We start from the raw sequence: 144,179 nt of genomic DNA on the forward strand, positions 1-144,179 counted from the left end.
TTCTGTTCCCTTTTGTGCCTGGGTGTGCCGTTCTGCAGTGCATTTCCTGTTAATTGCTTCGTCTGATGTAACCCTTGCCAGTGGAATCATGTTGCAGGCTCACAGAATTAATTGAGACTAGATGTTACATATGTAATTAAATGAACTCGTATCATTTATGCTTCGCTCGGTTCCTGTTAAACTGGTAGCACTCGAACCTCGCTTTTCTTTGGGGCAAATGAAGAAATCTCTATGGGCCATCCTGTCACTGATCAATGCACATTTAGATGTTTAACATCTGGCAAGCCACTGGAAAGTGGCTTCTATGGCAACACTGCGTTGCCATCATCCTCCCATCATTAGCTTTCACCATTGCCCCAGGGTTCATAATGTCGTTAGAGATGCAGAAAAGTGGCGTTACATGGCGTTTCCCAGCTCCTTTTATTGAAGAAGCCTGCTATGCAGCCTGCTTGTCCTATTCCACGGACACCACAGGGAAATAAGACATGACGAGAGCGCACAGACGCGAGGTTTAAAATTTCCTGCATCAAATCTATTTTTTGGGGTGGGGGTGGTGGATTTGGCAAACAAACGGGGTCACACAAGCTCGTGGAAAAAGCTTTTACTGCAATGCTGTAATTTCTGAGGGTGCTTATGGAAAGTGGACTATAAAGGATTTGATGTTGTTGACCCTGTTGGCGCGTGCAAAGATCAGTTCTGTAGATTTTCGGTCCCTCTTTTACACCCAGAGCCTCGGTCCTCTACATTTCCTACTATCTGCCCATCGCTGCACTAGTTTTAATCGAATGTGCAGTCAAAATGATCAGCCACAACGACTGAAATTATGTAGTTGTAATTACAAACAGATGGGAGGCTTTATTTGCACTTAAGGCGGTGGTGTGCATGGGAAATGCAGTGTGAACAAGAATAATTAAGAAGTTAAAGTCCTGTTTTTGTTTTTTTTGTGGGGGTTTTTCCCCAAGTTGTGTTTAAATATCAACACTACGATGTACATTTGTTTTAAATTAACAGTATATTAATGCTTGGCCTGGAGCAGCCCTCACCTTCAAGCCTTTACTGAGAAGATATAGATTTTTATTCTATTTATATATTTATTTTCTGAGACTTCAGTGTGTTTATTTGTTTTGGAGGAAAGCAGTGTGTTAAAGTTGTGGTGCCCCATGCAGGAGATGCTTCCTGATACCTGAGGACTCACTGGGGAGGAGAAAGCAACTCATCAATCGAGTCACATATCACTTTCTGCTTTGTGGCCTCTTTGTGGCGCATATAAAACACTGTCACACAATGGGCACTGCTAACATTTAATATAACGACAAGTTAGACAAATGCATGCTCATTTTGCTCCTTTATGTGGAACTCTCAGGGTTGGCCTTATCTTATGCGGTGTAAAGAACACTGCAAACTCTAGAGGCTGCTAGTGGACTTCAGACTGCATTCAACCTATTAATGAGAGCAATTATCAATTAACTTAAAACGGGCCATTTTTAATCGTTAATTTGGATTATGTGCACACATGTTTTGTGGAGCCATATGGAGCACTTCGTATTTTCTAAACATTCGGATATCTTAATTATGCAGCTTTGTTTCGGAGTGCTTTAGAGTAGCTGCTTCATTGCTCAGACTCCAACTGTTTGCAGTTCACTTGCTGTCTGTGTACAACAGAGGTCACCAGAGGCTGCTCCTGCACGTGAAACCGGCACATCTGCTACGTCTTGAGCTGTGAACCGAAGTTCCCAAAATGTGTCGCAGTTGTGTTTGTTTGTTGTGTAGTGTGTGGGGTTTTTTCCCCCTTCAGCTACCATTCTGATTCAGCAAACCTGCAAGCGCAAGACTGCTTTATTTACGATGCTTGATTTTTATGTATGACAGTTTTGCTGAGAAGAAGAAGAAGAAGAGGAAGAAGGGAAAATGTTCCTCCTCCCCGTCACCCCCGTGTTTCCCCCTATTGATTTTGGAGCTTGGTTGATGTGACTCCGCGCCAGAAGTGTCACTTAGATGAATCACTGTTAGCCCAAGCTGGCACAGCTCAGCACTGGTGACAGAAGGAAGAATTCCACGTGGATCAAATAAATACAGATGTGAAGTAATTAGATGTATTCCCAAGAAGACCATCGCGGGGATGTTAAAGATGGTAGGGATCAGCATTCCCACCATGGTAGCTTTTATCAGTTTAAACAGGAGCAGGAACTAACTGGGTCACAGCCCAGGAGCTGACTTTTATGTTGGAGGGTTGAGCAATAGAGGTGGGCGGATCCATCCTATTATCGATACTAATGCTGCTATTGGTACTGAATCGATAATAATAACGCGATAGGATCAATACTGTTTTTATCCTCTAATTTCAATCTTTAGCCCAATGAACTGTGTTAAAATAATTATTGAAAATGACAAAATATACCCCGAAATCATAATTTAGAGTAGCACAGCACTGGTTAGCAACGAACGGGCTTTCAAATTTGTCATATTAAGCAAACATTATGTTAACAAATCAAAAAGTTTGTTATGGAAAAAGTATAAAAGCATAACTACAGCTCACGAATTAGTATTGTATTGTATTGCTAAACCTGGCTTTATATTGAGTTTTTTTCACTGATGGCTACATTTAACCTTGATTCAAATAATATGAGACAGACTCTTATATTTAATTTTTTTTTTTTAACAGAGTCATCCTGCAGGGCCTGACAGAAAGGAACAAAACACATTAAAACGCGTCAAACTCTAGGAAATGTCATTGCAAAGAGAAAGATATGGACCTGTACCCAGCCTACGTATGGCATTTCTATAAAGTCAAACAAAGGCCGTAATCAATTAGATTCCAAGAATGAAGCAAAGTACAGTATCCTGATGGCCCTGAACAGATTGGATTTAGAGGAAAAATGCTATTGCTTTGGTGCGCTGTAATATTGTGAACGGGGCACCGCATCTGGGGTCGGGTGGGGGCCCTCCACCAATTTATGTAAAACACACTTTGATCTTCAACCTAAAAACACATTTGAGAAAATCGCTGCTTTTAGTGCAGCATCTCATAACAAAGGCGGTGTACATTTGCCACATAATACTGCCATTACAATTAATGCCACATCCCTGTGAAATTGAACCCCACTTTTTTTTCTTTTTTTATTCCTCCTCTCGCAATTATAGGCCCCTTCAGGAGGGGACGTATTTATGTCCGGCAGTTAGCAATGCATTGATTTAATACGTTTCTAATCAGGACATGCAGCTCCGGGGCCTAAAATGTTAATTTTTCCTGCTGCTTACAAAGTAGCCTTTGATTTTCTGTCATGCCAGTAATTACAGCATTTTGCCACTAGACAGGGGGAGAGCTTTGTCTCATCTAATTATGAGGTAATCATTGCTGTAGTGCCAGCATGTTGTTCTCACCTTTTTTTTTTTTTTTTGTTAATACTATTTTGATTTTATTTTTACAGCTTCCAGCTATTACCTTCCCTTCACTGTGACACAGTTAAGACTGTGTGTGTGTGTGTGTGTGTGAGTGAGAGAGTGTATATCTGGAGTGTAGTAGCCTAGTGACTGTAATTGTTGTGGTATGGGTGCTGTTAATTACTGGAGTAAACGGTTGAATCACGGCCAGGGCCCTTTGTGGCTGCAGAGTGGCGGGCAGCAGAGGAGAGAGACAGAGGGCTGGAAAATTGTTTTTACCATCTGGGGACCGAGGGATAGAGAAGGGGAAGCAGAAAGGAGGAAAGTGGGAACAGCAGCAGACAGAAAGGCCCAATTGGTGGCCAGAGCCTAAGGGTCTGGGGGTCCATATGGAAGGCAACACTTTGCCTTGCACTTTATTGCACACCTTGCTGTTTTAATCAATGGCAAGCCTGTTCACAGAGCCTAAAGCTGCAGTGGTTGTTTCTCATTGTCATAGCACTGCTTCCACTTTTCCTGCTCCACTACGCCCCAGCACGCCTTACCAAATCTCCGAGGAGCTGTGCGGCAGCACTTTCCAGGTCTCTCTCTCTCTCTCCAGAAGTGAGAAATGTTTGCACTTTGTGTGAGGTTAAAGCTCCTCTTTGGTAATGATGATTTGATACGCTTTAGGCTCCTGCCTGTGCAGCTCTAATTTCCCAGCAAAGCGGGATAAGAACGGAGACGCCCGCTGCGCTTGGAGTCGTTTCTTAAAATGGACGACACCATTCCATCTGAATTCCATTTGAGTGCTGAACATAATGGGATTAGGCTACAAAAGGCGGCGAGACAGTGGGATATGTGCTAATAACGCCATAAAAGTGCCAGTCAGCAGTGGGCTGGCTCCCTTGAAACCCCACACTGGTTGGAGGCAGTTTAAGCACGTGGTGAGGGATAAAGGCCTGCGTGGGGGGTTGAGTGTTTTATTTTATTACAGAACTCTTGCAGGAACATCAATATTGTATTAAATTAGTTCACTTTTGTGAAAAAACAAAACAAAACCCCAGCACACACAGAAAACAGGTGAAAGGTGTTTCTCTAAAGTAGACCCAGTGTGTTACCAGGAGCATCTGATATTGTATAATTACTGTAAAGGACATTCAAATGCAGATTCCCTCTGTTTGAGCTGAGCAACTCCACACTTCAGCATATATCCCTGCATAATACTGGAGTCTAGAAAACCTCAGCTGGTCAGTAAACTGGTCGGGTTAGATTTCTTTTTTTCAAATATAATGTCGCATTACTGTAATATAATCACTTAAATCAGGTAATGAGTAAAGTAACAGATTACTATTAAAAAGAGAAATTAGATAACTGACAGGACTTAGTGCTGCTGAATCTTTGATTTTATTTTATTTTTTGCTGTGTTTTACTTGCATCTATTTGTGAGTGTAAACAAAAAAAATGTTATTTTATTTTATATGCTGGAATATGCAGAAAATAGGTTTAAATGTTAAACAATTTCTTCAATCAAAGACTGTTGCACATAATTTAATTTTTGCTTGATGTAATGTGCATACAGTTAAAAGATTAAAACTAATAAAACAAGTTTTTAAAAAGAGACTTTTTCATTTGATTATTTGATTTTATATGATGGATTATGCAGAAAAAATACAATATTGATTTGTAACTATTCAGCTTGTGTATCATGTTGTTAAAAAGTAACTAAGTAATAAAGTAACTAATTACTTTTGAAAATAAGTAATCAGTAAAGTAACTGGAGAAGTAATCATTAATTAGTAACTAATTACTGTTTTCAAGTAACTTGACCAACACTGGTTGTCAGTTTATTTTGTTTTAACGTTGTAAACTCATGAAAGGGAATCACACTAATGACTCCAAACTTTTGAAAATGGCAGCAAAAACATGTAGAGCCTGGATCCTGTTCAGCTGTCAACACGTTTCCTCTGCAGCAACAAAAGAGACTGCAACAAGGGGAGGTGTTTGTGGCAAAAACACCTATTCAACTTTCCAAAACTGCGTTGGTGGGAGATGCATTAACAACATTTTAGCTTAAAACTGATTCCATTGGTGTGGGTAACTGAGACCCTGTTTACATGTAGATGATGAGGTCACAAGTTGAAAGTTAAGTTAAGAAACTGGCAGCCTTTTACTTTAAGACAGGGGTGCCAAACACATGGCCTGGGGGCCAGAATCGGCCCGGCAAAGACTCCAATCCAACCCAGTGCACCACTTTGTAAAATGTGAAGGAGGGCAAGGAGGACTTTTGACTTTTAACTCTAACTCTACTCTTTTCTGTTAAATGTAAATGTCTTCATGCGGACAGAAAAGGAGAGTTTCACTGTTCTGGCTCACCTCAGAGCGGTGTGCTGTATGTGGCCCATGATGTTAAATGAGTTTGATATCCCAGCTTTAAGTCTTTAAGGATTTACCCCCATATAATTTCAATAATAGGATAAACTAACAGAGTTTACGTAGAGGTAAAAAAAACAACAACATTTTTTGTAACCAGGCTGTAAACATGCTTGCAATATTAACATGAGAGTGTGAGGAGACCGACTGTGTTTTGAGAGCTCGAATCGCGCTGGATCTTTCACTCTTGATCATATTACCTGGGAGGCATCTTAAAATTAAACATCAGAGATAGAAGTTTTATTGAGGCTTAGCTTTTAAAAATGTTTGAAATAACCTACATTTTATCTACCCTGTGGAGAGACTGCCTTTTTTGCGCACAACAAACCAAATCATCCCTAAGAATGCTGACTGGCGTGTGCTGACACAGCTGCATGATATCATCCAGATGTCTGCATTGTGCAATTAACAGCATGTTCAATGGAAACAGTCCCGCATTATGTTTTCCCTACAGAAGTCAGACTGCAACAGGCTGCACTGACACCATTGCTGCTGTTTGGCTCTTTCTATTACACCCTCTGTCGTTACTTGGATTTGTGATTAAATTTAGCAAAGTGCTGCCGATAGCCGAATTGTCCAGCCACTCTCAATTACTGTCTGGGGAAGGTACCTGAGAAAGCTTAACACAGCAATTAACAACTTAATTAAGTGCCACAGCCATTGTGGCATTTCTGGAGCCATGCAACAAGGGGCATATTGATTGCAGGGGATTGCCAGTTGGTCCCCAATTGATCGCCCAATCGATTGGCTTGGATAGGCACTCCTCAGTGACTCAGGGAAAGGAGTTGGTGTGTGTTGTGTGTTTTGTCTCAGAGGAAGTAGCCGTCATGCCACTGCATGACACACTGATAATGACCTGCCAGACTGGCTGCGTGGCCCCTACCGATCCCCCTGAGTGCAACACACGTGTCTGGTGTCAATCATTCACTCGCTCACTCACTGTCTCTCTCGCTCTTTCACATAAACACACACAAACCGAGGCCTCGGGTCTCTGCCTGAATCCTAAGTAACATCTGCAGTCTATTCATTCTAAATACACCTGACAGGGATGCAGTGACACAAGCGCAGGCATAGCAGAATGGATTGAAAACACTAGATACAGGTATGATACCTGAAATCACAGATACATGTTACTATTAATTTCTATTGGGATGTTCAGATTATGATTAAAATTAGGTCAGAATATCAGAGGCTTTTCAGTAAAAAAAAAAAGATCCAATGGATTCTGTTGGAAGAGTAAAAACAAGCAAAAAATGACTGAACAAGGATGCACCAGCCAGCCTGCACACATTCACACAGATCCAGTGCTCCCCGGGGAGCAGTTGGGATGCAGGATGGGGGCTGGATGTTAGTGAGGGGTGAGGGGGAGGGTGAAGTGGTGGTAAGATGTCAAATAAAATGTCATCTCTTATTGTGTCAATGAAGTAATTCCCTTTTAAAGGCTTGACCCTTCGACCCTGGAGGAGCTCGGCCAATTGCCCAGTGCAGCCATGAGGTGATAACAAATGACTCAAGCGAAGGGGGATGGAGGGGGGTGCACGGTGCGCAATGCTGGACTCACCCCGGGCCGGTCTCGCCAAAGAGAGGATGTGTCCGAATCAATTACAAACCACTTACTCTTTCAGAATCACTCATCCTACAATTTGGTTAATCTACAGAATGTAAAATGCCTTTTTATTATTATTATTATTTTTAAATGATTATTGAACCATTTTATTTTCTTGGGTAACTCTTGGGTAAGGTCCTACTAATTAGCAAGCACCCTTTCAGTTGAACCTCATAACACTCTGTGCATTAGTAGTTTCTCATTTTGCCACTGGGGGGCAGTATTATATGGATGAACTTGAAGGCTGCAACCATTGAAAAACTCTAATTCCTGCTTTGGGACTATGCAGCCATGCTCTGTGGATGGTCGTACAACACGCGCTGTAATATTACTCGATTTTGAGTGAAAAAAGTGTGTGTGTGTGTGTGTGTGTGTGTGTGTGTGTGTGTGTGTGTGTGTATTTGTGCATGTCAGAGTGGTTGACAGGCTCAGCTCTGCCCGTACCCGCTGCGGTTCCGAGGTGCTCAACTTATGACCTGTAATTACATTGCTACTTTGCTCTCAAATCTCAATAGAGCAGGTTGGTCTCAGACACTTCAATTACCAGTCCTCAATACCTTGCTCTCACATTCCCAGCAAAATCATAATGATAATCCAGGGAATGGACTGATCCAAAGTTTATTGCACATAACATGGAGAGAAAGAGACAAAAGATATGTTGCAATTAAACAGCAAAGAAAAAAAAGGATATAGGTGTTATTCTTATTGTACGGTTTTCCTAGTTATTGTTAAGCATGATTTTCAGGGGGGAAAAAAGACCTGTAACCCGTCTTCACAGATTTGTAAATTCTAGTATCCATTTAAACAGGAAGACTTTTCAATACTTAAAGAAGCGCTTGTGAAAACAGCACGGCAAGGCCAACAACAATACCCCCCACATGTCCCACAGATTCTTTGGAAGCGGTCTGCATCAATTTGCATTCAAACTTGTTGTAAAATAGAGAAGAGCAAAAGATCTATCTATTGGGGCACATTTGAAGGTTGGGTCCAGGTCGCATATGTTTGCCCTTGCATAGTTCTGGCACATTGTGGTGTAACGGAGCCTCAGCTGCAGGATTGCAATTTTTAATGAAAAAGTGGGGGCCCCCCACATCCAGGTAAGACCCCTGGAGGTTGTATTTCCAGGGCTTTGTTGTAACCCACAATGAGGCTGTGTGGACGAGCGCACGCATGTACACACACAGACACACGCGTTCGCGCTCACGCACGCAGATTTAACCCAACAATGATGATGGCTACAGCAGTGGCTGATAAACACTCATGTATTTCCCTGAAAAAAAGCACATTTTGGATGTATCCTTGATCATCTGAAAGACTCTATCAGACATTAAATATTAAATGTCTCCAAACTTTCATTAAGTATATGAGGAAACAGCTGAGGTTATTAAATGCCCACCAAATACAACTTTAGAAATGAAAGAATCGCTGTATTTTTTATTTTTTGGTGAAAACATGAAACAGGCAGTCAGATATTTTAAGGTTCTTTGTGGGCATTCTTTGCAGATCAAGGACAGTCTTATTGCTATTACCTATAAAATATTTAAATATTTTCTCAGTGGCATAATTATAGTCATTTTTTGTACTCATTTAGGCTTAGTTCAAACATCTTCAGTGGATTTCATCTGTTATGGTGAATGGTACAAAATGAATCTGTGTTACTGAGCACTGATTTAAGCTTACAGATAGACGTACTTTACCGTATGTATGCGATCACATGTATCCAAGACGCATCTCTGAGTTTCACCTGCAATAGAAAAAAAAAATGCAAGGAAGCTCATCAGTCAATGAGCCATTGAAAGTGTTTGCTCAGCTGTTCAACTGGACGGCTGATCCTAACGGCCTGAAATAGTCTGCCTGGAAAAAAAAAAGTGCAAATTACTGGCAAGCATAGCAGTGGTATAATCTGTCTTGCGTCTTATAAGAAACTGAGCTCAAATCTGTGCTCTTGTTTCCAGCCAGCTGTTTATTACCATGCGGGACTTACACACACACACAGAAACACACAGAAACAAACACAGATCTTATCTCAGCAGAAAGATTATATTCCTATCATGAGCCAACTCCCCCCCAAACAAACAAACACAAATCTGCTGTTAGCAGTAGTACCACAGGGCGTACTGTACCTGGTGTTATACCTATCAAACTATAAATATGATTAAAAAAACATTGCAAATCAGTTTACAGTAAGGACAGCAGGCAGCAAGCTAACAGTCATCAGAGACCTATTACAAAATGTACTAGCAGGATATAGTTTAAAAAAAAAAGATGTAAGTGATAAATAATTAAGAGTGTGAATGCTATCCTCTTTTGTTCACTTCATTTCATTTCAATGCAGTTTTACTCATACAATGCCAAATCACAACAACAATCACCCAAAGCACTTTACATTGTAAGATAAAGACTACTATAATAGAGAGAAACCCCCAACAATCAAACAACCCCGTATGAGCAAGTTTGGTGACAGTGGAAAGAAAAAACGTCCTTTTAACAGGAAGAAACCTCTGACAGAACCAGGCTCAGGGACGAGAAGCTCTCTAGTTATTGAGGACCTTTTACATGAGGAGAAAGATCTTTCTAGTCCCTGTCAGGACTCTTGCTGCAGCATTTTGGATCAATTGAATGTTTTTCAGGGAGTTTTTTGGACATCCTGATACTAAGGAATTACAGTAATCCAGAAGCAATAAATGCATAACTAGTATATGTACGATTGTGCAAGACAGCAATCGTACATATTTATTTTTACACATGAATCTCCCCTTTGCACATCGGAAGCCACGATGGGCCAGAAAACACACAGAAATGTTTTTAAGGATGGTAACACTGAACACTTTCACTCACAATAACAGAGCAGACGTCCCTCTTTATGTGGGACAGCACAGCATTTGTATTGCTTGTCCCTTCCGTCCCACTTCTAGAGACTATGTCCCACATTTTTGCCGGCTCTCAAGGACGTGCACTTTTCTAAAGTCTGGATTGCATCAAATGCATGCAAAGGGACGGCTTTTTATTAGCCTGTGTAATGCTATGACCATTTGTGAAATTTAAGAGTTACCAAAGAATCACAAGCTTTGCAGATTTTGGCAAATATGATGAAAATTACCACAAAGAAAATAACTCAGCAGTATATGTGCATAGTAATAATGTTTTTCTCTTTTTTTGCTAGTTATTTTTATTTGTTATTTTTCAGTTTTGCACAGGAAAAAAATGTGTGACACACAGTGCATGTGTGCCACAACTATAACCTGATATTTATGGTCATAGTTATTGCGTAGAATTAGTAGAACAATAGAATTCATAAAATAATCAGATATGGTTCATAAAAGTTGTACTAACATCTGGATGAAACACAAAGACTGTCAATAAAAACGATAGTGAAATGAGAAAATATGAAGACTAATAAAACCATGAGAACAAACTTCAGCTTCATTGTATTCTTATTGTATTTACTTAGCAAAAGAATTATGAAGCTACATTCAGATATAACATATTTAACCACCTGTAGCACAGTTAATGCATGCTACTTTGTCCCCAGTCAAATAATGTTAAAGATGTTTATTAATTTTTATGTTACAGGCAGTAATGCATTAGTCACCTGGCAGGAAGGGCCACTACATGTCACTACAGCTTTCCACTGATTCACCACAGTATTGGGTTTGTCATCTGCTGTGAACGACTAGTATTAAGTGAGTGACAATGGCCCACTTGACATGTTGTCAGTGCACATACTGTTAGCACAATAACATGTTAATATGAATTTGATTTGATTCTACCAAGAAATGTTTTCCAATCGTGGCAGGTCATAAGTCAGGTTAGAGACTATTTTTGAAAATTAAATTAATTACTGAGCTTTCAATTGCTCATACACAGACAGTAAAGGCACTTAGAGATATTATTCAGTGTGAGCACAAAACCAAACCAATGAATTTATCATTTTCATCGTAGCATTTATTTCCTTTGTTACTTTCATTGCTTAGTTCAATGCGTCGGTCTTTATATGACACATGCTCGCTCGCCGTGATGAGTTCTTTCACACAACAAAGGTCAGAGGCATCACTTACAGAAAGAGAAGGACCCCCACAAACACTCAGTTGCTCCTCTATCAATTATTGAGCCGCAGTTGTCAGTTGAAAAGCCAGCCAGACTTTCCGTTGATCTGTTTGATGAATATTTCAGCTGACAAACCGGCCACCTGACACTCCTCACCAGAGCAATGTGTGGTTAGAGAGAGGTCACGCGTTCTGGCCACAGTCATGCACATGTGCATGCACATGTATATACAGTTACAGTGTAGCTGTTGTTGCTATTCTATTGTGAATGCTTTTAGTTACTGTTTGTTTACATTACTTTCCCCCCAGAACTCTCTGTGGTGGTATCTGTGTTGACTACAAACAAACAAAAATAACATGTTTCCTTAATATATATGTGGACACTACACGTTGGAGGAAAATGCTACTATAGCCTGAACGATATAGGATTTTTCGGCCCGATACCAACATTTGCAAATATTTATTTACTTTTTCACACTCCCCTCGACTCTGCTTGAATCAGTTAGTTATTTTTTAGCATTCCCAAAAGGAAAGTTTCAATGTACAATGTACTCCGGTGGACTAACTATGCAAAGTAAACTTTATGCAATGTCGACACTTAACATGATGAAGGGTGTCATCTAGACTGGCAAACAGCTAATATTGGCCAATATTATCATCATTATCAGACGATATCCATCCATCCTCAAGTTCCTCTCTCAGCCCTTGGTATTTTTCCAGCTTTTCTTGTTTTTTCTTGTTAATTTTGCTATCACTTGGTATATCTGCATCTGATATGGCCGTCTGCCTCTGCTTGTCTACCACTACCACGTCAGGTTGTTCTTCCAGGCCATACTTGGCACAAATGTTCCGATGCCGGCCACTTGGTTATGGCATTCCATGTATGCCCTTCCTGCTAGCATCTTGCACCCTGCTGTTATATAGTGGATTGACTCAGGGGCATCTTTACACAGCCTGCCAGGTGTGATAGACCCCAGCCTCTATGGATCTTGTGCTGAGAGCTTGTTCTGCCATGATTTGTTCCTCTGTGTTGTCTTTCAGTCCAGCTTTGTCCAGCCACTGGTAGGACTTCTGGATGTCAGCCACGTCTTCTGTCTGCTGATCACACTGTACACACTGTGCAGGAGCCTGTCCTTCCATGATGCTTCTTCTCTTGCTCCTCTTCTACTGGCTCTGACACTCACTAGTCCCCGGCCACCTTTCTGCTTAGGGTACAGTCTCAGGGTGCTGGATTTTCGGTGAAACCCTCCATGCATGGTAAGGAGCTTCCTTGTCTTGACATTAGTGGCTTCTATCTCTTCCTTTGGTCAGCTTCTTATCCCATCGGGGTATCTGTGTTGATTGATCAGGTCTTGTTGTTTCCATTCTGCTGATTTCTCAGGACTTGCCTTAATCTCTGCAGGTACTTGGTAGTTGCAGCTTTCCTAGCGGCCTCCTCGTAATTCCCAGATATTCGTAGCTGTCCTCAGTGTCCCCTCTGACTACCTTCCCTCTTTTTGTTACTTTCCGATCACACTTCTCCAGTTCAAACGGCATTCCCATCCATATGGACTTTTATTTTAGACTTCACCAACCACTGCTTTATTATTCAATGCAGAACACAGATATCTCTTTGCTTGAAGGAAGATACTGATCATTGTAAATAAAATAACATTATAGGTAATCCATGCTGATATTTTATTTTGAGGTTTACTGAAGAACAGAGTAAAATAGTGATGGGTTTCCTGGTGAGTTTACACAGGGAACACTCAGGATATTTTCATCTAAAATTTTGGGACAATCAAATTCCTAGGATGAAACTGCCAGCTCACTACAAGAATGTTACATGAAAGGGAAACGATTCACCACTTTGAGCATTTTTAATTAAAAAAAGAAAAGTCATATTTTGCATTCAATATAATGATTTGACCACAGCATGAAAGAAAAGCCAAGAGAGCTTGGATGAACTAGTGATGTGTTATTTATGTGGGGCTCAGCTCAGATGCTACCTCACTAAAGGAGACATACCCCATAAATTTTTCTGTGGCCACTATGAGCAGGTCAGGAAGGCACCAATATTTCCTCTTTATTAGAAACAACAGAAACAACATACAGCCATAAAAGGGGCCCTCTGAGGTGAATCTGAAAGACTGGAAATGGCAAGAAAAGTATGCAGTTCGAGGAGCTGAAAGGTAGTCACACAACCCATTTCTCTCCAGTCAGTTCATACGCATCTTGGTGCATTTCCTCATAACTCTTCCACCAGTGACTCACAAAGTCCTCGTGCTTCATCACAGGTCAACTTGGAGATGAACTTTAAAGGAAGAGGTAACAAATGATCACAGCCTCTCGGGCAATTCATATCTGCTGAAGTGCCATAACCGTCTACGTATCCTGACCTCAATTTGGAGGCTGCGTGTTGTGAAGGCCCATCTGAGTGAGATGGTATCGATCTGAGCGGGGGCTCTGGCAGCATCAATAAACAACAGGCTTCAGGCTTCAAGGCTGAGGAGACACATCTCTATTTCAGCTGGAGGGTTTGCATCTGGATACCTGAGTTGGGACGTGGCCCTGGAACAGATGGTGGGACATGTTTTTCTTGCTGAGCTCACAGCTCACATTTGTGAGACCAAGCCAGTGATATTTAGCCCACCCTGCTGGATCTATGAAGGTAAATAAGGCCCCAAACTACAAGCTCACATTTTTTACTCTAAATAATTACGAATTAAGTTTAATGGGCACATTAGATATAGAAAGATACCAAGTAGTAGCCAATATAGCAGAGAACGATCAATGCTTAACGGGTAGACAAATAGCATTTCAAGATCTTCTATATCAGCATTACAGCGAGAGACGACGGTGCTGACTTTGGCTCGTTAATCAATAAACACAACGAGCCGCCCAATATGTTTGACACGGACTAATGAAATAATAATCATCAAGAGAAAAAGAGGATGTGAACAAAGGCTGCATTTCTTAATAAACAGAAGAAAACAAAACTAAAGTGAAAGGAATTTGGCGGTCCTGCCAGGCAGTTTTGTTGCTGTCTTGTTTACTTGCTCTTTGCTGAGAAAGTTAAATAAGTGTGCTTCATATATTTAGAGTCAAACTGAGCTCTCTTTGCGCTAAGCAGCTTGTCAATAGCAAGAAAAGAGGCATGGAGCGAAAGAGGAGGCCTGATAAAACGGCTTTTAATTACCAGACAGTGAATGTTGGCCTTCCTCGTCCACTTTCCCCTCCCAGCTAAGCCAGGAGTTTGATTTCTGATAATGCGGATTGCTGACTGGGCTTCATCCTAGTTGTCCCTAAAGCAGAAGGATCTAACATCACGTCCTGGGAGAGCACGTCTGACAAAGTGCCATATAGATCCTCTGCTTTTCATCAGAAGTCAGTGCTGGTCGAGGCATTAATCCGAGTGCTTGATGGCCTTGCTTGTGTTTCCCCTTTTGTATCCAGTTGCAATTAGGCGGAGTAATAATTTCAAGCATTGCATGGAAATCAGTGGGTCTTTAACCTAATTGTTGGTACAGGTGTAAGATCAGGAAGGATCAATGCAATGAACTCGTAACATCCCTCTGGGAGTGTTTTTTAAAGGTTCAAGTACAGACAATTAAATAAATATATGGTAGATTCAGTGTTTTACATTTCCTTTTCTTTTTAAGTGAGATGGTAATCACTGATAGAGGAGTTCATCCTCAGGCCAATATGGGATGGAGACATTTTTTGTAAGAGCCAATGAAACCCAGCCTAGTGCAATGGCCGGCACAGCACACACACCACCACTGAAATTGTTTTCAACTGGCACGTGTATTGTATAGCCAAATTTGAGCCATGGGGAGACAGAGCAGGCTTTAACAACTTCTTATCATTACACAGAACCCAGGTGAACAGACTTAGGTATCAGGTCTGTGGGTAGAGCAATGTAAATGAACAGGATAGAGACTTCACTTTACTCAGGGATCAATGTCTTTTTTCCATGAACTGCAATCAGAGCTGTTTATAGAGTGGACAGAGCAGCTGTTCACTCACAGGGCCGCGATCAACACAGGTTTTAAGAGCCCTTTTGTTTTACACTCAATTATATGCTAATGGCGAGCGCAGAGTGGAAACCTTTAAATACTAATGCTGTTTTAATGTCAAGTGAAAGAGGGAAAAAAAAAACACTTTTTAAAAAACTGTGGTGGTTTTCATCTCAACAGCAGTACATTTCCGTGTAAGTGAGGGCCATTTACGAAACATTTACAATTGTGATCTAAGGTCATGTTTTTAAAGGAATATTTATCCATAATACCTCAGAAATCTATTGTATTCTCAGTATTGTACTCAACTTATCAACCTTGATCTCAGGTCAGTGTTATCTACAGCAAAAGCGGTAATAATTCCTTTTCAGTGCAGAAACAAAAACTTTTTAAACCGTATGTATATTTCATTTTATAACATAGGAAAAAAAAACCAAAATAAGATCCATAAGAATAGCAGCGTTCTCTCAAACTTCGCCTTTTAGAATTTGACAGATTGATATAGATAGTGCAAGTCTTTTATTTTGAAAAGGCAACGAGCGGATGTTGATTCGGAAGCGCTGTTGTAGCAGTTTCCTCAAAACTAGCTATACAGCTAAACACCTACGTTAGTACAGTGTAAACTTTGTCTCGTGGAGCAGTGGTGTACACGTTCACACTTCGGGATAAGCCTTTCATACGGTTATGACTTGACTGTGGTGTCGGCGGCGACCGACCTCAAAACCTTTTTGTTTTTTAAAAAGGCTCCGCATCACTTAAATCAAGAATCCGGACTGAGCAGGATGCTAGCATGTATCGTTAGCAAACTGCTGCAGGGAATTAGCTGGTTAGCTTCCACATCCAGTCAACTATTATGAGGCTGAAGCTTCCCTCTTATTGCTCTCACTTAGGTTAAATACTGACAGCGCAATGAACACCGAGGCGATAGTGATCCGAATAAAAACGCCGACAGGAGACATGGACTCGTCCGTGGACTGTCCGTCTCTTCTGAACTTCAATGACTTGCTCGTGAGTCTGCCTCATGCCAACTATCACTTTTCACTCACAGACACACTGCACAAGTCAAAAACACACGGACTGTTTCTGACTCAGCGTGTCGTAACCCTGCCTCATTAATATCTGTCAGTCTAATAACCATCCTTAGCTGTCTGGTCCTAATTCACCCTGTCAAACATTACAGGTCGCAATCAGAGATGTCATGCCTGAAGCCACTGTCACGGCCTTTGAATGTAAGTACCTGCTTTAGAGTTGAACTGCTGTAATGCTGCAAGAGGAAGCTTTGAATGACTGTGTTTACACACCAAAACAATAGCCCTGTAATGTAGGGACTTGTAATCAGTTATCAGATTGGTCTGAAGGAGAGGAGATCTCATGCAGCTGTGTGAGAGTAAGAACCGATCCCTGCTGTCATGGGCTAGACTCTAGCCCTCTTGAACGGGCTTCATCTATCTGAGAGAGTAAAAAGCTTCACACATTTTCATTGTGTTAGCTTCTCTCTTCTCTGTTCCCTTTTTTTACTACTCGTGTTAACCTCTAGCATGCGTTTTATCCAGACATGCCATAGCTACTGTACTAACTGATTGATTGACAGGAACAGTTGAAGTTTCTCTCATTCAATCAAATTAAGATTTAGCCTCTTGGTATAGGCACCATTCAAGCCTGTTTACGGGTAGAGTGCAAAGAGTTTGATTGACATACAAACATAAATACTGCTTACTGAGTGCTTTTATACATTATATTTTATTGTATGATTTTGATTGTATGTTTTGGCTCCCCAAATTTTGCTATTGCATTAATACTTAATATGGAATGATATGCTTTTTTGTTTGCATGCCTTGATTCTATTAAATGTTTATTATACGTAAAAGTGTTGTTTTACAGTGTCTTCTGTTTATATTTATTATACCACACTTGTTACTGCAAAAAAAATCTGTTTTGAATTTTCTCTGTGATTTCCCCCCTTCCCCATTATTAGTATTTTATTTTTTACAGTTGTACTGTTTTTGTTTTTGTGTTTTTGTTTTTTGTTTTTTTTAGACGAAGATGAGGTGGGAGACAGAATCACAGTAAGAAGTGATGAAGAACTCAAAGCCATGTTGTCATATGTGAGTACATAAATGTTGCATGCAGTACTTTGACCAAGTCAGGCATAATATCCACAAATTGCGAAAGTCTTGAGCGACCCTTGCTTCCTCTTTATATTTTGTTTCCAACAAGCTGGACTTTGTAAGTCTTTAAAGTGCTCTTGAGCATAATTCTCTAGGCTATCTGAAGGTCAGGATATTGGCTGATTTTTTATTTTTTTTAACTAGTTTTCAGTTCAGTCTTCCTACCTGACCATTTTAAGAGGACTGATGTTTGTTGTTTTGAGCTATTAGTCAAAAATCACATATCTCAGCAAGGTGTGTCAAGAAATCTGAAGAAACTAAACAAGTGGAGAACAAAAGAAGATGTGGTAGGCCTAAAAGTATTATTTACAGTAGATGAAAAGTACCTGAAAGTCCACAGAAAGTCATTAAGGCATGGGAAAGCGAGGGTCAGATTAACATGAAGAAAGGTAAAGCAAAAAAGAGACAGAGAATTTTTTTTAAAAGGGTGGGAAAAAAGACACAAAGGACAATAGGTCACCAACTGCTGCATCTGTAACAAAACGCATTCAGCAAATAAAAAGCACCTGATAGAGGATAGATACGCAAACGTACAGTCTTTCTGTGTGTATGAGTAATAACACTCATACACACAGAGTGTGATTGTGTGGTTTTCATGAAAGTTACTTGATTATGAGTTTGATAAACAACAACAACAGCCACTGGTAGCCAGAGGTGACAACCTAAATTACACAAGAAATGGACTGAAAATATGTGGCAACAGGTCTTATGGAGTGATGAAGCTAAATTTGTTTAAAGTTTGTTGAGTTTAGGTTAAAGGTAGAACAGTGAGTGTCTACAGCTATCTGTTAAACACTGTGAAGGCTCCGTCATGGTTTGGGGCTGCAGTTAAGCCTGTGGTGTTGGAGGTCTTGTCAAAGCTGATGGATTCTGAGTGCAGAAAAGTGTGGCCAGACTTTGATACACCATGCAATCTCATCTGGAAAGTGTGTGCCTGGCAACAGCTTTATTATTCAGCATGACAATGATCCTAAACACACTGCCACTGCGCAGAAAAACACACAATTGAACACAGTCAGTCATGGATTGGCCTCCCCAGAGCCCAGACGTCTGTAGCTTTTCAGCTCACAGCCCGACACACACCAACACAACAGCACAGATAGCACAGACGTTAAGGCAGCGAGGCGCGATTGCGGGTGCCGCTCAGGTGCAGCGGCGCTGCAGACCACGCCCCGCCACACACATTAACCAGGTAAAATACATATTTAGGCAGAATTTTGCAAATATCTATTTTTCATTTTTCAGCAGCGTAGTGCTTTTTTTTTCCAATTATTTTTTTTTTAAAAGTCAGGTCAAGGCTCCAAAAGCCCAAAGGTGATTTAAGGGCGGCGGCTCACAACAGTTTTTCTTTGCTACATGGGTCATTTTAGTTCAGCTGGGTGTCTTTCCTTTTGTTATATTTCTTTAAGAGTTCAAAATGTGTTAATTACATAAATAAAATGTAATTTTCTCTGTAGCACTTCATGGATTTAAGCAACACCTTAGTTGTTTACACAAAGCATAAAGGTAAAAAAAAACAATATATACAGTGTTATCTTCATTTTAGATGTCAAAAAGTACTTGCGGCTCCAGTGTTTTCTTTTGCATGGAAATTGCGTCCAAATGTCTTTTTGGGTGTTAAAGGTTGCTGACCCCTGGTGTAAGAGAATTCACACTGTTTAAGAATAAATATGGTCACACCAAATATTGAATTTCAGACTTGTTAGAATTATACAAGCTCTATACATATGCTGTATTTCTAAGTATGTCTGCACATGTGTCAATAAATCACTGCACCTATTTCCTAATTTCCTAGCAAAATATAAAGAAATGAGGGGTTGATCAAGGCTTTTGCACAGCACTGTACATGCCAGGGTTATGTTTTCCAGTTATGCTGCTGCATTGTAGCATTCTTACTGTGTGCCGATTCCTCATTGGAAAGTAGTTCTGACAGAAACTGTTCACATTCAATCCTTTGTGCAGTTTAGATGACATGGCCAAGAGCATGTCTGAACTACATTTGAGCATTTTGAAAGGTCCTCCTCCTTTATGTGTTCTGCACTATTTTGGTTAATTTTTTTTGTGCAGCTTTTTAGAGCCATTTAAGTGTCTGGGGTTTTGTATATTGTATCGTTTGGAAAGCTTTTGAGGCACGTCAAATTGACATGACACAGTAACAAGGACGTTGTTCAGATTTTCTGTATTTTTTAAGTGCTTTGCTCAGCGCCATAATAAAGCCACTCACCTCTCTTTTTATTAAGCAAAACCTTAGACCCAGTCAATCCTCAACAATCCTGAACTCTCAGTTTGAGTGTTTACCTTTCTAGCTCGCATGGACTTAAGGTGTAAATAAGTCATTTTAAGAATGGTTTGAAAAAACCTTTAGTATTAAATATGCTACACCAAAGTTTTTAATGTTAAATTAAAAGGCGTTCTTCGATAGCCACCAAAGCCTTGGTTGAATTCAAAATGACCTCATCAATCTGGTGAGTTACATCAAATACTATAAAATACTTGGCCTAGAACGAGAAGCACAATTCTTCAGGTAGCAAAACATGAGACGGCAAGATGCTGATTTGATGGCAATCTCCACTGACGTAGTTATTTATAATATAACATGAAGAAATTGAAGCCATATAGCCTCATCTAGTAGCAGTTAACCTATGGCAATATTCAGCAGCACACATGCAGACACGTCCCACATCCCCTTCAGCTCCCTCAAATACTGCAGTATATTTTCATATTCGACCATACTTACTGTTCATGCCGCGGACAGTAAGAGTAATGGCGTGTAATGGGTTTTCTGTATGAAGTACACTGTAAACTAAATGAACTGTCAATTTTTATTATTTATTATTCAGTACTTAAAGTTTTGCCTCATTAAAGAGCAGCCCCCCTGGGCTGCAGAGTTGTTCAAAATCTACTTTCATCTGTGGATGTCTTTTACCCCCCATCAGCTCACAATGATGCTACTAGAGCCACAGGCACAATTTACACTCCCTGCTTCTTTTTTTTTTTGTCCATTTTTGTCATGCATTCACTTGTGGTTGCTTTTTAATCATTAAGTAGCATAGGGTAGCAGGGTGATTAAGCAAAAAGAGACAGATGTTGTGCCAAGAAGTGTTGTTAGACAGACGTGGAAAAGGCTTTGACCTAAGCAAGTTTTGTTTTCCACAGATCCAGCGGATGTTGTTCTGTGCACTGTCCTGTTAAAGCTGGAGTAATGGTTGAGAAAGGGGCAGTGTTTACAGTGGGACAAATTATGATTTGATCTCCTGCTGAATTTGTACGTTTGCTCACTTACAGTGAAATCAACAGTCTCTAATTTTTATGGCAGTTTAATTTTAATGGAGAGAGACCAAAATTCAACCAAAATCCAGAAAAAAAATCCTGTTGCATAAAACTTCTAAACTGATTTGCATGTCATTGAATGAAAAAACCATTTGATCTCCAAGCAAAACAGGACTTAGTACTTGGTAGAAAAACCCTTGTTGGAGAGTAGAGCAGTAAGAGGTTTCTTGTAGCTGGTCTTCAGGTTTGCACACATCTCAGGAGGGACTTTTGCCCACTCCTCTTTACAGAAACTCTCTAAATCCTGTAGGTTTCTTGGCTGCCTCCTGGCAACTCAAAACTTCAGCTCGCTCCACAGATTTTCTGTAGGACTGAGGTGTGAAGATTGACGAGGTCACTCCATGACCATAATGTGGTTCTTCTTTAGCCACTCATGTGTTGCCTTGGTGGTCATCGTCATGCTGGAAGACCCATCCAGCACCCACTACCCATCTTCAGTTTTCAGGGAAGTAGATTCTCGTCCAGGAGTTTAAGGGTGCATGGCCCCGTCCGTTGTCATCTTGATGCGATGAAGTTGTCTTTTACCCTTAACAAAAAAACAGCCCCAAGACATAATGTTTCCACCTTCGTGCTTGACATTGGGGATGTCGTTCTTTGGGTCATACCCAACATTTCTCTTTCTTCAGACACGGTAGGTCGATGCCAAAGAGCTCAATTTTGGTTTCCACAAAATTCCACAGCAGCTTCAGACTTCCATGATGCTGACCAACGTTGACTTGATGGTCATTTTTTATATTTCTTTCATTATATGTCTGTGTGTGCACACAGCCAGTCTGTAGGAGGTGTAATTCTGGCTGGGTTGAAGGGGATTAAATACTTTTTTGTAATAATTCTGTCTTGCTCCATTAAAACCACAAACTTGCATTAACATTAGAGACTCTTAATTTCTATGTAAATTTTGGTTGTTTCTATTTTGATGTCAGCCCACGAAGTCATACGTCTGTGATTTCAACAAAAAAGAAAAGTTGTCATTTATCATGGGCTAAATGTTTAGTTGTATGTTACATGGAAAATATCGCAATTAATTACAGAACCGTGCAGACTTGTTTTACTTGTTAGATAAAATTAGGCCGACACTGTGGTTTGTTTTTATTGCATTTTTATTTGTCTGAAAAAATGCATGTCCAAAAACCTTGAGTTCCTTGTAATTTGTTGCAGATGAAATGAAAATGAAATGAAAAAATTGATATTTTGTTAAAGAAACATTGAAACGTGTATTGTTTTTGCTGGCAGTTACACTTTTTGTCTTTATTCTGACATGCCTTAGGTGTATATAAATTTATGACTGACCCCTGCCTCTTTCTACAGCGCCCAATAGAAATATTAAGTATCCACAACAGTGCACAGCTTTTCCCACAGATTTCAGACCCCATTTGTTCAGTGAATTTTTGGCAAACAAATCTCGGAGCCTCATAATGGCTTTCTACTCATGGGACTGCCAGCTGTACAAAAAGCTGCTGATCACCTGGAAATACTGGGCTCACTAGACTATAATTTACGCTAGCCGTGTACTTTGAATGTTTTATGCAAGTGTTATGCATTTCAGCTCTGGATTGCATTTGTATTTAGGGTTTTTTTTTCCCTGTTGTTTGCTGCCTTTTGGCCTCCGTGGAGACTAGTGGGTTTTTGCTTGAGTGTTATTAATTCCAGGTGAGCAGACAGCCATTATATGAAATTAATAGGAATTAAGGGAAGCAGCATGTTAGGTGAAATGTGGGATAATTCAGTTTCTTCACGGTTGCTTTGTGTGTGTCTGTTTGTGTGCGTTTGGGAGGGTGTGTATATTTTTATTAGGAAATGTATAATCAGGCTTTTAAATACGCTGTCAGTGCACGATGTTTGCTTTCTTTCTTTCTTCTTCTTTTTTTTTTTTTTTGTCTTGTTCAAGATCTTTGCTTTAACATTGCCCTGCGAAAAATTCACGCTCGTGATTACTGAGCAAAATTAATGCTCAAATTCAGCACTTAATTAACATCAGTCTACAGAGGGCATTTATTGTGAGAAGTATCCCCCAGCACTAAGAACATTGATTGCTACATGCTCCTGCGAGACCCGCTAGACTTCCAGGCATTTCTAATCATTGTTTGACACCTTGAAAGACAGACGCCCCCTGTTCAAAGTTAAAGACCAGCCTATGTCAGGTGCTTAAAAAAAACAAAAAAACATGTGACCTCATCCCTTCCTCACTCAGCTCCCCCTGGAGGTAGTGGCGCTAATTCCCATTTCCCATTTGCTCTTGGTCTGCTAATGATGATGAGACTCACACTTTCTCTCTCTTGCACTCTGGCTTGTCCCTTAAGGCTGAGCGATGGTATTTGGGATCGGACACTGTTTAGTTATTGGCCAACAATGGAGAATGTCTTTTAATAACACACCTACTACAGATTAGGTGGTAATTGCAGCCTTAATCAATAAGCTAGCTGAGCGGAAAATTAAAGGTACGTGAAGCCCGAACACCCCCAATTCCCCCCCCCCCCCAACACACACACAAACACACACACACACACACACCATGTTTTTTTGCTATTAAGACCCATTGTTCAGATGCGGCCTATTGAGAATGCTGGAGGGCGAAAGCAGAGGGCTAGGAGCGAGGAGGGGATCTGACAGTGATAAATAGGCCTTTTAATAACAGCTGTGCCACATGGGTAGCCATTCTGATCCATTCCAATCCAAGCCGTGCCCATCGTCCTCCCTCCTGCCTCCTCAGTGAAAGAGCATTTACATTTTGCTGCGATCACTCAGTACTAGTTTGTAAATGAATTACAATAAACTTGTGTATGTGTGCACAATATAAAGACATCGTCTCAAACTCAACCCCTGCAAAAGCAGAAGACATCAACAAAACGCACATAAGTAAACACACACACACACTCTCTCTCTCCCATGCTCACACACACTTGCGGTTTAACAGATGGTTTGGTTAACTGAAACATCAATTATTGCATTGCCTTGGCAAGCAACCGAGAGGCTCCAGAGTGCGTGCATGCACGTGTTAGTCCTGTAGGATATGAGTGTTTGGTGAGCTGTTGACCTGGAGTAGAAAAGGGTTAATGCTACACTCCTTCAGAACAAGCCCACAGGGCATTGGTCCTCGTCTGCAACAGATTTCCGCACAGCATGCTCACGTTTTTTTACAAAAGACTGTGGATTAATTCTGGTGGCAGTTAAATAAACATTTTGTGTGTGTGTAATACTCTAAAATTAGGCCATGTAGTGTAGGGTCAGATCTTCAAATTTAAGGTTTTTCTACCTCTGTCGTGTGCTGATAACATTCTTGTACAGATATTATCTGTGAACTTAAATGCATGTAAAGTCATTTCAATTTAGTGTCACACTCGACTGTTTGTCATTTGCTTTTCCCCTTTTAGTACTGCAACACAATGAATGAACAACGCATGAATGGACTGCTGCCGGACCCTCTGCAGATTTTTCCAAGAGGTACAAAAGTGAGATGTTCTATTTTTATCACGGGCTAGGCGATGCTAACGGCTGCTTTGTAATTAACGTGGTGACAATTAATCACCAGCACCATTTAAATATATAAAAATATTCACACTTTATTTGTAAACGCCTATTTTACTAAAATTAGTGTACATGACCTGCGCTGTTTTCACAAAAATGTGAGCATTTGGTGAGTAGGAGTAACAGTGGAGCCTCTGGATAACATTAAAATTCAGCGGCTGGCTTTGTTGTTGGATGTCATTCATAAATCTACATTTCTTTTGCTCCAAGGGCATTCAAAGTGCATGCTTGTGTTCAGCTCAGGCTAAGCCTTGCCTGCATCTCTGGCATTGTGCAGTTTCTGTTCCTAAACTGGTTTTCATAATGAGGGCCTTTTCATAACATAGTTTTGCTATATTTTCAGCTAGTTTTCACAACGCTCAAAGACATACATAATCTCTAACAGGCCCTAGGGGAGATGTGATGAAACATTTTATTGTCTCCCTTTAGCTCTCTGGCTCACTCTGTTTCTCTCTCTATCTGCCCCTCTTTCCTCTAACGCTGTGATTGTTTTCTTTCTACCTAACTACCAACCAACCATCTCAAGAGACCAACAGCTCAATCACTCTCTTGTCCACAACTAATTTTTTAGTAACTCTCATTTCATCATTTTTTTCCTTCATGAAGAACTGATTCCTTTTCACCACATTTGTAAATGGCCCAGTGATGTGTTCTACAATCTAGTCAATTACTGTTTCAGCCGGCAAGACTCCAGGGATCCGGAACATACATGGCCTGAAGGTACCTATCTCAATAATTGTTTCGGCTGCCTTACACAGAGAATGAGGGGAGGGTGAGAAGTTGAGTCAAATGGATTGATAATGCTGTGTTCCACTTATTGAAATGTCAATTGAAGTCAAGGCTCTCCTTCTCTTTCACTCATTGTCTTGCTCCCCTCGACTATGTTTATGCATTAGCATATCTGGCTGCGGCTGTAGCAGGGCCTGTCTCTCTGCTTTTCCATCCGTCTCTCTGTATTCTTGATTCTCATGCTGCGATAGTCATTTAAGAACAAGGTGTTATCTCCCCTCCAGAGTATTATGATCCTCTCATTCCCTATGATAGAAAGAGTGTCAGCGTTGGTTAGAGAAAAAACTAAATCGGGCAATAAGAAGATGTCATTGTTCAACCATGAAATTGTCATTACAAGCCCCCAAATGGCCTCTCGCAGACCTTCCCATTTTATGTTAGGCATATGTTGCTATTGAAACTCACTGCTAATTACCATGGGTTAAATGACTTGACACCTCCTCCATCTCTCCAGATGATCCATATTATATCCATCTGCATTTCAATGATAAAATCACACACACACACCCCCCCCCCCCCCCCCCCCCCCCCCCCACACACACACACACACACACACACACACTCACAAATACTACTTTATGTATCCTCTGAGGAGCTTTGAGAAGTGCTACTGAACCGAGTCAGTTTTTTTTTTTTAAAGGTCAAGAGTCTGTTTTGAGAATACGATGTTCTTTCCAGAAAACCTTTAGTCTTTTGCTAATCTTTCCCTGCTTTTCTCCTGCTTTAATACAAAAGTAATTGGCCGAGGGAAGCCCTGTGTGCCTTTTTAAATGAGGTTTTCTTGGGCACTAATTAAAGAGACATTCCCTGTGCTTTAGTGGACCCAACGCATTGGCCTTTTGATCTCAATTAATATGCTATTTTTAGTATCTCCTTTAAAGGGTCTTGTCTCTCCTTTTGTGTTCATATCTAGGTTGAGCCTGGAGGTCTTTGGAGTAAACATAGATGCAGATGAATAGATGTAAAGAAAAAGTCTCCCACGAGGCACGAAAATGGGAATGTCTTAAGTTTTCGTCTGGACTCTCCCAGCTGATTTTTGCTGTCTTTCTTCCTGTGCTTTTATGCAAATAAAAATTTTCTTCTTCTTCATTTGGCTCTTTTTTTTTTCTTTTTTTTTTAAACAGTCAATTGACTTCACAAGCTGAAACGAGAGGCTTGTGTTTTATTGTCCATGTGACCATGTGCTGTTTTTTTTTTTGTGTGTGTGTGTGTGTGTTTTTTTTACATTCTTATGCCTGTCTTTGCACACCTTCAGGTTAATACAAGGCCTAATCCAGCAAATGACTGCAGTCACGCTGTCCCAGACTCTATAGCTAACAACAGGTGAGCTTTCTGGGGCACAAGGATCATGTTACACTACCTGGAATAAACAACTAAACCTCTGGTTGGTAAATGTGGTGAAGTCTGATATACTGTTTTCTGTCCTCCAGCTTAAAAAAGTCATCTGCAGAGCTGAAGAGGATCTTGACAAATGGCCAGGTTAGTGTGTGCTTTGGGGTTTCTGTACGATTCCAGCCTGTAATCTTACTGCTGTTGCTCTGAGACCTACTGAGGGGCTGTGGGCATGTCATACAGGGTGTGTATTTGGATGTTGTCTCGTCACGCTGACTGCACCCAATATATAGACTTGCTCTCTCCTTTCTCACTCACACGCACTCTGACTCTGTAACTAGTGTATGCATTCAGACACAGTGGCTATCATGTAGGAAGAAAATTAGACATACAGCCTTCCTGGTTTCTACCTGATTGTTGGGGTTTCACTGTATTACTGTGGGGTCTTTATCTTAAAATATACAGTGCCTTGAGGTGACAGTTGTTGTGATTTGGCACTGCATGAATAAAATTGGAATTGAAACCATCATTTCTCTTTACCTCCATCTTCTCACCTTGCTATCACATTAGTTGTGGTTAAATTAGGGAGGGTCCATTATCACGTGTTGTGTGCAGGCATGTTTACATGTTTACTGCACAGCCTGACCCTTATCAGTACTCATCCACAGTCTAAATATCAAAATAAAGGAACTTTTTAAACTAATGTATTGTTAGTCTGCAGCCTCAGTGAACATCACACACACTGAGGTCATGTTGAACGGAGGCAATAATTAGAAATTAAAAATATTCACTTTATTTTGTTAATTAAAAAATTATACACGCAAATAAAAGTACTTTTAAAAATAATGACAAATAAAAAAATGTATTTTTGGCACAAATTTTAAGTTGTGTAGTTACCAAAACGTGTAGTGGATTTATTTTGCTTTTATATTTTTATTTTGCATTATTAAGGGACATATTTTAATATTGAATAGTGATGTTTTGAGTAATTTTCACCCTAAAATCTTAGACCAGGACAAACATTACATAATGAACTGTAAAATGTATTTATGAATTGAATACATGATGGCTGTCTTACATAAAAGTATGCTGATATTATACAAAACAACAACATACAACTCTTACTTTTTTTTCATGGATTTTATTCTGCCTTCTTCAATGCTTAGTTGATATTTATATTTACATAAGCTTTGCCTCAATCAATTATTTCATCGTCCTGGTTGGAAAAATCTACAAAATGTACAAGAGGAGGAAGCTACATGATCACACCCTGACTTAAAAAAATGAATAAATTATGAAATGATTGAAAACAACTCATCATTAAATCCTACAACATTCAGCGTCCCACTCGCCCAAACACAGTATTGTTTCTTTGTTTTAAATTGGACAGCAAAACCTTGTATTGATCTCTTCTCCTCCTTCTCTTATTTTGTTTTTCACTCCTTACGTCGCTGAACTTGGACTGACCTGAATTCTTGTCTTGTTTATAGCCTTCAATTACAGTGCAGTCCCATCTCCCTCACGTGCTCACATCTCTGTCTCTCTGCCAGTTTAGTTACACATGTAATTCAGCGGTTGTATTGCTTCTCATGTTATAACATCCACTTACAATCAGTGTAATCCTGGGTGTGTTTCCTTCTCTGCAGATAAATGCCCAAGATATCCACTATCAGGAGCAACTTGGCCATGGAAATGGAGGCACAGTTTACAAGTAAGTGTTTGTTGGCTCTCACGATGAGGCACCAGCATTGCAAGGCCAAAGCACTGTAATGGATAGTGACACTGAAGAGATTATGGTGCATTCAGTAAGCCTGAAAAAACTGTACCTGGCAGATATTCAACAAGAGTGGGTACTTTTAGATTGAGTGTGACTTCTATCATTTTTCTGTCCACTTTTTCTAACAAAATAGGACTCAAAACTGCATTTTGTGTGAAGGGGTTTCATTCCTCACAGCACTCTTTCTGTTCAATTGTGTCTCCATCTATCACTCACTGTTTGGTGGGGCATCTGTCAGGCTGATTTTCATCTGTACCTTCATTTTTTTTTTTTTATTCTGGGTTGAAGGTTGCAAACATATATGATATCGATTTGGGGCTGTAAGGTATGACAGCTATTGACTTAATTGGCCTATAGTAAAGCACATAACCTACCACCAAGAAGACTTCCATCCTTTCTGGCTAGACAAATGTATGACTGACCTGATAACGTTGTGACAAGGTTGGCATTTGTGTCGCTCCTTCTATCTTTCTTTCCCCTACCTTGTGCTTTCTCTTTCCCATCAATCCTCAGCTATTGAGCTGTTTTATTGAGATTGAAGTATTGATCACTGCTCAGACTAACCTTGGCTTGACGGAGTGCTCTGCTTCTGATAGTCCAACAAATCCAAACGTCTATCTTTTTTATTTCTTCATCCTTTTCTTTCCAAACACCTTTTACTCTTTTATGATTTTTCTGAGGTTTTTTTTTTTTAATATATATATTTATAAAGCTGCAGTTTCTTATAGTTGTCATAGAATAAGATTGTTCATCAGTTTGTCACCAGAAGTGGTTACACTGCACAGGGGAAGGCCAATACTGCAAACCCAACAACTTTTCAGTCAATTTAGCCCAGCAAAAAATCTATATGCAATGCTGCTGAACTTTCTAAGGTTGAAAGGAGACGATTTTGAAAAAACAAAACAAGTAATGTTTGTTATTTGTGTTCTATTTATGTGTTTATCTAATTTTAATTTGGCTTTCATTAGTATTTAATGAACATGCTTTAATTATTTGACAGATACTTTTGCAGGTCAGAATCATTTAGACAAGCAAAGGAAACCAAGTGTACTGAAAAATGTGCATGTTGACCGCTCACTCTCATGCCATCTTTACTATGTGTGATGCTAATTCCATTTAGCAAATTTTGTGACATAGAAATGAGGCGATGCTGTGCCCTCTTCAGGACCTGCTGTTCATTCCAGCTTATATTGGGCCTATCACTTGTGAAGAGCACTACGATAAGCTCCCCACCTTTTAACCTCTTAGCCCATTTATGACCTAGAGCCATTTAGACTCAATTGGATGTTACCAACATCTCAGCTCTCCATAGCCACATACTGACCTAACCATCCATCAATGTCAGCCTTTGTTTTTTATTACACACTCTTTCAGAAGTCCATCTTGTCCGCCACTCCTACTGACTCTACGCCTTATAAATACAATAACAAGGACACACAGGCTGTACTTGTGACTCGTGGCGGTGCAATTAAAAGAAGCACATTTGCCTGGCTGTGGTGACATCTACTTAGACATCCACGGCTGCTCCTTTAGTGTCTCAGCCCATTTTCTCCATTGATTTTATTTTTCCTTTATATTGATCATTGCGTTTCAAATGGCTGTGCTTCACTGGTTGATTGCTCTTAGATTTTCTAGTTGTCTGAAGAACCAGAGGCATTGTGTTTCCATATATGTGTCTTTTTTTTTTTCAATTTTTTGTTTCCTTTATTAAATTTGGTCCAATATATGAATTTGTGCAGTGATGGGTAAGAACTAGAGCCTTAACAGGTATACATTTTGGGGATGGATAACTTCACCCATAAATGCTCAAGCCTTCTCTGAGTGAAACTGTTTCCAGCTATGCTGCAGTGTTTGGTGTGATACATGGATGTCCCACTCTAAACACTTGATCTGCATTTTTACCAAACTTGAGAACAGTGTTGGTCAAATAAAGCTATTTAAACCTATTTTCTGCATATTCCAGCATATAAAATAAAAGGCGGAGGTTTGCCCTGGTGCAGGTGTGTCGCAGCGGACAGTGGAAGGATCCAGCAGTTTCTCTGTGAATTTCACATTTCCGTGGCAGCGTACTCGGTGCTTGCTCGGACGTTTAGGGGGTTTTTCGTTGTAAAAAGAAGTTTTCTTCCCACACAGTGAGCAGCGGACGCTAATGTTTTTGTCACTTTTTACGGAATCAAACTCAAAGTAACGTCAGTATTTCCTCGCTTTAAACGCTGCACGGTCATATGCTCTCCCGCACTCGTTATATTATCCATTGTTGATCTGTTGCCACGAACGTCGCACTCGCTTACGTCACTGTCACGAGACACTCTTGCAAAAAAAATCACGGTTTTAGTAACGCCCTAACGCAGCGTGCTTACGGGAAAGTAACGATAATCGAATTGCCTTTTTTTGCAATAGTAATCTCTTACTTTACTCGTTACTTGAAAAAAGTAATTGGATTACGCGTTACTGCCCATCTCTGCTTGAGAATAAATAGCACCTTTTGCACCAATCTTAATGTTGAGGATGTTGATCCAAAGACCAAATGGCAGTATCCATTGGAGGAGTCAACAGTGGCTCATAAAGTGTGCTCAACACTCTTTTTAAGCATTCAAGGTGAGGATCAGACTGTTGGTCGTGCTATAACTTCCTGAATCATCTAAATCGGATAATTTCCCGCATTTGACCTCAACTTTAGTGCCTGCAATCATACCCGGACCTACTGCACATTAAAAGCGCAGGCGTACTTTTTGACTATACCAATACATTTCTCACTCATCGCCTAACCTTCCTTCAGGTTTAGCTTCCTATCATCACATCCTCTGTCCTAAAATCAAATTCAACTTAATGGGTTGCCTGCGTACTTTGTGCATGTGCTCAGCCCAGGACTTCTATGGAGCAATGTACAAGGCTGATTTTGAAGTGGTGAATATAATTTAGATGAGTTATGGTTTTTGATATTTGTATATGAAGACCTGTTAAGCTAACTTGGGTCTCATTAATGCACATCTATATCTGTTTCATCCACAAGAGGCCTGTTCACAAAAATATTGAGCGTTTTTCATACAGTGGTAAAGAAACCTTTAAACGCTTTTTATTTGAACTCTGGATTTCTGCTCATAATGTTTTGGATTATTAGGGAGCCTTTTATGTCTCTGTGTTTGGGTTTCTGTCAGTCTGTGGCACTTGGGTGACCGGTGAAAGCAGTATCAGGTGAGGGAGTCAGGGAGAGAGAAAGGCAGCTCGTCGTCCATGTGGCAGTGTAAGCATAGCACGTTAGCCCTGATCCAGGAGGCCGATCTCTAACCCACGGCCCCAACTTCAGAGACATAGAGAGAGGCCCTATGAATACTGCATGATGAAGCTTTTATTACAGAGCGAGCTAGAGTGTAAATAAGATCCAGGCAATGGGGCACGTTTACTGGGGTCAGATCAGGGGGAAGTGGCAGGGGGTGGCTATGTAACCTTGTCCCCATGTCTCCTGCTGTCACAAGCCTGTCACTGTAACTCATACAGGGATGTTCGGCCCTGAGGCAGTCAAGGACAACCTCAGAATAAAGCTTCAGTGCAGTAGAGGTCCTATTGCATCTCCACCCCTAAAACATGCCCTGAACATGCATTTCTTTAAACTTGGAGATTAAGAAGCTAGTCACTGTTTCTTTTGTGGCCTCCTTTAGCTGCAGAAACCGCCATCAGATGTTTCCTATAGTTGAGATGTTTGTAACTTGAGACTTGCATGACAAGGAAATAACTTGCAGAGGACCGCTCTTCCTCCAAAACCATGCAAGTCCATCAATATTTCCAGACTTCATAGAACAGCTTATAGCTTGCTATGCTTCATAATTGGCTGAGGTTAAGATCATTGTAGAATTTGTACTTCCTTTATTCCTGAAAAGCAGTGTTCAGTTTTTCAACATTCTTAGCCTCCTCAGTGAGAACAATAAGTTGTTTAGCACGGTGAAGACGTGGTTTAATCTCCTTTCAGGCTGCCACACTTACACAGCCTGCCCAGTCAGTATTTAACATGTCTACCCCTGCAATCTTGCCTCAATTAACATCTTTGTCTTAATTAAGAAGCAGCAGCAGTCATGCTTAACTGATATTGATTGTAGCTTAAAGGAAGACCGAGACATCAAAATGAAAACAAGGCTATCAGCCTTCGTGTTCAAAGAGCTCTGGTCTAGAAAGATGACGCTTAAATTCTTAAACACTGTATCCGTCTTGAGGCAAAAAGAAATGACAGTGTGAAATCAGAAGAAGCTAATGGAAAAAATATTTAACAAAAAACAACAAAAAAAATCTGGCCTTCTTGTTTTATCTGTAAAATTTGGCTCATGGCAGACCTTTGTCATGGGTCCTGACACAAATTGAAGTTGCAAGTAATTCAGAGGATTATTTAAGCAATACTGACTCTACTACCTGTAGATTCAAGGAGGGCATAGAAGCTGAGACCCTGTAGCTATCAGTGAATTTAATAAATTGTTTAATATGTGAGGTTACTGTTTCTTCTCTGGACACCTTGAAATAAATGACAATCACTTAAATGTCTGAAGTTTGTCTTTAATTAGGGGAAAAAGAGAAATGTGGCATGGCTGTAGTCAGAAAGCCAGAGCCAAAGTTAGCTCTAACTGTGGGTAAAAACCTGAAAGGCACTAATAGGTACCATTAATTAAAGGCCTGGGACAGTTTAGAGGTATCTGTCCGAAGAGAAATGCGATCCTCCAATCTTAGACACATTAATCACACCTTGTGCAATGCACATTCTCTCTGGATGACCCACAGACGGTTGAGTAGCCAGGTATCACATTTACTAAGCCTGTTTGTGAGCTAACCAGCCTGTGTGACGTACACTGAAGCCAGCTCATCCCCATCACCTGACAGCTGTTGGACAGTATTTGTCCTTGAGGATTGTATGCTGAGAGGTCACCGGTCCTGTAAACTAACCTTCAAGGGCTGTAACTAAAGCCGATGTTTGGCATTAAGGAGTTTGATAATTAAATCATTATGGGGCCAGGTCGGTGGCTGCTGCTTTACTTGCAACTCAAAACTCTGTCTGGAGCAACTAGACAGAGGCTGACTGCATCAGGTTTTGCGTGATGCTCTCTGACCTTGAAGAGAAATAACAGCAGGATTTTGTCAGTCTGGTTTAGACTCTGCTCAAAAAGTCCGATGTGGATGATTTATAGTCAGTTCTTTTGGTCAATAAAACATTATTGAACTAACTGTAGCATTACTCGCATCATCACAGCTTGTGGTGGTTTTAATCAGATAGTGTTGCATGTTTTTGTTTCAGAACAGAGTCTAGAGCAGCTTCATGTAATAGAAGTGTTAAAGGGAGTAAACTTTAATGGCAAAATATGAATTTATGAGCAAAGTATGGCCCTCACATTCACCAGATATGAACATCATTGAGACTCTATGAAAAATGCTGTAGAAGAATAAGAAGCTACTTTCAGCTGCTCCCTTATTCATAAGGGGTGAATATGGGACTATTTGTATGAGGCAGGTTTATTAAATACTGAGTAACGAGGGTGCTCAAACTTGTATAAATGCCATATTTCTTTCATTTTGTAAGTTCATTAAATAAAAAGTAACAACATATTACTGTCTGAGACGGCATTCCCTTTTTTCAGTTTTGTTTTAACCTTATTGTCTTCTCTTTTGACCCATCCAGAGCGTACCACGTTCACGGCAAACGGGTTTTAGCTGTCAAGGTGAGAATTCCTTCCATTTACATGACGATCATAGTGCTTACTTTTTCATTTAGTCCGTCCCTTTGAAACATCAGCGGAATTTGTTGGTGTCGAGTTTATAATTTTGCTGCCCCTTTTGTCTCGCCCATGTCTGATTGCAGGTCATTCCCCTGGATATCACGGTGGAGTTACAGAAGCAAATCATGTCAGAATTAGAAATTCTCTACAAGGTTAGTTTTGAACGACTAATTCGCCTCCTGTTCTTCACCAAAACATTTTTTTCTCCACTGATGTCTGATGTCGTACCGCACCTACATTTTTAATTAATCATGAGTCTAACTAATGAAATGCCATTTATCACCTCTGGTCTTACTTACTAAGCCAGGGATCAGTGATACATGAATGAACAGGCACACAAATGTGTGTGTGATCTGAGAAAGAATATATACAGTACATAGTCTGTGTGTGTGTGTTTGTGTAATTAAATGATAAATGTAGTACTTCTTTCAGCAGTTAGACTTGCAATGGATGCTTCAGTGATGCTTTTGAATCATGGACTGAAATCTTAAAATCTGATCACAAAAAGCTTTTGTGCAGTTCATTCCTGATAATTTTTCTTTTTTTCTTTTCAAATTTATTTATTTTTATTTATTTATTTTTTTCGTAATCCTGAATAAATATTTTTGGCATGCTCTTATATGATCACATTTTCTGTGCTCTTAAATTGCAGTGTGATTCTCCCTACATCATCACTTTCTTCAGTGCCTTTTTTGTAGAGAACAGGATATCAATATGCACAGAATTTATGGACGGTGAGTTTCTTTGCGACTTAAGCAAGTAGCTTGTTTTTTTCCCTTTGCTAGCTACAGTTGTATAAAAGAGACTTTGGGGGAAAAGTCCTCTTTCTCTCTGCCGTGTACCCATTTACACTTCTGCAGATCAAGAGAATGTCTGATCGCTGTAAGTTGTTTAGCATGCCTGTGTGCTAAAAGCTACAAGGGCGTGATAAATCTTGACTTAAGTGCAGTTGTAGGTGTATTTGTGTGTGCCTTTACTGGTGTGAGATGGAGAACTGTGGGGTTTTTTTGTTTTTTGGGGGGAGGTGGGGGAAAGCTGTATATGTTTGTCAAAATGTGTGTTAATGCAGTGATTTCCCTCGATTCACACATTTTCTAGCTTGTCAGCAGTCTGTATAACTTCTGAGTACTCTGTTAGTTCATGAAACATCATGAAATTTCTGGACGTATGTGTACAAATGTAAACCGGTTCACATATAGCAAACACTGAATGATGATTGGGTATAATTGTGTATAGTCGCTATAATTTTGCAGAATACTTGGATGATATCCTCAGTATCACTTTATCTTAAATTAACTGGGTAGCGTTTTGATGATGTTATAAAAAAATGACTGATTAGACTTTTATTTGTATTATTACTACTACTATTATTATTATTACTTTTATTATTTCATTTTTATTTATTGATTATTTATGTATTTAAATTAGTTTTGTGTACTTTTTGCAGTGTATATGTAGATCAGCATTGCTCTCTTGGCAATGATGTCAGTTCAGGATCTGTGGGCTAGATAAGTAATATAAAACCTGGATTAAGATGAAATGAGCATTTCTTCTTTTCTTTTTTTTAATCTGAATTGTGCAACATGTCTGTATTACTGTAACGCTCTAAATATACATACGCACATACACTTATACATGCATACATTGACACTGACTAACCTGTGTCAATGGGGAAATCTGTGTTGTGCAGGTGGCTCATTGGACGTCTACAAAAGAATTCCAGAGCACGTGCTTGGAAGGATTGCTGTGGCGGTAAGTGTTCATAAAGTATGCAGAGTTTCCCTGCTGTAAAGTTAAAACCTTTTTTTACTCCATATACAGAGCTCTAGCTGCGAGCACAACAGACCCCACCTACCTGCTATTCAAACTTTCTGTTTGCAAGAAATCAGCCAATCAGATAAAAGTTGGTTTAAAGGGATTTGGTGCAGCATTAAAAACATTTTTTCAAATTGCCGATGAATAGAGGCTAAACAATTGTCTAATATAATATAAATATACAATATTTTAAATAGTGAAGTCAAAATTCAGGACTTTTTATTGCCCCTCTGTTAGCCTGGTTCTTCCAGAGGTTTCTACCTGTTAAAAGGGAGTTTTTCCTTCCCGCTGTTGCCAAGTGATTGCTCTGATTGCTGGGTTTTCTTTGTATTATTGTAGGGGTTTTATCGTAAAGTATAAAGTGCTTTGAAGTGACTGTTGTTGTTGTAATTTGGCACTACATGAATAAAACTGAACTGAAGCAAATTACAAAATTACAGTTATACTACCAATACTAAAGGAGTTATATATGTTGACATGTATAAAAAGTATAGCATCAACAAATTGTGTATATACATATCTAAGCATATATAATATGTTATGGCAAAGCCCTAGGGAGACGGTTAATTTGTACTTAGTATAGTAGTAGTATTTATTTTATTGTCATTGTCAAGAACTTCTTGTACTTTTTAAGATAGCGCTGTCGACCCTCTATAGCACATATGTTTCAAAGTTGTGGCCCAAATACAACAGTGGTCCCACTTCCTCCATGGGCAGACTATAACAGCAGGAAACCCTTGGTTACTAATTTGTCAGCAGATATAGACTACTGACAAATTGTAGCATTTGCCTAGCTCTAGCTGCTTTCTACATCCCCATTCATATAACTGCTAAAAGGTTAAGATAAGCTTTATTATCATTGTAAGCACAAATAAACAACAAAATTGGAGGCACTGCTGATGTTGGTGTATACAGACAGACAAACATAAATAATCATACTTTTCAAATAAAAGAGTAATAAAAATATTCTCTGTACTATCATCAATAGAAATAATAAATAAATAGATAATAATGCTACGGATTGCAGCTTTAATGGCTCAGGTAGGCAGTTGAATAGATGGATATTATAGAGGTATTTTAACTATTGTATTTTGCACTTAAGGTAGATATTGCATAGAGATCAAACATGAACTTGTTTGTGCATGCGTACCAGAGCATGAAACTTAAGTGATGTCACTCAGTATAATTAAATATTCATATTATTTTAATGCATTATTATGCAAAAATGTTTAAAAAAAAAAAAGGTTTTCTGACCACTGTTGATGTCTGGGATCATCGTCATTCATCAGGATTGGGTATTGATAACATTTTTATATCAATGCCAAATGAATAAATAATATAAAATTCTGCTTGTAAACATGAAACCATCGCTAAAAGCTTGGAGGCTTACCGTTACAATGAATTGGACATTTTGTAACTGTTTCTCAGTCCCACCTGGCTCTCGATTCCCTTTTCTAGTCGGTGGTTTTACCTCTTGAATTTAATTGCCCATGCGTGCGCGGCAGTCACAGTTTCAGTGTGACCTGTTATTTGTTTGCTGCAAACAAAACAGACCTGAGACAAAAACTCATTTAATGTATTAAAGAAATAAAGACAGGAGAACCACAGGTGTGAATTTTTCAATTAGCCCTTATTAGGTGAATGATGGACAAAGTGAGTGTTGTTTTCCTCGTACTCGCCCCGTGCCCATTTCTCCCTCATGTTCTCCTCTCAGTTAAAACTCACATTCTGATCGTATTTGGCCTTGATGTTGATTAATACATGCCTCTGTTCCACACTCATTACCCTTCTCCTGTCTCCACCTCCTCTTTTCTGTCTCTCTCCTTTAACTTTGTCCGTAATCAAACAATGACAGCTATTTAGTCAGTGTTAATTCTAATTCACAGCTTTCCTTCCTTTCCACTGTCACAGTTGTTAATTATCACAGAAGGAAAAGCACCCAAGAGGGTGCGAGTGGAGCTGCAGACGCCAGTTGTTGCGCTTGCACCACAACCTTTCAAAGCAGCAGGACTTCAGAGAGCTTTTGTGATTTCTTAATTTATCACAGAGGTTGTTTTGCACGAGTGCTGGATGACGGGAGCCTTGAAGCTAAAATCTGCTGTCACACCCCGTAAATGAAGAAACCACCACAAAGCAACATTACACGTTTGCAAATGACTTTAATACTTACTTCTTACTTTTCTAGGTGCCCTAAACTGCCTCCTTCCTAATTCTTCAGTTATTTTCTCTTTTCTCTAGAGAGAAAGTCAGCTTGTTCAGAAAGAGTTTCTTGTGTCCGTATTCACTTCCTGTTGGTTGCTTCCTGATTCTCCGTTTGTCACCAGAGACTTGTAGACATTTTACTCGAATGCACCTCATAATTTTAGCCAATTTGATGTCCATGTTTCCTCAAATGACTTCATAGCTTAACATTGTTGTTGGGATAGACTGTAGAACTTGCCTACAGTATTGTGCAGAAGTCTTCTCCCATTTCTCTGTGTATTGGGAAATAACAGTTTATTGAAATGTGTGCAAGCATAAACTGGAGTTTGTAAAATTAGAAAGAGTTAAAAGTCAGTATTTTGTGTGAACACCTTTACTCTTAACCACAGCCTGAACTCTCCGAAACCTCTTTTCCACTTGCATCTACTCAGCTCGACTCTACTGGATTCTACTTGGTTTTTAGGGTTTTTCATTAGGTGCTCGTTTTTAAAGTACAAAGTTGGCTGGGGTTGCAAGCGAGCCGAGTCTAGCCAAAAATGTGATATCAACAGACTTCCAGGAAGTGATGTCACTGGATGAGTCATGATAGTGACTCTGTCACAAGAATCAAGCCGAAGCAGAAGTAGATAAGTACTTTTGGGCAGCTCTGTTCCTCACAGTTTAATTATTTGACGAATTCTGTGAAAAGTGAAACCACGGCTCTCGTCCCATTCACTCATAGGAATGGACTGAAAGCACTCAATGAGCCTTTGAGCAACACGCTTTTAAGCCGTTTTACAGATCTAAAAGCCCATAGACTAGGGAGACAGATATTTCACTGCCTTATTCACCTGCAGGTCTATAATTTAAATGCTCTGTTACTTAAATATGGGAACTAATATTCACTGAAACAAGGCAGCAACTCCATACTTGTCTTTAAAATGATGTAATTCACAAGTTGTTTGGCTAATACCATCACGCCATACTACTCCTTGAGGTTAGTCTGGACAAACGTGACAGATTGTGCAAGCTGGTCTTAGTTGAATCTCCTGTAATCACCACTTTATTATACAGCGACAGTTACTCTGAAGGAGTCCTTCCATCATGCCGCATGCTGGGATCCTGGAGCCTGTTCACCTGCTGCTAAATTTTGTTCTTTAAAATGTGTCACTTTATAACTGAACTCTTTCAAAACAGAGGTGGCGATAAACCTGAGTTAATGTGAAGTAGTTGTTATTCACCAGGGTGTGCTGGTTACACGCCTCATGCTGTCAGAATTGATAGTTGTTCTCTGCCGCTTGTGTCTCTAGGTAGTCAAAGGCCTGACTTATCTGTGGAGCCTGAAGATACTTCACAGAGGTGAGTAAGGTAGTGCACGGCCTCCGTGTTATTAAAAAAGAGCAGGGTTGATAAAGACAAGCCGCGGTGTGCTGATGTTGCAGTTCTATGAAGCAGTTTGTCTCCACAGATGTCAAGCCTTCCAATATGCTGGTGAACACCCGAGGACGAGTCAAGCTCTGTGACTTTGGTGTCAGCACACAGGTACACTGATTTGTTTGTGCGAGCATGAGTGAGAGAGGAAAAGAGAATGGGAGATAGAGGAGAGAAGAAAAAGAACAGTTGTCTGTGGCTTCAAAAACCTCAGTCCTGTGCTCTCGGCGTGTCTGTGTGCGCGTGCATATGGTCAGCTTGTCAATCACCACATTCATTTTCCAACTCAAGACATCAGCGCTGTCCCAGGGGTGTTCCTCTCACATTAACCCCCCACCTCCATTGTTCTGCAGCCTCTCAGAAAAATCACTTGTTATAATTATGACCCACACACACAACGCCAAGCCTCATTGATATGTATTCAGTAGATTGGGGGAAAGCGTGGGTGACGGACAATGGAGTGCGTGTGTGCAAGTCTGTGTGTGCATCAGTGTGCGTTTTGTAGTGTAATCATCAGGGACAGACCTTCACCGCTCCCCAAAACATCAACCCGAGGTCTGCTTTTTTAACACACATCGCTTCTGTGGTAAATTGTTATTCATTTTTAACCTCCACTTCCTTGCTCAACTCCAAGGTGAATTTACACCCTCACTGACTTGTCTTTTTAACTCTATTTTTCTGTTAAAGTCTTTTCCACTCATGTACATGCTTCCTCACTCTTTCACGCTCCAGAGGGCATGCTCACAAAAAAAGGAGAGAGAAAAACAGCCTTAAGGGAACAGACACTCATTATCACAGTCCTGTCATTGATGGCATGTGCCATTGTGTCCACATGCACAAACTCACTAATGTCTCCTTGTCTCACTCCTGTTCCTTTGTGCGATGGTTTAGTGCAGCCCAAGATATCGACCTGACATGTCAGTAGGTTTACGTAAAGAAACTTAATCCCCCTTGTTTTTCTTTATTCCTTGACATGACCTTAGTTATATCAAGTTATTTATGCTGTGATCATTTTAATACTTTTTAACGTTTACTCACTTAAATGCTGTTTTATTTGCAGCTGGTGAATTCCATCGCCAAAACATACGTGGGAACTAATGCATACATGGCGGTGAGACACCACTTGATTTTATTCTCTGATACTTTTGAATTTGTTTTAATGCAGTTATACGTTGGTCTCTGACTTTGTTTTTACACTTGTTTGTTTTTGCTTCATAGCCGGAAAGGATATCAGGAGAACAGTATGGGATCCATGCAGATGTCTGGAGTGCGGGCATCTCTTTCATGGAGGTATAACAGTTTTTAAGTGACTTTATGATACACTTAACTGTTACATGAGCGGTCCATTTAATGGCAGATTTAGCTGCAGTGTAATTAAAATGTAATGGGTGGTATCGCATGTGTTAAGTCTTGTCTGTTGCTCATTGTGTGTGGAGGTTTATCAGTGTCACTGTTCTTCTCTCCACATAGCATCGATAAAGTGCTTAACTGACAGTGTGTGTTCAAATAACATTTTAATTTCAGCATCCACCTCCCCGGTCTTTTGTCCTCCTGCTGACATTATTGATTCTCCATCTGTTTCTGTCTCCAGCTCTCCTTCAGCACTATAATAAACGATTGTGGCTTCTGCCTCACCTTTGTTGGTCAATAAATTTGATATCATTACAATTATAACTATAATGGAGTTTGCAGTGATGTCAAACTTATTGACGTAAGTTTGCGTGATTAAGACATATAGTCGTTTTATAAGAGTCTGGTCTCTTTGTTTCTAGCTGTGGGCGTGCACATTAAGCCAAATGAATTGGGTTGCAGTCCTGCTCCCATCTTTACTAGTTAGTCTGTTTATGTTGAAGGAAAGAGCTGAGCATTTTGACAATTTAATAAAGTAATGTTGCCAATAAGCTGCCCTTGACCAAGATGAAAAATGTCCACCCCCAAGTGAATTGCAAAATGTCAGGGAGAGCTGACACCCAACACCCCAGTGAAAACAACACACACACATATTATACGCAACTGCCCTCCAATGGTGTCCCCCTTCTCTTTATCCCTCTATTCTGTTCTCTGCAGGTGGTAATTGTGCGTGTGGGGGGGTTATTAACTAATGGCTGATGTTGTTTGATGAGGAAGTGTTATCAGCAGGTGGGCACTAAGCTTACCTCAAAGACTGAAAGTCTCAAGTTCTGCACGCTCGAGTAGCTTCAGCTGCATTTTGCTTCCTTGTCTACACTTGAGATTTTATGCTATTAAGACACTGCTGATGGCAAGGTGTTTGTACAGTAACACATAATGATGGATACCCTATCATTGCCCTTTACAGTCTATCTGAATGCAGTCCTGTGGTCATACAGGAAGTTTTACCTTTGTGAAGTTTCATTTGTCAGAAAAAGTATTGCTGTGTGTTTTTGGTTGCATTTTAATCTGAGACTCTCACGCAGGACTTCTTAGATGGATGGATAAAACTAAATTTGTTTATTGTCAGATATACTTGAGAATTAATTGTTATCATCTTGTCTATACAGCTGGCGCTTGGCATGTTCCCGTATCCACAGGTAAGAGCTTTTTTTTTTTAATGGATTATGGCACTGATGAATAAATGCTGGGAGTTTTGATCTGCTTCAAATAATTTTTCTGGAAGGAGTTCCTGTTGGATGTTTATTCTTGTAATAGTTTTCTTGATAGATAACAGTTTCTCTTCTTGAAATAATTTAGTATGTTAAGACAAAATAAGAAACAAAGAAAAATTGCAAACAACCTGAAGACCGCTCAGCACTGTGCTGATTAGGCTTTTTGTTGGCCAGCTTCTCCCACCCAATTCTAAACTGCTGGATAATTTTCTCTTTATTTTTTTAATTGTAGTTTTCTATTTATAGGAGAAAACTGGAATCATAACCCCCGGGAAACTGATTTCCTCTTGTTATCAATTCATCTAGATCAGTTTTTGATTTACAGTTTCAAGTGTATGAACTGCTTTTTGGGCTTATTTTTTTCCCCTCATTACACTAAGTTAAAATCCTGCTCAAATGTAATTGCTACAGAAGTGGCTTCCCAATCCCATCAAGTCTTAATTAGCCCTTTTAAGATGGGTTTATCTCACTAATCCCTAGCTGAGCAATCTCAATCTGGTTACCTCAGGTTACCTCCTGGCTGTCCACCTTTACAAAATTTGAAGGGGCAGGTCTTATTTAGGAAAATTTGTTTCTGAAGTTAGACTGATTGTGTGAGAGTATTAGTTATTTATAGATGAGCTGGGATTTTCCATTTCTGCCCGTCAGTGCATTTGACAAAAAGTCTTACACGGTGAATCAGTTATTTTATTTTTTTAATGGTTTGTTGTGTGCAACAGTTGGACTGCTCTGTTAGTCAAAACGCGCTTGAAAATAAGTGATTTAAAAGGCAGACTGTTTGGTAACTGCTGCACCATCTGCCCATGGATTGGCGAGTTACTGATTATTTTCAGGAACGCCAGTTATCCTTCCCGAGGAGAGCAGACATTCAATAAATGAACGAGCCGGACAGCTTTTATAAGGCTTAAAAATCTCAGGATGTATGCATGAAAATGTGCTCTTGTATGCCATTGGTCTTTTGGCTGATAATGTCCATTGCCTCTGTTTAATGATGTTCTCCAGTAAAAGCCATTTGTCATGTGTTTTGACAGGAATTTATTCAGCACCTCTTTTTGTGCTTTCACAGTAAACATCTGTCTGCGAGACTGATTAGAGTCGCGATGTAGCTCTTGACTTGTTTTTGGCGTCGATCGTTAATTCTTAAGTACGATGAAAACCAAGTGCAGGAAAGCAAAGGTGTAGATCGTGTAGTAACGTAAATGTCATACAGTGATCGATCTGTGCCCCTGTAGCCTTGGGTGTGTCTGATTTGCGCGCTCTCCTCTCTTCATTTGATTCCGTCATTATCATGTTAATCGCTAATGCACGAGAGGCACTTTAGTCCTCCCTCGTAGATATAAAAGGGGTGGACAAAATAAAAACACCTCTCTGTTTTTGGTAAGGCTCTCTACCATCACGCAGCTTTCCTCATCTCGGTGTTAATTTTCCCCTAACTCCATATGGCACTGCAGACAGTTCACCTGCAGGCTGTAGCAGAGCAGTGTGGCGAGAGCGCTCGGATCCAGCTCGTCAGGCGCAGCCTGCCAAAGTCCTCGGGCCTAAGCTGTCATTTTTGCAGACGCTGGCACAGCTGTCTGTGCAAAACCCCCTGCTACACTTCACAGAGAACATTTTAGCACAGGCTCAGAAAGAAGTTGTAGAAGATTAAAAGAGGGAGGAAAAATTAGAAGAAAATCTGTGGCGTCTGAATTTTTACTTAGTGAAAAATGCTGGATGACTTATTAAAGCGGTGTGGCGTTTAGATTTCACCCCTTGAAGGAACTAAAGGAAGGGAGCGTGTGCGCGTTCCACTTGCTTTTATTTGTCAGACGTTGTTTAGTTAATGGATTATCCTCCATTCATTGTTGTGTGATTGTGTATGCATGCACAGTGGAGTCATCACCTCATGTTTGTCATGATTAGAGATTGTCTCTTTAATTCCACTTCACCACATGTCGGGATTCATTTGCATTCTTTGTCAGGAGTTAATGGAGTTTTGCACGGCTCGCTCTGAAAGTCTTTGAAGACACCAGACCTGATGTGATGTGTATACAGCCGCCAGCAGTATTGTATCTGATTGATTTGTTGTATTTTTTGCTTGCTTTATGCTTGCTTTTGTTTCTCTTCATTTTGTCATGTTTTTTTTTCTCCCCCCCTCAAATTTGAATGGATTTGTGGATGAAATGCCGTGTCAATCTTTAGTGTGTCTGTTTCAGGAACTTTCATTACACGTCAGCGCATCCATCAGAGAATATAGATGCTTTCCTTTTGTTGCTTTGTTTTTTCACTCCGAAATGAAACGGAGAGGAAATGGTATCTGTTCCCACAGTGTAGTGTGTGTTGTAAACAATGTTTGCTGTAATTTTTTAGCTCGCTACAACAAATCCAAACTGCTGCATACTTTGTTCGATCACGTGTCCTCCGTCAGCAAGCTAGTTAACATTTTGTTTAAATAGATAAGTAATCAATATGTGAAGTCTTAACATATTACAGGACCTTTTGTTTATTGCAGTGCTAATTATTGTCGCTTGCACATTTTTGGACGTTTCGCTTACAACTCATTTTGGCTCATCTGTGCAGCCGAAAACTGATTTTAATGATCTGTTGTCTTGACTTGATAGCGCTTCCTTTAATCAATCACGTTGCAAATCTAAATTTAACACTTAGAGAATCTAATTTGAGCAGTATTCCTGTGGCTAAGGATGAAAGGCTGGCAGCTGAAGGAGATCAGAGATGAGCTGCTTTCATTGCATGATGTTTCATAGCCTTCATTTTCAGGGAAACGCATCTCAAGCTAATGCAACAGCATGCTTGTTGTTGACCTAACAGCTACGAAAACAGAGGTGCAGACCTCTCATTTATATATATATATATATATATATATATATATATATATATATATATATATATATATATATATATATATATATAAAAGCATATCTTCATTTGGGCCCTTAATCATAATGAAAACATGCCTGTCAGTTTTTGAAAGTGATGTCTTTTTTTCTTTTATTATCTATCTAAAAGAGCGTTTTTTAGATTCATTACCCTTGAAGAAATGTCTTCTTTCAAGAGGGGAAAAGCCATCTGATCTTTTAGACGTGTTTATTGAGCGGCTCTTGAAAGGGACAGAAATCATTTGACATCTAAAAATTGATTTTGTGACTTCTTCTTTTCATGCTGAGCAGACTGTGATGGTTTGAAGTAATGAGAGAAGCTCAAAAACTTGAGTGGGCTCTCCACCTCAAAGACGCGAGAAGCTGGTGTTTATTTCCTACACAGCTACATTTGCATACACACACACAGAGACAGCTTTATGCACTTACATACACAATACAGGTGTTTGTTCATAGCTAACATACAAATAAAAGTCTGAGTCCATCTATTTTCTTCTGTTTATCTAGTTCAGGGTCATGGGGTGGCTGGAGTCTATCCCAGCTGTCATTGGGTAAAAGGTGGGGTACACCCCAGGCAGGTCACTGGTCTGTGTCACGCTGCTTACCAAGAGAGTTTATTTCTGTGCACACTTAAGCAAACATGCATTTTTTTTATGCCTTTGGGATCTAGCTTTTTGATTATTCTTTTTATGGGTTCTATTTTATCTTTTTATTATTATTTTTATTTTTAGGGTGGGATACATCTACAGTCTTCAGCACACATCCAGTCTCGTATTAATTCACTATGAGTCACCGGCACAGAGATTCATTTACATCTTCCGCTAGTAGTTTAGTCAGATTGTGTTTATGACTTAGGAGAAGATTCGACTCATTTCATGATGAAATTCATTGAGAAATGCGGCCCATCCAAAGGTTCACTTCATGGGGAATAACAGGGAGGTATTTTAAAATAAAAAATCTTTTTTTTGATGTGTGGTCAAGCCACACGGTACAAGAGGAACATGCGCTCATTTATGCTTGAATAAGTTGGTCTCCCACTATCCAATTCCAACTCCTGGAGCAGCACGCAATTTTGTTCTAGTAATTATTTCTGAACAAATTAGTTTTCCATAGTTGCCTTTAATGTGTCTGAATCAGGCAAAACTGGATATAGAGGCAGTTTAGGAGTCTCTTGGTATTTACAGAGTGTAAAAACCTGTATTTAATCGAGTGGATCAATAAGTGCTCTAATGCACTGTCAGAAGGCCTGGAGAAATGAGCAATTTATTCACCAAACATTGTTAGACATTTAGCTGAGCCTAGTTTTTGAGCCTTGTAGCATTTAGTCTGTGTGATGAAGTTATAAATTTAGATCTTTAGAAATAAAAGCATGGGTTTCCTCATGAATTCAGCCTCGGGGGGTGTTTAAATAAAAAAACTAAATCCTGTCTAGAGTTTTGTTACTGCAGTGTCGTACATTTTAAGACGAAGGCTTTTATTTTGAAGAAAAGTTTCTTTATTTTTGATCCCGATCAAATGAGGTGGCGTGTTAGTAAGTCAAAAAATTGGATTTGTGTTTTTTTCCCTCCTTTTCAAGATCCGCCTTGTTGTTGTCATCGTGTGTTTAGCTCGTTCAGTGTCGGAGTGTCACCTGGGAAACCGCCACAGCGAGCACGCTCTTCTAAAACCTCAACACTGTTTGCGACAGTCACTTTGCATCCCAGCACATCTCGATCACCTGGAGGGCAGGAATGAAGTGCAGCTCTGAAAATTAGCATTAGTGGATCTTTTACCCCCATTCTCCTCAAATGAGAGCGAGGTCATTAACATTTGTGTGTTTTCATTATGTAAATGGTGTTAACACATACTCACAAATTGCCAACAGGAAAGCAATAATTTTCTCCCAGTGATCATAATGTGTCCAAGTGCATCGTCTTGATTATGACACGCTAATTACATATTGCCTAGTCTCTCTCTCTCTCTCTCTCTCTCTCCCTCTCTCACCCTACAGATTCAGAAAAACCAAGGATCTTTAATGGTAAGTTTTATTGCAGTGGAATAAGAAGCTAGAGGTCTACAACTCTGAAGTCTGTTACTCTTGGTTGACTCTCTCATTTGAAATAATAATAAAAAAAAGCCCATCAAATTCCATTTTTGCAGAAAAATATTGGATCATGCTTAAACTGCTAGTATTACATTAGGTGCCATTATGGAATAATAAAAACATTCAGAAGCTGAATGGTGGTTTGCCTGAGCTCACTGAATTTGATTAATCTAGGTAGATACTTTTTTTTTTTTTAATATCACACTATTGATTTTCTCCATTGCCAAGAAATTCCATGTAAGCTAACATGTTTTTTTCTCCCTGTGCTTCTCCTTTTCCAGCCTCTCCAGTTACTGCAATGCATTGTTGATGAGGTGAGTCGTCGTCTTATGTGCTTTTGCATCTAAAGTCAGCCCTAATGGCCCGGAAAGCTTATATTTTGTTTCCTAATGAAGCAAACCACTCAGGCGGCTTTGCTCCCCATTCACTCAACCCTTCACCCTACGCGACTGCCTCAGGCAATACACATATGCACATGCACATTACTGTAGAGGTTGGACCTGTCATGAGTAACACGTACACACAAAGCGCAGCTCTCAATTCTGTGTACTAGTGTATGCAAAAATGTGTTTAACCAGGCTTTCTCTCCTTACTGCACTGGGTTTTATTATTGTGTCTTAAAAAAAAAAGTCAGAGAAGACTCACAGGAGCATCAAACCAAAGACTCATAGGACTGATAATGATGCGCGCACACTGCAGACCACAGCGACTGATTAGCCATCCAATAAAGTTTTATTTAATTTTGTAATTTGCGTAGAAGCAAAAGGATGTCAAAGATGAAAAAGACATAATAATGACTTTATAAGAATTTATTTAAGCCAACGGATCAATCTCCTCAGTGACAGCGTTCAGGTACCCGTTCTCATCTAATTTCTTTATGCTCTAAGACTTTCCATTTTCTAATACAAAATGCAAGCTTGGACAAAATATCATAGTGAAACCAAACCTTGTTCAAGTCAATCTTGAACAGTTTCTTGATACATTGAGATGCTGCTGTGCACAAAAATATGCATTATATAGAAGCTCACTCTGTGTGCATTTACATCATAAGCAGGAATAATAATCTCCCCTCCCCTCTTCTTCTTTTAAGCTGGGTTCTTTGCTGAACAGTCAAAATGGCTACACAGCATAAAGCATTCCTGCAATGCCCCCATCACCAGCTATATCGCACATTAAACATACAATGTCACTTGTCCTTAACTGCCTATAGATTGGCCGTAATTAATAATTAAATGCTTTCGGTTGTAATGGATTGACCTGGGCTGAACTGTTCATTAGTCAGCTAGACGTAGCCATCACTCAAACTATTTTTCTGTGCCCTTTCTCGTCTCCCCCTTGAGGCAAGAGAGCTCTCATTGTTGTCCGTGCCGTACCGTCCCAGCTAGTGCAGTGCTTTGGAGGAAGAGACAAGAGGATAACCTCTCTCTGGACAGTTGACGCTGCATTGATGAAATCTATCTGTTCCCACTTACGCCCGATTTAGACTTGTGCATTGAGTCTCGGCAGAGCCGATGACATAAGCTACGTAAAGTGGCTGACATTGTTGCCAGCGTTTATGGCTGTATGTGGTGCATTATGTGTTAATTATGTGTTTTACATGCAGTGCCAGCCGATAGAAACAAATGAAATGCCTCGACTTTCTTCCCTCTGGGGTCCTCGCTCTTTGTTGTTTTCTTTTTTCTTTTTTTTCCAAAGGAAAACACATTTATGCATCAAGTTTGTACATTCAGATAGTTTCAGCTCCCTCTCCCTCCAGGAATTTACAGATTTTTTTTGAGTGCTTATGTTGTTACTATCATTATTGTTTCTTATATTGAGGCAATGATTGTAATTCTCTCCCTGTCCTGTTCAAAAACTGCCAAAAAACTCACCAGAAATGAACAGGGGAGAGGACTCGACGGTTGTGAACAGGCCAGGTGCACATCAGGTTACACTGTAGGTTACGTTGTAGAGTTTTAGAGCTATTCGCGGTTACGGTTTACCTACAGTGTAGATCTCCCACTGAAGCATAAATTCCCACTTGGATGTTCAGAGTCTGGCATAACTTGTATAAACCCTTTTTTATTTTTGTTTAAACCCAAATAACTGGGCTGGGACACGTCACATGGAGCAGCTACTCTAATACAAAGGTATTTTTAATTAGTTTAGACACACCTGACTCAACACTATGGCAGGTGTGATAAATTACACCTGACTCCCTGGCATTTTGTAAATATTGCTCATTACTATATACTGTACTGTACATGTGAACCTTTTTTGGATATTGTATGTGACTTAACCCACTGGGAAATTGAAAGTTGCTTTATTGGCTGAATGAATGTGCTCTTGTGAGTGGAGCTTTTAATATTAGGTACAAATGTGTGTGGTTTGGCTTCCATTTCTTTCATTTTGAACCTAAATTGAGGTATGCCCTCAACATATAGGCCAAATAAACAAATGATCAAAATTCAAATTGCTGATTACCGCTGATTCTGTAGTGTGGTGGTTTACACATTTATCCAACACACAAAAGATTTGCTCCCCAGGAGGAGATGCAAATCTCTGAGAAGGTTGCGTGAGGAAGTAGCATGCGGCATAAACATTTTCCAGATCATAAATCTGCTGTCTGAATAAGGGAGCAGCTGAAAGAAGGATTTACTTACACAGAATAGTAGAGGTAGTAAGAACTGTGGTTTCAGCTCAAGTAAAGGAGTTTGTTTATTTATTTAGACAAGAAAATGGTTTTGACATTCATGAACAAAGAACATGTAGTCGTTGTTGACAGCTTACACAGTTAATTTGCCAGCATTAGAGAAAACACATTTTTGACTTGCCTAACGTAACATTACATCACCTCCACTTTATCTTGATTTTATAGGTTGTTTTAATGCTTTAAAAAAAAAATTAGGTTGATTTTGGTCAATATTTGGAAAACGCCAAAATTTTCCATAACCCAACAGCTATAAAACACTCGAGGCTGAATCTCATTAGTAACACACTGAATATCTCTTTCTAAGGACTGTTAGTGTTCACTCTCAAAATGACACATTTGTATGTAAGACACTTAAAGGGGCATTTGCACTTCTGCACTGAATCTATGCTGCATTCATGCCATAAATACAAACCTTTCCGATCATCAGCAAAAGTATAAATACCAGTATAAGTAAATTATAAAATTGGGTATAATTCATATTGATCCTGAAGAGTGGTTCTATATACGTGTATACTGCTCAAAGAGGAATCAAAGGAACACTTGAAAAATCTTAACTTTGATGTTTGATCTGATTTCTGAATCCAGCCCTCAGAGCTGTGATGATTTTGTTTTCCACTGATGTTTCATCACTTCATGCTGATCGGATTGCACAATGCATGTTAGTAAAGATATTCAACTAGAACATGTGTTTTAAGTGTTCCCTTAATTTTTATTTTAACATGCCAGTCCTCCACTTAAATGCATCGTACTTGCATCTTTGGAAATCCTTGTTATGAGTGCATGCTAGAGAAACGGCATGCTCACCCTGCTCAGGCAGGGTCTTGAATTAGAAGTTCTCTGCAGTTGTTTCCACCATCTGTAAGCTGTCCTCCCTCATTAATGCGCCTCTCTCCTCTGTTTGTTGAATAGCAAGTGGCTCCACTAATAAAGAACTCCCACTTTATTTTCAAGCCTGTAATTACTGATCTAATTTTGCCTAATAATTGCTTCATGGCAATGACATGTATATTTACTTGTACCCTTGTACCCTCGTAGTGTGTGTTCTGTCTCCTAGTGGTGCACATTGACAACCAGAGGACTAATTCACGCAGACTAGCCACTTTCATCAGCCTGCCTGTCTTTTGTGCCATCGCCTGCTGCCACATCAAAGCTGCAGCAGTGTTCCTCTCAGGTGGAAACATGAATACATGCATAAATGTGCATGTTTATATCTGCATGCAGATTTGTTTGAAAAGTGCAGACAGGAATTTTGCATCAGATTTAGCCTACATGACACATACATTAGTTGTATAGTCAAGACTTTATGTGTGCGGTGCACCTAATTGATTGTTGCTTTGTGTTTGTGTGTACACCAAAATATAGCGATAGCAAATTATTTGGTGCTCTGTCTCTGTAAACAGTGTATACTAATGTTTGTGGGTTTTCGTGCTCAGGGCATTTGTTTGTGCACGTGTGTTTTTGTGTGTGCGCTATGATATATTGCTCATCCAAGCAGCGGCAGAACTGTGAAGTGCACTGAGATTAGAAGGAATCCATTCCTTTGTTAATTTAAATGGGTTCATGCATCATGCTTTGCGGGAGCCTGCCGATCAGAGCATTAAGGAATGGCGAACACTGCCCAGAGGTGTTTTTAATGGCACAGCAGGGTCTCGGATGTAAAGAGGTTTAATTCTTTGCATTTGAATGAATGCGTGGTCTTGAACCTGGGCTGTATGAGTTTTGTGCATATCTGAGTAGTTGCTTTATTTCATTTTTTAAGACCTCTTTGCATCATCTCTGTATGACGCCGCACTACATGTTTTTAAAACTTGACCTACACCTGCGGCATCTACCGATCTTATTATATCCAAGCACAACACATTTTGTGTATGTAAAATTTTAGAGTTACAGATAACAGCATCTTCCAAATGTATATACAACAACTGCTTGCTGGTATTGTTGGAAACAAAGTAAATACAGATGTTAATTTAGTAAGGTTGCTGCTGTAAAGTGGTTTAGACTTTTCCTCCAAGTATTTCATGTGTAAAAATAATAATATACTGTGTTGGGAGGTTTTCGTGCCAGCAGCCAAAGGCAGGGATAAAGCAAGAGTGGGAAAGTGGATGGAGTAATGAGGTGAAGGGCTGTAATGGAGGGTCAGTCGGGCACAGCTGTTCTACATGACACGGTTCATAGAACTTCGATTGACAACAGGCAGCGGGCCTGACACACTCAGACACACACACACAGAGGGATACACACTTAGATGACTTCAAAGTTTTTGACACCCTGTAACATTAACATAACGTTAACTCGATCTTAAATGCATCCTTATACTAATCCTAAAGCATGTCTTTGCTTTTGCTATTGATTATCTCAGTGTAGGTAAAAGATTCATAGGAAATGATATGTTTGAAAAATGGGTAAATAAAGCTCAGACTCTTTATTAAAGACTAATGTAGCCACCTTACGTGACCTATTGGTTTGTTAAGTTTTGTTTTGTAGCCTTAGGCTTAGCATTTTTCTCACCACTGTGTTGCTTTTTTTCAAGCTTGATCGGGTTTAGTTAGGAAACTGCATCTATCGGCTGCAATGCACAAACACACATATTTGCTAATTATTCGTGCACTACTAGTTTCACCTCCGAAACCCACACAGCAAGCCATAATATTTCCCAGATAGCACCATTAAAATACTCCCAAGTAACGAAAAACGCCACACGCACCTTGAAGAGGCTTCATCTCTGCTGACTTTGTGTCATCATCCACCTGTCAGTGAAAGTGGTGTTCTCCTAACTTTAGTCCTTGATCAAACGTGTGAGTTATTGAGAAAAAAGAAATCACCACTATACAGTTGTGATGAAGAGGTAACTTGGCTATAGAGACCAGGCTGCTTTAAAGACGACTGTTTTATCAGCCTGTGTGGACTGATTCAGTTTTGTAACAGCTGCAGTTTAGGACACTTATGTGTTTGTTCCATTTTCCAGCCTTGGAGCTTACTGCTTTCAAAGGTGTGTTTAATATCTAAGAATTAAATTAAAAGGGATGTCAAAACATCAAAAGAAGTTTTAGAAAATGTTTGAAGTTAAAAGATTCAAAGATGTTAGATGACATGAGTAATAACCAGAGTGGTTTTTTTTTTATTAAATAGCAATAATAACACTTCCCAGGTCTATACAACAAAATCCACATTCATATTTTGTATTTAAGAACAAAGTAAAATGAGTTCAGGGACTACTTGGCCACTTTTTTTCTATTTGTCTTTATTTTAGCTTCTTATTTATCTTTTAAGTTACATATTTCCCTGGAACAAAAACCTGCAATGATAAAAGTGAGGTGAACTGCACAAAAGATTTGTGTACACTTTCTCTAAAGTAAAGGAGTGCAAAAAACCACAATGTCAAAAATACTGAATAATCTTTCAGATATTTCTCCTACATAAATTGAATGCTACAAATTTAACATTCATCCTGGTAGCTTCAAAGAGCTTCGTTACCATAACATCTTTGTGTCTGTGTGCACCTTTAGATATCTGCTAATATAATAAAATATAATAACATTTTTGTATTCTATCAGCACCGTAACACACTCCTTTTACTCTTATACTTTAAAGTGGGTTTAAATAGTCCATTTTCCCCACCAGGCTGACTTTAAACATACTGTGTGCCACCAGGTACCTCCACAGCTGTTCACCTGGCAGGCACAAGGAAAATAAAAAGTAGAAAAAGTTTTTGCTTTGCATCATTTGGTTGTTTTAGTAACCATCAAACAGAATTTCTGTCCTGTTAAGAGCACTCGTTTTCAAAAGGTGACTCTTAATTAGTTGTGTGCGTTGTGCTGAGGGCTCCACACCAAATATACAGCTGTTTCCTTTAAAGGTTTTTCCCTTTGGTCTGATGATCTTTTCATTGACATCCAAATCTTGTCTTATTCCACCTCTTTCTCTGCTGGACTGCTTACAATTAAAGAACATGATCCAGGGATGTTGGCATCTAATAAGCGCTCCCTGCATCGACACCTGACCATGTGCCTGCCAATCACAGCTGGTCCTTGCACTGTGCAGCTTAAAGTTTCCCAGACTAGTCTGGATGAGTAGCATTGCATTAAACACAGATGTACAGCTACTTTCAGATGTTTGACCCAGCAGAAGAGCTTGTCCCTCAAAGCAGAAAAAGGGCCAATTTACTGGACAAGAGACACGTTATCCTCTCAAAACCTGCAGTAAATGCAACGAGCCACAGGAGAAATGAAGCGGCATCAAGTGTCACCTCCATCATGCAGACGCAGTGAATGGCGTGAAAGAATTTATATTTTGCTTCTAGGAGATGCACTTAGGTGAAAAATATCTGGCAGACCTTATTCATGTATATGAATGCAGCAGTGCCATGTTGATTTAATTTTTAATTACTTTTTGGTAATAGTTTTTTTTTTTTTTTAATTAGATCTTTTATTTTCTGTTGAAGAGAAGCCCTGAGTTTAGGTTCATGAATAGGATCTGATTTGTTTTGAAAGCAGTGTTGTGTTAACATGAATCTGCACGAAAACATTTTTGGTACTAAAATCAGTGAATAATGATGACAAACAATCTCAATAATCTTGTAGTCCTAAGTATGATGACTTGATCTCATTCAGCTAGAGCAGCGGTGCCCAACCCCCGGGCCACGGACCCATTTGGTTCCAGGCCGCAAGAGTTGAGGCTCGGGTGTGAAATTTATTGTTTTTACGGTTTTTTTAATGTTACTTTTTAACGTTTTTATCGTTAACTCGGTCTCCCTGGGTCTTTTCCCGTGTGTTATGAATAAATCTTCTTTTTTTGGTACCGGTACCGGTTTTATTTTGTTGTATTTATCCGTGACACCTTCAGGTAATAAAATATTGTCTGAAAATATTGTCGGACATACACCGGTCCATGCCGCAAAAAAGGTTGGGGAAGGCTGAGCTCGAGCATCTTTGAGACGAAAGCGTGTGGAAACCTTTTTCTAGCAGCACCAGCACTTTCGCCCACGTGGCAGATTTAGTGTTGTTATGCTGTTGTTGGTTATGCTATATATGCCGGACACGGTCAAATTATTTCTTTTTTTTCTCTGTGTTGTGTGTTTTTGTTCTGGTAGACAAAACATTTCTGCTAAAACCTTAGACCGTAACTAGTCCCCTCGCCAGAATTTCAGGAGAGAAATAGAAAAAAAAAATCCAATCTTATTTCTAAACTCAGACTGCAAGCATTAAGTGTGTGAATATTTTCTGCGTCACACATTGTTAGAGAATAACAATAGCACAATAAAATCAAGGTTGATCTCTGTGTCAGCAGTGCTTTTCAAAAAATGGGGCACGTCATCAAAGTGTAAAATATGTGTTGAGTTGAACCAAAGTTCAGTTTCCTGATGCTATTGTATATAGTTTTTATTTAAGTTCAATTCAACTTGGATTGTCTTTTAACGTCACAAATGTTTAAAACATTGTGAAGTGTAGGGCACGAACCTTCTGAGGTCGGGGGCTTGCCAGTAAAAGTTTGGTAATAAATACAGAGCAGTGTGACATCATCACCCCGAGTTTGATTACTGTTTTTTACATATTTCAAAAATGAAAAAAAATAACCTCACAAAACAAAACTTTAATCTAGCCAATGTTTCTGTGGGTACGTGTCATCACTTGGTTGATGTGTAATCGTCAGTCATAACACAAGTCACATTTCAGGATTTTAAAAATTTCCTTTGACAATTTTCAACTTTCATCTCCAGCCTTAAATTTGGTCAGTTTTTTCTTGCTTTAGTAATTTCAGCCAACCTTGACTATGACAACCCTCGTCTTAGTTTTAATGTATCCCTGCTGATGTGAGGTAAATGTTCGGGGTTTTTTTCTCCAATAGGTCAAAAACTGTCCTCCTCTTTTTACAGGATCCTCCAGTTCTTCCTGTCAGCCAGTTTAGCGAAAAGTTTGTTCACTTCATCACTCAATGGTGAGTTATTTGTTTAAATGACCCGTTTATAGAAATTGAAGCACTAGATTAATTATTTAAATAAAAGAGAAACTTTATGTGTATTCAACAGCTATTGACTGTGTAGTCCTTTAATTTGTAAATTTGGTTTGTACGATCTTTAAATGTTTGTCGTGGTCAAATATCGAAGGACTTTTTGTTTCATTCAGATTACTGTAGATGAATATGAAGTATAATGGTATAATAGCGTAATGGAAATAAACTGCATTAGTGTTAATGCGTTGTGGTTGAAATAGCTATTAGCTCTGTTCTCCTGTGTGTTTGAATAGAAAGCTTTTCTTTATTTATGAGGAGTGATTGATTTATCTAATGCGTGAGGACACAGAAAACGTTTACCCTGCATTTGCTTGTGATTAATTTGCCTCTTGTAACCTTTACAGTTAGACAAACATCTACATACACACCCTAACCACATGTGTATATGTGTGTGTTCAGCACTCACAAGCTGATTATACCAGCTGCTGTTTGTCCCCGATGGGTGTTGCATTTACTTAAACAGGGCATTTCTCTCTCAGGACCGAGGTACTCCGCCCTGCCTGCGTTCAGTGGTGGTACTATCCTCTCCCAATCTGTTCCTGGATGTTCATAATGCTTTCAAAGCGATGCTTTAACAAGTTACCTGACTGCACACCTCACAGTATGAAGGACGCTTGCAAAAAAACACACAATACTCCCCATATCTGTCTGAAAGAAATGTACTGGGTTGTAAGGGAATTAAACTCTTGCTTTTAATTTCTGTAGAGCGAAGAGTTTAGTTTCAAGCCTCCCTCCTTTTTTAATATTCGTTTATAAATAAAATTAGGCATGAATTGTAAGTTAGAACTAAAAACCATCTCTTGGGCACTTAGAAACTCAGTTTTAATAGTGTCTGGCTTTAAGCTGTTGTATTTCTCTTTTCAGCATGAGGCGGAACCCCAAGGAGCGACCTGCACCCAATAACCTCATGGTAAATTAAACCAAACCTCCTATTGAACACTTCCAAGGACTTCAAAAATATAGGTTTTGAATAAATGTGTACAGAGAATGATCATATTCATGCATTCCAATAAAAATTCAATTAAAGATAATTTTATTATCTTTGTAGCTTTTGGAATATGCAGTTGTATTTTCCGCAGTGATTGAGGTGTTTCAGGTCAAGGAACCTCCAACTTGGCATTGATGTGTGGAAACGGCAGTAATGAACTTTTTGCTTCGGATAAACAGTGTCAGAAAGAGGTCAGCCAGAAACCTTGAGGAAGGATTGAGACCTACTCCAGGAATAATTCATTCATTTCACTCCACTGGAGTCAGCATGAATAAATCAGGCTGTTGTTCAAGAGTCACATCATTCAGGTTCAAAATCAAGTTTTAAATTTGACCAGCTGACAAAAGAAACTAAGTGTGCGTGCGTGTGTGTGCGCGTGCATAAATCATTAGGACTCCAACACCTTGTAGAATTATCAGCTCAACCATTTTCCAAAATTAAAAACAAATCACTTGGTCAGTTTCACATGTTTTTATAAATTAAATTTTTCTTTCAGTCATCTACATGTACACTTACCATTTTCTGCAATATTATCGCTGCTCATTCAGGCTACATTAGGACACAGATCCCGTTGGGGTTTCATAAGGCAGGCATCCGGCATGAAAATGTGCTAAATTGAAGACTTTGAGCTACCCACTTATGAATAAGGGAGTAGGTAAAGGTAACTTTTTTTCTGGCTGCTTAACTTGCCTTTGGCACATTGTAGCTAATATTTTTACTCTAAAATGTTGAAATTTCTTGAATTCTTTTAGAAATAATTGACATAATCCAGGAATCAAGCTTGGCGGTGAATAACAGCAGCAACAAATTAGTTAATGGCATTTAAATTTAATGCTGAAAGGGCAGTGACCCTGCTGTAGTATATAAATAAGGGACAGGCATACAAGCCAAGTCAAATGGCTCCTTCCATTTGTGAACCTGACGATTGTCTTTAGTTCTAGCATCAGCACACAAAACTGTCAGTTTGTAAAGACTGCCTTTTAAGAGTTTTAACACTCAGGGTTTTCTGTGTGCTCGGATCAAGGACACTGACAGTTATGTCCCGAGAGAGGTGAGGCCTAAAGGTTTGTGTTGTGGGGATGGTGAGCTGGAGAGGGTAAATGCAGAGCTGCTAACAGATTGCATGTTCTCAGTCTCACACTAGAAAGAAGGAATATTGGGAAGTGTTGGCTGTACAGGGACTTCATGCTTCCATCCAAAAATGAAGCTCAACTTGATGTTTTTGTGATCTTCTGCTCAGAACATTTTGTTATGTGAACCAAACTTTTATGGTTTTTCTGGCGCAAAGGCAGATGTATTTGTATGTTTTTGATTTATTTTTTCTCTTTACCTGAATGCATAGTTGGCTCATCCTTTGATATGTCATTTCTCATTCACATAAGGAAGATTATAAGTATTTTACAGTCTTTGTGGTTTTCTGACAGGGGTTGCATTAAATATCAGATTCTTGTCAGACATTACCTTTACGTTACTTTACAACCTGCTTGGCTGAACACTCGGTTTTCATTCGCTACAGGGCGTCCGTTAATCTTTGATAAAAAGACGCCTACTGAAGGTGTAGTCGCAGGTTTGACTGTCAAAGTGTAGTTAATTTGACTAGTGTGATCGCTGTGTCTTGCCCAGGTGCGATTAATTGAGTCATGTTTTCCAAGCGTGCCTTTCAATTGTCGGACAGCGTGAGCACAGGCTAGCAGTGGAGCGGGGAGGCGGGTCAGTCGTGCTCGGAGACGCTGCAAGGCGCCCATCGCTCTCTATGAGTACACCCTCAGTAGCTGTTAGTGAAACTGTCTCTTGCTGGCTCAGTCATTAAGTGGATAAGTGTAGCAATAGCAACACAATGCTGGAATTAAAGAGCCAGTTCCTTTGTATATTTTCCTTTTTAATATTTTCAGTTTACCTCAGTTTACCTGTTGTATTTTTCTGTGTAATAATTAAACTAGTCAAAGTATAATAATGTTTTGCTTGGTGAGGGGGGGTTTGATTTGGGCCATTAAGAATGAACTGGAGCTCCAAGGAAGATGCCCTGTGTCTGTATTCTTTACTGTTTAGAGGAAAAACTAAACGGCTCTTTGTTCAGTCGTGTATTTATACATGCGGCGTGTCTTTAAGAAAAATATTATTTGTTTCCTAGTTTAACGAGATTCTCTCCACCCGTGAGGTTGAAGTGCTTTTCTGATTTTTAATTTCAGTTTTTTCTTTTTAATATTTTGCTTTTCAGCAATAACACATTTTTCTATTTTATGATTTCCTTTCTCGGTCACTTTTTTTCCCCATCCTGTGTTTTTTTTGGAGGTGGTGGTTGTAACTCACTTTCATCCCTTTTCCCATCAGTGTTTCTTTTTTGTCACTCCTCCTATATTCCTACTGTGCCCCACTTCTTTCATATTCATACTGTGATCCTTGTGCTCTTTTTCAAATTTTCACAGTTCTCCGTTTTCTATATTTGTCTCGCTCCATCCCACTCATCTTTCCTTTACCTATATTTTGTCCTCCTGTAGGCCTTCTTTCTGTGCCCATGATGAACTGAGATATAAGGTCATGGTTGCCTGCCTTTGTGACACCAGCCTGCTGATTGTCTTTCTCTTTTCTCTTCTTTAGTCCCTTTTTCCTCCCCACCTCTCATGCTGCCTCTCCATTCCCCAAGCCTCCTGAGTGCATTAAAACTCTTTGCCTATTCTATCTGTATGTTAATGCACCCAGCCATCGGTCCCCCCTTTCTCTTTTCTCTGCTCCACTATTTACTCTCACTTCTTATCTGTGGAAGGTAATGCAGGAAATGCACACAATAGTGTAGACACTGAACAAATAATGTTTTGTGACCATACAAAGTGACATAGTAGCTCCAGTTTGCTCATCAGGTTTCAGCATGTGGTTTCTCTAATCACTGGTGTAGCTTTTACTGACATTATTGTCACTGGGATTTTATCCTATTAGATGTTCTTAAAAAGGCTGCCGTTTGATTGTGTGCCTGCTCGTAGGTTACATCCCTGAAGCTCGGGTTATGTCTGTTATATACTTGACGCTTTGCGCATGAAACTGTCTTCTTCTATTAGGCAGCTTTATCATTGCACAGTGTAAGAAAAAAGCTTTTTAAATGGTTCATGCTATGATCCCAACGTGACCAAAGGAAGCGCAGTGTTTTGATTACACTACCAAAGAAAAAAGGCGAAGTTAACAGAAGCTAATGGGAACAGAAGTAGTATAAGTGTGTCCTTCATTTTTATTATTATCTGGTGAACCGTAGGGCATGTTTTAAACATCAATCCAATTAATCACTGGTCACTTTGTGTTCGACTGCTCATTAATGCAAGTATCTAATCAGCCAACCACTCTGCAGAAACTCATGCATTCAGACATGTAGACATGGTCAAGGCGACCCGCTAAAGTTCAAACTGAGCATCAGAATCGTGTAGATGGTAAATGGACTCGTTCTTATATAGCGCTTCTCTACTCTGCTTGAGGACTCAAAGCGCTTCATATAGCGTGCCTCATTCACCCATTCACATCCACTCATACAACCACTTTTTTTCCAGCATGTAAGTGCTTTCTATCTAATATTCACACACGCTCATTCTCTGATGAAAGGATCAGAGATCTTGCCAAAGGATACTTATCCAGTATTCAGTCTGCATGCTAACTGCTCTACTGTCCATCACAATGGGCAAGAAACTTGTTTTTAAGTGACCTGGCTGGTAGTGCCAGACAGGATCGTCTGCATATTCTGGAAATCTGCTGGGATTTTCAGCACTTCCTTCTCAAGATTTAGAGATGGCAGTATTTAGACTAAGGTTTGAAAAACATAAAGCATCCAGTAAGCTACAGTTCTCTGGGTAAAAATGCTTCATTGATGTCAGAGAAGAATGGCCAGCGTGCTTCAAGCTGATAGGCTACAACAACTTAAATATCCATTTGTTTCAAAGGCATGCAGAAGAACATAAACAATAAACACATGAAACTTTGAAGCAGATAAGCTACAGTAATAGAATACTGTACCAGGAGACACGTTAGCTAAGAACAGGAAACTGAGGATATAATTCACCAAAATTAGTCAATAAAAGATTGGAAAACTGTTGCCTGGTTTGGCAACAGTCTCACTTTCTGTTGCTATGTTAGTATGGTAGGACTTGGCTTGAACAACATAAAAGCATAGCGCCAACCTGCCTTGTATCAACGGTTCAGGCTGGCATGTCAGTATGGACCAAAATCTGTGAGGAATGTTTCCATTACCTTGTTGGATCTATGCTGTGAACAATTAAAGCAGCTCTGAAGTTAAAACTGGGTCCAACCCAACACTAGCAAAGTGTAACTAATGTAGTGCCCGGTGGGTGTATGTTGAACAATAAGATAAATACTAAACAATATCAGTCTACCCAGTGACATCAGTGGGTTGTAATTTGATACATTTATTTATTAATTAAGACTAATGGACTTGATTTAATAAACTCGGGCTGAGGAATCTTTGTTCTTTAGTTAGAAAATCACACGATGAGCCATCAGAGAGGCAAGTGTGTGTGTTTTTTCTGTCCTCATACTGATGCATCTTTCATTGTGGACACCCAACCCTGTCGTCATAAGCTGAGTCAGTTAAGGAGACTTTCCATTGGCTCGCTCCCAGGACTTTGGCTGCCGGTATTTGGTGATGACCTGTGCCGGTCTGGGGTTTCTTGCTTTTGGTTCTGGCCTGGCTATTAAGCTGTGGAGCAAGAAAGAGTTGGTGAGGGTTTTAAGCATTTGCTTATTTCTGGGATTTACATGGACACAATATCATCATGCGTATCTGTTTCCTTGTTTTATGTGGTTAATTTGTGCATATGAGTGAAGAAAAACTAGAGCGATGATCCGGACAACCTTATGTTGTTTTTTCGGGATTTGATGGACATTTCATTTCTCCCTCCCCCTTCTCCCACTCCTTCGTTGTCCCTCGTTCCCCAGCCAGCAGCCTTCACGCAGCCTTTTAGCACCCTTGTCAAAGCAGTCCTCCTATTCTGCTTCTCTATTCATAGATGCACACACACACACGCACACAAATTTCATAGCCCCCTTTCAACCCCAGAGACACCAGATGAGCCCCTCAATTTTTTTCACAAAGAAAACCCCCTCTTGTCTCTGACCATCCTCAAATCTGGTTTGAACTTACACACACACACACTCACACACACACTCACACAGAACCACAAACGCACCACAAAGACAGGAAGACACTAAATAAACTACGTTAAAATCACAGTTTGACCATTTGAATCAAAAACAGTGGATGTTTGTGATTTACTGTGACTAATTAATGGTAATCTGCCTACATCTACTTTGCTTTTTAGGTCCACTTCCCTCGGTTTTCTCATTGATTTCACTCTATTTTAACTCAGGTTAGACAGCTGGGAAAATGTGTTAACTGTAGTTGCATGCCTTGCACTTATCATGTGTGTTAAAACTTTGGAAACAGTTTTATCCTCCGAGGAATTGGCCTGTTAATGTTTACATTGTTGCATGTGCAAAAAGGATTTTCACATGCCCGCTTGTGTATCAAAGCACCTCTTTTGAGACCATGCCACCAGTGTCTCCTCCTCCCTAAACTTTTCTGTCTCCACCTTCCCCTCCAAATGTTTTCGCATTTCCCCCTTGGGTGTTCACTGATGTAAACTCCATTTACACATACTCGGACTACAGTGCTTCAACTCAAGTCATTCAGACGTCAGCCAAGTCATTTTAAATGGTGGCTGAAGTCAGAGTAACATATAAATCAATATTTGGAGCTTGTATAATAAAAACAAAACATTATCCTTTTTAATATAACATTTCCTGATTTGACCTTTTTGTTTAGGTGTAAAAATAAGTTAGATAATAGTGAATGCTATTGTTTAACTTAATTGAAAGTTAAATGGACGTTTGTATCATTGATGTGAGGATTAGAGAGCAAGCTATCAGTTCAAAATGTAAAGTTAGTCATTCTTCATTCTTTTTCTCCCTTTTCAATATATCCCAGAATACTTCAAACGTTCTGGGAAAGTAATAGATTTTTCCCCTCATTTTCTCCAGTAGTGGACATTTATACTTTTTTATATATATATATATATATATATATATATATATATATATATATATATATATATATATATATATATATATATACACACACACTGAACAAAAATATAAACGCAACACTTTTGTTTTTGCTCCCATTCCCCATGGGATGGACGTAGAGACCTAGAATTCATTCCAGATACACAATATAACCATCCCTCCCAAACAGTGGTCACAAATCAGTCCAAATGTGTGGTAGTGGGCACATCTGCTATATTGAGATAATCCATCCCACCTCACAGGTGTGCCACATCAGGATGCTGATCTGACATCATGAGTAGTGCACAGGTGTACCTCAGACTGCCCACAACAAAAGGCCACCCTGGAATGTGCAGTTTTGTCTCACAGCAAAATGCCACAGATGCCACAAGCAATGAGGGAGCGTGCAATTGGCATGCTGACAGCAGGAATGTCAACCAGATCTGTCGCCCGTGCATTGAATGTTCATTTCTCAACCATAAGCCGTCTCCACAGGCGTTTCAGAGAATGTGGCAGCACATCCAACCGGCCTCACAACCGCAGACCTCGTGTAACCACACCAGCCCAGGACCTCCACATCCAGCAGGTTCACCTCCAAGATCGTCTGAGACCAGCCACCCAGACAGCTGCTGGAACAATTGGTTTGCACAACCAAACAATTTCTGCACAAACTGTCAGAAACCGTCTCAGGGACGCTCAACTGCATGCCCGTCGTCCTCATCGGGGTCTTGACCTGACTCCAGCTCGTCGCCGTAACAGACTTGTGTGGGCAAATGCTCACATTCGATGGCGTCTGGCACGTTGGAGAGGTGTGCGCTTCACGGATGAATCATGGTTTACATTGTTCAGGGCAGATGGCAGCTGAGAATGTCCCAGTTCTTGCATGGCCAGCATACTCACCGGACATGTCACCCATTGAGCATGTTCGGGATGTGCTTGACCGGCGTATACGACAGCGTGTACCAGTTCCCACGAATATCCAACAACCTCGCACAGCCATTGAAGTGGAGTGGACCAACATTCCACAGGCCACAATTGACAATCTGATAGACTCCATGCGACGATGTGTTGCACTGCATGAGGCAAATGGTGGTCACACCAGATACTGACCGGTTCTGGGTCCCCAGACCCCCAATAGCGCAAAAAACTGCACATTCCAGGGTGACCTTTTGTTGTGGGCAGTCTGAGGTACACCTGTGCACTACTCATGATGTCAGATCAGCATCCTGATGTGGCACACCTGTGAGGTGGGATGGATTATCTCAATATAGCAGATGTGTCCACTACCACACATTTGGACTGATTTGTGACCGCTGTTTGGGAGGGATGGTTATATTGTGTATCTGGAATGAATTTTAGGTCTCTACGTCCATCCCATGGGGAATGGGAGCAAAAACAAAAGTGTTGCGTTTATATTTTTGTTCAGTGTGTGTATGTATGTATGTATATATATGTATATATATATATATATATATATATATATATATATATATATATTTATTTATTTATTTATTAGGGGTGCAACGATACACAAAATTCACGGTTCGGTTCGATACTTTGGTGTCACGGTTCGATATTTTTTCGATACAAAAAAATGTTCATGCATTTTTAATTTGTCATTTATTAAAATTATAAATATATATTTTAACTCAAAAGTACAGTTTTAAATTTAACCCTAACCCTAACCCTTGTGCGTGTTTTTTTTATTTTGACAGCGAATGCGCACCTGCGGACCACTTATGTGCAGCCCTGGTTATTTAGCTCGTCATATCGCAGCCACAGAGATTCTTTTGTCCATGAAACCATAAAGCTGCACTTTCTTTTTGCCTTATAGTCTGATTTGTCATAACTTTTCCGTTTTGTGGTAAGCTTTTCTTTGGCTGTCACTTCTTCACCCCGACCTGTCTTATTTGGCTCAGCAGAACTGAAATGCTTTTACACATGCACTCACATAAGCTCAGCGATTCTCTGCGCGATCAACCTCTCACATGTTTAAGCTGCGGGAGATTTCACTTGTCATGTTTGCATAGTAAGCTAACGATTAATAAGACGATGTCAGAGGAATTGGTGCACAAATTATCATCACTCACAGATCAGTGCTGTCGCTCTCTATACACAGTTCACACGATTGCAAAGTGAAAGCAAAAAACAAGCGCAAATTCAAACGCGACTTCAATATGTCACATATTGACAGTGGCTCACCGATGCCAATGACATAATTACCCAGCTACATTTCCGAAAGAATGCAAAAGCATTGACATATATTTTTCCTACAATAGCCCAACGGGTAGGGCAGAGATAGATTTTGGTAGCCCGACTGAAAAAATCGCTAGCTCCGGGACGTCGGGCTAGCGATATTGCAAGCCCTGTATCTGATTGAGGAATCACTCATCTTTGGAAAAGAGAGTTTATTACAGAGAAATGGCTCTTTCCAAAATAAAAGCTATACTATCCGCTTCTTCTGGGCTATATTCTCAGCAGCATAAGGAGAATCATGTGCTAACAGCTGTCTAAATGACTCGGCTAAAGTTAGTAGCATGCTTGTTGTTTTTGTCTTTGCACTAGGATGATGTCGGCGTAAATGTGCAGTCATATTCGTTGTGTTCCCACTAGTGCTTTCAGGTTAATCTCGTTGAAATGACCTTAACGCCACAACACGGCAAATCTCCGTTAACGAGCTACCGCGGATCGCTCCGTGCATGGGGCTAGACGGCCAACACCTTAACGAGCTAACTGCGCTAACACACTAGTTCACACCAATGTAATTGAGCATTGCATGGCACATCCAACATACTGTTTTACTTTAGTCCATGACTCGCTTACCTTCAGGGTCATACGTCACATGAAAACCAAAATAATTCCAAACGCCAGATCTGAATGAGGTTCAATTTGCTTGTTGCAAGGAGAGCTTAACTTCTGTCTCGCTAGCTTGCCCTGCGCTCTTCCTTCTGACTATGCTGTCTGTGTGGAGCGCTCAGTGGATCTGCGCTCGACAGTGCAGCCTAGGCGGAGTAGTCGAACGCAGATTCACTGAGCGCTCCACACAGACACCATCGTCAGAAGGAAAGTTGATAAAATAAATTACAAATTTTGTATTGTTCGATACATATGCGTACCGAACCGAAAGCACTGTATCGAACGGTTCAATATCGATACGAATATCGTTGCACCCCTAATATATATATATATATATATATATATATAAAACTCTGTATATAATGTCTCATAATCCAGTTTATTCATGAAAGTACCTGTGCTTTATTATAACGTGTTGATTTGTACTGGACTCTTATTATTAGATTGTATGAGAAATATCCTAGAGAGACCACTCTGGTTTGTAAGTCATAGTACTTCATTTCCCATGCACCTTCAGTTGTATCTGCCTGTTGTACTTAACGGCACTAACGGGTTACTAGCTCTGAGTGTGAATCCTGGCTACTGATTTGGTTACTTAGTTGGAAACTCAGACATGAGACTGACACTGTCACTCTTTTTTTTTTTTTTTTTTTTTAAACATTATTTGGTGGATATTTGAAGAACAGCAGGTTCTCTTGACAGTAACATTAAATATGTATATTATTGTGTTTTGAGGTCACATGCCACTGTAACAGTGTAGCTTTCTCTGGGAACTAAAATTGGTGCACACATGCCCACACACTGGCCATTCATACACTCACCCAGGCAGTTTCCAAAGGGAGCTAGTGATTAGCATGCAAATCTGTAAAGTCCCAGTTATTCTACCTACCTCTTTACCCTTCTCTCTTACTCACTCACACACACACACACACACACACACACACACACACACACACACACACACACACACACACAGTGTTTTTTCCAACACTATTCTAATGAGGTGATGACCAGTCTCTTGTTATAATTGCCTCAAACTCCTTTTAATTTCTTCTGAGCGTATTAATCATACATTGAGTTATTTAAAATCGCATAAATTAATCTTAGATTAAACAGACCCTTCAAAGGCTTCAAACAATTAAAGAGTTAGGTAGTATTTCCCCTGGGTGTAGGCCATTTCTTTTTGAGCGGAGCAGTTGCAGGTGATTATCCCAGTTTGATATGGCCAGACGGTGATTAATGCAACTTTTAAATGAGTCCTTCCCCCAGCTCACCTCTGTCCATGCTCTGCTACAGCAGAAAGTCAGACACCTTCAGTGACCTGACTAAGAAGCACTTGTTCACTCTGTGTTTAGAAACTCTTCCCTCACAGGTTTCATACTTCGTTTAAGCTGCAGAGTTTTAATTATTAGACAGCCGTGTAGAAGTGCACCAGACCAAGTGCACGTGCAGTACATTCAAAATGACATATGCCAGATTGATATAACGGTCATTAGGTTAATGTAGGGTTTGTTTATTTTCTTAGGCATGTGAGCAGTCTGGCAATAAACATTTTGTCTCCAAAAATATTATATTGAACTTCTTGAAGTCTTGTGCTTTATTTTTACTTCTGCTCACAGCTCATAGATATGCTGCATGTGACAAAGAACTCACTAAAGGCTTTTTAATTAGACTATCTGCTGTGGTTCCTATTGGTTCAGATCCTTTAAATTTGATTGGAGGGGTCTAGTCACTCAAAAATGCTATTATATTTATTTAGGCTGCCTCTGATGATCTCAAGTGCCAGTGACTTAATTTTGATGCTTTAGGCCTAAGATAATGAGAAATATCTCATAATAGACTGAGCACTTCAGCATTTAAACAATGCTACTGCATGTAATATTCAATACTGAACAATAACTTAAGTCTTTTTCAAGGAAGCAATTTTTGTTCAGTTTCCATAAAAGCCTCATTTTTATAGATTTAATACGACTGGGGAGAACATAAGGTTTAAGGCCTGGGCAAGTTTGAAACCACAATGTAAAACTGTGGAGGACAAAAAACAAAAACCATGTATCATTTATCCGGCTCCTAATTTTGTAAATTCTGCACTCAGCTTTGGAGTCTCCAGTGTCATTGAAATGCAACCAGATGCTGCTCGTTTTACATTTTCGCTTTTTCATTTGTTCACTTTTTCCTGACACGCTTGCATTTAAATCGCAATTGCCTGACTCAAACGTATCCGCAGGCAGGATATAATTGTATCCAGCCAGCAGGCTGTACGTTTGACTCCCCTGCTTTACAGTGTGAAGTGTACTCGGAGTACTTATTTTTTGGATTATTGCTGTTTTTAAATATAATAAAGCCAACGAGTATGTTGGTACAGTGGTTAACGTTGTTTCCTCACCGTAAGAAGGTTCTAGACTATATGGGCAAAAGTTCTGGTCCACATACAAATCATACCTACGGTAACGGCTCAGCCATAGAGACCCATGCTATGAAGCTCCTGCTGCACAGTATTTGTGCTGATGTTAATGCCAAGCATTTCTGACTTTAACACACTATGTGCCTCAGCACCCTGCAACATGCTTTGTGCTACATGATGTGCCACTTTGTGTCTGAGTTGCTGTGGTTCCTAAATACTTCCATTTTGCAATAACGCAACATACAGCCGATCATGGGATGTCTAACGGAAAAAAATTCACAAATTGATTTGCAGCGACTTTCTATTACAGTAAACACACTCAAATTCAGTAAGCTCTTCAAAACAAGACTTCTTATTTTCAAAGGATGCAATCAAGCACCCAACCATATCTGCCTGTTTGATTTTATACACCTGTGGCAATGGGACTGAAAACACCTGAAATATAAGGTTAAGAGGTGTGGCCCAATACTCTTATCCATGATGGATCCTGCTGCAGGGCTCGGGCCTGTCTGTGTGAAGTTTGCATGTTCTTGCTTTGTCTTTGTGGTTTCAGTTCAATTCAGTGTTATTTATACAGCACCAAAACACAACAACAGTCGCCTCAAGGAGCTTTATATTGTAAGTTAGACTCTACAATAATACAACAGAGAAAATCCCAAAAATCATATGACCCCCTTTTGAGAAACGCTTTGGCAACAGTGGGAAGGAAAAACTTCCTTTTAACAGGAAGAAACCTACAGCAGAACCAGGCTCAGGGAGGGGCGGCCATCTGCTGGTTGGGGTGAGGGGAAGTAGACGGGACAGAAGACATGCCATGGAAGGGAGCTTGAGATTGATAACAAGTACGATTCAATGCAGAGAGGTCTATTAACACAAGAGTGATAAAGGTGACTGAAGAAGAAACACCTCAATGCGTCATGGGATTCCCACAGTAACCTACGTCTATTGCAGCATAACTAAGGGAGGATTCAGGGTCACCTGATCCAGCCCTAACTATATGCTTTAGCAAAAAGGAAAGTTTTAAGTTGTCTCCCAAATCCAAACTGGAAGCTGGTTCCATATAAGAGGGGCCTGAAAGCTGAAGGGTCTGCCTCCCGTTCTACTTTAAAATACTCTAGGAACCACATGTAAGCCCGCAGTCCAAGAGCGACGTGGGATTTACATGGACACAGGAAGCCAATGAAGGAAAGCCAGTACAGGAGAAATATGCTCTCTCTTTCTAGTCCCTGTCAGTACTCTTTCTGCAGCATTTTGGATGAACTGAAGGCTTTTCAGGGAGTTTTTAGGACATACTGATTATAACAAATCACAGTACTCCAGCGTAGCAGTAATAAATGCATGACTAGTTTGTCAGCGTCAATCTGAGACAGAATATTTCAAATTTTAGAGATATTGTGCAAATGGAAGAAAGCAGTCCTACATATTTGTTTAATATGTGGATTGAAGAACATATCCTGGTCAAAAATGACTCCAATATTTCTCACAGTGTTACTGGAGGCCAAGGTAATGATCCAAGAATCTGGTTAGATATCATATTTCTGAGATTTTTAGGGCCGAGTACAATAACCTCAGTTTTATCTGAATTAAGAAGCAGAAAGTTAGTGGCCATCCAGGTCTTTATGTCTTTAAGACATTCCTGCAGTTTAACTAATTGGTGTGTGTTATCTGGCTGCAAGGATAGATAAAGTTGGGTGTCATCTGCATAGCAGTGAAAATGTATGCTATGTCTTCTGATGATGCTGCCTAAGGGGAGCATGTATAATGTAAACAGAATTGGTCCTAGCACTGAACCCTGTGGAACTCCATAATTAACCTTATTGTGTGAAGAGGACTCTCCATTTACATGCACAAATTGGGCTCTATTAGATAGATTCAAACCATTACAGTGCAGTACCTGTAATGCCTACAGTATGCTCTAATTGCTCTAATAATAAAAATATTATGGTTTACAGCATAGGTGTCAAACTCTGGCCCGCAGCCTAATTACATTTGGCCCGCAAAGCCATACCAAATTACTATTAGAGCTGGCCTACTGGTAGTATACAGGCAATATATATAATGTTTAGTATTAAGCTTTGCTTGTTCCATATTCAGTTTTTCAGCAAAACGTGTTTGAGTCCATAAGAAGAGATTCGTTCTTATATCTGGAGGAAGATTTTTTTTTTTTTTCAATAAATATTAATGTTAGCCCGCAACTTTGTTCCAGTTTTGAATTTTGGCCCACTGTGTATTTGAGTTTGACACCCCTGGTTTACAGTATTGAACGCTGCCTAAGGTCTAGCAGGACAAGCACAGAGATGAGTCCACTGTCAGAGGCCATGAGAAGATCATTTGTAACCTTCACTCAAGCTGTTTCTGTGCTGTGATGAGCTCCGAAACCTGACTGAAACTCTTCAAATAAACCATTCCTCTGCAGATGATCTGTTGTCTGTTTTACAACTACTCTTTCAAGGATTTTTGATATGAAAGGAAGGTTGGAGATAGGTCTATAATTAGCTAAGACCGCTGGGTCAAGAGATGACTTTTTAAGTAACACCAGCTTGGAAGACAGTGGTACATGGCCAATTATTATAGATCAGAAGAAGAAATTTTATTTAAAAGCGCCTTTCAAGAAACCCAAAGACAGTAAATAGTAGAATAAGACACATCGTAGAACAATGATAAAACAAAGAACAATTTAAAAAAAAAACACAAGATAAAATAAACAAACAATGAGTTCACAGATTGTTCAGTTCACAGGTTGATCATATTTAAGATTGAAGGATTAATTAATGGCAGGATTTCTTTGAGCAGTCTTGTAGGAATGGGGTGTAAAAGACACGTTGATGGTTTGGAGGAAGTCATTACTGAAGTTAACTCCGAAAGATCAATTGGAGAAAAAGATTCTAAATAAATATCAGTGGTACTGCATGTACCATAATGTTAGAATGAATGGCTTTTTGTCAGCCTGGCTACAGCGCTGAAGAGAAACCTATGGTTGTTCTTATTTTCTTCAATTAATGAGGAATACAAAGATGTTCTAGCTTTACAGAGGTTTTTTTTTTTTTATCAAGCAGCAAATTAATTTTCCAGGCTAAATGATGATCTTCTAAATTTGTGATACGCCATTTCCTCTCCTGCTTAAGCGTTATCTGTTTCAAGTACTTCCTATTTGAAGGTCTCTTTTTAACAGGAGCTACAGTATCGAGATTCATATGTAATAAAGAAGTAGAATTTTTAACAAGATAATCGACTTCTATGGGAGTAGCGTTCAGGTAGCTGGTCTGCTCCTTATTCTAAATTTAAACGTTTTCAGGAAAGCATCAGATTCTCACTAGGTGCCCAGTTCAAAGACATGTATGTTAGGTTAATTGGTGTAGGTGTGAATGTGGGAGTTCGTGGTTGTCTGTCTCTGTGTGTGTTAGCCCAGTGTTGGGCGGATGACCTGATCAGGACATTTGTCAGCTGTTTTTTTGTGTAGGATTAAATATTCAGATTTAGGTTCAAACTTGACCATGGAAACAGTTTACTCGCTCTCCTTGAACTTTTGATGTTTAGTTTTATTTTCTGGACTTCCTGTGATGTCTTGTATACACTGTTCAGTTCTTTTTTCCTCATTTTAATCATAATTCATCTATTTCTTGGGTGTGATGGGATGTGATGACAGAAAAGAGGCTAAAAGAGCACTGTGAGAAGTACCTTCATCGAGGTCAAATTCCAGCAGATGTCTCTGGCCTTTAGGGTTAATTTCTAGAGTGGAGGTTGGAGCCTGATTTTAAAAACATTACTCAGGACTTCCTTCTTTATTTCTGTATCACTCCCTCTCTACTGAGGGAAGGAAGAATGATTGATGAGATGGGTATTCAGCACATAGGGGCACCCAGGAGCGTCCACTCCGCCCGTCTCATACTGACACACACACACACACACACGCTTACAATGATATGAGAGTAATTAACCTCAGACTGTGTTAACCCCAGCTGGCCATTAGAAGGACAACAGGATTGATGGGACTCCCCCCTAGTCTTTAACAATCTCTACATTTTGTGCATGATTAAAACACACTGCAAAGTGTTTCCATTTTCTTTGAAGTGTTCACAAAGGAAACCGCAGCGAGCAGAGAAAGCAGAAAAGTCAAAAATCAAACAAATCCTGATACTGTCTTTTTTTTAAGTTATCACTTTATTCCCCCTCGGTGTGATTTTTATTTTTATGAACATAATTGTCACACATTTCCCCGTGTAACCACAAATAGACAAGAAGGCTCTCAGGAGGAAAAAAGTGGACCAGCCTGTCCTACTTTATCACTAATCTTATATTGTCTGCACCAGTTTGGGTGTTGCTGGCGGGTATTAAAGACCCCAGAAGAAACAGCTGACAACAACATTACTCACCTTGGAGTCACTTTCTGCCTCCAATTTGAATCACACTAGTCATGTTCTTTTCATATTGACAAGATTTGCATTTTGCTTTTGACCTGCAGCCCTGCAGATCAAGGAAATATAAATGTTAAAGTTTTATTTTTAAAAAAAAAAAATGTTCAGGTTGGCAAAGAAGGTAGAACTCACCTTGATGTTTTAAGGTCAAAATTAATAAGTGGCAGATTAAAATAAAATCACTGTAGCTGGCAATGTGTTCTGTTTATGTAACATTTTACGTAGATTTGGATACAAAGTTTGTGGGTTTGTGATGGTCACAAAGTGCAGTTAAGGACTCAATAACACAACCATAGAGACTCGTTGGCAACCACTTAGCAGCTCCTGGTCACTAGTGAAAGGTGTGTATTCACTGTTTCTTGGATCTGAGATTGGTCACAGATCGGGGTGCTGCAAACCAGTTGTGGGATTCATACTTTTCTCTAGCAACCAAAGGTTGCTAAGGGGATTGCTGACTGGGCTCTAGATGTGCATGACTTGAGAATGCAGGTTTATCCCTCTTGGTTGGTGATTGCCAGATTGGTGCCAGTAGGCCTCTGAGTCTGTGGGACTGATGCTTGAGGCAGACTGGGTCATGTTTTCCTGTGTAGGTATTTATGCTAGAAATCCAATTTGACTTGATGTTGGCCACAGAGACAGGTGGAGATCAATCCTGTTTAATTTCCTCATATATGAATGGGCAGAAGTCTCTTGTCAGCCCTTAGAAACATAGATGAAAGCATCATAGTTGCATTAACTCTTCAACCCTGTAAAGACTGTTGAGATTAACCCTTGAAGCTCTTCTGAATTTGAATTTGAACTTCTAAATTGGTTTCTGTCATATTTCAGGCCTGTTTATTGAACAAAATGACTTGGTTTCCATCAGAAGTTAGTGAGTGTGGTCTCTGCCTATGCAGTTACTCTTGGAAACCCGGAAACTATTCGAATGTTCATCAAATCGTGCCTTTATTGATATATACAGTACTCAGGGCATCAGATGTGGTCTTTATGGGGGAAGGATTGAAAGGTGAATAGATGTTTATACAGACAACATGCTGCTAACATGGCTGAAATCAAACTCTTCAGTAGTGGTACTATATTTAAGTGACGTTAAATATATCTTTTTTTTCTGTTGTTTTGTGTTAATCATTGGCTGATATACGTTATTGTCTCCTGTTATCCCAGATTCATTGACGTAGCTCCGTGAAAAAAAGCTGAGCGTGTGTCTTTGTTTTTTTGCTGAGATTGATCTTCTTACTTTGAACTCCTCCAAACGGCGTGCAACACTGACAGCTTCTTGTTGTTCACGACGGAAATCACTGAGATCAGTGTTGACAAGTTCATTTAAACCGGCCGGCCAGAGCGCTGTTTACCTAATTGGACATCTAGACACTCAAATAAAATTCCTGGTTAGTCCGAGTTGATTTGTCTCATTTGCAGCCTCCTCCCCTCTCACCTCTTGACCCTCTGTGACCTCTGCAACCTCTGGTCCACAGTCCTCCAGATGAGTCTGGTTACTGGGACCGCTGACATGTGACATCTCTGTTTAAGTCCTGCAGCAGTAACAAGTGAATGGTGCTGGAGTCTGACGGCTCGATGGGCTACAGGGTCGTGTTGGTGGGTTTCCCGAAGCACAAGAAGGCTTCAGAATTAGTCTTTTTTTTTTTTTTTTTTTTTTTTGGAAAATGTGTTCAGAAGGAGCGTTCATGATTGGGCTGTGTTTCTGCCATGGCTGTCTTTTATTACAAAGCTCATCCCACATCCCGTTATGACTCACGTAGCTCATTAAACTTAAAAGATATTTGTTTGAAATGCTCTGACAAGCCATTACTTAAACGTTCTGTCTTTAAAACCAAATCTGTTGGACATTAATATTTAAGAGGGTTTTATGATGTTCCCGTTTAAGTTGTTTGCATTTTATCATTTTGTGAATCATGACTCAGATGCAAGTAGCTGCTACACCGTACACTTCGCATAAAGATGTAATAATGTTTGTGGCTCCAATCTGTTTGATAATAAAATAATATTGTAGAATGGGTGGAAACATTTGAGTTTTCTTTTCTTTTTTTTATGAGAAAGCTCATTACTTGTGTTTTTACAGCCACTTTAGTTCATTTTTTACCACATAGCAGTTATTATGAAGGTCATATATGTTGTATTTATTTTTATGTTTGTTAAAAAAGTGAAAAGTATGATTTACGATATAATCCAGTAAATTTTGTTGCAAAAAAAAGTAAATTATTACTAGAACCTTAATTTAATTGTCTCATTTTGATTCCCAGCAGCCTTTATTTACTTACAAATACCTTTTTATTTTTTAAAATTTAACTTTGAGTCTTTAAATGTGCTCGCTTTGTTCTCCACAACCTTTTCTTAGATATTCTAAATAGAATCATTAAGCGCTTGTGTTTTTCCTTCATACAGGATCATCCCTTCATCGTACAGTATAACGATGGAAATGCGGAGGTGGTGTCGATGTGGGTGTGCCGCTGTCTGGAGGAGAGGCGAGCTCAGCTGGCTCAGGGACGCATGTGACTTCTTCCTGTCGGCAAACTGTGGTGGACCCGAACGTTTGATCCCAAACACACATCAAAGGATTCAGGGTCAAATACGTCCACGCACACTGGACAAGTACCTTATTATGAATGGACCGAAATCACTAGATGTTACTTTATCTGAACGATTCTTGATGTAACAGACACCCAGGAGCGTGCTCGCGTCCTTTAAACTGAATATTAATCTCTGCATCGACGGGTCTGCACCTGGAGATCCTTTCCATTTCAAGGGAATCCCAAAAAGCAGTGACCATTAAAGTCGGCTGATTTTAAAGCATCAGAGACGAAAAGAAACTTCAAAGCACAAGACTCGGGCGCGGGCAGAGTTACGCTCTGCGTCGATGATGGCATCCCAAATAGCCGTCTTGTGCTTTACTGTTGACAGCCCTCCCATGAATGTTAAGGTTTTTTGCCTGTGAGTAACTACCCATCTGTGTGCCTGTTTTTCCAGTGCTATAATTTCTTACCTCAGCAAACTTGATTTGTCACTGCAATATCAAGACACCCCACCCCTACCCCCGAAAATGTACTTACTTTTAGCTCCTGGAGTTGAACATCTGCATAGAGTTTTTCCTGAACTGGTGAGGCTGAGTGTTATCTGCTATATTCTAGAAGCCATTAAGACTGAAGGAAAATGCAGCTAAAAGCATAATCTCCCCTTATAAAGCACCACTGTTTAAAATGCTCTTTTAGTCACATTGTGACCACTAAGTTACTTTAGAATAAAATGTCATGTATTATTCAGAATTAGACATTTCACTGGGTTGCCTAAGAGATCGCTTTATTTTGCTGTAAAGGGAAAATGTTAATGCAGTGTACTTGACACCAAAGACAATATAGACGGTGAATTATATTGATTTTTCATGAATGAGGCAAATGTAAGAGGCCGAGTGACTAAAATGAATTGTTTCAGAAAGGTTTTTATGAAATGTGTAATGCTTAAGTGCAATTAACCTGCATTGCTTCCCCGTATTCACAGTGAACGTAGCTTACAGTGGCGCAACCTGCACAGCGTGTGAATCGATGGAAACAAATGCAATGGGAAAAAACAAGCAAAACATGAGCCAGTGGTTAATTTTTTTATCAGTTCAACGCGGTTTCATCCTTTAAGTTGTAAATCAACAACCTTTATGAATGATCAGAAACTGAAAGTACATGTTTACTGAAGCGTCACAGATGGGTAATCGTGTTGTTCTTAATGTGGGAAATGCTGAAGGTTGCTGTGTTATTTAGTTTTGATCTGTTTGCACTTCATGTCAAAAATGGACAAACAATTAGCGACCGCAAAGCTCCGAACAGGCTGCTTACCTGTGCGTGGCATTCACGAATCCTCCTTTTTATTTCAGCACCCACGTTAGAGCAGCTGCACAGCCTGCATGAGACCTGCGTCTGATTGAACCTCCTCGTGTAACAAAATTAGGCTAATACTGCTCTTTCTCACTCATGGCGTTTGTGTCCACAGCACAAACGCTGTGGACATGCACAGTTTAAGGTTTGAGTCCATCATGTGGAGATAAGAGTAGCTGAGGTCAATCACAACAAGTCCAAGTACAACAGGTTTTTAAACCCATGTGACTGATGATTTTGTAAGTTTGGTGAAAATGTGCAGAAATCCATACTGGTGCATTTAAACTACAATTTAATTAATATTCATATTTGAGTATTTCTCACACACAAAAAGAATGAAAAAGCTAGAGATGGCACGATACCACTTTTTTATGTCCGATATCTGTCGATACCGATATAAATCCGATATAGCATATTTTATAATCAATAAAACGTTTTTTTTTTTATATCTTGCTGCATTTTAAGTTAAACTCACCGTGGGAATGCTTTACAAACACTCAGAGATGCTTGCTTTACTTCTCTGGGATACCTTTCTCGGAGATTAAATGCCGGTTTGGAAGCACATAGCGAGGCTCCAAATGCTCAACCAGACCGCCTCCAGGTCTCGCACGCCACAGCCGCTCTATCACGTGACGCATATTCCTCCGACGTGCTACGGTTATGAGCTGGGTTACGCCATGTCGCAAGTTTTGTGAGGTGCTTTTGTGATAGTTAATGGACCGGATTACATTTTTTATTTCTCTCCAATATCTGATCCAGTAATTTAGGTCAGTATCGGACCGATACGTAATATGGGATCAGTCCATCTCTAGAAAAAACCAAAAATGTCTTGAAATACAGTGTAAGCTATGTACTCCATGCTTTCGGTACAGTCGCTGTACCGCAGCCGATGTTCCAGCTGTGAACATCAGACAAACACTGGACGTTTATGGAGTGGAAGTTGTGATTGCGCTCTCTTCTGATTCCCTTGAATTTTGTGTGGTCACACCTTAAATTATGTTTAATATCAGTTTAAATGATCTGGTATGAAAAACATGACATCACAGTGTGGTTTTTATTATTATTATGTTACAGCAGGTAAATCTTTTTTTAAGACATTTTTCTGCCTTTATTAAATGGAAACAGTTGAGACAGAACAGTTGAGGAATGATATGAAACAGCTGCGGTCAGAGTACTGCTCAGTTATTTTGTCACCATCATGAACTTCACGAGTCCTCCCACCATAAATCATTTATTGCCACTATTTGCCTGAAAAGCCTGCAAAAGGAAGTCCAACCTTTTACAAGTTTATTGTTGTTGTTATTGATGTTGGTTTTTTGTCTAGCTTAGTTTTTTAGAAGGAATGTCTGTGCAAGATGCCATTTATTTTCCTAAAGTCCTCACCACTCTTGTAAGTGGTGAAAAGTATAATATGAAGATGTTCCAGTTGCTGAAATGTCATCAATGGAGATTCTTCAATGGTTTCACAAGGAGTAGTATATGTTCTCTGCATTATAGTCTGTTTTTAAATCAGCACTTAATACTGTACATTGGTGGGACATCCACGTGATACTAGGCTGCCCTGTTGCTCATGAACATTGTTGTGGCATTTCTTGCAAAGCAAATGAAACCATGAAGATGGCAACATTTCATATTTCTGAACAGATGTGCACTGTGATGATTCAGAAATGGTCTCACAGACTTTTAAGCAAGAATATGTCATAAATTAAGAAGAAGGGAAAAAAAAGCTCCTCTCTCGCTCCGTTTCTCTTGTTTCCTCCTAAACTTCAGAACATAAAGTCAGTGATGAGCCCAGCAGAGACACTCGTGCTGTGATGTTGCTGTCTGACTATGGCCTTTCTGTAATTATCCATGTTGGCACATATTCCAGCCATAATAAATAAAATGTATTTAAACGGTAACTTGGCTACATGAGACTTTTTATTTGCACTTGACATTTGACTGTTGAAGGCTGCTGCTTCTCAGTCAGGGTTCTATTTTGAAGGAAAAACGAGGTGCATCAGTTTAAAGGTGTAGTTCTGTGTACTTTGATGATTTAACGCTTTAATATAAATATCCTTCTGACTTTTATCCAGCAATTATTTTTGGCAGCTTGTTTTTTTTTGGTTTTTTACTTTTCTGTTTCTGTGGAGGAATTGTAGATCTTTTCAAGTCTGGCTATGAAATATGAACGAACAAGCTGATCATAAAGTTAATTTGTGCAGCTAAAAAGCTACAGCAGTGGTCCATCTTCATGATGTGTGAAACATTAAGTACACTGAGTGTCTCTTGTTGAATTTAAGCAAACACCTCAACACATACCTTTACAAAGGCTGCAAGACCGTTTCATCACGCTACCGTCACCTGGTTGGACAACATTGCACAATGAAAATTAGTGCGACTGCATGCAATGAGCATCTCAGGGACTAGGCCTGCAATCACTCGCAGTCTGTTGTTGTCTACAAAGCAGATTTGGTGCTTTGGTGCAGGATGCACAAAGTTCAGAAACCTTGCTTTTATAAGAGAATAGAATCAGAAGAGACACGTAGCAGTTGTGCTTATTGGCAACCTGCTTGTATTTATAAATTGGACGACAATTATTTGCCAATCTGTCCCAGAGTGACTGCAGTCACTCCGAGTTGGACCACAGCTGTTTGGAGACAGGTTGCCTCCCACCAGGCAAACTATGCAATGCAACTCCACCTCTGAGCAACCAGCCGTTCACCGCAACTACGTGCAAGAAAAAAAATTTCAATGCAATGCAAAGACCCGGTCATCGCATTATTACTCTAATGTGATCGAGCCATTAGACAGCCTGACGTCCCTAATAAACTGTCAACAGATGATAAAGCATAACTGGCCTGATTGTGTTTTTTATTCCAATTATAATACCTAGACATTAAAAGTCTTTAGGACGCGGCCCAAACTCTTCACGCGGTGTAAAGTATGTAAGAAAATGAGGCTTTCTTCATTAGGAGTTTGACATTTACACGTCTTGCCATAGAGTGACCCAAACCTGAAAGCACCCATCTCTCCTAAGTTCATTTATAATTTGCATTTCATAATTAATCTCAGTCAACCTTTAATTAACATCTGCTTTATTCTTGGTTATTAATTTGTGCCATAGCCTGGGAAAAGCAGCTCGGTGCAGACAAACGCAATCCCACAGAATGACTGTATTTAGATAACGTTTTTATTTTTCCTCTTAAAGCATCAAGGACATCCTCAACTTTCCTTTTCCTCAACTTAAAAAAAAAAACCACATTCACGAAGGAGACCTTTGGATAACCCGGCACACCTTCTGCTTCTGATGTTAAACTTCATTACCTCCAAAACAAAAAGTTCTTATCTCTGCTGTAATCCCTTTGTAGTTTATTTGATGAGGAAAAGTAAAAACATGGATGTTTGCCGACAGAAGTCAAGACTTCCAACTGATCCTGATAGAACGATAATATTAATTAATTCATAATGTTTTCATAAAGCACACCAGTAAAAACAAAAGCCGGGAAATTTCTATGGTACAGTGCATTCATAAATACATCACTTCTGCCTTATAATGATACAAATGCTTAGATGTGAAGACTCTGGATCTGAAGAATGCGGTCATGAAAGACCTCCAAACAAGAATGTCACAGAATTTAAAATATACTAATGCAACCCAGAGCTCAGATAAATGCAATGCCGGTGGTGTTAGTGTGTTTTATTTCTGTGGTATGTCGTCTTCATGTAGTGACTGAACGAAGAGCAGTCTTCACTTAGACAAAAACCTTTTATGACATAAGAATTTGTATTTCCTTTTAACAGCCTGAAAAATCTGAAAGTGAAACATCTCAGCAACTACATTTATACATTTTTATGTTTGCAGGTGGACAAACCCTTGGACTTTTCTGCCAGTGCCACTGTAAAGTTGGCATGTGTTGTTTATAATGTGCAACCCCAGTTCTAACAAAAGCTAGGGCACTGTGTAAAATGTCAAAAACAGAATGCAATGATTTGAAAATCTCAATAAACTCATAGTCTAAGGAGCTTGGAAAGACTTCTTTAAGTTTTCTTTAAGATGTTTCACCTCTCATCCGAGAAGCTTCTTCAGTTCTAAGGTCGAATGGTGGAGAGTCCCAGATTTAAACCCAATGGGAGTGTACGCAAGAGGGACATGGACACCCTATTGATCCCCTACCTAATCACACAAGCCAAGGTGTGAAAACGGGTGTAGGTCACAATCAGCCAAGGTTTCAGGTGGACCCATTGTGAAACCTAGCCCAACCCTATCATGTGATTTCCTGAGGTCAGACGGCCCAGGATGTAAGTGGGCTTTAAGGTGTCTGGGAAGGGATCTCAAAACTGGTTTATAGATGGCAGACGGTTGGTGTCGTAAGCCACCGCCTCTGTTCAAAGATAGTTGTTCACAGTGGACATAGATGGCTTCTTTCACTCCTCTTTCAAACCATCTGTCTTCTCTTCTAAAATATGAACATTGGCATCCTTAAAAGAGTGACCGTTGTCCTTTAGATGCAGCTGGACAGCTGGGTCTTGTCCCGTGGAGGTGGCTCTTTTATGCTGTGCCATGCGTTTATGAAGTGGCTGTTTGGTCTCTCCAGTGTACTCAATAAACTCATATTTTATTCCCAATAAAAAAAGCAAAAACATCTCATTTAAATAATATTTATCTCATGGTGAATTTGATGTAGCACAATTCTCAAAAAACAAAGGTTGGGACAGGGCCATGCTGACCACTGTGTACCATCCCCCTTCTTTTTAATAACAGTCTATATATGTCAGGGATGTCTAACCCTTAACATTTATGATGGCGCAGTGCTGAGCCCATGCAGTCATCTAAATGCCTGTTTTTAATGCACAAAGGACTGAAGATCACAGGTGTCCGATGCTGATTTTCAGCCTCGTCCTTTGCGCGCAGAGATTTCTCCAGATTCTCTGAACCTTTTTGTCATATTATGCACTGCAGATAATGAATAATGCAAAGTTGAAGTTTCATTCCAACTTTTCTAAGACACGTAGCTCCAATCAAATACAAATTCAGTTAATATTTTTAATGATATATTAAAACATCTCAGTTTAAGCGTTTGTTATTTTGTGAATAAATCATTCAAAAGTCATTGCATTCCTTTCTTATTTACCTTTTATACAGGATCCCAACTTTTTTTTTTCTTCAATTGTGGTCGCAGCCTTCTGAAAACTATTAAAACTATCTAATTGTGTACACACATTTATTTTAGTTTCTAAGTGAATACAAAAAAAACTGTTAATTATCTGAGTGTCCATCTGGTGCCACGAAAGGTCAAAATCTGATTTGTTTTTCCTCCATCTTTGCTGACAGTTGAACTGTGCCAGACGAGATGTTTCCTCATTTCTATTGTGATGCAAAGTTAACTTAAACCCTGTCAGGGTTTAAGTCAGTAACCCCCTCCCAGACCTCTGAGCTAAAGACTAGCGGCAAAATTGAATGGAAGATGAGACAACTCCTGTGATCACTGAAACAGTAGACAAGGTTATCTCAATGAAGTGCTCAAATAAGAGTGCAAACAGTGTTATTATTCATGAAAGGTACAGTTTGAGATTACATTGCTTTATCCAGAACCTCAAATAAATGAGACAATTTTGAGATTGGTGTATAATTACAGGGTGCAAATTAGGTGAATTTAGCAGGGGGTGAATAACTGCATATTTTAAAGAGAATTTATTTAAAATTTGCCAGGTTAAAGGTGGGAAATGCTTTGAGCAGGCTGGTGTGATGATGTCTTGGAAGCAGGAGGAGCAGTTCTTTGTTAGACTCCACTCTCACTGAAAATGTAATTGGATGAAACTGTTTAAACGAAGCAGAATTAACACGGGGAATAGAACTCAAAGATCAGGCTGGATGCGGTAACTGTTTCTCCACCTCGTTTACAGAATTAGTGAGAAAGTTTTCAGATAGCTTTGCACTGAGGAAAAGAGGATGAGGGTCCACCAGTAACAGAATCAGTTACTTTAACAACTACTTTTTGATTGAGGTTAGAAAAGTAAACCAATCTTGTGTATTTAACATCAGTCTGATGAGTTTTTAACAGTATAACTTGTGCTGTGTTTTAACTCGTCGCGCTTCATAATTTCTTCATTTAAAGGTTTAATTCTAGTCTTTCAGTCTCGGGAATTTATTGAATTTTTGTTTCTTTTGCAGTTTGGTTGAAGGTGGATATGTACTGACTGTTAAACAGTGTATCTGAACTCAAGTGCAATTTGAAGGATGGTAAATGAAACAAATCATAGCTTTTAAGTGCAAAATAAGTGTTATGAATGTTAGAACTAGATATATAAATACAAAAAAATACAAAAACAGGCAGAGATAAGCCTCAGTTAGAGGCTTAATGCACATAAAAATCTATTCTAAAAAGTCCAAATCATTCAAAACAACAAAATTATTATTAATAAAGGACTTATTGACAAAATATCTTCCATTTATTTGACCCTAGAGAAAAGAAAGAAGAAATGGTCTTACAAGGCTATCCTGCCTGTAGACTTGAGTTGGACTGACAGTATTGACGAAGGAAATGACTTTAAAACATGAATACCGCCAATAAGACGTGCAGCCTGACACTGTGTTTGCATCTTTTTGCCATGTTTAAAATCTTGTACATCTCCACAGTGGGAATTAACAAAACCACTGGAACAAAAGCCAGTGAAGCAGAGAGTTTCTGAATCCAGAAGGGCTCAATTCATATGGAAATATAAATTTCAAATCCACCAATAACTACTAAAACAGCTAATAACTCTGTAAAAAGGGATTAGCCCAGTGAGCAGTCAAGCTAGCACATAGGCGGTCTATTTGGTTAATTCCAGATCCAGATGTCCAATGACTACAATATTTTTCTCTATTTAAATATGTAATTGAAATGTGTATGTGTATGTTTTCGCAACCCCGCCCTCTCCCTGATGCTATCCCTAAATTTAGCTAGCCCCCAGTAGGCCCCCAACCAACTTTCTGCTAAGCTAGCAACCAATCAAACTACCTCCTTCCTGCCCCAACTTTCAGCTAACACCTTCCCACCTAATCCTGGCTTTAAAAGACAGCTGCCTTTTTAAATGTCCTTCAGAAGGAAGTTTGGCTTTGGATAAATTGCGCTTCTCCACAGCTTAGCTTGTAAATCTGTTCCTGAGTCAGGCAATGCCACACCTGTCCACAGGAGGCTACTTCCACCTCACGCGGCTAACCTGTTGCCGTGTACAGAGTTATCCAGTCATCCTGTTCCCATCCTGCCCTGCAGTGCAGAACACAACCCCCCCGCCTCAGGACCTCTATGCACCCACTGCCAGCTTGCACACCTAAGTTCCCCTGACTTACCTCTCTGCTGCTCTGCATTCAGTCTCTTCCTGCACCTCCTGTTTGCCATCTCTTCTGGTTTTATAACATTTGTAAGTAAAATTGTAATTTTTGCTTTACCTTGTGGACTTTTGCTGCATTGAGCTGAACAATGACATTACAAGCATCAAGTGCTTATGATCTCACGAAAAAGAGCTAATGTAAAGATCACATAAGCATTATTTTCGCTGTCACTGTTATATTAAATAAACAGTCTGATTATTCATATCCTCAACAGAGCTGTGGCCTTCACAGCTCTGTTGTGGCACTTAATCTAAGTGATACTTTGCTCCTCGGTCAGAGACCTTGTACGATGCTTTTCATAAAAGTTTCTGTTTCAAAGCAGCTCTACAACTATTGGCAGGCAGCTTAATTTAAGAATTATGCAGCTGTGTGTAATGCAGCAGAGCTATGAAAGCATATCCTGACATAGGTCTAAGCAGCACGCTGTCAGTCAGTGCTGTGTTGTATTGAATGTATAACAGCCCTTTGAAAGAAGTCCCAGAAAGGAAAAGGACAGTGAGAATTTTAAAACCCGTCTATAATTTGGTCATTTAATGAAATCTTTCCTCAGCACAATGATTTTCTGATTGAGGTTACCCGATCCTCAGGAGGTGAGAGATACTATACCTACAATGGTATCTTTAGAAAAAACAACCTTGGACACATTGCTATAAGATCAATGAGAGAGATGTCCTAAAATATGGGACGCATGGTGCCAATGAAGAAACTTCAAAGTTTCTTATAATGTAGTTAATAAACTCTAAATATGCAGCAATAAAAAAAAAAGGAAAACACTTTACTGTGATGAATTTTATAAGCCCAGTGATAAGAAATTTAAAATAACAACTATACTGACTAAATGCTACTAATACTCAATACTGTGTACTGTAGCTAGACTAGAAAATAGAACAAAGATTCTTGAAACAAAAGATGAGAAGACATGCATGTTTTATTAATAAATGGCATTTTTAAATAAATGCATTCCGGGAAAGGGTTTGACCTCCTCTCACGGCTCACACGGACAATTGAATTCAATTAGTCAAAATCAGAATTAATGTGGCCAAAATAAAACCCAGTGACTAATGGAGATATGGCCTTGTCCTCTGGTATCAAGTCAAGGCTCTGCTAAAGGCATGAAATGCATTTTGGACTCAATCGAATTTGTAATTATAGTAAGTGTAACACATTACAATTATCTGTTTAAGTTGAACGATGAGTGAACATAAGTGGAACATGTTTTTCAAACAAAAGGTCAGTATCAAACAGCCGATATAGATTTTATAAATGATGGAAGTAGCTGAAAGGTGAAGCCAGTGTGCAAGTGCCTTGAACCTGCAATCTGTCTTATGTCCAGCAGGGGGCAAATCTTTTGTTTGCCTAAAGCAGTCAAATTGTATAAAAGTCAATGAAAAAAACAACTTCTTTCTTAATTTGATATGTCAGTAAATGCTTTCCTGATGAAGTCATGGCCTCAGTCGTTAGTTTCAAGTCCTGTTAAACACAACATGATGTCAAGTTCTGGAAACTATGGACTTATTTAGTGAAACAGAAGATAAAGCATGTTGTGCTTAACTATCTGAGATTTCCCTACTGTAAAATAGCTCAGTCACAAATAAATAGCTTCAGCTTCAGGGCAGCTAGTAAGACTTGGAAGGTTGCCCAGTGATTCCAGTAAATTATTTTGTTGTTGGAGACCATTTGTAAGTAGTTTGGAAGATCAACTGGTTCCCTAAAGGACCCTCAACTTTTAGGCAACCCTTTCGATCCCAAGGTGTTTGAGTGAATTGCCTGGTGGAGGCAACCTGTCACCAAACAGTTGCAGTCCGACTCAGACTGACTACAATCACTCTGAGACAAACTGGTGAAGGTTTGTAAAGGATCTCATTTATAATCACAGACAGATTACCAGCATTTTTGACTAATCTGATTCAATCTGCGCTGATGGGTGCAGCTAGTCTGTGATGCATCTCTGCAATGGGGCAATCCACTCAACTGCTTGCCAACTAGTTGTGTTCCTAAAGCCAGGTTGCCAAGCATCGATGTCATTGCAGTTAAATCCCCCTCCTGCAGCAACTACGTGACTATTTAAGGGGTAAATTTTGAAATTCTGCTTCTCATCTATGAAATTCTGCCTGGATATCTGAAGGCTAGTAATTATTGTGACTATATTGTATGTGTTTGGAGATAGGAATAGAATGTGATTTTCAACATTTTATCTCAGTTAGTTGCAGCTTTATCACAAATACCCTAAATGCCAACTTGACCCCATTCAGTCACAAAGTGATAGCTGACTGATTCTGCCTTATTGCCATTTTTCACCATCTTGATGCAACAAAGCTGCTTTGAGGACAGAAACTGACTGTGAGGGATTGCAGACCTGGTCCCCGTTTTCAAAGAAATCATTTCAAAGGCAAATTCATTGCAAGTTCATTGATCGCAGTAATTTTGGTCATGCTGTGGACAACTGTTTTCTTTACTGTGGCTCTAGCATAAGTGTGCTCCACCCTCAGTTTCTCATCACATCCTTGCTCATGACATCTGTTTTCAAAAAGGCCACAATAGCAACTGCCAAAATCCCGAACTCAAGGCTTTAAAATGGTAATCCAACAGCACTGTTGAAAATCAGCAGACACTTGGCTTTTATGCTCTTTGAAATTAAATAATAAGAAATGAAATTGATGGAAATGGCTGAAAAACACTTGCCAATGTCAGTCTTTCAGAGCACTTTAAAGTTCTGGTGTCATTTTTAACCTGTTTGACATTTTACATTGTGGTGGGTTTGTACAGTGGTGCTGTGGTTAAGTTTTCCTGCCACCCAGCAAAAAGGTTCATGGTTCCAACTCCAGCTTGGTCTTTCCGAGTGGGATTTGTATGTTCTCCTTGTGCTTGTGTCAGTTCCCTCTGGGTACTCAAACACTGAGAAGAAGGTCGAAGCTCTAAAGTACATAGAGCTGAAGTGAAACTGAGCGTTAAACAACAATGAAAAGCGTCTACTGCAGCCACTCTCTGTGATCTTTTCCCCTTCATCATGAACTCACTTGTTGCTCTCTTTCCTCCTGAGGCTCACTTTTTCGGCTCATCATCATCCAGCCAACACATGGTGTCATTCATGATCGGACCCTCATCCAGCCAAAGCACTGAAAATCTTATCTCATGGCTCATCTGTCCCTCTGCAATTCACAAGAATCACTACTCCTCGGAGAATACTGGTCAGACTCTAGTGAAACTTTAAGCTTCTGTGATCTACTGCGTCAGACATGTTCTACTCTGGAGACCTGCACGCGAGCCCACCTTTGTAAGTTGCATACCCATAATCCTTAACTCTGCATAAGCAAATACCTACACAAAAGGACACGAGTGCAGTACCATGAATCCCAGCTGAGTGTCCTTGTTAGTTGTAAGCCATGTTAATGAGCCGTTCATTAAGTCTGGGGATTAGGCTGAGGGAAGGCTGTCTCAGATTGTTAGCTGGTCCCAACTTGAAATATGCAACAACATTTGGATGGACAGTCTAGAGAAGATGGCTGTGTAGACGCACACATCGCAGACACTCTGATGACTCCTACACTATTCTCCCAGCACAGCTATTCCTTAAAATGCTGTAAAATTTGGTGGAAACATCAGTGAACTGTTCAACACTTTGGTGAACTCTTGACTTTTTGTTTCAGATATGAGCACATAAATACTGTTCTGAGTGGTAAAAAGTTGTCACCCTGACCCACAAAGGGCCCCAAACCACTGTTTGCACCTGCATGGGCTCAACCCATGCAACGATTAACTCCGGAGTATTTAAAACTGTGATGTTACATGAACTTCTAACGCACACGTGCTGTCACATCACTGTATTTCCGCAGTCTTCAGCTTGCAGGGAGCTCTGACGGTGATCAGCCAGTCCAGCAGTGTTGCAGCAGCTCTGCCTGTCACAGACGCTTTCTGTCACATGTAAATTGTAGCATCAGATGATCTGTGGCTGCTGCTTCGTGTGACCTATAGCGATAATATGTCTGGGATTAATATTTGGACGCTCCATGATCTCATCTGGCGGGCCTCTCTCCGGGATATTGACCGCGCTTTTGTTTGGAGATGCGTCTTCATTTCTGCCACTCCCGGACCTTCATATTCCCAAAATCCCACCGAGCTGCCTCTCCGCTTTTGTACCGGCCGGTGACCTTTTTTCCCCAGAGCAGTCCGACTTGATTAGCACATCAGGCGGGACAATGAGTGGCCGCCATGTACCCAGATCCCTTTATCAATGTCCTGTAATTAAAATGTCACCGTTTAATTTTCGAGGCATCGCTTCCCCGCACTCATTCCTCCAATAAAAAAGTGCGATCGAAATGCTCTTTTCACTGGAAACCAAAAAAAAAGGATGCGGAGAAAGTGTTTAAGTGAGCCGAGCAGGGAGGGATCAATAGGCCCTTTAGTCCGAGAGAAGGATTGATTGGTCTCTAAAATGGGATTTATAGGGGTCACGCTTTTATAGGGTGCTGATACAACTGTTAATTATAAAACATTTGGCCTCTTATTAAATCTGTCCTGATTGAGGTGGGCTTGATTTATCTCTTTCAATCACGTGACAGGATTCAAGCATAAAAGTATGAATATGCTTCAGCTTCAGTCCCACAAAGGCAGAAAAAACCCCGCAGTGTTTGAACACTGCAGTTTTTTCTAATGCACTTTTTTTCTTTTTTCTTTTTAGACACATTTGTTTCCCCACAGTGGGTGTTTTTGACAAGAGCCTTCAGACATTTCATTTGCTTTTTTGCTTTTTTGCACTGGACATTGCAAAAAGTGGTAAAAAAAAAAAAAAAAGAAAAAAAAGAAAGAAAGAAAAAACAGACGATTAAATGGGAGGTTGTTAATAAGGCAATAAATCAATAAAATTAATCAAGCTTAAAAGAAAAAAAACAGACATAAATTGTGTCCTAGCTGAAAATGATAGAAATCACTGTCACATTTCTTCAGCACAGAGTTTAAAGGAGGATGACGAAGGGAGGTTTTTGTCTGTGTAATTTTTTTTTATTTCAAAGTGCTCGACATAAAGCAGAGAGACGCTTTTTAAGCGCCTAAATACAAAAAAAAATCATAATGAGCCAAAACAAAGAGGATGGAAACTCTCCCAGTGCAGAGTGGGAAAGGTTACATTCTTCGTCACCACTTTAAACTCTGAATAAACTGGAGTAGATAATAAGTGTGAGAAAGACAGAAGACAGTAAAGAGAAAAGGGAGAGAGCCGAGGACCAGGATTTGCCCACGTGGTGTTTCGTGCCCCTGGACTTTTGCGCCAAAGTCTCAAATGTTCCGGTTATAAATTAGCAAAAAGAAAAAAAATCAAGAGTACAAAGTGAGAACCAAAAGATGATTAGACAGAACAATCAATAAATCAACCAGTCGATAAATAAATAAATAATAAAACGCTGTTGTGTTTAGGCCAAATAGTCCCAGCAGTTCACCTGTGGTGAGCTGAGGCGCATTAATATTTCAGGTTAAAGGTTTGTTTAAACAATTGGGCGCATATCAATGAGGCCCGCTAATTTGTAGGCCATCCAGCAGTAAGAGCTCGCCTAAAATTACCGCTGAAATGTCTAATTAAAAACCCCCCTCGCTGCTGAGCCAGCCACGTCAGCTCACGTTTCCCCCGGAATACGCGGCGACAATGGCTGCATTCAAGTCGGCGGTCTAAATAATTAAAAAGAGAGGAATAATTACAGTATAAAATTGTAATTATTGGCGGGGGGCTGCTGGGGGGTGGGGCGGTGGTGTGTGTGTGGAGGGGGGGCTCTTGATGGTGAAAGAGGAGAGGATGCGCTTAGGATCAGGTTCAGCATCAATATTGCAGGGAGGTAAAGCTGGGGAGCTCAGGCTGCACGCGGGCTGATGATACTTCATACACGCTCGTCACTCGCTCTGCACTCCAAGCCACACTTCATACACTCTCCACGCGCAGGCACTCGGCTCGAGAGTGTGAAGCATGTCCCGGTTTTATTCGCCACGAGCTGCTCCGCTTCCTGCCTGCTGTCAGTGCGTGTTTGTGCAGCGGTCGGTGCGATGGCAGAGCCGGGCTTTGCTCGCCCTCCATAAGTGCCCAGTAAAGTTGTCATGCGCGGGGCACTCTGGGGATGTTCTGCAGCTGGTTTGTCTGTGAAATGAGCCAAAGCACCGGCTTTTAACACGTCATCATTTTCAGAGGAAACATCTGAGCTGATCTAAAGAACAGGCCACGCAGGAGCTGTGAGACCTTTCTGACTTTTTTCTGCGAATGTTCCTCAAACAGCATCAGAGAAATTATTTGTATCGAACATAATGAGTCAAATCTGACTCCTCTCTGATTGTTGATTATAAGTTAATGTTTCATCTTCCACAAGTGAACTTTTAGATGAACTTCTGTTTTTTTTAGACAGTGTAAATAATGGAGTCCTGATACTGATTAGTGAGAGCAATAAACATGAGAAATAGTGCGTCAGCATGTCTCTCTCTGTGTGAGTGAAACTGGGACTAAAGGTGTATTGAGTGAGATGTTTTATGGCCGTCTTTATGTGACATCACAATGCTGGATGTAGGAGATGTGTTTTGTTTTTTACTTTAATTTAGCCTCCGAAAGGGTGTAGTCCTGAGACAAAAGTGTGGCTGATGTAGGAAAGCAAATCTGACTTTGTATTATTTACTTGATTTCCAAATATTGCTCTAAAACGGCACGGCATTATCTCAGTGACACTATTATCCATCGATCCGGTTATTACAGGACTGAATCAAATATTCTGTTGATCCGCGTGTGTGTGTGTGTGTGTGTGTGTGTGTGTGTGTGTGTGTGTGTGTGTGTGTGTGTGTGTGTGTGTGTGTGTGTGTGTGTGAGACAGCCTGAGGCATCATCATCATGAGCTCACTCCAGATTACACGCAAAGACTCTAAACACAGTCACTTCCAGGTCCAAGCGTCTTTCTCTGCTTTCTGTCTTTCAAATCATTTTCTCCTTTCTGACTCCCCCCCCCCCCCCCCCCCCCCCCCTTTCTGTTTCTTTTTTAATCGCCAAAGCCTGGGATTGATTTGTGTGGCCGGCGTGGAAGCCGAACAGATGGCCGTGTAACTTGATGAACCCGGGCCTTTAGTCATTCCTGGTGCCCTCCACTGTGCCACTCCGGTTTGTCGGTGAGCTCCAACTTCGGCGGAAATAATACAAGATCTGCGTGATTAGATCGGAGCTTATCATTAATACACACCGAGCCCGATCTGTTAAGACCAGCGGTGATTACCTCCCCGACAACATTATGGGATCCGGGTGGAGGCCCCCTAGAGGGTCCTTGACTGGGTTCAGAAAAGGGTCACGACTGTGGCGTTATATTTTTCCTTTATTTTTGGTATCTTTGTGCAGATATCTCCGATGATGTCACGATGTCTCCTTCTTAATTTATATATAATAGCAAATAAATAAATATATAATCACGAGTCTGAGGGCCAAAATGATTTTCCATCTGGGGTCAGCAGGGGCCTAATTGATATTTTTGTTTCTGATCATGTTTGAGCTGCAGAGAGAGAGAGAGAGGGTGAGACTCAGAGAGAGAGAGAGCCATTACACACCAGCATGACAAGACACAGAGAGAGAGAGAGAGGGGGGGGGGGGGGGGAGAGAGAGAGAGGTGCCATGTGTTTCCTGTCTGCGCGCCAGTCACCTCCCCTTGCTCCGACAGGATGGAGGTCCCGCGTGCTGCTGCCTGCCCTGAAATGCACTGAAATAAAGGCTCCTCCTCAGCGCTTTCACTGCCAGTGCGCCTTCTTTTCTCCATCCTCTCTCCCTCTCTGGACTCTCTCAATTTTTGTCTGTTTATTTTCATTTTATTTATTGTTAATATTGATTTCCCAGCCTGACTTCCCCTACGGTGTGTTGCTTTTACAGGAGAGAAAGGTATGTCTCTGTTTTTGTTTTCCTTATCACCAAATTCATCCTAAAATTACAACAACAATTTACAACAGCTAATTTAATTTAATTTCTCGCGATTTGACCGTAACTCGGCTGTATCAGTGGCTTCGTAATACTTCAAAATAGTAACAAAATAAAAGCAGGGGTTTGCGTGCGTTTTGGCACAAGAGACGCAGAAAGTTAAGTACGCGCAGGGGAACGTGAGATAGGCCCGCTTCAACCTAATTTCGAGCAGTCGTCTGCGGCTAATCTGCGCAGAAGCTTTAATTATATATGGACCTGGTCTTTTATTAACAATGCAAAGACGCACGCTTGGACCTGTGTAATTAGCTCGCGGGAAAGCGGCTTATAGTTGTTCTTTTCCTCTCCGCTAAGCGCATTGACGCAGCTCAGGCTGCATTTTCCTTCTGTCCTTATCCACCTATAAGATTCTTATGTGACCCTTAAGTAGTTCCCCCTTAACGGCTGAGCCGATTTCAGGATAAAGAGTAGCGGTAGAAGTAGATCCACCAACGCGCAGGAGCCTGTAGGACAGGAGAGGAGGCAGAGAGCACGGAAATCATGCTGAAATAATAAATACATCTAATTAATTTCACTTAAAAAGTATTATTATTATTATTATTATTATTATTATTATTATTATTATTATTATTATTCAAACAGTTAAAAGACCCTCTGCTATTGCTTCATTTTAATTATGACACAATTGTAATAATTACTTTTATATATATAATTTTTGGTCAATGCCGATTATAATAATACGGAAATAATATATATTTAATATTTGCCTTTCAAATGGTTATTATTTAGGCGTTTTAAAGTATTTTTATTCGTTTTCTGTGATGTTTTTCATTTTTCTCGCAGACTTGAGTCATGCGAAGATTCAGAACACGGTAAACATATAGTGCTTGCGTAAACAACCCCACGGGCCTCCGGTTCACTGTCTTGTCTTCTGTTTGACTCACAGGCTTCCAGGGATGGAGTCGATGCCCGGACAGCTTCGAGACGCGGGACGAGACGCTAGCTCTTCCCCAAGTTTAAAGCAGGGCGCGCAGAGCTTTTCCAGCCCCGGCTCTCTCAAACCGAACCAAGTGAGTGAGACATCCCTGTACGGGGTGCCCATCGTGTCTCTTGTCATAGACGGCAAGGAGAGACTGTGTCTGGCGCAGATTTCCAACACCTTGCTGAAAAACTACAGCTACAACGAGATACACAACCGCCGGGTGGCTCTGGGCATCACCTGTGTGCAGTGCACGCCGGTGCAGCTGGAACTCCTGCGCCGGGCCGGGGCTATGCCCATTTCCTCCAGGCGCTGCGGCATGATCACCAAAAGGGAGGCCGAGAGGCTCTGCAAGTCCTTCCTGGGAGCGCACAGCCCGCCAAAGCTACCAGAAAATTTTGCATTTGACGTGTCTCACGAGTGCGCATGGGGCTGCAGGGGCAGCTTTATACCCGCGAGATACAACAGCTCCAGAGCGAAGTGCATCAAGTGCAGCTTTTGCAACATGTATTTCTCTCCCAATAAATTCATTTTCCACTCCCACCGCACCCCAGAGTCCAAGTATCTGCAGCCGGACGCGGCCAACTTCAATTCGTGGAGACGCCATTTGAAACTGACGGAAAAAAAATCCAATGATGATATTTGCCACGCGTGGGAGGATGTGAAGGCCATGTTCAACGGGGGGAGCAGAAAGAGGACTCTGCCCATGAGCGGCTCGGGGATGTCCTCGCCCATGAAATCACAGGCCTCGTCCAGCCTGGTTCAAAGCAGCTCCCCGGAGATCCCCCACAAAACATTGCGCTGCGACGAGGATCAGGGGAGCAACAACCTGAGTCTGGCGAGGGGCGAACGGAGTTACCCGGTCATCCCGGTGCCCAGCAAGAGCTTTGGCATGCTTCAGAAAATCCCCCCACCTCTGTTCCCTCACCACCCCTACGGCTTCCCTAGTTATGGGCTGTGTCAGAAAAAGAGCGACGGGGTGCCTGACGTGAACAAAAACAACATCCCCGGTGTGTTTTGGCCCGGCACAAAGGATCCGATCTACCCGGCCTTCCCCATGTTTTGGCCTGCAGCTGGAGGCCTACCGATGCCGCCCTACCCGGGCTCCCCACCCAAACCTCCCCCAGAGCTGCTAAGCGTCCGGCCGGCCGAACTCGACCTGTCGGACCAGAGCGAGAGGGGCGCAAACACACCAAAAGACACCAACCACCACCCTCACCACCAGCAGGACGGCGGAGAGCGCTGCCCCAGCTCCCAGTCCTCCTCCACCCGGAACGACGAGGACAAGTCCGGGGACGAGACCTCTCAGAGGAAAATCAGCTATATCTCCGCCTTTAGACCCGTCGTCAAAGACGCAGAGACCATTGCCAAACTGTACGGCAACCGGGACTCCTACGGGATACGCCCCGGCTACCTGTCCCCGGATTTTATCAGCGAGAGCTCCAGCTACAGATCGATATCACCGGACAGAGACAGCGTGGTGGACGACGACGACGACGACGACCTGGACGTGGACGTGGAGTCCAACCGGGGACAAGGCGAAGAGGATCCGATCCGGATATCACCGGGAGGAGACCACCGCGACTCCCCTGTACCGGAGCGGGTGTGCTCGGGTGCTGAGGAGAGTCAGGAGCAGGCCGATGCAGCCTCAAGCCCCGAGGCGGTCGCAGCATCACCGGAGGATTCCGCTCACACTGGGTCATCGGATGAGGACAGACAGATGCGTAATGGCTCCCCTCTTCATGAAGTAAGATTAGATTAAATGAAACTTTAATGATCCCCTTGGGGCGAGTTGAATTGTCACAGTTGTAGAAAATAAGATTAGAGAATTAGAGAGTGCATTAACATATTAGCCTCATTCAGACTTTGAGAAAGGAAATTCCAGATGTAGATATGTGTTTATTATTTATTATAGATATTAGTCGTAAGAGTGGTTAGTGGGGAGTGTTTGGACCACCTGCAGTGAAACTGCCTGAGTCCACGATTTTCTCCCAAATTCAGTTACAGCAACATTTTTTAATAGATACAACATAACACACACACACACACACACACACACACACACACACACACACACACACACACACACACACACACACACACACACACTGTTTTTTCCCGTTTTCAATGTTAATTAAACCACTGTATCCCAATTTGCACAAATCTGCAGAAATATTAATTAAAATCAAAATACTTTAATAACCCCGCTTCTTTCACCATCTTCACATCAAGCCACTCCTTTTATTTTCTTAAAAAAATAAAAGAGCGTAAATTGCGTGCACCAAATGACCAATAATTGCTGTGCCGCTATTAAAGACGATTGTTCCTTTTACAGGTGTATGCTCATGAAAAGGACGGCCACGTGCTTCTGAACGAGCCTTCCACGTTTGGGTCCAAACAATCGAGCAGCCCCCGCAGATCCAACGGTAATTACCGATCCGGGTTATTAATGCGAGCGGGAGCGTCTCCTCGTCCTTTACCTGAAAATGTTTGTGGCTTGTTCGCTTCTAGGTGTTCACCACGTGTCTGAAATACAGACCCAGCGCACTGCAACGTCCTACCAGGAGCAGGACAGACAAGGTCGTTAATCATTCTGTTATCTGCTGTTTTAAAAATCGTCTTTACTTTTAATTATCGCCACATCTGACCACTTTGGGCTGGTTCGATACTTTTATTCAGCAGCTTTTTATAGTGTTACAGTTAATCAGGTTTTTATTGTTAGTTTTTTTTATTTGTGCGCAGCCGATGGAGCTTTACGCATCGACATCAGCGTGCACGAAAGAGACCTGCAGAACATGGCTAAAGGTAGGAGGCCCTTTTCAAGCCCGAATATGGATTAGAATTGAGAAGGAGGTGATATAAAGTGCCAGTAATTGTTACTCCATTTTTTTTTTATTTGAGTACACACAGGGTGTGTTAAAAGCTGTGCTGGTCACTGCATCTAATCAGGACTAAATTTAAGTGTTATTTTAAATATTAACGAGTTCGCTTAAGCAGTTTGGATTGCATTAAATCTAACAAGACCGCAAACATTTTCAAATATAGTATTTTTTATTAAATGAACATTAAATATTGAGTTCCACCTCATTTTAAACAGAGCTAAATACCCCCAGCCTGTTAAAGATGGCGTGCCAGAATCCAAATGTGCATTTCCATTTTTATTTATTTAAATTTTTTTTAGGCCTAAAGTGTTTCCATAGTTGTTAACCACTTAATCACAAGATGTAGGAGTTTTGACTTATTATTATAAGAGGAAATCGTTTAGAGGCTATTAATATTTTAACGAACAGAGCCATAACCCCGAGGCACGGCAGCTAATTATTTTACAACGCTTGGAAAAACCCTGGGACTCCATTATTATCGTCTCCACCTCCAGGCAATGCATGGCAATTACTGTGGCAGCGAGAAAGGAAAACAGTGAAAATGGTTGTTATCGAGGCTGTGAACGCACCTGAGAGTGCGGCTCGCATAAATCTTTATGTGCTGAAAATTCAAGAATATATCATTGTAAGTGGAAGTGTGTGTGTGTGTGTGTGCGCTTTAGGAAAAGCTGCTGATTTGTGGTGATTGGTGATGTTTTTTTGTTTTTGTGCAGAGGAATTACAGAAGCAGCTCGTGGAACAAGTGGAGCTGAGGAAGAAGTTGGAGAGAGAATTCCAGCATTTAAAAGGTGGGAGCATCACGAGCGTGTTTTTGTGAGTGAAAGTGACACAGACAGAGAGAGAGAGACACGCATTTTACATCTCTGTCTGGATTTTTAAAAACAGGCCGTGCTTTACAGCCAAACTATTTGCAGGAGAGGGAGTTTTTATTCTTTTTTTCTCCTTTGAATCCTGGATTGTGTCTTTAAATGTATCCCCACAAAGTCAGAGTTTCCATCTGATGTGGCCTTCGGTACTCTTCAGATAATTTTCAGGATCAAATGAAGCGTGAGCTGTCCTACAGAGAGGAAATGGTCCAGCAGCTGCAGATTGTTCGAGGTTTGTCTCTCTCCTTCTCTCTCTATATATATACACATATATTGTGCGCCTCCATAGACTCTGACTGTAAAGCAGATGTAGATCAATGCTCTTTAAGTTTATGAGGGGGAAAAATGGAGCCACAAAAACGTTTAAATATCATAAAGCATTGTAATCCATCTGAAAACAAAAAAAAACCATGCACTGAACTAAAAAGGAAAAAAGAAAAAGAAAGGAAAAGTGACACTTGCATATTGAAATATTGGCAATTTGTGTCCAGGCTTTTTCCTGTAAATTTCATACTTTTTTTTTTGTGTCCAGCAGTTCAGTAAATTATTAGATATCAAAAGGTGAAATTGAAACCGCATTGTTTTGTTACCAAAGGTTATTTTCTCCTAAATCATGCTCTGGAAAATTGAATAGACAGACCATTATGTAGTGCTGTATCGGTTACATGCAGTAGACAGCAACTAATGCCGCCCGTTAAAGGATTGGTTTAGTGTTACAGTAGTTTAAATACAGGGTTCAAGTACACAGAGGGGTCACTCTAAATACCACAGGGGCAAACAACATACATTACACTCCTCCACCTCACATCCTCCAACAGCAGTTTACATTTTTACTTATTTTATTTATTTATTTTTTGTATTCATTTCATTTTTTTCGATAGACACTTTGTGCAGCGAGTTGGACCAAGAGAGAAAGGCTCGTTATGCAATACAACAGAAGCTAAAAGGTAATTTTATCTGGTCCAAGAAGGAATACGTGTAATCTTTGCCTTCAATTCTAAATATGCAAGTGGAACTTTTTATTAAACATCTCCTGTGATCAGTGATCAATAGACAATATTTAAATTACCACCACCAACAACAACAAAAAGCAATAAGGGGTAGGTTTACAATTTTCAAAATAGTCTCAAGGCAGTGCTCACATGCACACATTAAAACACTGAAAGCACCGCTGTGTTCCTCCTGGTGGCTCTTCAAGCGATTTCAGTGTAAGTGACCAAAAAGCCACAGCAGGCAGCACTCAAATAAAGTGCCCATCTTCCAAACTGGCACTTATTTACAGCTTATTTTCCCTCTTTTTTTTTTACTGGTCCTCCACCACAGCTCAGCACAGAAACATTGTGTTTTTACACCCTTTCCATCCATCTGATTGTCTGTATACTTAATCTGTGCAAAAAAACCCCCCAAAAAAATACCCCAGCTGCAAATGCATTTTGCATGAATTTGTACGTAATGGAAAATGCTTATTAATAAAGGTGAGCTGGAAAGAGCATTTGTAAGTCATATGACTTTAACACCCAGTGAAGATAATAAAAATTATGGCCCAATTTGCAAAAAGAAATAAGGAGAATGTGGCCAAATTCAAGCAAACCCCAAAAATGAGTGGAAATGCGCTTTATTTCCTGTCTTCTTTCTATTCCTTTTCACATCGTTGTCCAACGTTTTGAGGTTTTACTGCTGATTTTCTGATTATGTCTCCTTGCTGCTTCCTCTTCTTCTGCAGTGGTTTAATGGCGGCGAACGGGGAGTTAGCTCCACCAACTGTTTCATTTAATTAACAGAAATGTTAATTAATTCTCTTCAAATTTGAACAACATTTGGTGGGAAAGTTCAAATTTGTGGAAACAAAGAGTAAATAGGACTTGGGAGGCGGGGGCGAAGGGATTTTTTTTTCCCCCTGTCACTTACACTGAAGTCATCTTAGGACACGAGGAACATTTACAACAAGTAGAAAGAAAATAAGGGTTGAATATGTGAGTATTGTTACTCTTTACAAGATCAGAGGAGGCATAGATCCAACTCACACTTCATTGTGTCATCGGTAGTTTGTGAGGTTGCATTGTCTGCATTTCCGCTGCATGTTCTCACTGATGGACTCGTTCCTCCCCAGAAGCTCACGACGCCCTTCACCATTTCTCCTGCAAGATGCTCACCCCCCGTCAGTGCACCGGAGCCTGCACCTTCAAACCCCCGCTGCTGCCTCCCTAGTGCCTGGCACAACACAGCACCTGACCCCAGCACAGCCCAAAAAAATAAAAAAATAATAATAATAAAAAAAAGCAACACATATATACACACACGCACATACATAGATATGAACACACAGGCCCGCCTCAAGAGCTCTCACCTCCCACCAAGGAGCACCAACCTGCTGTACAGATGCACTGCTGATTTTAGCACCTGACTTGAGCAAACCCATCGAGACTCAGAGGAGAGGGATTTGACGCCTCCTCAAAATAATAAAAGAAAACGAATAAAACTGAACTCTTGTATTAGAGAGATCAGGGTTTGCTTACACACAGAGTTTATGTTGGGAATCACAGGATTGTAGACGTGAAGCTGCAAAGCTCAAACCAAGGAGTGTCCCCGAGTAAAGCTGTCTGCTCTTGAGCTATTCTGAAAAGAAAGAGAAGAAGAAAAAAACCCAACACTATATACATACAGTATATATATCATGTGACGATGTGCAATGTACATTTGTGATATTAAGTTCAAAATGTATCTCATTGTTTAGATTCTGTTGCTTGTTTGAATATGTTGGATTTTTACATATGTTTGTTATTTATCTGTACTGGATTTAACTTATTGTTTAGATGATTTGTAACACTGTACGTGGTTAAGCACTTTAAATGGGCACAAGTCATGAATTTGACCAAATTCTCTCATCAGAACTACGAGTATGTTTATGGTTTGAATAGAGCACATTATTATTGTTATTACGAGCACTTAACTCAGCAGCCCTTCAGGTTTCACATCAAACAATAAAAGACTTTTCTTTCACCGAGTGTCGCGTCACGCCAGCTCTGAAGTCTTTTTTTGTAATCTCATGTGCATTTTAGACACAAATCCATCACTTTCTCTGTGCCAGGGTTTTCCATGGTGACATTCATCTGTGAGACACAACCAAAAAATCCTTTCTTGTCCACGTGACTGTCTTTTTTATATGGAGAAGACACTGTGGGAAATAGAAACAAATGCCAGTTTCTGACTTGATTTACTCACAATTTACCAGTTTCTGTATGCACTCATGTCCATATGAATAAAATGTGAAGCCACTTTCTGCTCTGTAGCCTTTTACTCCATTGGTTTCTTTCACCGGTGCGAGCCTGACACCTGCTGGCCTCCGCGCAGAATAACTCCTCGTGAGGTGGCTCATATTTCGCCTTATTGTATTTGAGTTCAACATGATCTCTTTCATTAGGCAGCTACATCGGTGCATGACATGTCCAGTCAACTTATAATGTTTGACGTCGAGTCAGGGGAGCAGGCTGATCTAATAGTGAAATCTAATTCTTCTGATGGGAGGACTAATAGATATTGATTACACAGCTCTCGGTCCCTGGATGCTGAGAGAGATACTCACATAATGTCACTGAGACACAATGAATGTTAATTTTCTGTGAACGTAATTGCCCTGCGTGGCAAAGCTCATTCCCTCTGAATACTAACGAGGCCCGCAGAGCTGAGCACAACTACGGCGGGAACGATTGGCTGCTTTACTGTAGTGTTATCCAGCCGCTGTAATATTAAGCAAAAGCTCATTGAGTCTGATATGAATGGATGGATTATGCGACAGCGGGAACCTGGGCACAAAATAACTACAAATGACACAGCAGCGTGTTTTCTCTTCTCCTCTCTGTTAACGTGTGGCATCTATTTAGCCACGTTTTGCTCCGTCTAGTTATTTTTCATGTCCTCGTGGTCATTTTGTAGCTCTTTGTTGAAGGTTTCTATTTCTTCTGTCTCTTTATTGTTATTTTGTATCATTTTTTAAGGCATTTTACATCTCTTTGCCATGGATTTGTTCCTCTCGGCCATTATGTTGCATCTGTTTTTTGGTCATTTTATGTCTCGTCATGGTCATTTTGTCTCATTGGGTGTTTTTCATCTCCTTGTGGTCTTTTTGTGCTTCTTTATTGTTGGTTTGTATCTCTGTGGAGTCCTTGTGCATCCCTTTGTGGTTGTTTTGTGTCTCTTTGGGGAGTCTTTGCACCTCTTTTCTGCCATCGCTCTCTCTCCCTGACCTCTTGACCTCTCTGGGTTGTGCAGGGTAGTCGGATTCATCGGGACATCATCCATGATAACAGGTTGGGAAAATCCTACTAACATATCCTACTATCAAGGATATTTCTAAACTGTAAACTGCACTTGCTGTGATTGTGAAGACCGAGTTGTTGCAGAAATGTTCAATTAGCAGTAACATTTATTGAAGAACTTCATTGTTTCTGATGCGTGTTATATTTGAAAATAAATCACATTCAAATAAAACGGGGGAAAACACGGAACTTTCACACAGCTTAAATTATCAATCGTAGGCTAATACTGTAAATGATACAATAATATGACAAAGATTGAATCTGAGAGATTATTTCATGGAAAATTAACTAAAATAAAAAGGCTAACCAAAGGCATCCCTCCCGCTCACGCAATGCCAGCTAACAAGCAGGAGCCATGTGTGGCTGTAGCGCTTGCTTATATGACTTTTGCATCAAAGTGATGAAGTATATTTATTTGCTGTACATTTAATTAACTGCAATGGTCATCAGTGGAAGATCAACACATGCATAAAGCAGGAAATGAAAACTACTGGTATGTTTGAATGCACTTAAAATGTGAAAGGTGTGCGTGTTACATTATGTAATCAGCATTTCAGTGTCATAGCTACATCGGCCGGACAATTTAATCTGTAACATTTTAACCTTTAGTCTGAAAAGTAAGTAGTAACATTTAATGCAGGAGGGTGAAAAGTATAATATGTATACATTTGTATCCACCTGATTTCTCATAGAGAAGCACGTTGATTTTGGCGAGTGGAGAATGCTGATATGTTTCATACCTGGTGCCGTCATACAGGATGTCACTGTCATGTGCTCACGAGGCTCCACTTTAGATCCATCCAGTCAAAGACTTTAAAAGGAGATTGACGTGTTATCCTCCTGTGGGACGGTTGTCTCGCAGTATTTGCAGTCTGGTCTGCTTATTAATCATTTGCCTGTATAAACATGTGTGGTCAGGGGACACCTGTCCCATCCCCGGCTGGAAACAATGCAACAGATGGCAGCAATCCATAGTAATATAATGAAACCTCTGCTTATTCTCTCCTATATGAAACAAGCAGCGGAACTAGTTTGGTCAATAGATTCTTTGTATGTGGAAAAGAGCCATTTGTGATAATGGATTTGGGCTCAAAGCTTAATGGCTTTGATGTAATACTGATTTTTTTTCTTGTTTTGTTCATGATGGAAATACAGAACCATTACAGCACACACATGAGGGCCACAGAGGCGGGTTCACTATTTAGATCAGGTTGTTTCAGTTTCAGCTTCATTTCAAATGATAGGGCGCCACCTACTGGCTTTCTCATCAGTGATAAAAGGCTTGGTTGTTTCAGGGTATAAATATTAAAGTTCTTCAGATAAAGTTTAAATTATAATTTCTGCAACCAACCAAAAAGTAGAAAAAATTATTTTAGTTTAAAAATGGTAAATTAAGATTTTTGGAGAAGTGTTTCTAGTATTTGGGGGAGGGGAGGGCTTTTTTTTTCTTCTTTTTAACCAACTTGGCAAAAGGCTTTAAATGAAGGGTGTCAAACACAAGGCCTGGGGGCCATAATTGGCCTGTCAAAGAACCCAATCTGGGCCTCTGGATGGCTTTTTAAGATGTGAAGGAGGACTTTTAACTGTGTTTCCATAGCATTTCCTGCTGATAAAGAAATCCACCAGTACCATTCACACAAATGGTTAAGTCAACAAAAAGCTTCTATTCTATTAGCTATCAATAAAGAAGTGTTAAAAAAGGGGTGGGGGGAAAAGGACATTTTCTGGGCAGTGAACTACCTGTTTTTTCTCTGTAATTTTACGTGTTTATTTATTTGTACTGACAGATTTCTTGCGTTTACTATAGCAGTGTTTCTTTATCATGTAGAAAAACTTTGATGTACTGCTGAAGTTGCACTTCTTCTACATTAAATGGGATATACGTGTAGTTAAACATCTTTACGCTGACAGAGAGGGGAGTTTTGCTAGATCGGCCCAATAAGATCAAAGTGTGACCCACAATGGAAAATGAGTTTGACACCCCTGCTTTGAATCAATACTTGCATATACAGCTTGATTTTCTCACTGGTAAATGTGGGTTAATGTGCGTTTTGCTGTCAGTTTCAGAAAGTTTAATGTCCGCTTCAATAATGCACTTGCTAAAGTGTGTGAGAGGCTCAAGTTCAATTCACAGGGTAACACAAAAATGGGCTGAACTGGGCCTTAGTGAGAATAGCATGTGGAGAGAATGGCAGAAGACCTGTTGTTTAAATCCTGCAGGGTCTCTGCGAGAGGATCAGTCTCAGACTGACAGAGAAGTGGTGGTGTGTCCAGGTTGCTTATAATGGATGGCAGAAGTACGACCAAGACAAGGAAGTAGGAACCCTTAAGAACGTGAACTTGTATTTTTGCTCTTTCTGCTGTCCATGCGGTGCCTGATTTTTATGATACGACTGATTGTTTTTATCTGAGGAAGAGGAAAGAGGAAAAGTAGAGCAATGTCTGAGGGGAGTGGCAAGAAAGAAGGTAAGGGTGAAGGAAGGAGGAACATGATATAGAGAGGGATGAGAGGGAATCGGGAGAGGGTCTGGGAGAAAGATGAAAGGCAGAGCAATATTACAGGGAACAGAGTGAAAGGGGTGAGCGGAAAAGTGTAGCTGAGCACCCAGCAGCCGCCCCCACCCTCATGTAACCAGCACACTTCCTATTCCACCGGCGCACCGAGCTACAGAAACTCTATTACTATACTATTTTTTCTTCTCTTTTTTCTCTTTTGTCTGGAACAGCTTTCATCTTTGTTTCTTTTTCAGACAGAGCTCTTGAAACTTTGTTTTCTTTTCTTTCCAGATTCATTCCTTTACCTCATCAGAGTCCTTATTTTTCCCAGTTCGTTATACTTTTTCTCCCCTTCCTTTTCACTTTGTTTTTTTTTCATACCTCTCAGCCATTTTTTATACCTTTCCTCCATTTCTTTCCTCTTTGCAGTAGCGGTTTCTCTCTTTAAACCACGAATCCTCAGAGGCGCTGGTTCATGTAGTATGCTCCGTCTCTCAGGTATAGACCCTTTGGGCCATGGAAGCAGGACGTAATGCACAGTTACTCCACACAACAACCACACAGAGTCTGAAAATCTCCAATCAGCTAAAACACAGTGATAAATAAACACACACAGTGCATCCTCCAAAAGTCTAACAAGAAGCATGGCATTCCTGAGTGAAACTTTGTGAGATGAGTTGTCTCTGTTGCACGATGGCTGCATGCATCATTGGAGACACATATGAGTTTATGGTAATTAATATTTATCATCTGGTACTTGTACTTTAGGTATTTTAAGTACAATATCTTATATATTTGTTACACACAGTCAGTAAATAGAAACTAATTTCAGACTTTTGTCCTGTGCCACTTTCCTGATCCCAAAAACCTCTACACATTTAGAAAAAAATCTTGCCTTGGTATTGCAATTTTTTATCCACAGACCTCTTACATTTCTTACATTTCCAGAAAAACAGCACCCTTTGGGTATAACACGCTGTTTCCTTGGCCTCTTCCTGATCCTTGATCCTTGTTTTTTTTTCTCCATTGCTTTTACCAACATCCTTCCCTCAACTTACCCTCAAAATGCTGCTGCTCATATGATAGCACACTTCTCATAATCCGGCAGATCTGTACATAAAAGTCTATAAATGGTAACATTTGACTGCTTACCTTGAAGGGCTGTGAGTCATGTCCCTTGAACTCGACTATTTTGCAGGGCAATTTTTAGACTCCATGGAGCAATCCAGTACTGTCTGATGTTTCTTCAAGAAAATTCTGGTCTGCTGAGAGTTTCCATTAAAAAAGGAGAACTCAGTTCAGGAGGAAGGTCTGTGACAGACACGAGCTGGAGCCATCTGTATTTGAAACGGTGACAAAATATTTGAAATCACAGTGAGTCTTTTTAAACATGACAGCACTGCAATAAATGCAGACTAAATTCATTTCAGGTTCATGAAACTGGCCTTTCTTCATTTTAGCCCTTCTCACAGGTCTTTGTTGCTGTGCAGTCTTCACCTAACATGGGAAATAAATCACAGAGCTGATTGTGATGGAGATGCGACCAGCACAGTGAACATTAACTGAGGCTTTAATACCTGTTTCATTTCCATCTTGAGCTCTGACTCTTGTCATATTTGAGTTTTAGTAGCTGTTTAGTGTTTTATGGAGTTCTCTCAGTGGTTTCATACTTCCTCCCTTCAGTTTTTTTTTTATTTTTTATTTTTTATCATTTTCTCATTTCCTGTTTTACTTTGAAAGTTAGTTGACTCTCGGGCCTTGCTGTGAGTTTACTTACCCCCTCCTTGTCCTGGTGTGCATTTGGGTTTGTTCTTAAACTGAATCATATAAAACACAGATCCCATTCAGGAACACTGTAATCCAAGTTATTTTGTAGCGTTGCATGCAGGTCATTGGAAGTTATGGAAGCAAAAGAAAAAGCTAGACAAAATATGGTATCACATGTCCACATGTGCTCAGACTGGATCCTGGACTTCCTTAAACTATGAAATTAGAGAAGAAAGGAACAAAAACTGTGATTAAGATATAATGCTCTTGGTAAACGTGATCGAATTAAGTAAGAATAGTCTAAATCATGAATGTGTGTACACATTTTATATTATATATTTCATATTATATATTACATTTACAGGGAGTGCAGAATTATTAGGCAAATGAGTATTTTGTCCACATCATCCTCTTCATGCATGTTGTCTTACTCCAAGCTGTATAGGCTCGAAAGCCTACTACCAATTAAGCATATTAGGTGATGTGCATCTCTGTAATGAGAAGGGGTGTGGTCTAATGACATCAACACCCTATATCAGGTGTGCATAATTATTAGGCAACGTCCTTTCCTTTGGCAAAATGGGTCAAAAGAAGGACTTGACAGGCTCAGAAAAGTCAAAAATAGTGAGATATCTTGCAGAGGGATGCAGCAGTCTCAAAATTGCAAAGCTTCTGAAGCGTGATCATCGAACAATCAAGCGTTTCATTCAAAATAGTCAACAGGGTCGCAAGAAGCGTGTGGAAAAACCAAGGCGCAAAATAACTGCCATGAACTGAGAAAAGTCAAGCGTGCAGCTGCCAAGATGCCACTTGCCACCAGTTTGGCCATATTTCAGAGCTGCAACATCACTGGAGTGCCCAAAAGCACAAGGTGTGCAATACTCAGAGACATGGCCAAGGTAAGAAAGGCTGAAAGACGACCACCACTGAACAAGACACACAAGCTGAAACGTCAAGACTGGGCCAAGAAATATCTCAAGACTGGTTTTTCTAAGGTTTTATGGACTGATGAAATGAGAGTGAGTCTTGATGGGCCAGATGGATGGGCCCGTGGCTGGATTGGTAAAGGGCAGAGAGCTCCAGTCCGACTCAGACGCCAGCAAGGTGGAGGTGGAGTACTGGTTTGGGCTGGTATCATCAAAGATGAGCTTGTGGAGCCTTTTTGGGTTGAGGATGGAGTCAAGCTCAACTCCCAGTCCTACTGCCAGTTTCTGGAAGACACCTTCTTCAAGCAGTGGTACAGGAAGAAGTCTGCATCCTTCAAGAAAAACATGATTTTCATGCAGGACAATGCTCCATCACACGCGTCCAAGTACTCCACAGCGTGGCTGGCAAGAAAGGGTATAAAAGAAGAAAAACTAATGACATGGCCTCCTTGTTCACCTGATCTGAACCCCATTGAGAACCTGTGGTCCATCATCAAATGTGAGATTTACAAGGAGGGAAAACAGTACACCTCTCTGAACAGTGTCTGGGAGGCTGTGGTTGCTGCTGCACGCAATGTTGATGGTGAACAGATCAAAACACTGACAGAATCCATGGATGGCAGGCTTTTGAGTGTCCTTGCAAAGAAAGGTGGCTATATTGGTCGCTGATTTGTTTTTGTTTTGTTTTTGAATGTCAGAAATGTATATTTGTGAATGTGGAGATGTTATATTGGTTTCACTGGTAAAAATAAATAATTGAAATGGGTATATATTTGTTTTTTGTTAAGTTGCCAAATAATTATGCACAGTAATAGTCACCTGCACACACAGATATCCCCCTAAAATAGCTAAAACTAAAAACAAACTAAAAACTACTTCCAAAAACATTCAGCTTTGATATTAATGAGTTTTTTGGGTTCATTGAGAACATGGTTGTTGTTCAATAATAAAATTATTCCTCAAAAATACAACTTGCCTAATAATTCTGCACTCCCTGTATTACTTAACTAAGCAGTGTTTTTATGTGGTGGCATACAGAAGAAGTGTGCACAAAAATAAACAAAACATAAACAAAAATGTATGTTTAAAAAAAAGTTGCTGCCATAAAAGACACCTTTGCGATTTGTTATGTACATTTGTTAAAGATATTTGTAAAAATATTTCTATTAACTGTGATCTGCCTTTTTATTCTGTGTGGGTTTTTTATTACTTTACATGTGACACTAAAATGTTCACAGGAGGAAATTAAGAATCAGCCTTATAAATAGTTTACCAGCGGCATATTTGTCCTGTGTCGTTAAAATGTTTGTGTGTGTGTCACTCAATGAGACAAGCAAACTGTCCTATTATAACTTGTCTTCTGGTCGCCTGGTCTTCTTTTGTAGTTCATGTATTTAGATAATACGTCTTTCAGTGTGTTTTAAACTTGTTTTCGGTGTGTTAATGTAGGGCTGCTCGATTATGGCAAAAATGATAATCACGATTATTTTCACTGAAATTGAGATCTCGATTATTTGACGATATTTATTTAACCCTTTAAGACCTACTATAGAACCAAGTCCGCCAGAGCTTCTATTATTTTTTTACATGTTGTAGTGCCATTTGTGGGAGCATTTCAAGTTGCTATACAACTGTTATAGCCCATATTTTAATAATATGTATGCATTAAGTCCATAGTAACTACATTAATTGCAAAAAAGTGCAATAAACTACAAAAAAATTGAAAATTGTTTTTGTTTTTTAACATATATTTCTACTTGGAGAAATTTAAGAGGTTTATCCCTCAAAACTTTAAATACAAAAAAGTTGCAAAAAATAGTTTACAACAACAGGAAATTTATTTTGAGTGTCTTCATAGTTTTATTTTGGAGATACAGCAATTTTTATATACTGCAGGAAAAACAAAAACAATCCTATGATGCAGATTTGCAAAGAAAACAGCAGGTGCATCAAAATAAACTATTTCCAGCAGTGCAATTCGAGTTCTAAGCATCCCAGAAACTATTCAGAAAAGTCAAACATGATCAGTATAGGCTTTTAAGGCCTACAAAAACTACATTTTCCGCGAAAATGACATCACTTCCGGTTTCGGGCAGGAAATGGCGGACATGTGATAGTTAGCGGTGACGTCTGTTTCAATGTGCGAAGTGTTAGGAACAGCTGATCGGATCGGCAAAGCGTGTTTCTGGAATATTATGTTTTTGTTCCTGCAAGCGCTTTTTATGCAATTTATGTGGAAGGAAACCGTGACCGAGGACAAGCTGATGGCATAAGATGTAAGTTTATGCAAAACAAATTATTGCGCTAGCTTACACAGTTCAGGTTCTACAGGGATTTAAAAATAGTTACACAAAACAGAGCGTGCTGCTCTGACCGGCTTTAAAGGGTTAACAATAACAATGTATTGAATAATGACTTTAAAAAATAATATAAAATAGTGTGCAACACCACTGAAGGTTTGTTTTTGGGTTTTTTTACCTCCCTTTTCAACCAACGGCAGTCACTCTCCTCTCCAAATAACTTCTGCTTAGCTTTCCGAGCTTCCCTCGGGTCCTCTTAATCAGCGGTCTCCAACCTTTTTTGCACCACGGACCGGTTTATGCCCGACAATATTTTCACGGACCGGCCTTTAAGGTGTCGCGGATAAACGAGGGAGGGGCTAATAATCGGCTCAGTCATTTTTAATGATCGTTGAAAGCCCAGATCGTAATCGTGATTAAAATTCGATTAATTGAGCAGCCCTATGTTAATGCGTCCATGCCGAAACCTCAGGTGACATCCGGGTCATATATATATATATATGTATATATATGTGTGTATATATATATATATATATATATATATAAAAAACACCCAGCACGCCCCTGCGGGCGGTTTATCCTTCAAGCTCGGGTCCTCTACCAGAGGCCTGGGAGCTTGAGGGTCCTGCGCAGTATCTTAGCTGTTCCCAGGACTGCGCTCTTCTGGACAGAGATCTCCGATGTTATTCCTGGGATCTGCTGGAGCCACTCGCCTAGCTTGGGAGTCACCGCACCTAGTGCTCCGATTACCACGGGGACCACCGTTACCTTCACCCTCCACATCCTCTCGAGCTCTTCTCTGAGCCCTTGGTATTTCTCCAGCTTCTCGTGTTCCTTCTTCCTGATATTGCTGTCATTCGGAACCGCTACATCGATCACTACGGCCGTCTTCTTCTGTTTGTCTACCACCACTATGTCCGGTTGGTTAGCCACCACCATTTTGTCCGTCTGTATCTGGAAGTCCCACAGGATCTTAGCTCGGTCATTCTCCACCACCACCCTTGGGGGCATCTCCCATTTTGACCTCGGGACTTCCAGGTTATACTCGGCACAGATGTTCCTGTACACTATGCCGGCCACTTGGTTATGGCGTTCCATGTATGCCTTGCCTGCTAGCATCTTGCACCCTGCTGTTAATAATAATAATAGATACTTTATTGATCCCCATGGGGAAATTACTTGTTTTTCTCTGCATTTGACCCATTCACTCAGTGAAGCAGTGGGCAGCCCACTAAGCAGGCGCCCGGGGAGCAGTGTGTAGGGACGGTACCTTGCTCAGGGGTACCTTAGGGTAGCCGTTAAGTGGATTCGAACCGCCGACCTTCCGATCATGTCTCTGGGGCATCTTTACACAGCCTGCGCCTGGGGTCTTGCCTGGTGTGATAGACCCCAGCCTTTATGGATCTTGTGCTCAGAGCTTGTTCCTGTGCTGCCATGATTAGTGCCTCTGTGCTGTCTTTCAGTCCAGCTTTGTCCAGCCACTGGTAGGATTTCTGGATATCAGCCACCTCCTCTATCTGCCGGTGGTACATACCGTGCAGGGGCCTGTCCTTCCATGATGGTTCCTCGTCTCCCTCCTCTTTCTTGGGTTTCTGCTGCCTGAGGTATTCACTGAGCACTCGGTCAGTTGGGGCCATCTTCCCAATGTATTCTTGGATGTTCCTTGTCTCATCCTGGACTGTGGTGCTGACACTCACCAGTCCCCGGCCCCCTTCCTTCCGCTTAGCGTACAGCCTCAGGGTGCTGGACTTGGGGTGAAACCCTCCATGCATGGTAAGGAGCTTTCTTGTCTTTATGTCAGTGGCTTCTATCTCCTCCTTTGGCCAGCCTATTACCCCAGCAGGGTACCTGATCACGGGCAGGGCGTACGTGTTGATGGCCCGGATCTTGTTCTTACCATTCAGCTGACTCCTCAGGACTTGCCTGACCCTCTGCAGGTACTTGGTGGTTGCAGCTTTTCTAGCGGCCTCTTCATGGTTCCCATTCGCCTGCAGGATCCCCAGGTACTTGTAACTGTCCTCTATGTCTGCAATGTTGCCTTCTGGTAGTTCAATCCCCTCAGTTCTGACTACCTTCCCTCTCTTTGATACCATCCGACTACACTTCTCCAGTCCGAACGACATTCCAATGTCATTGCTGTATAGCCTGGTAGTGTGGATCAGTGAATCGATGTCTCGTTCACTCTTGGCATACAGCTTGATGTCATCCATGTACAGGAGGTGGCTGACAACTGCTCCGTTCCGTAGTCGGTATCCGTAGCCAGTCTTGTTAATGATCTCACTGAGGGGGTTCAGGCCTATGCAGAACAGCAGTGGTAGATCCCGCACTTGATGGTGACTTGTGCTATGGGCTTGGAGTTGGCCTCTAGTGTTGTACGCCACATCCCCATTGAGTTCCTGATGAAGGCTCTTAGGGTCCCATTGATCTTGTACAATTCTAGGCATTCCAGTATCCAGCTGTGGGGCATTGAGTCATAGGCCTTCTTGTAATCAATCCAGGCAGTGCACAGGTTGGTCAGTCTGGTCTTGCAGTCTCGGCTGATTGTTCTGTCTACCAGTAGCTGGTGTTTTGCGCCTCTGGTATTCTTGCCAATTCCTTTCTGTGTCCCGCTCATGTATTGACCCATGTGCCTGTTCATCTTAGCCGATATGATGCCTGACAGGAGCTTCCATGTAGTACTGAGGCAGGTTATTGGTCGGTAGTTGGAGGGGACCGGTCCCTTCTTGGGGTCCTTGGGGATCAGGACCGTCCGGCCTTCAGTTAGCCATTCCGGGTGTCTCTCGTTAACTAGCAGCTGGTTCATTTGTGCTGCCAGACGCTCGTGGAGTGCAGTCAGCTTCTTCAGCCAGTAGGCGTGAACCATGTCGGGCCCTGGTGCTGTCCAACTCTTCATACTGGAGACCCTTTCTTGGATATCTGCCACTGTGATGGTTACTGGACCCTGTTCAGGGAGGTCGCTGTGGTCTGCCCTCAGATCCTCTAGCCACTGAGCATTGCCGTTATGGGTTGCATCCTTCTCCCATATGCTCTTCCAGTATTGCTCCGTCTCCAGCCTTGGTGGTGCTGTTCTCTTATTGTTCCCTTGCCACTGAGAGTACACCTTTGCTGGTTCTGTGGAGAACAGCTGGTTTATTCTCCTGCCTTCTATCTCTCTGGTGTACCTCCTCAAGCGGCTGGCCAAGGCTGTGAGTCTTTGCTTGGCAGTTTCCAAGGCCTCAGGTATGGACAGCTTGCTGTATTTCTTAGGCACCTTATTTGTCGCACCTTTCTGCAACTCCGTTAGTTGGCTAACCTCCCTCCGTGCTACTTTGATCTTGCCCTCTAGCCTCCTTCTCCATGGAGGGTACTGCCCCTTGTCGCTGTTCAACTTGTAGCCAAGCATCTCACTGATCACTGCTGCCGTATTGTAGATCAGCTTGTTAGTGTCGGTAATCGTGGTTGTAGGTATTGTCCGTAGTGCTGCATTAACATCATCTAGCAGACCTTTTGAGGGTATTTCACGTAATCTTGGTAACCGGCTACGGGGGATCCAGGTTTCAAGCTTGGCCATGATCCTATTTTTCAGGTCAGTTCCTCTCGCACTCAACGATCCTTCTCCTATCGCACTTGGGGCTATGTACCCAATCTCGGGTGGGGGTGATGATATCGCCCCCCTGACCTGGCGTCCTGACTCCTCCTTGCCGTAGCATTTGTGTTGTACCTCGTCAATCTCTAGCTGTGAGAGCAGTCCCTTCTTTCGAATGTTGGAACACTGAGCTACTAGTTGTTTCGCCGTCATTGTGGATGTTGGGTATCGAAGAATCCATAGGTCCCTCATCCTATTCATGTAGCCCCTTCCGCCGGGGTTACTTGCGTAGTAGCATTCCAACAACGCCCTGTTTTCGTCTCTTGCCCACCGATGCCTTCTTGTTCCAGTAGCCCACTTTTCGTCAGGGTGCCCTGGTTCCTCAACACCTGACGCGGACCTTGTTGATCCGGGCGATGTCCGAGCCGGCATGCCTTCATATTTATCTGTCTCGCTCATGTCTGCGGTAGGTATATATATATATATATATATATATATACCCACATAGCAGACCAGTTTAGACCAGATCTGTAATCAAGTTGCTTCTGCTGGAATTTAATCAGCTCTAGTTCACTGGCACTGATAGCACAGTTTTACAGATGGTAACAAGATACAAGTTTCTACATATGAGATGAGATCTGATTGTTTGGACCACCTTTTCTAGCAAGAGATAACCTGTTTTGAGAACTAATGCTGACATTAAAGCCCCAGTAGAAAACCCATGCTTTACCAGTAAAACTAAGCTTTTTCACTGCATGGAGTTTTATAGTTTTATACATGCAGCAAACTCACTTCTTCCTCATCACTGTACCATCTGAGTCTGTATGCATCAAAATTTTAAGAATTACCTTCCAATTGATGACACGGATATAATTTCCTCAAAATGAGCTGCCAGTAATGACTTTTGTAACAGTGTGCAAAAAATCTAAAAGATACTCTGGATGATTAGAAGCATGTTATTCCCAGAGAAGAAACAGTTTTTCAATAATGTACTCTGCAATGTGTGGTTCTACATCATCTATATTTCTATCACGTTTTACAAGCTTTTTAAGTGTAAAATCTTTACATTTTTAATGTGACCAGTTTTGGGAATTGGTAACAGTCTGATAAATCACAACCAGGGCACCCCTGATACACAGAGGGGTGGAACCGGCTCTTTGTTTAAAAAGTCAGAGTCTCTCATCCTATGAGCATTACGCAGTAGACAAATGGTGCTTGGATAGAGCTGGGGAGGAGATTCACCCAGCTCTAACTGCTTTCTGGTCCTCATCCTCATCCTGCTCCCTCTGACGTGTGTTTGCCAGGGTGGCCTTGTGGTTAAACATGAATCAGTCACACCCGTTATCAGCAGCTCACCTCTAAATTTGTGCCTTTAGTAACTAACTGGGTTAAAATTCATTCATTTTTAAGGCTAGAGTAACCTGGAAGAACCCTCTGGTTGATGTTATAATAATACACCGTTTTTTACCTTTACTGTTTCACAAAGGGTCAAAAGGTGAATTTAGACTTTTCGAATGCAGGATATTTTATTAAAGCATTTTAGAGCAAAGCAAAAGCCAAATCAAATAATAATAATCACATAATCAAATCACTTGAATTATACTTATCTAATTAATGTACTCTGAACTAATGCTGGTTTCTAATCTTCCTCTTCTGATCTTGAGAAGAGAGAATTTAGAGGAGAGAATGGGCACATCCAGGCCTGAAGATGCACTTATCTCTGTTTGTGTTGATGTACTCCCATAGAAAGGGAGCCTAATACTTGGAAGTTGTATTCCAACGCGGCAGCAAAAAAGCCAATCTTGCTGTATTTTCCAACTGTGAACTCCCAGGGCCGGATCTTTGGATGATGACCTCTTACTTATGCAAAGATCTGGAGGAAGATCAACCCTGAGTGTTCATAGGAGCCACATTTTGTACTGATTTTCCCATATAGACCTCCTCCTCTCTCTCATCCCCTCCTTGATGTCCATGATCATAAGATTTTGACATCTACATCGCCCTATTTTAAATCACACCCTGTTGCTTCTCTCTCTCTCTCTCTCTCTCTCTCTCTCTCTCCTTTCACAAACATGATTTAAACTAAAGTTCAAACATTAAAATCACTTCATTACAGTGGTTACATTTTTTTTTATTTTCTGTGTTGTACTCAACATGATCTGTCATTAACTCCATCACATGAATATAGTTTCCTTTATGTCTGATTCAGTTTACATGTTGTTTTACTTCCATTCATGATTTATCAATAGCCCAGTCTCAAATGAATATCATGACTCTTTATGATTCAGACATAATTTCTTTTTAACTCAGTAACATAAGAATACTTTTTCTCACTTGTTCTCTTCATGACTCTGTTTGTCAATCACAATATATTCAATATCATTTTATTTTTTTAATTATAAACGTCAAAGTCTGAGATTCTCTGAGATGAGCGTCTCCTTAGTGTGTCACTCACTCCCCCCTCCCATCCTTCTCGCAAACAGCCGAGGTCATCTTTAGCACAAGCAAGCCACTCCATACCTAATCTCAGTGAGAGGCCTGTTATTAGAATCACTTCATTACTCTGATCTTATTCTTTATATCGGTTAAACTCATACGTGGCTATATTCTGATTAGTATAGAGTATGACATATGAGTCTGATTTATAACTATCAGCAAAATCACATGTAAATTATGATTCTGTGTTTATCAGTTGCACCATGCATCGTATGAATGATGGACTGGAGACACATTTCTTATCTTCCACATTCCTGCAGCCAGTCTCACACACACAGACGCTAATCTGCCAAAGTCGAAGGTGACTCACACCAACGCACACAAATCCAGACATTAGGGTTATTCTCATTACTCAAGCTACATTTCTCATTCTTTATACTAATTTGATTTACACGTGATTTGACTTGAATACGAAGCACATATGGATAAACTCTGTTGAATTTAGGTTGAATTTAAAGTCAATCTCTTTGACATTTGTTTCCAACACAGTCAGGATGCTGTGTAAAATTTTAAATACAAACAAATACAAGAAAACAAAACAAAAAAAAACCAGAATCTGGAAAACTATATCTTCATTTTGAATTTGATGCTGGCAGGATGTTTCAAAAACACTGGAACAGGAAAACACACCAGTGCTGGTTCTGGTTCCAGGTGGAGCATTTACCTATTAACTGAATTAATTAGCAACACTGGTGTCACATGTCTTGATTCAAGATCAATAATCCAGGTGAAATCCCAGAAGGCTGATTCAGGCAGTGTTGGGACTAACGCGTTATTAAGTAACGGGTTACAGTAACTACATTATTATTGTAGTAACGAGCACAGTAACTAGTTATTATGCCAAAATCAGGAATGCGTTAACCATTACTGGGATTTAGATAGGGTCGTTATTCGTTACTCCGTGCGGTGGCTATCGCGGAGCTTCCACAGATTCAGTAACATTAGCAAGTGGTGGAGGCCAGCAGGTGGATGAGGGAAAGGGGACGCAGGAGGAGCAGAGACCCGAGGCGGGTCGCCAGTCTGAGTGTCAGGAGAACTGAACTTCAGGTAAGAAGTTATGACCTGCAGTCTATCTGGATCAGATATAAACCAAGTTTAGGTGTAGTTTGTTTTCTTTATGCTGACTTTTTCGTACTGCGTGCTAGCTAGCATGACGGGGTTTTATACAGCTGGGTGGGTGCTATGTTACTGATGGTGAACTTTATTTTATTCATAAGGTTAGTTAGTAGAGTTGCGAACCATCCCGTAAAAAACGGAATCGTCTCGTATTCAGAGAAAATATTACGCGTTTTGTATTGAGGTGAAAAGGAACACAGTTTGTCCCGGACTTCAGCTACACAGCAAATCCAGCATGTCCAAATTAACACTGTCGGATTTGATTTCAACACTATTAAAGTGTCTATATGGGTCCACACCAGAGAGTGTTAATTTAACTCTTTTTCGAGAGTTGGTACGTTAACTCTGATTTAGTGTTAAACACCAAATCTGTCTGGAGTTGATAATTTAACACTTGGTGTTAAGAGTTTATATATTAACTCTCAAAGAGTATTTTAGTTTAACTACGTAAGAGTTATCTTCTAATTCATTCTAAAAAGCGGGAATTTTACTGTTCTGAACTTCTAGAAATTTCTTTTGGAAAAAAACATTTACTAAAAAGACGCAATGGTTTTTGAAAAACATTTATTCTGAACTGTGCAGCGGTGACGCTAATCAGAAGGCTAGTCCAATTTCCCCAGCCGTTTACTTCCGGCCTACCCGACCTTCTGAGGACCCGGCCCATGTAGACCGTGAAGGCCGGGTCCTCAGGAGGATGCAGCCCATGAAGTTGGACATGACCTTTCTCTCGGCTGAACATGGAACACACTCACACGCACATATACGCACGTACACTGACACAGACCTACACTCACCCCCTCCAAACGCCTTCGAAGCTTATGTCTTCTATGTAGTGAGATGTGCTGATTCAAGTGCTATGTGCTGAGGTGGGTTTTTTTCTGTCCTCAAACTGATCTCCCTGTTGGAGCTCAGTCTGGGGGAGTTCTATTTTCTCCGTCTTTCCTCATGTTGTGCATTTTCCATTGTTATACCTCTCTGACCTGTCTTCCCCATGTGATGTTGTAATGTATGTATGGTCGGAAGGGTTGGCAAAGGTCGGCAGCCTTAACCCAACAAATTTCCCACGCGTTGGACTAATAAAGGTTATCGTTATGTTCATGGCAAGAGCAAAAAGGATGGGCGAGTTCGTGCACTGATCAGTGTATTTGGACTTATCCTCCTTTGGGATCCACACCCCCCTCCGCTTGTCTCCACTGTTTTGCTACCTTGCCCCTCCTCCAAATCACTACTCAGTAGCTTTGGACAGTTCTTATAAACTTTGCAAGGTACTCCTCCCCATCAAATTCCTGCTCTGGTGCAGATGGGTTAATCAGGGCTTGACACAGACCAAGATTTTGCTCATATTTCCATTGCCAAGAGTCGTATTTCTTTGATCCATCTGGTAGGATTCTCTTCCACCCCCCGGTAGGTTGACTTGTAGCTTTAGTGGGATCTTCCTCTTGCAAGATGCAACTTGGGATGCCACCCCTTGCTGCCCCTGTGCCGTCTTTCCGAGCTGTCTGCTGTCTTTCCAACTGTCACCAATCTATTCTTGGTGGTCAACCTGGTGGTCACTGGTAATTCCAGAAAACAGCTGATGATACATCATCTGGTGCCCCTGGACAAATCATCAGTGATGTAACCTGGGGTCATTGGGGTTTCGGGTCTTTCAATAATCAGACCCCTTCTCCCAGGCAACCCCAGCTTTTATAAACAAATATCTTATATATCAAGATAATATGTCAAGATAAAAATATCTTGCTGGCATGAAATTATGTATTGTATATGAAATTAGTATATATTCAAAAAAAGAAAGAAAGGAAAAGAAAAAGAATCCTCATTTGTTTCAACATTTAAATTTGAAAAAGGTCCAAACTTTTTTTTTAAAATGTTGAACATTTTAGAGCAGTGTTTTTTTGTTTTTACTTGACTGACACGAGCTGTTACATGCACAAAGGAGGTTTGCAGTGAGTTTTGTTGAAATCTTTAACTTAAAAAGATTAAAGCAGTTTTATTACTGATTGCAATGTTTTGAAACAGACATTCTGCTCTACTATCTTCAACTTGAGTTTAACATACTCCAGTCTAAGGTCAGCTGATCAGTTGCTTGTGGTTGTTCCTAGAAGCAGACTAAAACACAGAGGAGACCAGGCCTTTGCGGTTACCTAAACTTTGAAACAGTCTGCCTTTTTACACTATTACCTCTGCAACACTCAACATTTTTAAAACCCATCTGAAGGCACATCTTACTCCCTAGCTTATGATTGAGTTATTTTTGATTTTGTGTCTTATCTTATATATATATTATTTTTCTTTTCTTTTTTTCTCAGTTTGTACAGCACTTTGGTCATCCTGTGTTGTTTTTAAATTTGCTAACTTGATTTCTGCCCTATTCGATTCTTTTGTAGACTATTCTAGTCTATAGACTCATTTTGCTCCTGTTTTTCCTTTTTTTAAATTTGTGCACCTAAACGCACCGCTGTGCGCGCTCCTGCGGATTCTCTGCGCGTCCCAGTCATGTGACAACACCTCACCACGCCTGCGCAAAGAAATACAAGATGGCGGAGAGTGCGGAACTGAAGGTAAGGCGCAGCCTGAAATCATTATAAATTTACTCGGTTGCGAAGCGATCGATTGTTGGGTCACACAGTTCTTCAGGGGTTTAAGTCTCATGGGGCAGAGATCCTGTCAGATTTTGTGTTTATTGGGCAAAAACTGCCGGAACTTTATTGAACCCGCGAGCGCCAAAGCTCGCACGAGCATGTTTATGTTGATATTGAGACGCGCTGGTTTGGCTGAACTGACCGTTTTCTTCGGCACACCAGATGCTGGCAGGGCGGTATTCACTTCACAACCAGTCTCTGCCTCCTCTTTAACCCCGAAAGAGACGGTTCTTCTCCTCGCGGCAGTGGCAGTTGTCTCCGTGCCGACGCTCGGCTCGTAAATTCGGAGAATATAATGTCGGTTTGCAGGCTTTGACGTGCCGACAGCCTCCAGACTGTCAGTGTGTGTGTGGACATGACAGCGGCTGCACGCCTGTTGGTTTACGTTAGAAATAAGTCCCCTCCGGATTAATGAGCACTTATTAATAATTAGAAACTGTCGTGCGTGGTGTCCGGGCAGAGGCCGAGTGTGGCCGCGGGCGGAGTAACACTATCCCGCCTGCTCAGTAATACCAGCGACTCCTCCGTACCTGTTGATACACGCACAATAAGACGCACCGCTTCGCCTAACGGTGCTCCTGCAGCTGGTTGCCGTTATATCAGCACCAGGTGCGGCTTCCTCGCCAGGGCATCCGACGCGCACCTTATGCGCTGTATTGCCTTGGCAGCGTGGCAGAGCCCAGTTTGAACATATCTAACAGTTATTGATCAGAGTCTTGGGCTATTTTTAGATCCCTCCCCCCCCCGGTGTGTTTCCACTGCCTGTCCGGGATCTGTGGATCTATACATGCTCCTTTGTGCCAGCTGCTGCTCAGCTGCACTCACTATAATGAACAGGTTTGTAGATACATCCTCTGCCTATATTGAAAACACACGTGTGGTCTTAATATAAAGCTTTGCAGTTCATATTTCAGATATGTATGAATGTGTGTGTGCAGCTCTTTTTTTTGAGACACGTGTTTTCTCCACATTTTTATTTTCTTAAGTGCTTGCAGTAGGGCAGCAGCTGCTGTTTATTTTCATTGTCATTTAATCAGCAAATAGTTTTCTAGATCTCCCAGTGGGAAAGAGTGCGAAAGCCTAATCTAAGAAATCACCTGCAAACAGACTGTCTAAAACATAGAGACCCAGGCAGTGAACTGATGATCAGCTTTTTTCTTTAGATTTGCCTTTATGATTACCTGTCAGCCCACAAACATGGCTCTAGCCCTCCTTGTGGATTTTTTTGGATTGTACTTCAAATAAAATTTGAGCTCTAGCACGATGTGATGAGCATGTTTAGCGTCATGTTTGGAACGGGGTAACAGATTTGTGCAATGCTGCACCTGCTGATATGCACGAAAAGAATGGTGAGGATTTCTTGCATTGATCGCTGCTGACTGTTCAGTAATGATGAAATGCTGATGAAACTTCACACCGAGTATTTATAGATTTGCAGCATCATACAGGAGCCATAAAAGGTGCTGAGGAGAATCTGAGAAAGTGATTTATTGGTTACAGTTTCAGGTCTTTGAAAGTGTTAAACTTACAGTGGTCATGCACTTACGATTTCCCGTGGACAGTGTCAGATCAGTGACAACTCAGCTGATCTGTGGTATTCAGAAATTCAAATAAAATTGGAAAAAGGGTTTATGCAGCAATGGCATTAAAAAAACAAAAAGAAACAACACTTTTTTTTTTGCCCCCTACTTCTTGAACTGTATGGTTGCTTTTTGTCCTAAGTGTGTGTTTCTAGAGCTCTGCTCAAACAAGTAAGGCAGTGAACTTGTTTGAAATGCTCGACCTGAGCTCAGTGTAACAGCCCAGTATGCTGTTACACTTGGTAAACCTAAAAAAAGGTGCACTTCACCTGTTAAACGAGTAGTTGCTTGCCAAACCTCCTGCGTGAAAGGAAGCGTTTGATCACTTTGAGGGGCTTTAATTGCGTCTTTCTTAGAAGATGCCGAGGTAAGAGTGAATCATTCTAGTGCAAATTTCAGAGTGCATTCCTTCCATTCCTGAAGCATTTTAATCAAATGGCTCGTGAACAAAGAGTTTTCCGAAAGATGCACTTTCTTGCTGAGCAGCGCAGATTCTGCAGTTTTGGAATTTGCTATTAATCCAAAGTATGTCCAAAAAATGAAAAACAATTTAAAAAAAAAAAATTGAAGCCCGGAGCGATTGTGGCTCAAGAGTTGGCAGTTCGTCTTGTAACCGGAAGGTTGCCGGTTCGAGCCCCGGCTCGGACAGTCTCGGTCGTTGTGTCCTTGGGCAAGACACTTCACCCGTTGCCTACTGGTGTTGGACAGAGGGGCCGATGGCTCGATATGACAGCCTCGCTTCTGTCAGTCTGCCCCAGGGCAGCTGTGGCTACAGCTGTAGCTTGCCTCCACCAGTGTGTGAATGTGAGAGTGAATGAATAGTGGAATTGTAAAGTGCTTTGGGTGCCTAAAAAAGCGCTATATAAATGCAATCCATTATTATTATTCTTAATATCACATCTCAGACCTGTGGCAACTTTTTAACAGCTGCTTTAACGCTGTAAGATTTCAGCACCCATCAAAAATGAATGCAATTAGGCAGAAATTGGGCAAAGGGAAAACAAAAACAATAATAAAGCAGGCATCTCTGCTCCTGGAGCTCCCACACAGCTCTCTGCAGAGTGTGGGCATGCATCATAGACCTGTAATTGGCCAACAAAGCCCAGAGGAGGTGCAGGTTCAGCTCCTTTTCAGGAATTACAGTTTGCTGAAAGGTTACAGAGCCAAAATCATACCCTACCCCTGCCTTAAACAAGTGACATAGACACTGAAAAACACTTTATAAGACGGGTGTGAAAATAGAGTCAGCTCACAGTTGGGGATGATTCACAGTGCACCCATGATAATTTTAACACAGCTAAAAATAAAACCAAACTAATTTTATCTTTATTTATTTATTTGTTTATTTATTTTTCTGTTTAGGCCAAGCTGCAATTCAGATTTGATGATGTTTCAAATCTTTAATTGAAAAGTGGCAAAGCACAAAACGGCTGCTTTTCTAACAGACAGGCGTCTATGTTTCATTTTCTGGATTTGAAGTTGTTGTTTTTTTAATTAAGCTTATACGCTTTTCAGCACTTTAAGGCTTCACTTAAACTCATTTTTGCAGGATGATGTGCTGTGATTTGTTTTATGTTTCATTGAGTGATTTTTAGTGTTTATGTCAGAAAGTTCCAGTCGCTCACGGGGATGTGAGCAGATCAGATGAGCTCCAGGACATCACCATTTTAATTCCAGCAGCTCCTTCACACCTGAGATTTTCTTTTTAAGTGTTATTTTAACGAATTGAGGGTCTCTTCTGTTCTTATACACCACGTTGTGGTTTTGTCACTTTGGGTGGCATCAGATAGCTGAGATGTTGTGCACTGGGTTGGCTGGTCCTACTTCTGAGCTTTTTGTGCAAGTGTGGAACTGTCACAGTGTGTGAAAGAAGCGAACGGCATTAATGAAAAGGAAAGCGTGTTAAAATCGGCGCTCTGGCAATCTTTAAGCACAGCTCTCTGCTGTACGAGACGTACCGCTGCAGCAAATGGTTTTCCATCGTCGCAGTCGAGCAACAAATGTGAACTTTCTGATGTTTAAAATAAGAATCTGGTTGATAGCCAGTGCTCTAACAGTGTTTGTGAATATTTATTGTCTTTTATTTTTATGCCGGGGAGACAAATATTCATTATTAATGAATAACTGTCACAGTGTCTTTGAATGAGGACAAATTGAGCTGGTTCAAAAAAGAAGGGAAATAATCAGATTCTTTTATGAGGGAACTTGAAAAAGAAAGTAATTGGCTTTTTTCCTGTGGAAAAAAAATGACCAAAAAAAGAGATTAAAAGTTTTAAATTTATTTCCAAATGAGTCGCTGGTTATTTTTGCTCCTTAATGAGTTAGTGGATCGAGCTGTAACGGCAGCCACAGTTTGGACGTGTCTGCTGGATTGTTTTGAATGTCACCAAATAATGAGAAATATCTATTGCAGTGTTCCTAAATGTCAAGGTGACTTCTTCAGATGAAAACCCAGTCTCCGATACAGTGTGCTGAAGAAATGCATTTGTTTTGGGTTGCTCTAAGAAACCCCCCCAGAACTGTCATTTTTAGTTCTGCTACACACCCGTGAGCCACAGTATTACAGCTAATCTACAGATGAAGTGCATGTTATAGTTATCATGCACATGCAGCGAACATCTTCGAGTGGACGTGTAGTGTATGGGAGAAATGGGCAGGTGCAAAGACCTGAGGGCCAGCTCGTTATTGCCGTGCGATTGTTTTGGACCTGAAAGGATCCGGAGCTGACGTCTGAGTGCCAGATATCACAGCCACCTTCAGAGGTCTTGTCCAAGCCTTGGCAAAAGACCAACAGCATTAGAGGTGGGACATGCTGTTCTGGCACGTCACTGTATATTGGTTTGCACTGCTGCGCGTTACCTTCAGGAGGCCTCAGGCTGTTTATTATCATACTTTGTGTGGCGAACTGCCGCACGAATCTGCAACGCATGTACTCTCAGACGCAATCCACGCTTGTGAAAGCCTCTGATGTTGCCAGACCCCCCCTCCCCCCACACACACACACACACACACACACACACTCACACACACAAAAAGGAAAAAAGAAACGTGTCCTGTTGCGTTGCATTTTGTTTCACAGGAGTCCCGATCCTCCTCGGCTTCTTTGAACTGTCTTCTCTCTTCTCAGGAGCTGCAGCAGCAGCAGCAACCTGGCAATACAAATAACTGTCTGTGCGCTGGCGGCTTATAGGTGGAGACAGTCTATTTGTAGAGCCTGTGGCTAGGTTAATCCCTAATGATACAGGCACTCTTCTCTGCTCCCTTACATCCTTTCAGCACCTGCCTATTTCTCTCATTGTCACTGTCATTATCACTGCAGCTGATTTCCAGTTTAAAGAGGAGCAGACGTAAACGTGGAAGGGGCTAAGTGTGAGTGATGACTGCTCTCGCGTGTTCGGGTATTCGCAGTTGCGTTCTTACGCCAGAAAACTTTTCATAGCATCATCCCAGATGCAAAAATGTAAAAAAGAACAAAAGCTGTGATAGGTGAAGACGCACGACAGCTCAGAGCAGATGGCGTAAATCTCACAGTGTGAAACGTGCGCCAGATGTTGCACGTCTCATCTTTTACAGAGATGTCAGAGGTGCTTTGCAGTGAACCAGCAGGAACAGACGGCTGCAGAAGGACAATTATTTTATTTATTTATTTATTTTTTTGCTGCTTCTCTGAATTCGGTGAAGTTTAGGTGTTTTTACTCCCAGATAACAAGCGTACTTTGTCGTGAGGCGCGGACTGATCGTTCAGTCGTTTAAGCTCAATTATTGTCTGATATGTTGCCACCAATGAGAACACGCCGTCATGCGGTTATCGATTTTGTTTTTGTCCCCCGTTTTGTTTTCTTAATATTTTTTATTTTTTGTGCTGCTCTGCCGAGACTGAGCTTTTCATTACTCCTGTGGTGATCTGTTACATAGTCCTGTTGCCGTGGAAACATGTCACATTTGAGATGGACATGGGTAGGCAGCAGTTTGGAGCTCGATTGTGTGTTTCCAACTGGAAGAGAGACAGAGGCAGATATCGCTCTCTTTTTTTTAAATATCTTTGAGTATTAGAGATGTTTTGGTGTGAATCAAGAGGATGAATGAATTTTGTCTCCAGCGAGAATTTATTTGTTATCCCGCTGCAGGCTTTTTGGAGTCATGTGTGCTTTTTAGACCCTCGCCTTGGAGTTAATAAATCTCTCCAGCCGCAGCTTTGTGCAACTTGTGCGCCGAGTTTGTTATGCTGTCACTTTGCAATTTGTGATTCATAATTCACCCATGATTTGCTGCAGTGTGGCACAAGTTTTTAATTCATCTGTGCCAGCACTCAACATGGCTAGAGGCATAATGTTTGAGATTTGTTCTTGGTCTAAGGACACTGTGACCTTAAAAACAAGTTTTTTGTTTAATTAATGCATGTTTTTTTTGTTGTTGTTGTTGTTTTTTGGTTGTTTTGGGGCCTTTATTGCTGACATATTTCAGATATTCCAGATATTCAGAATTGATAACATTAATCTGTGGTGCCTTCCTATTAAATCCTTTCATTGCCAGAGGCGCATAACCTCCAGGCGGTAATAATTCTGGGTTTTTATAATATTCATCAGGGTTTCGCTGTCATTCTCCCAATCAATCATGGGTCTTGGTGCAGTTTGTTAGGCTCCAACACAGATTACACAAACAGTTACTGAAAGAAAAAAAACCTTCCTGAAAATTACTCCAAAGGCAACACATGGGAATTCATATTTGTAGTTGCTGTAAACGCACAATGTATGGGACTGTATTTCGATCGGTGCTTAATTACACATGACATCATGGGTGAGCGTGGCTAGATACTATTCTGCTCATGTGGCTCATGGCAGCGTAACTAAAGAGTTGTTTAACGTTTTCTTTGCAATTGTATTTTGTCCATAATTGGCCAGATAATTAGGCTTTCATGCTATATACCTGTATGCACAGTTAAGTTTTAGAAAGAGAACATTTAATATTATTGTGTCATCAGCTAGAAAGAGATCCTGCACGTTTCCCTTCATGTATGTTTATGTTTATATAATGACACCTGTGTGATCACTGGGAGAATGAAACCGACTGCAGATGATGTCTCTGAGTCCTAAACAGTCGGTTGTAGCTCAAAGCGATAAAGATTAATAATAGAAGTTAGTGCAGGGTTTAGCCTCTTGAGTGACCTTCAACCTGATTGACGGCAGCTTATGGCACAGATTCACCAAATATTCCTTATGGTTCTTTAGACAGTAGCCTGCTGCGAGTGGGGAAAAAATGCCCTTTTCCATTTTTTATTTATTTATTTATTTATTAATGAAAAGACATCTGCATTCTTTGCTTGAAGGACTGAATCAGTGAACTTGCAGTGATGATCCAGTGGATCACCTCTTACCTCTAGAATGAGGGCTGGGATTTCTGGGTTGGGATTACAGTTATTGCCCATAAAGGAATAGATTTCTGCAAATTCACATGCGGCACAACGATTTAATGATTTGGCCCAGTGCAGAACAGCTGTCTAGAAGCTCTGCGCTGGAAGGTAAACATACACCCAACCTGGATAGCACCTGGTGCACTCCCTCCCCCTCTCTCTACATGACTTCAGGCTCCCTGTGCTCAGAAACTCCTGCTAGAATACACAAACGGCCTCTAATGTTGAAGTGAAGTTGTAACTCTATATCAGCTGGTGTGATACGCTTACACTCTTCTTCTTCTTTACTCTAACTCTGATGTTTAATGCTAGAGACGGAGAGACGGATGCAGTTGTTGGTCGAGAAAAGCAGTTGGTACTTTGACGTTTTCCTTCGTTAGCATCTTTTCTAACTAGCTTCAGGGCAATGAGAGGATGCATGCTGAGTTGTGCGTATACTAACATTTCTGTCTCTGCTTCTCACTTTTCCATCTCACCTGAGTTGCTCAGCTGTCATTTCTAACTGCCAGGCCTAGCTTAGCAGCTCACGGTCACGTCTTGGAATCGCCAACGCATTTGTGTGTCCACTAAAGACGGTGAGAACAAAATCATGGGAACGTACTGGACAAAAGATATGCTATTCTCTCGCACAGTTATTTTTAAAACGGCAAAGCGTGCACTTTATGCAAAATGGCCCGGGGGCAACAGAGAGGGATCTCACAGCTGACGAGTAGCTAGCTGAGAGTTTAACTCGCGTCCATCGTGAAGGTGCAATGAACAGAGTGAAAGATGATTTTCTTTTTTCTAGGTGATGCACTTAGACTTAGAATAAACACCCCTTCTCTTCTGAAAGATTGAAAATGTGAGGATGTAGTGGCAGTTATTTGGTTGCCAAATGGTTATTTTGGAAAGTTCCACAAGGGAGTTCCACAGTACTTCATCATGCAGTCACCTAAAGATAGAAAAATGGCACATACTCACGGGCACTCAATGTCCGGTGCTCCTTCAGTTGTCTCGCGTCGCAGTCTTGTATCATGATGGTAAAAGTGTGGCTCAGTATTACCTCAGAGGCAAAGTATTTACAGAAATTGCTTTTACAGTTTTCAGTGAGGCTGGCGGGACTGTTGCGAGCTCTGCAGCCGCTTCATTTGTCAAACAGGTTGTTACTGATGACACCACAGCCGTAATTTCAAAAACATGTTACTTAGGAATTGGGCTTTTGGGACGCCCCGTACTATCAAGTGTGAATAAGCAAATTCAATTAGACGACAGGCTTGAACAATAGGAGCGCACGTGTAGGGATTAAAGCGAGCTCAGGTTTGATGTGTGTTGTCTTTCTCATTTTGAACTGACAGCTCGTTTAAAATCATCGGTGCGATGTATCTTTTGAGATGTAAGGCCGTGGAGAAATTGAATCGGGAGGCTTCATTCGGTGCAGACGTGGCCCTTGCACCCGTTAAAGCTGCTGGGTTTCTCTGAATGAATCTCGGGATTGGACTCCCAACACTGGAGAAGCCACCGTAATAAGAAAAAGACATCTGTGCTCTTTGCCAGCAACATGTTTTCTGCACGGCCTGCTGTCTCCTGCTACCGTTTCTACTATTCCCCTTCATCTCGATGCGCGCCGACTTCTGCCAACGCCACAGGATTAAAACGGTGAACTAGAGGGCCAGAGGAAACTCCTCGTAGCTCCGCTCTTCATTTTCTCACCAGAGCAACACATCGGGACTCGGTGCTGTCGTTCTCAGCCTTACAGTGTTAGTTGCGTCCTTATTTCTTTAACACAGAAGTGAGGCCAGCAATAAAATCAACAGGCGTTTCCCTCCCGCTCAGCTGTTTGGATTGCTTTGCCGTCTCTCGGCTTTGTCAGTTTTTTCGTGCCAGCTGTCTGCGTCCACCTACAGCTACAGTTTAACTGTGTGCTTTGGTTGCTACCAGCACCATGTACCTGCAACGTTCTGGCAGCAGATCACAAACGGCCTCCCATTACAACTTGTGCCATTGAGCGTGGAAGTGGACTGGTATTTAGATCCGCTATCTGCCCATGGCATGCTGGGACTAGACCTCAGTAGCCTCAGGTATGGTGGCACAGCGTTTAATGCGCTAATGATTAGAAGAGAAGTATTACTGAAGTCGGTCCAGCTGGGCGGCTTCATCTGATCCTGCTACGGGGGTAAAGGAATAGCCTCATCCATATTTTTGACCCAAATACCATCTTTTGTTTGATCCATATAGCACACAGTGGTTTTGATACTACAGAGGCAGGAGGGAGAGAAAACAAAGGGCGGAGGTATTTCAGAGTTAAAGCCTGAGTCAGAGAAGCTGGAAGGCTAAGAGGTGGGGGGATGGGAGGACAAAGAGGCGTGGAGGATGGGGAGGGAGCTGGCACTCAGTATAGAGCCCTCATGCCGAGAGTGGGAGCTTTATATAATGGCCAGGTAGTGTGCAAGTTCTCCCCCCCCCCCCCCCCCCCCCAAAAAAAAAAAAAAAAAAAAATCCTTCGCTCCCCACCCCATCACCACCAAATCCACCTACACAGCCTCCACACAACCACTCGCAAACACACACATCCTGCAGAAACCTTTGCAGAAACTGCTTGGCACAACATTATTAGCCTCACCATCTCCCAGTCTCCAGGGACTCCAAAGCACTGCATTACTGTTCACCTCCTCAAAACCAAGTATATTGCAGTGAATTTTTTAGCTCTGCCAGCAAACACAGAGCTCAAAGGGAAACAATTTTGGCTGCTCAAGGCTTCTAACGCCGGTCTGGTGTCGTATAAAGGCTAGAGATGAAATGGCGTACAGTGATACACACGCTGAAATCATTCTTACCAAGATCTGAATGAGAAAAGCTTAAAGTGGTCAGTTTGATCATTAGCAGCTTCGGCTTAATCTGGTGGTGTCTTTTATTTTGAAAGCCACATATGAATGCAGTCTGTGTTGTGGGTGATTATATGCTGCGATAGTGAAGAAGAAGCATCTAGTTTTGGCTGCCTCCTTATTCACATGGGGCAACCACAGCAGGTCGATCCACATGTTTGATTTTTCTTTGTTCTTTTAACACCAGATGCCCTTCTTGAAGCAACCCTATAGAGATTTTTGCATCTCCTCCTGAGATCGAACCAGGGATCTTTCACTTGAGAGGCAAATGTACAAACCACTGTACTGTAGACCTCATAAATCAGTGATTGATTGTCTGCATATTCTTTGTTTTTCTCGACATTTATCGAAATTACTTCACGCACTTTTTCATTGATAATTAAGATTTGGATGTAAAAACAAGGCATTGACCCAAACTTAATATCCTTAATAGCCACTGCCCAAAAAACCCACGAAAAAAACCCAATGTGACCTAACTGGAAAGACAGAACAAAATGAGTCATCAATAAATAAATGACTCAGTTTGCTAACAGATCATGCAGATTTAGAGAAATTAACTTCAATATTAAACAACAAAGTGACAGTTTTTTTTTTTTTTAAAGAAAAGAGAGAGTCAGTTCCTCTTATCATACCCAACATGCAATTAGAAAAAATCACATGCTAAGACTGCCGATCACGAGTGGTACATACAACCCACCTTATGCACTTTGCTGTTTCACTGTACTGTTTCTGTTTGTTTCTATGTTCAATTTTCTTTAAATAAAAGCTGTTATCCCCAGTCAACCCTGCACGGAGAGGTTTAAGGCAGCATGAATGGGTCTGTGGCTGTCAGCTGACCTTTGGTCGTGACTCTGGGTTGAATTTTTGTCGGGCATCGCTCGTCTTCGGTGAACACGGCATCTTTGTTGGGGGATGGAAATTTCATTTGATCATATTGACATTTAAATGTTATTTAACCAAACGCACAGCAATGAGAGGGGAAGAGAGAAAGAAGGGGACGTGTGGGCGTTACAGTTTATTCTTCTCAATGATTTTATTTGGTGCTTTCATGGGGAACTCACCTGTGTGTAATGCAGAGCCTGAGGAAACCTATGAGTAGCGCTTGGGATTTTTGCTGCTTATCAAAATGTGCAAGCTTGCATCAAATGTGTCTGATTTGAATATTAATTTGGCAGATTTAAGATTTTTTCTTGTACATCAGCTCGTCTTCTGTTGGGAGGCAGTTTTTCCATAAAACATTTAATCCGAAGCTTCAAAGTGTGAAGTGATTAATGCCAATGCTGCAAGCTTCAAGTTTAACTCAGTATCAAGGTGTGGTCTGGCGACTTGAGTCTCGGTGTCGTCATGCGGGAAGGAAAATATTTATGGTGTTCTGTGTCACCTCAGGCAATGGAAAAAAAGCGAGCCTAAATTTGTCCTCCTGTGCAGGCTAAATTTGTAGCAGGCTATTTCAATCTCGCACCCAATCTTTTCTTAAGCCCAAGTGGAGTTAATCAGTGGTATCACAAATCTCTGAGTCTTTGATCAGCTCCTGGGAAATGTTGGTTTTTGAGCCGGTTGTGGCTTTTCAGCTGCTGTGTAGGTTTGGTCTAGTACACATGAGCAAAGTGTCGGTGTGTGGTAAATGGTAAATGGCCTGTATTTATATAGCGCTTTACTAGTCCCTAAGGACCCCAAAGCGCTTTACATATCCAGTCATCCACCCATTCACACACACATTCACACACTGGTGATGGCAAGCTACATTGTAGCCACAGCCACCCTGGGGCGCACTGACAGGGTGCATGTCATATGACGGTCATGCGGCTGAAGAGTGCATTTGAGGTTTGCATCAGCATGCTGTGCATAGCTCCTGATGTTGTGTGTGTGTGTGAGTGTGTGTTTGAGTTCCCATGCATTATTTCTCATCACATGCTAACTCTTTGTGTGCCAGTTCTGCGGTGTGCTTTTCCCGTCTTTGTGGTTGCCCTTTGCGTGTGTGCTCAATTGAACTGAAGTACTTTGCATGACAACTGAAATGAGTGTGTGTGTGTTTGTTTTCTAATTTCCTGTTTGCACCTGTTCTTACTTTCTCTTTTAGCATTGTGTGATTAAAATTAAGATAAAAGCACGCTGAGAAAAAAAAGACAATTACACGTAGACGTTTCACAGGAGGAAAACCACAGCTGCAGGTGAAAAGTTATGATGGCTGAATTACACTTTGTTCTGGTGTTGCATATGCGTGCTCATTGTTACACTGTCATGACACCTGGGACATCTGAATAGGATGAAAATGTGTAACTGTACATTTAAATGCTGAGCTTTACTGTGATGCAATTTATACCTAATGGCAGCCATAAATATGAGTGCTACAAATGTATGTAGCAGTGCCGAATGATTGAAAAATTTGGGGAAAAGTTGACTTCAGCTAGTCCCAAAGCTGGTTCTGTTTGGTTTAAATCCAAAAGAAGATTATTATAGTTCAAATAAAGGTGAAGAGACATTAATGAGCTTTAGGCTTTTAAGTGCCAAAAAGATATTAACATTATTTAAAATCCCTCACAGAACAAATGTTACACACTGGTCGAGACAAGCCTCGATGATGTCAACGCTTCCAGTAAGAATGGCGCGTCTCCTCTTGCATAATCATATGGAGACATTACATTGTGGATTTTTGTCATTGTGTTCTATACTTTAGTGGGCAATGGTGATTTTATTGTACTGTCCTGTAAAATAAACGCCTCCACTTTGAAATACAGCACTTCATTTAAAAAATTACTTTGATGCTTAGTTTGCATCCTTTTCAGGTCTAAATAATCCCAGATAGCTGGGCAAAATTAAAATTGCATCCTAGCTCAGGTCTCAGTAGGTGTACCTTTTTGTATAAAAGAAAACGGTGATTTTAATGAGTTTTGTGTCTTTATTCTGTTATTTCTTTGTTTTAGGGAAAGTCTGACAGCCCTGCTTGCCCACTTTTTAGCAGTCTGAAGTAAGAGCGAATCTAGAAACAGTTGAATATATTGTTTCTTTAAAAATCTTATTTATTGATTGCCAGCACTCTACTTCACCATCATGCTTCCTTCAATCGGTAGTTTTTGAGTAATCATTCTGACTCAGAACCTCTGCTTTGCTCTCACCTTGGGTAGAAAAATAAAAGCGCAGACGACAGAGCAAGACAAAAGGCAAGCGAGCTTTTATCAAGATGATGTGAAAACGCAGTTGACGTCAGTACTATCACCAAAATAGCAAATTCAAACATACGTGGAGCTGATAACTAGTACCGATTAGGAGTTTCTCAGTAACCAGAACTCACTGCCTGTCAAAGTCGGCAGTTTTCGAGGCCGGTGGCTCTCCTGACAGAACAGCCTATTTAGGGCAGCTCGGGCACTGACCACTTTCCAACACCTCATCAGACAGACCCCCGTGCTGCCTGTTTCCTTTCATAATAGCTCCGCTGCATTTACTGCAGCTCAGCAGCACCAACAGGTGTGTGAGCAAAGCGTGTACCATGTATGCTGCATGCAGGCATTAGAATATGCTATTTTCAGTTTAGAGCTGTGTTTTTAAACTGATGCTGCAGTGGAGTTAAAAAGCAGGAGGTGTTATTTCAGGTGTCCTGGATGTTAAAGTCCTGGTGGTTTTAAGTGTAAGATGACTGGCATTTGGATCTATTTCAAGGCTTGAAAGGCATGACGTTTTCATAGTTGAATCATCACTTCATAATCTGAGTAACCTTGAGTATATCTGTGGGGAGCGCTGTGTGCACATAAAGCTTGAGGGATGGTAACTACAACCTCCCAGGTGCATATTAGTGAAAAAAATGACTAAACTACTCCAAAACTGCAACAGTTAACAATGGTTACATGAAATGATTGAATAGTGCGAAGAGAAAAATCTTTTTTCAGTGTGAGTATTTGAACAAATTATTTCATGATCATTGTAAAACCATTAACTCATTTTTCTCATGTCTGCAAGATTTCAACAAATACTTTTGGAAGTCGTGAATCCAGTTGGTCGTTTTTGTGAAGTGTGTTCTGGAGGCCATGTAGAGCAATTTTGTGTGGAGGAAATTTCTTTCCTGTGAAAAGGTTTTAAAATAACCTAATATGGCAGGAAGTTGCATGATGAGGCGCTTTGAAATTGGCTTAATTCGATAAATTACTTGCTTTAAAAAATTAGGCGTATGGTTCATAAGTCATGTGCATGACCACACCTCCAACCTTGATCACCTAGAGTTCTTGAGGGACAGGCATGATGAAAAGAATCAGGAGGCAGTCTCCAGTCAGGGGCTCAATTTTAACATTTTTCACCGTAGAGGTTTAGGTGGATCGGCTCCAAAGGCAGAAGAAGATGATGATTAATGAGAAGAAATAAAATGAGTTTTATTTTACTTATTGCACCCAAAGAATGTTACTATCCATACCAAAAGGGAGAAGCTGCATCCTGAAATCTGTTACAAATATTGCAAAATAAACCCATATTCTAAAAATCACAAAAGAACAACAACATTTGAACATGTTTCCATGTCCCCAACAAAAGAGCTTAGCTGGGGTTTCAGCAGTGCAATATCAGCGTGGTGACCAGTAAATGTGAATCTGTTCAGCTAATGCGTCCATGTACCTCCAGCATGGCCACCCTCCTCCCTCCCGCCCCTCCCCGCTGTGTTTTTACTGGAGCTGTGGAGAATTTCATTCGGTTTGGAGGCTCAGCTGCTTTCTCTTCCCCATCCCCCATCATCCCTCTATCCATCATTCTCCACAGCTCTGGACACAGCAAATTATTACCCCCGCACAAACTGCTTTCCAGTCTGACAGGAATCTGCTGGGTGTCTGCAGGTATGAAAAGTCTAAAAAAGCTTTGAACGCAGTGTCCTCAGAAAGGCCTCTGATGGTATAAAAAAGTCTGCAATTAAATTAGCAAAAGTCGTGAGTATTTTCTCTCACAGGCATTGGCAGTAACGTTATTTGTAAAGTGTTTTTGTATGTGATTGCTGGCTGTCAGGAGACATTAGATAAATTAAATGTGGGACTGTGCTGCAGGAGGCGGTTAAATCCTTTTTGCAGAGTATTAGTCTGCGCATTAGATCTTTTAGAAGTGTTGCTACTAAATCAAATAAGTTCACTGGCTCATAATAGACCAGTTTAATCAAAATGAAACGAAGCATTTTTAATTTGTAAGAACATCCATTTCATGTCGCTTTAATTAAATAGCGCAGAATTTGGGACTGCAGAATGATAGAAAAATACTTAAATATGATATAATGATAAATAATTGTTACATCGCAGCTAAGAAAGCAATACAGGAATTAAATTTCATTGTGTGTAAACCCTGAAAAGGTCATGAAGTTCTTGTTCCCCCAGCCCTGAAGACCTATTGGGAGAGATGATGTCAGTGCGTTCTCTTTTTTATGTTTTAAGTCAAGCTCCGAGTGAACACTAAAGAGGTGTACGCAAAAACAAATCCTTTTAAAAGCCATTTATTGGTGCCCAATTTGCACAGCTCATCATCCACACTGAAATGATGAAACAGTGGGGTATGGCTGAATGCCATCTTGCTCCCCTTTGGTCAACAAAAACAAAACTGTACATCACAGGGAACATCAGCTCAGTTATTCTGCTGAGTCTCAGCTCATTAAACCTCCCTCCTATTCTCTGTGATCACTGGTACTGTCTCCAAAAACACAGAGACTCTCAATTTATTCTTATCTCTTTTTTTGTTGTTTTTTTCGGTTGTTAGGTTATGCGTTATATATATTTTTTTCTATTTAATGCGGGAAGCCTGGCTAGTCTGATGATTGGCATTTGATTTAACTATTCATCAGGATCCTGTCAGCCTTTTGCAATACTGGCCTCCATCTTTCAGGGCTCTCTGTAAAGCCAGTGGATATCCTGGACAAACCTTACCGTGCTTTGCTTGTCATTGGTTATGATTGTGGAAATCTAAGAAAAAAAACAAAGCAACAACAAAAAAACCTTGATTGATTGGCCAAGAGCAGTCAGATTGGAAGCAGACCACTGACAGAAAAGTCTACTTAAAATTTTGTCCTTTATTTGGCCTCGAATCCGCATGTTTATATACGTGGTTTATAGAGATTAGTTGGTCATTGGTGAGTCGGAAAGTATGCCTTCATCTGTGTGTTCTGTGATAAAAGAGGTTGAAAGGAGGTGTAGATCTAATTGAACTCTTTGTCCAGTTGTTTTCTCAAGTCCTGGGAACAGATCTCACGCTGGTCTGTGAGACCTGTTGCTCAGCACGCCTCTGTTAGGCACCTGAAAAATAAATCTGCGAGCTGAACCTTGATGTTTCAGTGTTTGTTCTCTGCCAGTGGAGTTAAACAGGCAGATTAATTTTCGCATGGTTCCATCTGTTCTTAAAATTCGTGGAATCTTCGACCGTGTTGACTTTTGGTGGAAAAGCAACATTTTTGAGGCTCCTTTGCTGACTGTGACGTTGTTTCTTCTGTAGGTAAAACAATAGATAGACAGCTCTAATGAAGGCAAAGAAGTGTGTGGAGACCAAGCAGTGAGGATCATGTTCACAATGTTTTCACTGGCAGAACCTCTTAATGTCCTCTGGAGCTGCAGACTTTGAATTTAAGTAAGGGACTCCATGGCACTGAGGTCAGGATTCTAAGACTTTAATCATAACAGATACTGGTGGCTGTACCTTAGGAGGTAGAGCGGGTCATCTACTTATCAGAAAGTTGGAGGTTCTGCAGTGTGCATGGCTAAGTCTTCTTGGGCAACATACTAAACCCCAAGTTGGTCTCCAGTGCCTTTATCAGAGTATGAACACGTGAATGTTGGATGGCACTCAGCTGTAGAAAGAAGTGCTTGTATGAACAGGGTGAATGAAGTGAGTGCTTTGATTGGTCAAGTAGAAAACCACTATGTAAGAACCAGTTGATTTACCATTTATGCTTTGGATCATTGTCCATATAAAAGCTGCTCCATTATCTCTTGATAATAGCTCGTTTAGAAACTGCTGTAATCATACTAACTTAGAAATTCATTCTGTACATTTAAAGGTTTATAGTACTCGTGCACAATTGTAAGAAAAAGAGCCTGACTTTGTTTTCCTACCGTCATGCTTCACTTTGCATCAGTCCAGTTTGGTTTGATTTTTGCACATGAACCGACAGATCCAGGGAGGCTCAAGTCAGATGTATCCAAAAATAACGCTTATCCAAAAGCTGCAAATTTAATCTTAGCTGCCTTCTGTGGGTTCTTCAGTGGTTTGCACCATGTCTCTATTGATTCTCTTTGAAAGATTATGAGTTGAATTGTACGAGTGATGGTCAGTGTAGGGCTGTGTGATATGACTAAAATCTCATATCCCGATATAAGACATCTATTGTCCCGATAACGATATAAATCACAAAAATGTTATATTTTCTGTAAATTCTGTGAATCTCTTGCAGCTCAACTTGAGTGAAGTGTTTCCAGCTCGGCGTCGTGTACCTGGAGTCGAGTGTTTTAACCGACGCATAAAACGATATATCTTTAGACATAAGTTGTAACGGACGCCGTTTTCTTTGTGAGTATTTATTACGCAGCGTGCTGCGGGGAAAAGCCTGTTCTAACGTTTGAGTCTAAGGTTTATTTTTTAGGACCTGACGGCTCTTTTTTTTTTTGCTTCTGATCCGTAAATACGCTGCATACTCTTTCACTTTTTCACAGTTTATTTTGAAAAGTCTCAACAGGATCTTGAGCTTTATTGTGAAAGGTTTATGTGGAACATAAACAAGCGGACACGCGATGGTTTTACCGTCGTTGTTGCTAACGACAACGCATAAAAACAGTCGCTAGTGTGGTTATATTAAATATAAGAGAAAGAGAGAACTTTAAGAAATTAATATAGCCACTACAGTGACCATCAAAACGATGAAAAAATATTGCCGCGAACAGTTTATTTTGTGACATCACAAAACAAACGATAGCGTAAAATGAAACGATAGATGTTTTTATATCATCATCCGATATATATTGTTATATCGAACAGCCCTAGGTCAGCGGACTCTGAAAAGATTTTTAATGCTGTTTCTTGCTAACTCACCTGAAGGAATTTCATCATCCTAGGTTATTGTGAGATTCAGTTTTAACACCATGTTTTGAGCAGACAGATTTAGAGGCTTTTCTGTTTGATTTTTATTGTATTGTTTGTTTATATAAGCAAGAGGTTGTTGCAATAACAACACACCACAGTACGCTAAACCCGAGTTCATCTGCAAGGTCCATCCATAAATAGATATTAAAATACATAAAACCCAGCAACATGAGTTGGTCACAATAAATACATAGACTAAAATCACAAAGCAGTACAAGGTTGACTGGTTAACAACCTCCTGGCGACCTCCTTGTGTTTCCCAACCATTTGGCAAGTGGTTGCATGAGGTTGCTGGCTATTGCTAACCAAAAGTCCCAAAGAGGGGGCTGGACCACAGCCCTCTATGAGATTTGCTTCAGTCACCAGCAGACTGCCACAGTCGTCTGTGGCTTGCTTGGAAGATGTTGACTTCTTTGCAAACACTTGCTACATCTCACGGAGTAAAATCTGAAAAGGGCTTCACAAACCGGAAGAGTGTTTGCCTTCAAAGTAAATCAGCATGTTTTAAAAGGCACATCTTTTTTTGAAGGCAACTGTATTTGTTTCCGCTCTACGTCAGATTTCTTGCAGGTTCTCTACCCTTCAGCCAGTATTTGCATTCACGTTGGTGTCTTCCGTGCAAACTACCAGACTGCCAGTCTGCTTGTGACCTGAGCAATCTCACAAAGGTTTTCAGTGCACAACCAACGCGGCCAATTTCCCCCACTAACTCACAGCCGGTTGCTAAATGGTTGAGGAAAACTGGACTTGTGTTGCTGGAGCCTTAGACGAGAAGCAGCAGACCATTTATGACTACACGGCATGGTTTACATTTAAAGGACCCCGATCAGGATCCGGTTCGAGCTCTGCAGGTAAAAAGATCATCTACATAGGTAAAATCTGGTTTTCCAAATTTAATAACTTAAGTATACACATCTTACAGCTCCCACTGGATGCTGCATGTTGTTCAGTGCAAAGTGGAAACATGAGTTCACAGGGGAGTCTGATTATGTAACCAATTATGAGCGAGCTCAAGATTAGCAAATTTAATAAAACAATCAAAATCTTATTTCTTTACTTCAGTTCAAAACTGTGCACTTCAATTCCAGCATGCTTTGCTGAAAATGCCACAGACTGGTAAATGAAACGTCTCTGCTCTGGTCACCAGTGTGTGTGTGTGTGCGTGTGTTTGTGTGTTTTTGTGTGTGTAAGAACTCCCCTGTCACCACTAGCTACTCTCTTTGTGTTGTATCCTCTCTCCGTCTGTTGCTCTCCTTTCTTTGTTGCAGCTTCCTTTCGCACCTACATGTCAAGTTGTTTCACCGAAATAAGACAATGGAGCACATTCTCCCACAAACGAGCTTTGTTTAACCGGCGGCTTTTCGCCGCAGCCGAAGCAGCGACGACGCACGGCTGAACGACGCATTTCAGACTTATTCTGACTAATAAAGTGAGAATGTTTTTCTGCTTTCATGTCGTCAGGAGAGCAGCAAGCAACATATGTCACACTGGTTGTTAATGTTGTGACACTAAATGTCAAAATACCTCTTTGATATCACTTTAAAGCAGTACATTGTTTTTCTGAGGCTTTGATCTGGGTCATGAATAAAGCAGGCACAGGTTAGCTGTTTCGTCAGGCCACTGCTTCTCTGTGAAGTGTGTGTGTGTGTGTGTGTGTGTGTGTGTGTGTGTGTGTGCATTAGAGTTTTTCACAAATTAACAGGCAAATAATGCTTTGTTTATAGCTGTCTGTAATATCCTAACAGGGTAGTCCTCGAAGGATTAATCTATTTTCATTCATCAGCTGTCGAATACAAACCTTATCTTCAACTATTTAAAGGCGTTTTTCCAGCAAAAGCACCCAACATTCGACGATTCCACCCTTTGAAATATTTTAAAAGTCCAGTTCAGCACTATGAACCTATTCTAGGTTCCAGATACATCACATTTAAACAACATAAGTTGACCCAAACTTCTTTAGTGCAGTAGTCCCCAACCTTTTTTGCGCCACAAACTGGTTTAACCAATATTTTCACGGACCGGCTGTCAAGGTGTCGTGGATAAATACAACAAAATAAAGTGATACGACCAAGACAAAAACTGTGGTATTTTGTAATTATATTAATAAACGTAAATTCACTGTGTAACTGTGTATCTCTATTAGCAGCGTCCTCCTGAAATGCGCCAACAATGCTGAGAGTAACATCCTCCTCTCTTCCCTTTTATGCTCTCTGGTCGCTATGGTAACGCGTAAATATTTCTTTCAAAATAAGACACACAACTGCAACACGGGAAAAGACACAGGAAAACCGAGTTAACGATAAAGACCCTGAAAACCATGAATTTCACACCCGAACCTCAACTGCTTTAGAGACAGGCGCGTTTATATTCAACATCTCCAAAAAAAAAAAAAGGAAAATGTTCTAAAATACACGAAAAGCTGAACGGTGTGTTTTATCGTATTAACGAATTATTGTTGAAAATCTGAGTGATTTAGTGCTCATTAAATGTTAAAAGTATTGGTATCGGCAGTACTGGCCCTGTATTTATTGGTATCAATTCAGCACCAAATTTTGCAGTATTGTACGGCACTATCTGTAAGAGTCACAAAATTAGAGTTTCACCTGAAGAAAAAACACACAGACACACAGATTTTTTGATGTTACTCTTTGAGCTGTTCTCCTTCTGCTTGAAACTCCGCTTGGTTTAGCTTTGCTTGTGTGAGAAGAACACAAGGCTCCTTCAGATTAGAGCCATAAGCTGATGCAGTAGATTTTTTTTTTTTTTTTAATTTAGTAGATTTGCAGGTAAAAAAGAAAAAAGAAAAGTCTTATAAATCACTCGCAAATGCCGATCATCTGTTGTTGACCCAAAGAGATGGAGCCCGATGGAGGCCACCTGTCCTGGAAGAAGAGTGATTGACAGAGGGAAGAGAGTGAGGGCTGTGATCTGTTCATCTGTCGCTCCTCCAACACCTCCACAGCCAGTGTTTTCTCTCCTCTGTTTGTTCTCTTTCTCTCTGTCTCTCTCTCTTTCCCTCTCACTCTCTTTTGGGAGCTAGAGGAATGCTACACATCCGCAGTGTGTTGGAAGTTTGTGTGTGTGTGTCAGTTTATGTTAGGTGATGTTTGTTCTTGTCCGTATTTGCCTGTCTTTTGTGTGTGTTTGCGTTGAAGTGAGAGAGGGTGGAGGCGGGGCTTAGTGGCGGTAGGGGGCTTAGCATGTGGGTATGAAATAGTGGGAGGCCGGTGTCCTTTTTTTCCACCTCCCCCCTCCCCCCACTTGTCGTGCACATGCATATTTCATTGAAGTGGTCGTTTGTGTCGCCAGCAGGAGAGCTGCTGGATCGAACCAATAAACTGTGGGTCTCCCGATATCTGTCTGTCTCAGGATACTGAAAGAAATGATACTGGATTAAAATCCAAATGGTTGTTCCTGGATTTTTTTTGTGTGTTTTTTTTTTTTGTTTTTTTTAAAGACATCTAGATTTTGAAAAATCCATCAAGAGACAGCTGCTGGCTGTGTGCTGCACCTGTGATAGAGCTTTCTGCTGTAGTAGCTGTCTGTCTTTGACTGATGTGTTTTTATAACTGCAGTGCACTTCAGACCAGAGGCATCAGAATTACATTCACATATGGTCGTCTGCCTTCTGTTTTCTGCCTTGACTCTGTGCAGCAACAAAGGACAGATCTATATTCTGACTGGTAAAATTTGTTTGCACGCCTTATTTACACGGTGGGGACTCACCTTTTATTTTGGGGAACAAAAAGAAAGTCCCCGTAACGTAAATCATCCGATTTAGGGTGCAGACCTGCTGTGTGGTTAGCGTTAGGCAAGCAGTGGTTAGAGTTAAGGGAAGAAAGAAACGAACGTAAATCAGTGCTCGCGAAACACAAATGAACGCGGATGTGCATGGTTATGCATATGTGGCAGCTGTACACAAGATGCAGTGTTTGGTCTGTAAACAGCAGCCTGTGCTCTGTCACTTTGGAGCCCAGGTTGTGTAAAATGGTTTCCTTTTCCTGCAGGCACTAAACAACCCCCATAAACTGGGTCATCGCAAAACACTAACTTTTAAGAACCTTGTGACAGTCAACTTCAATTCACTTGTAACAAAATTGATAATCAGTTTGTTGTTTCAGTAAATTCCTAATCAGGATTCGCTCAAAGTTCTAATTCAGTAGTTTTAAATCTAAATATTTGGTAACTTCTGGCACTACGTGAAATGCACTAACCAACCACTTCATTAAGTACACCTTCCTTGTACCAGAATCAACAAGGTGCTGGAAACAGAGATTTGGCTGCATATTGAGATGACAGCATCACACAGTTGCTGCAGATTTGCCAGCTTCCAAATGCTTCCATGTGACTCGCTGATTAGACATTGAGATTAAAGAGCAGTTGAGCAGGTATACCTAATAAAGTGGCTGGATATGTGTTTGTTTAAATTACAAACAACATTAAAAGACATACTGGTGCATTTTTTTAATATACTAACTGACATATTACAGGCCAAATACATTATCGAGTAGTATAAATATTGATGTAGTTGTTCATAGATATCCGGCATAGTGCTTATTCAAAAAGTTTCTGCACACCTGAAAGGGGGAAAAAAAGGCAAACCATATCCGATTTGTCATTAGTCTCTGCTCCACTTCTAGTTCTTTTGCTATTTTTAGATTTTTAGCTTCCTGGAAGTGCTGCTGCCCAGTTTCGTGGAAATCAAGTTCAATTTTTACTTTTGGAAAGAGGACAAAAGCAAAAAGCAAACCTGGCGAGCAGGGCAGATGGTGAGCAGCGATTGCATTGTTTTGGGCAACAAAACTGTGCCACCACTGAGATCATTTGCAGCAGATTCAATTCACTTTTATTCATATAGTGCCAGATGACAACAGCAGTCACCTCAAGTAGATGCTGTCCCTCAGACATCTATGGACGTTACAGCAGAACTGCAGCCTTGAATTCCTGACACTGAGGGACAAATTAACAAAGGATCTGAACTGATGTCTACCTTGAGGGCTTTGAGTTAGTGGGTCATAGGTTGAAGTCCAGCTCTCATTAGCTGCTGCTGCTTTTATACTAGAAAGGATTTGATTTAGACGAAGATTTTGCACAACACAACTCCTGACTTGTTTTGCCTCTCATTTTATCAGAAATGTTTGTTTGGTTTCAAATAGTGTCATCCTGCTGTTTGAAGTAGAAATTAGATTTGCTGCCTTTTGCAGGCTCTGAAACCTTCGTGTGCAATAGTGGAAGAAGATTTACTGTAAACTGTCACACTTCAGGGGTTTCAGTTCCGTTCAAAACTCCCGTTAATATAGCGCGTCTGTTTTAATTACGCACTACAGTCCTGTGGTCGAATGAGAGCCAGAGGTTGCTTTCACACCTGGGCCACCCCGTGCTAAAAACGAAGTGAGATTAACATGTACATAATATTCAAGAGCAATCCGATTTCACTTCTTTCACCTTCAACATTCACGCCACGACTTTGGCAGCGTTCTGGTCAAGTCGGGAAGGATTGCACGGAGGAAGCGAAACAAAAATTTTCTAGGTACGGGGCAGTTCCCCTCCTGATGATTGCGAAATGCAATTAGCAGATTTTATTAATGGAATTTACTTTGTTGTTGAAACATGTCTCCGAATCCTCCTGATGGACTACTGTGGAGGAGATAAATTAGATTGTGTGGGTTAGGTGGAAGGACAGAAAATCTATTTCCGCAGTACAAATTGAGGTTTGTTGTTTGTTTTTCATATGTAAAAAGTCCCCTCTGTGGTTAGGTTTTAAAAGTAGCCTAAAGTGATCATGTATGACATTTTAAATGTCTATTAAATGTGGAACCATGGGGTAAGTTTGCATCGATATATATGCATCAGTATAAAAAGCTCATTTAAATCTTGTATATTGAAGTGTCAAAACCTTTGCAGACGCATGCAGATTCTGTACATAAAACTAAAAATGACTCTGTGTGCGTGTGTGTGTGGATTACTTTAATCAAAGCTGACAGACTGGGCACCAGCAGATCTGTGCGCTTTGTCATTTAAGGGGTGTGTGTTTGTGCATTTTTAGCTCCTCTGTCATTAAAGGAGATGAAGGGAGGAAGTTTATCCAAGGCACTCTTAGTGTACCCTGTAGGTGTGCGTGTCTTTAAGGATTGTGCTACGATTGTGCTATATGGTTTCCTCATGTATAATGGATGCTGCTTAATGAGCTGATGTTTCATTTAAACGTCTTCATCCGCCCACTCCTTATCTTTAGATTAAAGAGCACGCGCTCAGCTCTTTTGCCCCGATCATTGTTTGCTCTTAACAATCTGACAAAGTCTTGCTTTCGTGTGAAGGAGCCGAAGCCTCAAACACACAAAGACTGAAGTGACTGAGGTTCCTCCAAAGCTTACTGGTTGTCACATCGAGGAAGTTGTTGCTAGTTGCAGATACTTAAGATGGATTTATCTCAGGTTATGGATGTACTCGTTACACTTGCTGAGAGTTTAAGTTAAAGCCCGTGGATTTATAAGGCAGTGAGAATCTTATTCAGTATTTGTACAGTCGGTTTTGCTAGATGACGAACTGCTAGTGCTGCTGGCTCTGAAGCTAAACTGAATGGCACTTTTTCCCCCATGCTTTCCTGCACCTACTCCATCCCACTACCCCCTGGGAGGTACAGCCTCAGTCTCACATTGTGAGCTAGTAAAAGACTCCTTTGTTGGTTAATGCTTATATTTCTCTTTTATTAAAAAAAATGGACAGTACAGTGCACTGCTTCCCAGGGTGAGTGTTTTCTGCAGCGCTTGGACAGGTGCTGTTCTCATGCACAGGTTAGAAATTAAGCTGCTCTGACTTATTGTATGCACCTCAGTGCCAGGAGGGAAACTGTATGGTGTGTGTGTGTGTGTGTTCTTTCTAAACATCTGTGAGGCAAAGTGTTAGCTGTGCTAAGCTACAGTACATCAGCGTGCAGACTCAGCTCAAATTTGGATCTGTATTAAAAAAAATGTAAACACGTAGAAATATAAATCAGCCAGAAGTCTTCGTCCGCAGCAGCTTCCTCGTCCGCCTCTCTCCGTGGGCAGTCCCGAGCGATCCAAGGCAAAATGAGAGTAACACTGCTCTCATGTTAAAAACAGTCCCCAACTCCAGCACCGGACACAGTAACAACTCTGCTGCTGTGGGAATGCGTCACTGTTAAACTGGCAGAGGGTTTATTTAGATATCCTCTTCTCTGTGGAGATTTTTTTGTTTTGTTTTTAAGTTAAGTAATCATGAGACAACAAACTGTGATCTAGGCAATTCAATTTAAGGTTAGGCTTCTCCCTTATTTCCCAAGGGGTCGCCTCAGCGGATAGATCCAGATATTTGATTTGGCAGTTGCCTTTCCCGACAGAATCCATCCATTTATCCTGGCTTGGGTCGAGCACAAGGATTAGACCGGCTTGTAAGCCTCTAAGGCTGGGTTTGTGTCTCCTCACAGCCTCAAACCGGGATCTTTTTTATGTAAGGCAACCGTGTTAGCGAGAGTCCAGTCAGTTAAGCTGAATTCAAAGGGTCGATGGAGCGTTTGACGCTAAATGCTGCACAGCAGCTCAGTTTTTGTTACTTTTTGTAAAGCCACAGGCAAAAAATGACAACATGCTTTAACTACTTACTTTAGATATTTGGTATTGAAACTTGAAAGTTGATTGCTCATCGTCTTTCTCACCCCTTCCTCCACCACAGCAAATGGTGATGAGCCTGCGGGTGTCGGAGCTCCAGGTGCTGCTGGGCTACGCCGGGCGCAACAAGCACGGACGCAAGCACGAGCTGCTGACCAAGGCGCTGCATCTGCTGAAAGCCGGCTGCAGCCCCGCCGTGCACATGAAGATCAAAGAGCTCTACCGAAGACGTTTCCCGGCCAAAATGGTCTCTCACTCAGAGCTGGCCTTGCCTGGGCCGCACCACCCGGCCACAGCTGGAGTGGTCGGGGGAGGGGGCGCGGCGCTGCCTGCTGGCCTGACGCAGCTGGCTTACGAGGGTCACGCCGGTCACGGTGGAGCCCCATCGCCCGCTGCGTTACTGCCGCTCTCGCTACTCGGTCCTGGGAAACACGAGCTGACCGGGCTGACGCACCACCTGGCCTCCTCAGCGACACTGCATCCGGTGCATCCAGATGTTAAGCTCCAGAGGCTGCCCTTCTACGACATGCTGGACGAACTCATCAAGCCCACGAGTCTAGGTG

At 40.8% G+C, this 144,179-nt stretch overlaps 3 protein-coding genes across 8 annotated transcripts in view; all 3 read left to right on the forward strand.

The window, feature by feature from the left end:
* Window positions 1-15,998: 15,998 nt before the first annotated feature.
* Window positions 15,999-76,923, forward strand: map2k5 (mitogen-activated protein kinase kinase 5). 3 transcript variants are annotated; one of them, XM_085405378.1, is made up of 22 exons: window positions 15,999-16,451; window positions 16,624-16,672; window positions 17,481-17,548; window positions 24,313-24,382; window positions 25,146-25,186; window positions 26,511-26,578; window positions 26,686-26,734; window positions 28,234-28,298; window positions 34,021-34,060; window positions 34,201-34,269; window positions 34,770-34,851; window positions 35,808-35,869; window positions 39,424-39,472; window positions 39,582-39,655; window positions 40,605-40,655; window positions 40,763-40,834; window positions 42,064-42,093; window positions 47,035-47,061; window positions 47,409-47,441; window positions 55,692-55,753; window positions 56,693-56,738; window positions 74,952-76,923. In XM_085405378.1, exons 1-22 carry the CDS (start codon window positions 16,353-16,355, stop codon window positions 75,060-75,062), a joined length of 1,317 nt encoding a protein of 438 aa, XP_085261504.1. In that variant the 5' UTR covers window positions 15,999-16,352; the 3' UTR covers window positions 75,063-76,923. The 3 variants fall into 3 exon arrangements, with proteins under 3 accessions (XP_085261504.1, XP_085261505.1, XP_085261509.1); XM_085405379.1 differs by lacking the exons at window positions 55,692-55,753; window positions 56,693-56,738; XM_085405383.1 differs by lacking the exons at window positions 47,035-47,061; window positions 47,409-47,441; window positions 55,692-55,753; window positions 56,693-56,738.
* Window positions 76,924-91,452: 14,529 nt separating this feature from the next.
* On the forward strand, window positions 91,453-99,582 carry skor1a (SKI family transcriptional corepressor 1a). Of its 2 annotated transcripts, none has more exons than XM_085411788.1 (8): window positions 91,453-91,665; window positions 92,648-94,427; window positions 95,016-95,106; window positions 95,192-95,260; window positions 95,423-95,485; window positions 96,276-96,350; window positions 96,586-96,660; window positions 98,539-99,582. In XM_085411788.1, the coding sequence occupies exons 2-8, from the start codon at window positions 92,658-92,660 to the stop codon at window positions 98,634-98,636; spliced, it is 2,241 nt and encodes a 746-aa protein (XP_085267914.1). In that variant the 5' UTR covers window positions 91,453-91,665; window positions 92,648-92,657; the 3' UTR covers window positions 98,637-99,582. The 2 variants fall into 2 exon arrangements, with proteins under 2 accessions (XP_085267914.1, XP_085267926.1); XM_085411800.1 differs by having other exon boundaries at window positions 98,542-99,582.
* An 18,327-nt stretch (window positions 99,583-117,909) lies between these two features.
* The window catches only part of LOC146678970 (E3 SUMO-protein ligase PIAS1-like), a 57,664-nt gene continuing 31,394 nt past the window's right edge, over window positions 117,910-144,179 (forward strand). Inside the window, exons 1-2 of one of the 3 annotated variants that reach the window (XM_085405402.1) lie at window positions 117,910-117,971; window positions 143,681-144,176. In XM_085405402.1, coding sequence (XP_085261528.1) covers window positions 117,948-117,971; window positions 143,681-144,176 — 520 coding nt within the window. In that variant the 5' untranslated portion in view covers window positions 117,910-117,947. Of the gene's footprint in view, window positions 117,972-132,696; window positions 132,718-136,387; window positions 136,840-143,680; window positions 144,177-144,179 lie in introns of those variants that run through there. The other 2 variants (XM_085405411.1, XM_085405395.1) reach the window with 2 other exon arrangements.

The sequence above is a fragment of the Rhamphochromis longiceps genome, linkage group LG1 (assembly GCF_057381845.1).
Source record: "Rhamphochromis longiceps isolate RC_006_pf linkage group LG1, R_longiceps_female_GT1.1, whole genome shotgun sequence".
NCBI classification, from domain to species: Eukaryota; Metazoa; Chordata; class Actinopteri; order Cichliformes; family Cichlidae; genus Rhamphochromis; species Rhamphochromis longiceps.

Excerpts from the sequence above, each read along its gene's own strand:
- map2k5 (XM_085405378.1), top strand. The coding sequence starts at position 16,353 with ATGAACACCGAGGCGATAGTGATCCGAATAAAAACGCCGACAGGAGAC. Across the intron at positions 16,673-17,480 it reads CACTGTCACGGCCTTTGAAT|ACGAAGATGAGGTGGGAGAC; the intron begins GTAAGTACCTGC and ends TGTTTTTTTTAG. Across the intron at positions 39,656-40,604 it reads ACTTTGGTGTCAGCACACAG|CTGGTGAATTCCATCGCCAA; the intron begins GTACACTGATTT and ends TTTTATTTGCAG.
- skor1a (XM_085411788.1), top strand. The coding sequence starts at position 92,658 with ATGGAGTCGATGCCCGGACAGCTTCGAGACGCGGGACGAGACGCTAGC. Across the intron at positions 95,486-96,275 it reads CCTGCAGAACATGGCTAAAG|AGGAATTACAGAAGCAGCTC; the intron begins GTAGGAGGCCCT and ends GTTTTTGTGCAG. Across the intron at positions 96,351-96,585 it reads AGAATTCCAGCATTTAAAAG|ATAATTTTCAGGATCAAATG; the intron begins GTGGGAGCATCA and ends GGTACTCTTCAG.